At 39.1% G+C, this 144,179-nt stretch overlaps 4 protein-coding genes and 3 long non-coding RNA genes across 19 annotated transcripts in view; 5 read left to right on the top strand and 2 right to left on the bottom strand.

Annotated features, from left to right (window-relative positions):
* The window catches only part of heg1 (heart development protein with EGF-like domains 1), a 14,004-nt gene extending 9,553 nt beyond the window's left edge, over nucleotides 1-4,451 (top strand). Inside the window, exons 12-14 of the mRNA XM_077617913.1 lie at nucleotides 71-158; nucleotides 278-455; nucleotides 3,729-4,451. Coding sequence (XP_077474039.1) covers nucleotides 71-158; nucleotides 278-455; nucleotides 3,729-3,872 — 410 coding nt within the window. The 3' untranslated portion in view covers nucleotides 3,873-4,451. The remainder of the gene's footprint in view (nucleotides 1-70; nucleotides 159-277; nucleotides 456-3,728) is intronic.
* Nucleotides 4,452-5,850: 1,399 nt separating this feature from the next.
* On the top strand, nucleotides 5,851-57,850 carry map2 (microtubule-associated protein 2). Of its 12 annotated transcripts, XM_077617732.1 has the most exons (21): nucleotides 5,851-5,936; nucleotides 16,685-16,741; nucleotides 20,692-20,807; nucleotides 30,901-31,163; nucleotides 33,966-34,055; nucleotides 35,244-35,318; nucleotides 36,868-37,083; nucleotides 38,320-38,595; nucleotides 40,368-43,805; nucleotides 43,891-44,115; nucleotides 45,948-46,085; nucleotides 46,951-47,012; nucleotides 48,857-48,998; nucleotides 49,243-49,299; nucleotides 49,664-49,971; nucleotides 50,800-50,937; nucleotides 52,202-52,294; nucleotides 54,119-54,211; nucleotides 54,693-54,774; nucleotides 55,849-55,961; nucleotides 56,337-57,850. In XM_077617732.1, exons 4-21 carry the CDS (start codon nucleotides 30,953-30,955, stop codon nucleotides 56,556-56,558), a joined length of 5,979 nt encoding a protein of 1,992 aa, XP_077473858.1. In that variant the 5' UTR covers nucleotides 5,851-5,936; nucleotides 16,685-16,741; nucleotides 20,692-20,807; nucleotides 30,901-30,952; the 3' UTR covers nucleotides 56,559-57,850. The 12 variants fall into 12 exon arrangements, with proteins under 12 accessions (XP_077473858.1, XP_077473859.1, XP_077473857.1 ...); XM_077617733.1 differs by lacking the exon at nucleotides 16,685-16,741 and having other exon boundaries at nucleotides 5,868-5,936; XM_077617731.1 differs by lacking the exon at nucleotides 5,851-5,936 and having other exon boundaries at nucleotides 16,504-16,741.
* Nucleotides 57,851-58,674: 824 nt separating this feature from the next.
* Nucleotides 58,675-64,953, bottom strand: myl1 (myosin, light chain 1, alkali; skeletal, fast). The gene is made up of 6 exons (XM_077617743.1): nucleotides 64,756-64,953; nucleotides 63,294-63,321; nucleotides 61,868-62,011; nucleotides 60,343-60,516; nucleotides 60,183-60,260; nucleotides 58,675-59,160 (listed from the first exon to the last, which is right to left on the bottom strand). The coding sequence occupies exons 1-6, from the start codon at nucleotides 64,876-64,878 to the stop codon at nucleotides 59,132-59,134; spliced, it is 576 nt and encodes a 191-aa protein (XP_077473869.1). The 5' UTR covers nucleotides 64,879-64,953; the 3' UTR covers nucleotides 58,675-59,131.
* An 8,107-nt stretch (nucleotides 64,954-73,060) lies between these two features.
* On the top strand, nucleotides 73,061-100,192 carry cps1 (carbamoyl-phosphate synthase 1, mitochondrial). Its single transcript, XM_077617744.1, has 38 exons — nucleotides 73,061-73,268; nucleotides 74,722-74,831; nucleotides 74,911-75,055; nucleotides 75,256-75,345; nucleotides 76,014-76,070; nucleotides 76,241-76,333; nucleotides 76,416-76,505; nucleotides 76,914-77,042; nucleotides 77,568-77,674; nucleotides 77,894-78,035; nucleotides 78,224-78,301; nucleotides 78,413-78,511; nucleotides 78,907-79,002; nucleotides 79,791-79,980; nucleotides 80,072-80,229; nucleotides 80,334-80,462; nucleotides 80,605-80,749; nucleotides 80,931-81,141; nucleotides 81,576-81,774; nucleotides 81,888-82,064; nucleotides 82,482-82,600; nucleotides 83,753-83,894; nucleotides 84,066-84,131; nucleotides 84,275-84,344; nucleotides 84,700-84,881; nucleotides 86,190-86,384; nucleotides 88,764-88,831; nucleotides 89,544-89,619; nucleotides 90,295-90,372; nucleotides 91,165-91,272; nucleotides 91,798-91,887; nucleotides 91,998-92,168; nucleotides 93,837-93,911; nucleotides 94,152-94,250; nucleotides 95,902-95,961; nucleotides 97,371-97,477; nucleotides 98,876-99,005; nucleotides 99,344-100,192. Exons 1-38 carry the CDS (start codon nucleotides 73,155-73,157, stop codon nucleotides 99,449-99,451), a joined length of 4,503 nt encoding a protein of 1,500 aa, XP_077473870.1. The 5' UTR covers nucleotides 73,061-73,154; the 3' UTR covers nucleotides 99,452-100,192.
* Nucleotides 100,193-120,020: 19,828 nt separating this feature from the next.
* Nucleotides 120,021-137,940, top strand: LOC144087426 (uncharacterized). Its single transcript, XR_013304737.1, has 3 exons — nucleotides 120,021-120,188; nucleotides 137,496-137,651; nucleotides 137,836-137,940. It is a non-coding gene; the product is annotated as an uncharacterized LOC144087426 (long non-coding RNA).
* Nucleotides 137,941-138,915: 975 nt separating this feature from the next.
* On the top strand, nucleotides 138,916-139,376 carry LOC144087199 (uncharacterized). 2 transcript variants are annotated; one of them, XR_013304658.1, is made up of 3 exons: nucleotides 138,916-138,935; nucleotides 138,999-139,117; nucleotides 139,180-139,376. It is a non-coding gene; the product is annotated as an uncharacterized LOC144087199 (long non-coding RNA). The 2 variants fall into 2 exon arrangements; XR_013304657.1 differs by lacking the exon at nucleotides 138,916-138,935 and having other exon boundaries at nucleotides 138,942-139,117.
* Nucleotides 139,377-139,417: 41 nt separating this feature from the next.
* On the bottom strand, nucleotides 139,418-140,587 carry LOC144087384 (uncharacterized). Its single transcript, XR_013304718.1, has 3 exons — nucleotides 140,313-140,587; nucleotides 140,085-140,231; nucleotides 139,418-139,523 (listed from the first exon to the last, which is right to left on the bottom strand). It is a non-coding gene; the product is annotated as an uncharacterized LOC144087384 (long non-coding RNA).
* Nucleotides 140,588-144,179: the final 3,592 nt, after the last annotated feature.

The following is a 144,179-nucleotide window of genomic DNA, read 5'->3' on the forward strand; positions in this document are numbered from 1 at the left end:
AAGTGCACTGAGAAAGTTCTGTTTAAATCCAGGTACCAAAAGGTTAATGTGTTTTATTTTATCCTTGCAGTCTACAAGCTGATCGCTGTTGTTGTATCCCCTGCGGGGGGCGCTCTACTCCTCATACTCATCATAGCTCTCATTGTCACCTGCTGCAAGTAAGATTTTGTATTTATCTTTTTACACTGGAGCTTTGTTCAAACAGATCCTTTAGTGAACTCAAATTCCACTGTGAAACCAAATTGTTGACTTTGAACTCGTGTCTCCCCACCAACAGGAAAGATAAGAATGACCTCAACAAGATCATCTTCAAGAGCGGTGACCTGCAGATGTCTCCGTACACTGATTTCCCCAAAAGCAACCGCATCTCCATGGAGTGGGGGCGGGAAACCATCGAAATGCAAGAGAACGGCAGCACCAAGAACCTGCTGCAAATGACTGACATTTACTATTCGGTAGGAAAACTCATTTTGTTGCGGGTTGTCGCAGTTGCAGTTGTCGGGTACTCTGGTTTCCTCCCACATACCAAAAACATGCTTGGTAGGCTGGTTGAACACTCTAAATTGCCCCTAGGTATGAGAATTAGCGTGAATGGTTGTCGGTCCCCTTGTGCCTTGTGATTGGTTGGCCACCAATTTAGGGTGTCCCCTGCCTGGTGCCTACAGTCGGTCGGCCAGGATAGGCTCCAGCACACCACGCCACCCTTGTCAGGATTAGCTGTAAGGATAAATAAATGAAAGAAATCATTTGATAATCAATTAGTGAATTGTAGTAGCCCGAGTTGGCAAACGTAATGGCCCGCCAAAGTAAACTAGAGTGATACCTCGACATACGATCTTAATCCGTTCCGGGACTGAGTTCGTATGTTGAGCTTCTCGTAACTCGAGCGAACGTTTCCCATTGAAATGAACTACAAACAAATTACCGTAATTACTCGAATATAACACGCAGGTTTTTGCAAAATAATTAATTCCAATAGTTGGGGGTGCGTGTTATAATCAAAACCTTTTTTTTTTTTGTGTCTTGTTACATGGCCCTTAGCCTGGTGCTTTTTCTTGCCAAATAAATTGAATTGAAATTGAATTGAATAAAATAAATTACAAATTTTCGATCGAAAAAAGCATTGTCAAACTCACTTTGACGCACGGATTTTACGTCATCTCGTAAAGCCAATCGGATGATGTGTTGTGGGAGGAAGAGGAAGTGGATGAAGGAAGCGTGGACGTTGATAGGATTCTCAACGAAGAGATGTATGAGAGGACAGACAAAGAGAGAGAGGAACTTTTCATTTGAAGGATTCTAATGAATAAATTTGTTTGAACAAAACAATCGTGAAACGAAGAAAAAAAGGTAAGATTTCTGATTTTCGTCAGCGGGAAATTTTAGGTGCGCACTATATTCGAGTACTGCGTTTTTCCAGATTTTTTTGGCCCAAAGTTATACCTGCGTGTTATTTTCGAGTGCGCGTTATATTCGAGTAATTACGGTAATTCGTTCCAACCCTCTGAAAAAAACACCAAAAACAGGATGTTGGATTGGAAAAACATTTTTATTTGTTCTAATTCGCCATATATTGACAAAGTAATAAATAACGAGTGGTTTAATAGTACTAAAATGTGTTTAATATAACTAAAATTGGGCGGATTTCGCGGAGGTTACAGAGAGGGACAGAAAGAGAGGGGAGGGGGGATCTTTCCACGATAACGCACTTGTAACGGAACAAACAAATTTAAATTAACTTGGATTAATATATACAGACACACTCAAACATATGTTTAATGTAACTTTACACAAAACTGAATTCTATTTTTTTATTATTTTTTTTTACCTTTATTCTACGGGTTGACTCCTCCCGGACGTTCAGCCGGAGTCTTCAAAACGAACGCATCAAGAGTTGTTTGTTTTTGCCTTCCCTTCAAAATATTTCGAAAATGACGCGCACAAATGTCATCACAATATGATAACGCGCGACCACTTGCCAGCTTGTCAGGGTGTCTCTTTTCTACAAAATCCGAAAACTCTTGCCACTTCGTTGTAACTTTCCTAGGTGATAATCGAGGCAAATGTCTTGATAAATTCCACCGCGGCTTTCGAATTGGAACTATCTTTTATCCACAATAAAAGAAGGCTCTCCATCTCGTCATGAATGTCATGCGCCGGTGGGAAATTATAGTTAGTCCTTTGGAAGGCCTCTTCTCCTTAATTGCGTCCTTCTGCTTAAGGATGGTGGATATGGTTGACGTATTCCTCTCGTATTGCCGAGCAAGCTCGGTGACACGTACACCACTCTCATATTTTTCAATTATTTCGCGCTTAATGTTAATTGTCAACGGTCGCCTTTTCTTTGCAAAACTCTGCTGATCCATTGTTGTTTACTTTGTAAGTAAATGTAGTATGTGGGAAAAACAGGGGGGAAATGCAAAGCTCCGCCCCGTGCTCGTAGATATATTTTACACACGAAAGAGATGCGGCAAGACAGTGCCATGGCCACTTGGCTTGGTCGCATCTCGAAATTTTGATCGTATCTAGGGCGAATTATTCTATCTACATTTTTATCGTATCTCGAGCATCTCGTATGTAGAGCTGATCGTAAGTCGAGCTACCACTGTACATCTATCATTTGGCCTACAACAAAGATGACTCTGAAAATAAGGGAACATATCAGCAACCTTCCTACTGTTGAAACTAATTACCGTAATTACTCGAATATAACGCGCACTCGAAAATAACACGCAGGTAATTTTGGGCCAAAAAAATCTGGAAAAACGCAGTACTCGAATATAGTGCGCACCTAAAATTTCCCGCTGACGAAAATCAGAAATCTTACCTTTTTTTCTTTGTTTCACGATTGTTTTGTTCAAAACCGGATAGAGAAATCTTCAGGTACGAGCATGTCGAGTGTCGTGCAGTTGGTGGTGTTATGCGTTTGAATTTTAGGGCAATAGATGATACACAGAGTGGACAAACATATCATGTAGACATGTTATGTTGCAATACCTTTTAGACTTCCTTGAACATTGACTACATTTCAATTGACAATACCATGTTTTAATTCAAATATCTATTGTCATTCTCAAACAAGAAAAGGAACATACAAATTGAATAAATAAATGATTTGAAGATATACACAATGGAAAAGACTATCACATGTAACAAGGGAATGTACTGCCCCCCGCTGGACATATTTCTAAATACAAGTACGCACTACACTACAATGTAGTATTCTACTTTCCAGCTTATTAATGCAGGATTGTGATGTTTGTGAGGCTTGACGATCTTTAATATGCGTGTATTTTGAATTCAAAGTTGGAAATTGCACAATGTCCGTGCGTCAAAGTGAGTTTGACAATGCTTTTTTCGATCGAAAATTTGTAATTTATTTTAGTTATTGATTATAACACGCACCCCCAACTATTGGAATTAATTATATAGCAAAAATATGCGTGTTATATTCGAGTAATTACGGTAACTGTTATTTAATAAATCAGCTCATTGGCTGCCAATATCAGCAATACACATCTAACCGATTTTGATCGATCGATTGCAACCAGTTCCTCCCGGTCAAAATGGATTGGATGTCTATCACTGACAATGGCACTGAAAAATGCCCATTCAATGCCAGTTATCGCAGTACTAATGAATTTGATGATCACTGTCAATGTGTAATAAATAAAATAGACTTAATCTGAAAAGGCAAAACTAAACAGCATTTCTTTGCTTTCTCGCAGCCTGCATTGCGGAACTCGGACTTGGACAGAAATGGCTTGTACCCGTTCACGGGTCTACCCGGATCTCGCCACTCATGTATCTACCCCGCCCAATGGAACCCATCTTTCATAAGTGACGATTCACGTCGCAGAGATTACTTCTAACCTTCAGGGCAAAAACACATGCACCATCAGACACAATAGACGAGAATCATGTGACAATGTGTGACTTTATAATACTAGAGTGCACAAATTTACAAGTTAAATGTGCCCGGAACAATTTTCTGGACTCAATAAGTGCCTTTGAGTGGGTTATGGTCAATTGCTCATAAATGCAAAAAAATGTGCTTGGGGATGGATATAAACATGCACTGCTGCCATTTCATTCAACTCTGCTGATAAAGATGAGAAAAGCACTAAAGTTCAGTTCATGGAAGCTAAAAACGAACTGATATGATAACCATTTTTATTTATTCAGATCGTTCAGCTTGCAGGACATGTTGCATAAATGGAAATTTCATTTCAATACACTGAAAGACAAAACCTGTGGCTTTAAGTATGCATGCGTTTCTCTGTGTGAAAGGATCTAATATTTTTTATACTAGAAGTATTTTAAGTACCAAGGCAGTGTTGGAATGTAAAGATGTATTATAATTTGTTTAGAATATTTTTTATGGATTTGTATCCTGTATTCTGGCGTTTTAGCTGGATGTTTTGTATTTAAATAAAGGCATATTGCACAGATATCTGTCTGATTTCGGTAAATTGAATTAAAGTATTTAGTTATTTGATCAAATAGTGCTCCAAAAAGCAGAAAAAAGTCTTTTTTACATTATGTACATGACACTATATTTGTCCATTCATATTTTTTTAATGTGTATAAACTGAGATTAGGGCGGTCCAGCGGATGTGTGGTTAGTGCGTCTGCCTCACAGTCGCAGGGTTAGAACCCAGGTCGGTCCTCCTGTGTGGAGTTTGCATGTTCTCCCTGAGCTTACATGGGTTTTCTCCAGGTATCCTGGTTTCCTCCCACATTCCAAAAACATGCATGGTAGGCTGGTTGAACACTCTAAATATTTTTTTGTATTATATTTATTATATATATACTAGAGCCTAATGTACTAATTATAAATTCCCTCAGACTTTTCCTTGTGACAAACAACATGGGGCGACTACTCTCTCTAGTTGACATAACGTGCATTACAACGAAGAACATTTTATCAAGCAGTTTTAAGCATGGACTGGACATTTATAGCAGTTTGGCATCTGAGGTCCTGGGTTCAAATCCAGGCCACGTCCACCTGTGTGGAGTTTGCATGTTCTCCCTGGGCCTGCGTGGGTTTCCTCCGGGTACTCCAGTTTCCTCCCACATTCCAAAAACCTGCATGGTAGGCTGATTGGACACTGAATTGCCCCTAGGTATGGGTGTGAGTGTGTATGTATGTATATATGTATATATACACATAAATTCAGTCATTTTCCATGCTGCTTTTTCTCTGGAGGTTCCCGGGGGTGTTGGAGCATGTCCCAGCTAACTACGGAGAAAACACTCTAGGTCTGAGTGTCAGCAGAGTGGACGTCTAACATTTTGAATGGCAGTGAAACATTCCATTCTAACCACTTTAAATGAATTACAAACCTGTCATATCAATGTCAGTCAAATAGGTTATTTTTGGGTCACCTATAAAAAAAGAAAATATACAAACACACCATTCATAAATACAATATTCTGCTTTATAGTTCAATAATTTTGGATCACTTTTCCAATTTTAAGGTACATACAAGTACCATCCTGTTGCTTTTGGGTGACTTCTAGTACAATTAGGATCAAATTGTCAAAATGAATTGGACGTCTATTGCCGTCAATGGCAGTGCCACATGATCCCTCATTGCCAGCCATTCCAGTTCAAACGGAATTGATGTTTTATTATATAATAAATTGAGGCTGTGAAAAAAAATGACTTGGAATATTTAATTTTATACAATCACATTGTTTAACGTCAACTATGATGAATAATTGACGACGGCTAAATACATAATTCGCAAAAAATAAATAAATGGAAATTGTGTTTCTTCTCTCTCGCTTGGGTAGCGCAGTATTTGATACCGTAATGGGCCATAAAAATGCAGGGGCGTGACTATTGTCATTATTACGGTATTTGCAGCCTGCGGTGCCTTTGCTGTCTGACGGAGCCGGTGTTGCATATTGAAGGACGCTGCGCTGAACAGGTAAAAAAAATCAATTACGCTTTTGTTTAAATCATATTTGAAAATAAATATGCTAAAATAGACCATGTAAGAAAGTTACAGCATGTGTTACAGCGTTTGGGTGGACTAAACAGACATGGTCGTCTACAGCAAATCTGATTCTGATTTTTGCTAGTTCGGGCTGTCTCGTTTGTCTTTTTTTCCCATATTTTTCTCAGATTTCTTTTTTTGACACCTAAAGGAAACGTGAGCTCGACTCATTTTGGTTTAATCCGGCGTGTTAATTTCCTTTGAATGGCTCGGAGGGAGAGATATCTGCATTGGACCTCATTAAACCATCAACAGACACTGCGGGAAGTTATGATGCCTTGAATCTGTTTATCAATGAAATAAGCACCCTTGCATATTAATATTCTGTACACATTCTGATGGACGACATGAGCTGAGTCATTTTGCGGTTGACCACACAAAAGAAAAAAAATATATACAACAAATGTGGTTTTATGTCATTCTAAATCAAATGTTCCTGCTCAATTAAAGATTCCCCTAAATAGAGATTATTCCAATAGTAATGGAATGCATCTTTTTTACAATTGATGCATCTTGTAGACTCATCTCATTTGCATAAAGGGTCTGATTATTGATCCTTCTATCTGTGTCCACTAGCCTGCAGTGAATGAAGAGACTTTTAATGCCTGATGCATTCACAATGATCTTGCGATGTATTTAGTCGTTGGCAGACAAATGGGTGGGCTCCGCCTTGCCTGGAAAACAAGGCCGACTACCTCCATCCCTTTTGTTTTTTCTTCATGGAAATCTTAAAGGACAACAGGAGATTGGAGTGTTTGCAGATGTGACGAATGGCCATTAGGTGTGAAACCTCTAGCAGAGACTGAGCGACTGTGACGCAGAAGAAATTACATAAAATTGAGTCAGGCCTGTGTGGTCCCATTGTGATTTATATGTCCTATATTAGGGATGTCCCGGATCTAATCACGTGATCAGAAATTGAGCCCTTCCATGTCATTTTCAGAGGGTCGCAATCAGGTAAAAAGAGTTTTTAAAATGTTTTTTTGTGTTTATTTTGAAGTATTCACTCATTTGCTGCCTAGCTGCGATCAAATCATGGCTGCCAGCCTAAATGGATTGGCAATGAAATATTATCACTCAATGCAAACCTTCCTATTTTTGAAGATAATTTATCTTCTATGTGTCAATAGCTGTTAATAAGTTAACCGCTACATGCGACAAACTCAAAACCAGAGGTATAAGGATATTGTGAATATACATACATTATTAATGCATGCAACACTTTCCATGACCACCCCATGTGCTTGTGTTTTTTTTCCTTTGGTGGAAATAATACTGTATTAATAATCCTTCTACTTAGCTATAATATCACAATAGGTTTGTTGAAATTGGGGGAAGGGGGCATCCATTTGAATGTGTTTCTCCCCCTCTTTTATACATTTCAGAGGTATCGGAGTGGGATTCTAAATCAGGTGACTTTGACTCACTTGCAAAAACATGTGTTCGCGACATCCCTATTCTAAACCATTGTCTTCTGGCACCATCTGTGAATCGATTGCAGACTATTTCATCAGAAGTACGGTTTTGCCACTCCTGTGTTCACCAACAAGATTTCAGGCACATGTTGAAATGTCAAGGTAGTGCTGGGTGGCTACGACCTGTGCCAATGAATCAGTCAGTGCCTTTGTTGAAGGCGCACGCTGATGTAGGAGGTAAACTGTCAGTCAGCCAGCAGAGACGATGAGGCACAGGTTTACTTCATGTTTGAATGCAGCTTTGTATTCACCGAATTATGGCAATTCATCTGACTGTGGTGAATGAGGCAGATGACTAGTGAAGAACATAGGGGCAACAATGCATAATCATATGAATCAACGCATTTAAGAATCCTTTTATGGTTTTGAAAATTTAAAATTGAATTGTATATCATAGATTGTGTAGAGCACATGCATCGAAGTGGTGGCCCGGGGGCCAAATCTGGCCCGGCGCATCATTTTGTGTGGCCCGGGAAAGTAAATCATGAGTGCCAACTTTCTGTTTTAGGATCAAATTAGAATGAAGAGTATAGATGTATAATACATTTCCTGATTTCCCCCCTTTTAAATCAATAATTGTTATTTTTTAATCCATTTTTTCTGTGTTTTTAGTTCAAAAATCAATTTGTAAAATCTAAAAATATATAAAAAAAAGCTAAAATAAACATGGATTTAGATCTATAAAAACTGAATATTCAGGGCTTTTAATCCAGTTCTTTTAATCCATTTATAAAAAAATATATATATATAAATATTATATCTAAAATGGTCCGGCCCACGTGAAATCAAGTTGACGTTAAAGCGGCCCGCGAACCAACTCGAGTCTGACACCCCTGGTGTAGAGCCTTCAAATTTTGCCCTCATAACAGTCAATATTCTCTGATTTTTGTACTCCTCCATGCAAACAGATCGATCATATTTTGTTCAGTCACAATAAGATTTTTAACAAAATTGCTTTTAGTTTGGAAAAAAATCCGAACAAACTGCATAGTAGCATTCTTCCCATCATTTAATTTGTCAGTATGTAATAATATCTTCTTTAAAAAAAATCTCGTTAACATTAATAATCTGGAGATCAACATTAATAATCCGTAAATAGTTGACCACCCCCTGAACGTGGATAAACAATTTAACACTGTGATTGTGAAAATAGGTCAAATTAAGATTGATGGCTTAAGTGGATAAGGGAATGATTTGAAATTTAACAGGCAAGTGTTACTATACTTGTAAAGGCATTGTTACTATTTTACGGGTATTCCGAGACGGTTAAGAAGAGATCGGTTGAGAACATGTACTTCAGATGAAGATGCTCTCTTTCGTCGAGTTCTGACGGTCCAGCGCGAGTGAAAATATGCTTTGTCATGCCTCTGATGTAACAATTTTCTAGAGATGTAGCTGGATTTGCTATAGATATTCCAACATTGAGAGTATTATTACTTCCTCTATGTTATGATTTCGTGTACTCGTTCATATGTGCTTAGAGTGAGCAAAAATGTATGAGGCTTCGCTTGCATGCAGAATAAGAATACCTCTCAAAGTGGCCGAGTCGGAGGTAAGTCTCAATTCAAAAGCCCTCCTCAAACATGTGATGCTTTTAAAATAGACTGCTAAAACAAACGGGGACTGTGACATCGAGAACTAAGAGGGAACGGATGTTCGAGGTGGATTATTTCCTTTCTCTGCCTTCTAACTGGACTTGGAGATTTTTACATGTATACACGTTCATTGCTGCAATTCAATACACATTGTAAAATAGGAAGCAACAGTGGATACTCATACTAAATGGTTTGGGGAAAAAAAGCCTAACGCCCTAATTGGATAACTGTTGCATGTCCTAATTGACTTTGTTACACGTGTAACTACATTGCTGGGATTGTAAGTAGATTAGTGATAAACACGATTATTCTATTGGTGGAAAACCTATCAACTGTCTCTAGGAGTGAAAAATGTTGACTAGGTTGTAATATATATAATATGAATATACAGTGTAAGATAGTGAAATGGGATTTTTGGATGAACTTTGTAGCTTTGGTTGCAGCTAGATGTCAGTCTTTTTCCATCTAGCATATTATCTTTGATATTTTATTCTTACAGTTGGATGAAAAAATGAGCAGAGGAAACACAACAATATTCCCTAAGCATGCTGGCATTATGGTTCAGATAGTTGAGTTTTAGAAAATCTATTGAAGGCTTCCAGTGAATGTTCCTTTTGCTTTCATGGTTCATGCACCAATGTCATTGTGTGAATATGGCAACTATAAAAGGTCTCTGACTAGATTGATGGTAGAAAGGTACTTTTGATGCAGCCCATTTAGGTACAGGCTACATTGTATATACGGTGACGTCAATGATAGGAGAGCTCTTTAAAAAAATGTTATGTTCTCGCTTCACTCATTTTGGGTTTGGTAAATGAATGACAAAATAACAGTTTTATCGGTTTCTGTCGTCTTCTGCCTTTTTACATGTGACACACTAAATTACCATCTACTCAGAAAACTACAGACCCAAATCTTTGTTTTTGACTTCTCTAATCAGTTGCTCATTAATACAAGTTCAAACTTTCTTCATACAAAGTCACTTTTTGCAATTCTGGTCAACTTTTTTTTACCATTAACATGCAAACACAATTAGCAGTATTTAAAACAGTTTCATTTTTTAAAAATTATTTTGGAAGTAATCGAGAATGCATGTAAAAAGATATATGTGCAGGCTTTATTGTGTCATTCTGTGATTCTGATAGAAATTTGAACTAAGTTTCATTTGTCCAAATCCTCTAATGTTAAGTAAAACAAAATCGAACTTCACTATGTTGACTTACTATTAGTTTCCATTATGCTTAACCCATATGTATTTAAAGTATACATCCACACCAACCTTATCGCATCCAGCACTTGTATGACATATCTGTTGGCTAAAGGTTTTAGAACGAAACCCAATGGTAAAAGACTATGCCTCAATCCCATTTTGGCTGCTTTATTTCAAATTTGTTGTGGTGGTATATAAAGACAGCATTGCCTACTACCTTTGTTATTATATTCTGAATTCTTGGCACAAACTGAACCCCCCCCAAAAAGAAAACATTCAGAGTTTCAGCTAACACTAAACTTTGATTTTACATAAGGCATGGTACTGTGGAATGGATGATGGATTACTCTAAAAAGTTCAAGACACAGTCCCCAGATTGCTGACGGTGTCCCTAAATGCTTTGTAGACACTGCTGTGAACCTGTTGAGGTTCTGTTAAAACTCACAATGTTGCTCTTTTTTGAGCAGGAAGATGAATTATTTATGCATTGCATTGAAGTGTTTGAGGGCTTTAGCAAGCGGTGTGCTCTTCTTTTAGTTATGTAATCAGTTCTGACACCTACGTGTGCATAACAAACAGAAGAAAGTAGGCAGACAAAACAAAATAACCTGTCAGACACATAGCAAGTATTACTTTAATATGCTAGTGCAAGTTTTCTTTGAATACTGTTCAGAGTTTAGCTTTGTGTTTTTCAAAGTTGCTCCACAGATCAAACGCAGTTCACAGTAAATTCTTTTGGTAGTATTTTGAACTATTTGTGCTCCCTTTATTGATGGCAGATCCATTACAGCAGCATGTTATACTGTATTTGAGCTTCTTTCCTCAGCAGCTTTAATCTTGGATCATCTGCTCCTCTCAAACCCTAATTTGGTGACGCTTCGCTGCACGGAACAAATGACACCTCACTTTACTTTATGCCGATGTAATCCTAAACCTAACCCTAACCCTAAACGTCACTTAACCCCCTTAATTTAATCCAAAAGGTTTCAGGAGGTCAGAGGTTTCTATTAACAGCCGACCTTAGTTTTCGTGCCAAATTCATTAGAACTGGCTGGCTGGCCACTACGAGAGCTAAACACTATCTTATCCCTTGTGACGACTTGAACCAAACCTGTACCACCCTGTGTTGCTCCTGAGTTTGATTCTCTGCTATGGTACCTTAAATTCTGCATCAAGTCTACGAGTTATGACTTCCTTACTTAATCCCACTGGAAGGCATTTAACAATACCACCTACTGTTCAAGTATTCCTGTGAGCAAACATACAGCCTTCAATGCACGCAACTTTCAGCAGCCCTTCACTCAATGATTTGCTCATCGCAGTGGACGGCTGTGTTGTGCCACGTTGTTTTATGTCCCTTCATCTTGTTTTCAGATGCTTTGACTGAAAGGAATCCAGTGGGAGGAAATGTTTTCCGAGTAACGGTTCTGGTTTCCTTGGAGTCTTTAAAATAACAACATGAGTATTGTTTCGAGAGGTGTAAATATACATTGGTCTGTAATGTGTGAGATCCGAGGGGATCAGTCTGTGAACACCTTGATTGGTAAAAACCTTTATGAATTGTCAAATGACCCTGATTTTCAACTATGAATTAATTTCCTGACTTGGTGGTCTTACTTTTAAGAGTAGTGAAGTCAGATATATAACTAATCAGCGTCACAGTACAAATTGCACTTACATTTTGTAAGTTGAAGCATAAACTTACATCCATCTCATTACAGACGAAAAATTTGTACCTCAAATGTCTTTCATGGTTTAATACAGAAACTAAAATGATCACGAGGCTTTATGGTAGTTCATTTGCGCCATTAAATGGTCTTGAAGCCATAGAGATCAATAGTGTTGAGAATTTTATGGCAATTTGTTTAAGAAAATGATAAAAATGCATGTATTACCATATGAATTTCAATCCATCACATGCTTTAGCGGGGTGGCCTCATAGCTCTGGGGTCCTGGGTTCAAATCCAGGTCATGTCCACCCGTGTGGAGTTTGCAATTTCTCCCCGGGCCTGCGTGGGTTTCCTCCGGGTGCTCCGGTTTCCTCCCACATTCCAAAAACATGCATGGTAGGCTGATTGGCCACTCTAAATTGCCCCTAATTATGGGTGTGAGTGTGCATGGTTGTCCGTCTCCTTGTGCCCTGCGATTGGCTGACCACCGATACAGGGTGTCCCTACCTTTGGCCCGGAGTCAGCTGGGATAGGCTCCAGCACCCGCCACAACCCAAATGAGGATAAAGTGGTTCAGAAAATGAGAAGAGATGAGCCAGCTAACACGGTAGCCTCTGCCTGTGTTTGGGTTGTTGGAGAGTTTCGCAACCTGTCACCAGTGAGCTTCAAACAACTCTCAACTTTAGAGACAAATTTTAGAGGATAATTTTTTTGTGAATTTTTGAAAATTCAGGTCATTCCCCGATAGAAGTTAACTTCGTTTTTTTGTACGTGTACATTATATGATAAGATAGAATACTTCTGCAATGACCTTGGCCTGCTTCATTCTGTGTTAGGTACGTCAAAAAGGTGCGTTTTGTTCCATTCATTTGGGGGTTGTGAGTGTCTTTTTCCATTCTGCAATTGTTCCTGGTGAGTCAAGGCAGCCTTCCCATTTAGGTTTTGACTGTCTTGATATTGAGGTTCACATGTTTGATGATTGTACTTAGGGAATAGGAACAAAGGTTTATGAAGGTGATGCTGGAGTCCGATGTTATCACCTTTTAATGGAAATATTCATTTATCTTGGATTCATCATCCATGAATCCTATGAGCTCTTTTGATATGAACATTTTCTGAATCAGCTAATGCCGTTATTAGTTGCTATGGAGACTGACTGAGTTAGGATGTTGCTATGGAAACTGGGAGGCTGCTCATCACTACACACAGCAGGCTTCACCACTCCCTCGAGCAAACTGGTATTGCACAAAAGACAAGAATTCGTGCACAATAAACACCAATAAATGTGTTTGTTTGTTTTGAATAAGATATTTGTGGTGATTTTTTTATTTCGATTGAAAAAAAGCTGGAATTATCATTACTCTGATAGCTACATTGACTTTAAACTGGTGGGGAAGGAGGTGGAGCTCATTAGTTAACCTAACTGAATTAATGGTCCCTTAACCTCTGAGGAATAAATACCAATGCATAATTTTCCTCCTTTGTAATGAAATAAGATGTTAAACCATGGAGAAACAAACTGGGCTCTACTTTTCATCGTAATGGAGTGTAAAGGATAATCACTTAAAAATAAAAATTTGGAAAATTAAGTCAAATTTTAAAATTACATCAGCCAACCAAATACAGATTTCAAATGAAATACCAATTAACAAATAATAAATATTCTTTATATATATATCATGATTCAAACATTATTATACTGTTGTTACGATGCAAACATTTTCATCTCAATGTAGATACTAAAAAAACATATATAAATACCATTCGCGATAACCTACTACATAAGTCAAAATCACAAAGTGAGCCAATATCAACATAAGGTGATCACAACCAACAGGAAGTGACGCAAATTGCCCCAAACAATTAGGAAACGATTAAAATTGATTATATAGGAAATTACACCAAAATACACCAGAAGTGATTTAAAACCAGTATGTACTTTGAAGGTAACAAGCTAGTGGTGGACAAATTACCTTGGTGCATTTTATTATATTTTATTTAAATGTATTTACATTTTTTGTTGTTTTTAGCCCGTTGCCTTCCTTTGACATCAATAGGCATCTGATTCATGAAAATGCAATATTATCATCTGTTTGCCAATTTTACCAAAATGTATCTATCCCTTGACAACAAATGTCTGGTGACCTGCGGTAGTGAAACTCAAATTCCCAAGTATTAATACTTTTAGAATCAAATATCATATCCAGATACAGCAATTCGGTATCGTTACTTTAATAGGCTTGACAATCCTAGTCATAATTTTGTTTGACATTTATAATATAATTAACATACTATTTTTAAAAAGTGAGAAACCACAGTGAATCAGATTTCCCAGACAAAACATGATAAGAGTTCTTCCCAATTGAACTGAAAATGTAACACATCTGCTCAGGTGAAACATTCATTCTTGGAAAAGTATTGTTTCCAAACCGTCTTCCTTTGAACTACAATAGGTCTATCACTTAATTAATCGCGCTGACAGAATGATGGACAATTTTAATCAGCAAAACAAGATTAATCTTTCATGCAAATGACTTTTGGCTGAATCCCAATTCTCCAGAAGCCTTGTAATAGTAATTGGAGCAACAGGAGTGGTTTCAGTACCCCCTTAGGAAATACCTTATGTATTGTATTCCCATACTATGGGGTTAAAAAGTACACTCAAGAGGACAACGGTCTGCTGATGCATGATAATAAGCAAGGTTATAACTACTCCAGTTTTAATGAGACACTTTCGCATTTTACAATGGTTTACCTGTGACACTACTCAATATTTTTCTTCCATGTTTGCATGGGTCTTGCAAAGTAACAAAACACTGCACTACTGTAGCGAAACATTTTAACGGATATTACGTGTCTTGCTGATAAAGTACAATCAATACTTGGTTTTAATTTTCACACTTTATGCTCATGGATTAATGCCCTTGACGTGCTATATGTCCAATCTATTTTTACTGGGTGGGGCAAATGAACATTGTTTCTGTCGTCCCTTCGTCGTTCCCAGTCAAAATAGATTGAACAGCTAGCACCTCCAATGGCAATGAATGGATAAATAATGTAAACGATATTGGCCTCCCTCTTGGTTATCGCTAGTGTTCCAAAACACACACAAGCACTGAATATCATTTGCAGTGAGTCCCATATGGTACTATGTGTGCGACGCAAAATATACACTTTGGATTACATTCAAGTGTTTACCGATGAGCTGTTCCCCTGCTGCAATAGCGTGTATTCATAAAGCAGCGTAGAGTAATAACATAGCAAGGATGCTCTCAGACAGGACATGACAGGGACAACAACTATTCACTTTTCATTTCTGTTTATACAAGGTGACATTTCGATTACCACAGCTCGTAATACGATAGTACGTTGATGTGAGAATAAATGCATTTTACAGCATTTCTTGAATGTAGGATGGCATAGCACATATTACACCAAAAACTGATTTTGGTGTAAAATTTTAACTAAGGTCAGCAACTTTGTGATTGATAGTACTGATAACCATCATTAACAGCTATTTGACAGTTTCATATTGAATACCATGGAATCATTGTTATCTTGATAACAACAAATTTATTTGAAAGCAAATACCGTAGGTCCTTTAAGTTTAAAATTTGCTAACAACCCCCCGGTACTCGGACGTTTGGTCGAAAGACGTTTGGTCCCCAGACGTTTGGTCCCCGGACGTTTGGTCGACCGAATGTTTGGTCGACCGGATGTTTGGTCGACCGGACGTTTGGTAGAACGGATGTTTGGGCGCCGGGTTGTTACTGTTGAAACCAGCTCTCAAAATTATAATCATGAGAGAGTGAGAGCGTGAGTTTACTATCTAAATATCTAATATCAAAATATCAACAGTAAACTCTCTGTCATAATTTGACAGCGAGCGAATCCGGCGACCAAACGTCCGTTCTACCAAACGTCTGTTCTACCAAACGTCCGGTCGACCAAACGTCCGGGGACCAAACGTCCGGGGACCAAACGTCTTTCGACGAAACGTCCGGTCACACAACACCCCAATGACAACTGAGCCTCTCTTTCAGAAGATTAAAGTTCAGCGCATCAGCATTCACTTGCAATTCAATTGTAAACAAAGATATCGGATCGGAAGTAAAAACGTCTTTAATGGGACATTGCTAATGTTTAACAACAGTGATAAACATGTGTCCTCCAAAGTGACATTTCTCACTTAATCATTGGGAACACATCATTTGGGAAGCAAAACACAATTTACTCTATCGGCATACATAGAATTGTTACTGTTACTGTCTAGTCTTACACTAGTGGCAAAATCCTACCTCACCACAGGGTGAGACAGCACTTGTTCTGCCTTTAACGAGGCATTTCAAAGCTTGTGTGCGTGAAACAAGACAACAAGCAGCAGGACAGTGGATCTGTGTTTGAGCTGTCACACTTACAACCATGGGCAGCATGCAGTCAAACACAAACCCAGTATTTTCCTTTTCAACTTCCTCAACTAGCTTTCTTTAGAGGCAGCTATTGACTGATTACTTCTTTCTCCTCTCAGCCTCCACCTCACCCTCTCTCCATCTGTCCTGGAGATTTGCAGGTGCCAGGTTTATGTGTGCTTGTGCAAACGCGCGTGCGTGTTTGTGTATTAAGAGACACCACCTGCCATTGCAGTCCCAAAGGACTAAGAGGCAAATGTGTCTCTCTGCCTTTTTACCCGCACAACTGCTCTTACCCTTTCCCCACTGTCACTTTTCAGCACGTGGATGTAAAGCTTTGCCCTGCCTGAGTCACTGACCATAACACGGTCAGTCAGGTGAGTGTCTCACTTTTTTTCCGTCATTCAATGTTTATACTCATGGTTCTTTTCTGCATCGGTATGTGCTGCTGTAAAGTTGCTGCGTCACTCTGCCTCTAAAAAGCACTGTTTAGGGCTTTACTATACGAACAGCAGCAGTTACCTTCCTTTAATAGTGAACCACTGAGCTCTTGTAGATTTATTGGTATAATGTGTATATTCACAGTACTAAATACACCTTTTCTCTGTCCTTTAGTGTCACATTGCTCATAGTACATACACTGTGCCACATTCTCAAGTCCTATACTGTATACATAAACAAGATATAGGTGTAACAATTCTCAACACATATATTATTATGTTAGTCAATAATTACCAATCAATTCAGGTGTTCTCTGCAATCTGGAATTAAGGGTGTCCCCTGCTTCGTGCCCGTAGTTAGCTGGGATAGGCTCCAGTACTCTCTGTGATCCTCGTGAGGATAAACAGTTCAGAAAATGAATGAATGAATTATTTCACTCATCTTCCGCTTATCCTTACGGTGGGTGCAGGAGCATACCCTAGCCAAACACGGACTGCAAGCAGGAGAAACCCCAAATTGGTTGACAGCCAATTGCAGGGCACAATGAAACAGGCAACCAGTCATGCTCACAATTACACCACCACCGAGTGGGAATCGAACCCCTACTGCCTACACAGAAGTCAGACAGAAGAACCACTGCATCATTAGGTGGTCGAGTTCATATATGTTAATAGAAATTCATGTATTTTGGGTGATATGTTAAATAGTGCAGCACATTTAAATCACAGTCTTCTTTCTAGTTCCGAATTTTGTCTTCGGCCTTCCTCTGTGGTGTTTCTACAGATTTAAATGCTAATTATTTTTTTTTGAACATCTGCAAATGACTGGCGAGCAGTCCAGAGTTTCCTCAAACTCTTCTCTAGTCTAGTGGAGTAAGGACAGGGGTTGGCAATCCAAAATGTTGAAAGAGCCATATTGGACAAAAAAAAAAATGTCTGAAAAAAATGTTTGTCCTCCGACAGAAACCATATTAAAACAAATAATATACAGTGGTTCAAATTCATCCATTAATTCATCTTCCATACCGTGCATCCTTGTAAGGGTTGCTGGAGCCTATCCCAGCTGACTTCGTGCGAAAGGCAGACCACACCCTAGACTGGTCACATATACCAGTATACTTTGCCGATTTCATTAAAAATGACAGGTGGCTGCTGGATGGCAAGAGCCATGAGACAAACAAAGAGCTTTGATTGTGTCCGTAACAGTGTGACTTTTGTGTGTGTGTGTATGGGTTTGAAAGCTTTCAATTAGAAAAATGATGACAGCAAAGATGCCAGGCAATTAAAAAAAAACACCTACTCCGTTGCAATTTTATGACACTCTTGGAAGTAATGAAGTATATGGGTAATATTTTCAATGTGTATGTCTATATTAATGTGATTTTCAATATTAACGACTGCACATTCCAAATTGTAATTTGTTAGTCATAGCATCAATCTTGTAGAATCATTTACTTAGTATAACCAATTTATCTCCTTAGGTTTTAAATAACAAGAATATGCCAATGACGCAGTCCGAGATTAATCACATAATTACTTAAGATTTGTTGATTTGCACATTGTGTCATTATTTTGATTGTGTGTCTTGACTCTGTATATTTAATTTTATTTTGCTCCAGGGACGTATTGCTGGAAATAATGCAGAAAATACTGTGTATGGCATGTATTATACATTGTAAGCAGGCAACAGAAGTATCCCTCAGCGACCTTGAAAATGTCTGAATTGAAGTTAATTATTTTTTAAGGCACTTCAAATAGATTTCAAGATGAATGCAATGAAATTGCTTGGCAGTGTTTCTGTGAGATTACTGCTTCTCTTTAGCATGGTTGCTGCATATCTTGCCTCTCCTGTAGAACTTCTACCTCTTTTGTTGTGTGTGGTGGAATGAAATTCACATTCTTTAAACAAAACCAGTGGTGGTGCTGCTGAGTCACAGCTTAATCCTGTATAAACTGAATTGTTGTGTTATATGTACTGCTCATTTTCTTTTGGTTTCTAATAAACAGTACCACAGATAGATATAAAAGGTTGGTTATATATGTATAATACATATGATCAAAGGCAGTACCATCCCTTTTTGTTTTGTATAAAGTTTGAATGAAAAATTCAGCCGAAACCGGGGGCATGTCAAAATGTAGGTTCCAATGTTTTTACATGTTAAAAGTCAAGTGGTAGATGAGAAGACTCCCCACTGTTCCTCACTGCTTCTCACATTGTTTTTCCACCATCGAAATAGTTCATCATGTTCATCTTTGTTAGAGTCACTTCGAAAGACTTATTTGTTTATCCAACCATTTTTGTTGCAGCCAGCTCCCCTAGACACAGTGAAAAGAAATATCGAAAGTTTGTCAATCAAACCTAATGACATATACTAAATTTAGACTTTCATTGGCTTAAAAAAGATGCTTTTTTTCTCACTTACTACCATCATTCATCATTTTTGAAATTTTAGGCTATTCAGCTACTTTAAGGGTCTCTTTGGTTCCACTATTACAACGCACCCCAATGAGCGCCAACACTCTTCCAAAGAAATACCTTCTAAAAAAGCCCTTTTAGTTGTTGTTGCAAAACAGAGATAATAATTTTCCAATCAAACTGCTTTAATTTTATTTAAATGTGCCTCATGTGCCATAAGAAAATGCAGTGATTGGTAGTGGAGTGGGGACTAATAAAACCAAAAAACAAACTGAGAATTCTCTTCAAAAATAGCAGTTTGAAAATCTTAAAATTACTTTTACAGACAGACTGAAAGTAGATGTCGAAGAACCGTTGCCTCAGGCACTTCCCACCTTCACAGTGAGCCTCAGAGTTGCAGCTAAGGGGATTTTATATACCCGTGAAGCGACTAAAGTCTTAACGCTGAATTCACATAGTCGTTCCCTGACTTTTGGTGGGTATTTATGTTAGTTGCATGACAGGGGTTTCCATATAAGTTCCCTCATCACTGTCCAAACTGCGAAGGCTGCTTTCAATGTTACCACCCGCGTTACTAACACTGCACATATCATATCTGTTACGATTGCGGCGAGACGTCGTGGCGCGATCGGAGGGATTTGGACCCAGTAGCGGGGAAGCAGGAGGGGATGAGACGAACTGTGCTCATGATAATAACTTTAATGACTCAAAACGCCTTACAAAATAACAAGGACTTGTACATCCCAAAACGAAACAAAACCTGAGCATGGAGAACAGTTACCTTTGCAGCGATGTATGCTGTATCACGCAGAACGATCTGACAATGACTACCACTTCCGTGGTGTTTAAATACACACATCAGGAAGTAATCATGAATCACTCGCAGCTGATCGAACCCAACGGCAAGGCAGGAGGGACAAACGAGCTGCTCCTGATGATAGCAGATACAGTGTCAAAACGATTGTGTCAATATTTTCTGGGACACCAGGTTTCATCTCATTTTCTGAACCACTTTATCCTCATTGGGGTCACGGGTGGTGCTGGACCCTATCCCAGCTGATTTCGGGCCAAAGGCGAGGGACACCCTGAATTTTTGCCTCAATTGAAAACCTCAGCAAAATCGAAAGCAAGCTTGCTTTGTGGTCATTTTTAAAATGTTTTGAAGTTGGAGTTGTGAGCAAAGTGCATATGTTATATGGGGAGCTTTGCAGCTGTTTGTTTACCAGAGCACTAGCTTATCTGTAACATTGACCGTAAATGTTTGATTATAAATAATGAACCAAGTTGATTTAATCTAGTCCTTAAGTAAGCTTTAACACAAAATAGCCTTAATAGTTGTTGTACATGCTTTTGCTGGTTTTTTTTACTTGGATAGGTACACATCAGACATTAATCCGTTTTTGGAAATAAACTGCTGTAAGACGAAGAGAATATAAACAGATGAGCCTTTCTTTTCTTCTTTTTAAAACAGTGCCTAAGTTCATCCAAGAAACTGGTGTGACAGTCTTCAACTCAGTTTTCAAGAGGGAGGAAATCCTTTTTTAAACGTGGCTTTGATTCACTGGAAATCCCACACCTGAGAATCAGGTAAATACTCTTATTCTTATGATTTTTTGCTGTACTACTGCTCCCAATCTTTTTATGTTTCATGCTTGTACGATTATTGAGTAAGAACACACATAAATTCCATTGAGATGTTTTCATAATTTTCAAAGTAAATCTCATTAAAAGTAAAATTGGGAAGCATGTTGGTAAAGTGGTTAGCACCTGTGCTTCAAAGTTCCAGGAACGAGGGTTCAATGCCTGGTGGGTTCTCCCCATACCTGCATGGATTTTCTCCAGGTGCTCCAGCTTCCTCCCATATTTGAAAAACATGCGTCATCGGCTAATTGACCACTCCATAATGTCCATAGATATAAGTTTGTGCGTATATGGTTGTTCCTCTCCTTTTGCCCTACTTGTGGTTGGCAATCAATTCAAGGTGTACCCCGTCTATGACCAACTACTTTAGTTGGCTGGGATAGGCTTCAGCACCCCTCCATGACCTGTGTGAGGATAAGTGAATTGGAAAATGAATGAATGAAGTAAAATTGACAACCAACCCCATAGTGTGTGACAAAGTGCGAGATCTTTGATTAACAATTAATCACGCAAAAAAAATGATATCAAATCCAAGATGTGTGTAGAAAAACGTGACAAGCAATCCCACGCTCCTTCATCACTATCTAATTAGAAGAATGTCCATAATATGCTATGTACCTGTCACTTTGATGAATAGAAGTACTACTTTTTATGGAATAAAATAGCAATATAAAAAGGGTAAAAGAAAGAGCAGGCAAAAAAAGAGGATGTCTGTTAAAACCATAAAAGCAATGTTCATGTGGGTGGATGCACATGTGAGTGCAGGCTGCTAGGAGCTGAGTGGGTAGTGGGTATTGAGTGGGATGACAAGAGCGGCTTTAGTAAGACGATCAACACCAAGGTCCGCTGAAAGACAGTCACGCTTTTATGAGCGCTCATTGTTTCCTGCACAAATTTCATAATATATTAACATTGGTAATGGAGGTTGGGTAAGGTTTTTTTTTAATAAATGTTTTTTTAGTCTATTTAATATTTGGTGTTGTGATCAGGTGTTGTTTTCTGTTTGATTTAAGGCTTTGGGCCCTCATTGAACTCATTAGCTGCCCCCGATCCCACAAAAAATTTGACTAGGAGAGCCGATTAAAAGAATTCATATAAAGAATTCATATACTACTCATAATGTATAATTGTAACTGAAAGCTAGCATCTCCACATGTGAACGTCATATTTTGGGTTGTGTAGGTCAGATGTCATCTCCATGTCTGTGTGTACAAGTATTTATGGGGCTATGTTTTTTTTATGTTACCAAAAATAGTCACTAGACCTATACGTAAAAGTTTAAAAATCACATTTATGAATAGTTCTAAAAACATGTGTTTTGGGGGTGATTTCTGAAGTTTTTCCATATAGATTAATAGAAATGGTATATTTCAACATCTCATCATCATAAAACCATATGATAATGTGACGTTGAAATGATGTATTTCAACATCTCATCATCATAAAACCATATGATAATGTGAAGTGACATTTTATCAATAATAATTGCCACATATGAAAGAAATAACAAATTTGGAAGTATGTTTGGACCCCAAAGCAGACAACTCGGACTAAGGGGGCGTGTTCAAATATTCATTCAATATAAATCACGTAGATGCGAACACAAAAAGGAAGTAACAAAAAGGGTCAGAGGATCTAACAATAACCCAAAGGGAACTGCTATAAGAGAAGCTTACGGGTAAAAAAAAACAACCCAGTACACTAGATAGACACAAATAAACAGTATAGCAAATACTAAATCAAAAACAAGACAAATGCAAAACCAGCAAGGAACATCTGGAATAAACACCACACAATTACAAAATTGCACTAACGACTAGCATGTCAATATCTCACCATCCTTGTGTTTAAATGCTGTGCTCACGAGATAGAACACAGGTGTGTGACGCAGGGAGCTCCGCCCACCGCCACACACCTGCACTCTGTAATGGAAAAACCAAGCCAGCAGCAGAGCATGACATAATAATTAATTAAAAGGTTACTGTGAAAAAAGGAGTACTAGCATTTTTTAAATTAATCTCCTAAAATAACTACACTATAGTTCTCTAATTGAGCTCCTTAACTCACTTCCTCACATTTACTTGACAGCAAGATGCGACAAATGGCAGCTAAATAAGCCCAATGATTGTTGGACCAAAGGAATTAACAGTACTCATATCTTTTTATAGGGAAGTTTTTCTTTTAGTGTTCAAGTTTGTAAAATGTGCTGAAGTTCCCAGAGAAACATAATGCTGCAGAGTGCAAACCAAATCCTAATTGTATAATTCGGATAAAACAGCCCTCATAAAGTACAACTGTCTTGCAGTGATAAGATTGCATTCTCACTAATACACTCTGAATATAAAGCTGGAGCCAGCAGCTTTTTACTCAGAAACCATGGTGAAGTCATTTCTAAGACAAGACATTCGCTAGGCCTCTTAAGATCACTTTAGCTACCTTGACAGTGTTACCATTTCCCAGTCAACATTTATTATAGCAGGTCGGTTGGGCCTTTATGTAAATGGTCCATTTGTCATATTTGTGAGGATGAGACTAGCTACAGATATTATTATTAACATAAAAAGAGACTGTCTATCCCTAAGCTTCTTTGCAGCTCTATCTCCTGCAGTGAGGCGGCCCTGAGAGGAGAGCCCTGCAATGCAGCATCTGTGCGACACGCACGCGCACAAGCGCGTGCACACACACTGAGATGTTGGCATGTGAATGTGTTCAGAACGTAGGAGGCAGATAGAAAAAAAATGCAGTGAAAGCGAAGAGGAGGGGAACGATGAAGGCTGATGGAAGCTGGGGGAGGAGTGTGTAGGTGGAAGGACAATGCTAAGAGCCAGGTAAAGAGGTAGGAAGAAATATCAGGTGGGAGAAAATCTCATGGGTGGAAAAAAAAAGCTAAAGAATTAGACTAATGACATCTCGAAGCCACTAAGAAAAACAGCGCTTTGCTGGCCTTGTTATTTTTCCATGTTAACGAAATAGATTTTGCGCGTTTATACATTATTTGAGAATTGCAACTAAGACCTATTCATTAGTACGGTCATAAATTTATTGATCGGAATAGTCAGTCCTTATAGATTTTCTTGGAGTGTGATAGAATGACTCCTATCTAACCTGCGGCAATTATTGTGAAGGTGCCCTTCATTAAGGTGGTGAACCCTCTATGCTAATCTCTCCAGAAGGAGGCTGAACGTTTTGTAGCATCTGTTGGGCCAATCAGCAAATTTGCAGAATTGTATCTTAATGCTGCTTAGCTTCGAAAATGAACCTTATACGAGGAGGAGGAGAACATACATCAAGATTGCAAAATGTTTGTTATGAACGGGGGGTGAAGACCCCAAAGCAGGCGAGGGCTGCGAGTCTGGTTCCCGAATCTTTATTAGAATGATCCAAGTGAAAAGCCAGGCACCAGAGGGGACGGCGTCGGCGTGTCGTTAGGCGTATCCGTGGTCGTGGAGGCCGAGCGTAGTCGGAATCCTGGGAGCAAAACAAGCGATCGTATATCAATGAAGGCAGGTGAGAAAATACAAGCGGGTACCTCACTGTGAGCAGATCAGACGATCCCGCAGCGTGGTCCTGTTCAAGGTGGCCTTAAATACTCCTCACTGGCTAATGACTCACACCTGGCAGCCCTCGAGTCATTAGAGGCAGGGCCTGTGGTTGGGTGGCGGGCGCAACCAGCCACCAATCTCGTCTGGGGCCTGACAGTACCTCCCCCCCTACGCGGGCCACCTGGCCCGCGACGAAGGGCCCCCGGGTGTTCCCGGTGGAAGTCCCTGATGAGGTCCCTGTCGAGGATGTGGCGGGCAGGAACCCAGATGCGCTCCTCAGGACCGTATCCCTTCCAGTCCACCAGGTAGTGTAGGCCGCGACCCCGGCGGCGGACGTCCAAAAGCTGTTCTACCAGAAACGCCGGGCCCCCCTCAATCATCAGCGGAGGGGGTGGGGGAGGGTTAGGGGGGGACAGAGGACTTGTCTTGACCGGCTTGATCTGGGAAACGTGGAAGGTGGGGTGGATGCGAAGGGGGGGTGGGAGCTTGAGGCGCACGGCACATGGGTTTATTATCCGTTCGATCTTGTAGGGGCCGATGAAGCGGGGAGACAGCTTCCGGGATTTGGTCTTTAAGGGAAGATCACGGGTGGACAGCCAAACCTCTTGACCCACGACGTAGGCTGGTGCGGGGGCACGGTGGCGGTTGGCCTGCCCTTGGGCACGGTCGGAAGCAAGCTGAAGCGCGGCCCGGGCCCTCTCCCAGATACGGCCACATCTGGTTATGTGGGCCTGGACGGAGGGCACGGCAATCTCCGCCTCCAGGGAAGGGAATGCGGGGGGTTGGTAGCCTAGGGAGCATTCGAAAGGGGATAGGTTGGAGGAGGCGTTAGGGTGGGAATTGTGGGCATATTCTATCCAGGGCAGATGTTCACTCCAAGTGGTCGGGTCGGCATGGGTGGCGCAGCGAATTGCTGCCTCCAACTGCTGATTTGTGCGTTCACACTGACCGTTAGACTGTGGATGATATCCCGAGGAGAGGCTTGGGGTGATCTTCAGGGCTGAACAGAAGGCAGACCAGACATGTGAAGTGAACTGTGGACCCCGGTCGGAAACGATGTCGGCCGGAATTCCATGCAGGCGGAAAACATGCTGCGTGAGGAGGTCGGCTGTCTCCTGGGCTGAGGGTAGTTTTCGGAGGGCGATGAAGTGGGCGGCCTTGGAAAAACGGTCGACAATGGTGAGTATGGTGGTGTTACCCTGGGACTTGGGAAGGCCCGTAACGAAGTCGACCGCAATATGAGACCAGGGACGACTAGGAATCTGGAGTGGGAGGAGTAGACCGGAGCTTGGCTTGGTGGAGGACTTGTTGCGTGCACACACCTGGCAGGCGGATACGAAAGACTGCGTATCTGCCCTTAATGTCGGCCACCAAAAGCGTCGGCGCAATACCGCCTGTGTGCGGGCAACCCCTGGGTGGCAGGTCAGGCGGGAGGTGTGGGCCCATTCAAGTACCTTGGAACGCATTGAAGTCGGAACATACAGGTCCTTCTGTGTACCTCTTCTTGGGTCTGGCTCCAGTTCTTGGGTCCTCACCACCTCGGCTTCCAGCCCCGTCCTCATGCTAGCCACCCTGCAGGAGGGAGGTAGGATCGTTGGGGGCTCCTCCTCCGTGTCCGGGGACTGAAAAACACGGGATAGCGCATCCGACTTCCCATTCCTGGAACCCGGGATATAGGTAAGCGTGAAATTAAATCTACTGAAAAACATGGTCCACCGGGCCTGGCGAGGGTTTAGCCTCCGGGCCGACCAGAGATATTCCAGGTTCTTGTGGTCCGTCAGAACCGTGAACGGCTGGCTAGCCCCCTCGAGGTGGTGTCGCCATTCCTCCAGGGCCATCTTCACCGCGAGCAGTTCCCTGTCCCCAATGCCGTAGTTGCGTTCAGCTGGAGACAGCCTACGGGAAAAGAAGGCGCAGGGGTGCATCTTCCCATCCGCCTGTTTGCGCTGGGAGAGGACAGCGCCGACCCCCACCTCCGAGGCGTCGACCTCCACCTGGAACTGCAACTTAGGGTCGGGGTGGGAGAGGACAGGATCAACGGTGAAACGGGACTTCAGGTAACTGAACGCCGCCTCCGCTGCGTCAGACCAACAAAACGGGAGTTTCGTGGATGTAAGTGCTGTGAGGGGTGCGGCGATGCGGCTATAGTTCCTGATGAAACGTCTGTAGAAGTTAGCGAACCCCAAAAAACGTTGCAACTCCCTTCTCCCCGTGGGCCTGGGCCACTGAGTAACAGCCTCCACCTTCTTGGCATCCATCCGCATCTCCCCGGCGGCCACCACGTACCCCAGAAAGGTGGTCTCCGAGACGTGAAATTCGCACTTCTCAGCCTTGGCGAATAGGCGGTTCTCGAGGAGACGTTGCAACACCTGGCGCACATGCTGCACATGCTCCTCGAGGCTTCGTGAAAAAATCAAGATGTCATCCAGGTAAACAAATACAAATCGGTTTAGCATGTCCCGGAGGACATCATTGATCAAGGACTGGAACACTCCCGGGGCATTGCGGAGCCCAAAGGGCATTACCAGATATTCGAAATGTCCCTGGGGGGTGGAAAAGGCCGTCTTCCATTCGTCCCCCTCCCGAATTCGGACCAGATGGTACGCATTACGGAGGTCTAATTTCGTAAAAATGCAAGCACCATGTAGCGGGGTAAAAGCCGAGTCGATGAGTGGCAACGGGTACGCGTTCCTGACCGTGATCTCATTCAGGCCTCGGTAGTCGACACAGGGGCGCAGCGAGCCGTCCTTCTTGTCGACAAAAAAAAACCCCGCCCCGACGGGGGAGGAGGAAGGGCGAATCTGTCCAGATGCCAGCGCTTGGGAGATGTAGTTATCCAGTGCCTCCCGCTCCGGCCTGGAGATGTTATAGATCCGGCGCCTAGGAAGGGAAGCACCAGGCAATAAGTCAATGGCACAGTCGTAAGGGCGATGTGGGGGGAGTGCTGAGGCCTGGTCCTCGCTAAACACCCGTGAAAGGTCCCGATAGCACTCGGGCACTGTTGCTAGGTCAGGGGCATCCCTCCTCGGCGGTGACACTGGGGGTACGTGGGCTGCCTGGAGGCACTTGGTATGGCATGCCGGGCTCCAGGCTACCACGTTGGGTCCCCCCCAGTCGATCACCGGATTGTGCTCTCTTAACCATGGTAGGCCCAGAACAATAGACGCCTCCGGGCAGTCCAAGAGGTAGAAGCACGCCATCTCCTGGTGATTGCCGGATAGGCGGAGTAGAACAGGGTCCGTCCGTCGCTCCACTCTGCCTAGGGTACGCCCATCCAGTGCCGTAATACTTAGGGGTCTCTCTATAACCCGAGTCCCGATGCCCAGCTTAGCGGCCACGGAGCGGTCGATAAAACTCTCGTCCGCACCGCAGTCGATCAAGGCCGTGGTGTTGGTATCTCTTCCCCCCCAGGAAAGAGATGCTGGTAAAACAAATCGACGGGAGGCTTCCCCCACGGCCAGGCTCACCATGACCTCCCTTCCTACTGGTGAGCCCTTGCTTTTACCGGGCGGGCAGGGCATGATGGCGAGAGATGACCCCCCTTGCCGCAATAGAAGCATAGGACCTGCCGGCGGCCGCGCGAGCGTTCCTCCCCGGACGCTCCAGCGTGACCAATTTGCATGGGTTCCGACCTCGCCACAGGAGGAGGAGGCGCAGCCGCTGCGGGGGAACCAGGAAGCAGGCGCCGAAGTCCAACCATGGCGCCCACCTGCGAGTCACCTCGCCGCTGCCCTCGTCGTCTCTCTAGTTGGCTGTCGATCCGGATGGCCAATTCCACGAGCGCGTCGAGGGACCCTGGTTCCTCTCGGATCGCCAGCTCCTCCCGCATCTCCACATTCAGCCCCTCCAGAAATGCGTCCTGGAGGGCAGAGTCATTAAAGGCACTCTCGGCGGCTAAGATGCGGAATTCGACCGAGTATTTTGCGACGCTCCGGACGCCTTGTCTGAGGGCTCTTAAGCGCCCGGCTGCCTCCCGGCCGCCCACCGGGTGGTCGAAGATCTTTCGCATCTCTGCGGTAAATAAGTCGTAGGAGGTACAAATGTGGGAGCCCCGCTCCCATTCGGCGCTCGCCCAGGCTAGGGCCTCATCACAAAGGCAGCCGATCAGGAAAGCGATCTTGGCTCGGTCCGAGGTGTAGTTACGGCTTGGTTGTTCAAACACCAACTGGCATTGAACCAGGAAGCGCCGGCATGCGCCAAGATCTCCACCGTAGGGGGCGGGTGGGGGGGCCTTAAGTCCATCTGGCGGCGATATCGGTGTTACCAGGGGAGCGGCGGGGGTTAGCTGTGCACTTGGTGAGTGAGGCAAGGAAGTGAGTTGTGCTCGTATGTCATCAAGGGTATCAGCCATGCTCGATACCTTAGAATAGAGGTACGCAATAGCTTGGGTATGCTGTTCCACGACCTGCGAAACTTGGTCGGAGGGGGCCTGGCCTGCGCCCGCGGGGTCCATGTTGGCGGGATCGTGCTGTTATGAACGGGGGGTGAAGACCCCAAAGCAGGCGAGGGCTGCGAGTCTGGTTCCCGAATCTTTATTAGAATGATCCAAGTGAAAAGCCAGGCACCAGAGGGGACGGCGTCGGCGTGTCGTTAGGCGTATCCGTGGTCGTGGAGGCCGAGCGTAGTCGGAATCCTGGGAGCAAAACAAGCGATCGTATATCAATGAAGGCAGGTGAGAAAATACAAGCGGGTACCTCACTGTGAGCAGATCAGACGATCCCGCAGCGTGGTCCTGTTCAAGGTGGCCTTAAATACTCCTCACTGGCTAATGACTCACACCTGGCAGCCCTCGAGTCATTAGAGGCAGGGCCTGTGGTTGGGTGGCGGGCGCAACCAGCCACCAATCTCGTCTGGGGCCTGACAATGTTATTGAAAAATATTCACACATCTGAATACCAAAATCTCAATTTCTGACTTTGTGCATTATTTCGAAGAAAAAAAAATCCACAATTTATGTGTGATTTCTCTAAATAAAAACGCTAAGTTAACAAAGCTCAAATTGTAAATTGCAGAACCTTGTTAAATGCTGTGGAGAATACTGTAAAGCACACCTCCAAGATACCATTAGTATTTTATGACACAGTGGAGTTTGCATTCTCCCCTTCTCCCCGGGCTTGCGTGGATTTTCTCCGGTTTCCTCCCATATCCCATTAGGCAGGGAAGACTGGTTAGACCAGGGGTGTCAGACTTGGTTCACGGGGCGCTTTAATGTCAACTTGATTTCACGTGGGCCGGACCATTTTAGGTATAATATTTTGATTTTTTATATATAAATGGATTAAAAGAACTGGATTAAAAGCCCTGAATATTCAGTTTTTTTATAGATCTAAAACAATGTTTATTTTACTTTTTTTCAAGTCAAAAAGTTTGCCCACCCCTGCTCTAGGGTGTAGTCTGTCTGCCGGGATAGGCTCCAGCACCCCGAGACCCTGACAAGGATAAGCGGTGTTGAAAATGAATGAATATACCCTCAATAACGCCCTTTTTTTCCATTGCCTGCCATTGACAATGATAAACATTCAAATATTCATTCGCCCCTCTCAGTCAAAATGGATTGGACATCTACAGCCATTACGGGTTAAATTAATTGTTTAGAAAAGTCTACATATACCTCACAGCATTGTATTGTACAGAAAATCTGACATTTTGAGACTGCAGCAGAGTCAGTGTATAGTGACTGCTTTTTTCAGTCACAGAAAATGCATCGTCACTGTACCGCCATGCAGCAGGTGCAAAGAGCAGATCATTTAGCCTCTTGAGCATGTGTAACACTTCAGATGTGATTCACGCTGCAATATGTTATTTTGGGGGCAGGGGACGGTTTCATTCAATAACAGGTGGAAAAAAAAACATTTATAGCAGTGCAATTGCATCATTTCCATCAATGATAAATTTAACATGAAATTTTTTTGGGATTTGGATGACATTATTTTGCATAATGTGGATCAGGCGGTGTAATATTACCATCCATTTCTTGCCAAAAACGTACACACGTGGTTGTCTGACCCACCAGTCCACGACTTATGTTGATCAAGTTGGTTATGGAGGTCAGCAACCAAACACAAAATGACCTCCATCAACAGTCAACAACAAGACAGGATGACAAGCTCATTTTGATATTTTACGGCTTTTAATAAATCGGAGTGTTGTTCAGATGAGGTCCCGAGTAGGTCACAGTGATGCAGACAAGCTGTGACAGTGAAGGTGTTATCAAGTCAGATTTACTCTACCAGTATGGCGTTCTAAGAGAAGGAGCCAGTTTGGTGTGCTCAGTGCAGTCTAGATTGAGCTATCATTAACATATCCGTTCAAAAGCTTAAACATGCAAAAGCTGATCATTATTCATTAGCTAGAACAGCTTAAGCACTTCTCATTAAATATTAACACAACCATTCCCCAACAGGTGGACTGAAGTTTGCGGAAACAGGGTGTGTAAGACTGTTGCATGCATAACATACTGAGGAATTAATTCGTCTGCCTCTTATGTCGCCACACAGAACGAAAGACATCCCCCCAATCCCCCTTCCCCTGCCCCGAGCTTGTACCAGCATGGCAGATGACCGACAGCCAGAAGACGGTGTCGCTCAGTGGGATGCTTCGGGGGCACAGCCGCCCACTGGTTCCCACGGGGCCAATGGTTTCTCATCTTCTTCGTACAGGACATGCCAGACTGGTGCTACTCATGCAACCTCTCCGTCCTTCTCTGCAAGAGAAAATGGGTTCAATGGCGAGTTAACTGGTGCGCATGCTATAACTGCAGGTAGGCATGAACTATTATTCATTAATGTTTATTCTTTTTCTATATTTTCGGGGGTGATGTGCATGTGTGCATGAACCAGATGTTTGTGCATGTATGTTATTGGTTTGTGTGGGTTGGCAGTACAATGAGTCCCAACCCCATTCACATGCTGTCATTAAACCAGCCATAATTATAGTGTTAAAGGTTTCTCTACTCCTTAACTACCAGAGCTCACTCTGGTGAAAAAGTGATGAACCAATGGTGTTACCATGACAACGTGTTCCAGTCCAATTAGTTTTTTTTCTAGCTCTAAGCTTAAATTTGAGATGTTAAGCATTTGACTTCTATTTAATGTCTAAAAATCATTTAAAAAAACTTTTAATAAATGTTACTGTTAGCTAGCTACTGAAATTACTACTAACTAGTTCAGTTATTTTAATACAGAAATGATAGAACCAAAAAAAATGAAGTTTTTCTGATATCTTGTCTCTCACATTAGAGACTGCTCATCAGAGGGTCTTCTTCCGCTTCCTCTAAATTAGCCCAGGTGTCGGTTAAATTAAATCAATTTCCGCACTTTTGCAAACCACATTGGACTCAAACTACACCGCACTCTAGCAAAACCGTCCATCAATATACCAACCCTCTATGCATGTGACATAGGCTTCATAACATGTAAGTCTCAAAAAATAATCTATTTGGCATTCAATTTGGTGTCTGATGCTTCAAGACATAATTGACTCCCTAACAAAGTATTTTTTTCAGAAACGCTGGATTGAGAAAATTCCACACCATCAACAAGATTCTCGCGGCACAGTCAATTGACTAATCGATTTTTATTCCCATTCATAGTGCTGAGTTTGGGGTGATTTCAACATGTGCTGGCTGGATAAGTGCAGATAATTGCTGATACCCAATAATCCCACTGGGCTTCAGCCTTTTGAGAGTCAGCTCTTCAGATAGAACAAGAATCTATGAAGCACTAAATTGCCCCCTTGACATTATGTTAAGCCTGGAGCTCACCATGTTGCCTTTCCCTTTTTTTTGCATGTGTGTGCCTCAAAGAGGTCACGAGCGACATTTTAACAACCATACTTGAGTGCAAAATAAAACATATGCAGCTACACATATTGAAGCCTATATTTGAGACTCAATTGGAATTGGAAGATTGAAATCTTACATTTTATATCCAAATACAGATATACTGTTATCATGATTATTTCCAGCCGATGATCAAAAGAGCAAAAGATTGAGGTGTTGTAGTGATTCCAGAAAGCCGAGAGAGAGAGAATTTCAAAGGCAATTTAAATCCATGCCTCCGACCTATCCTATTTTTTTGCCTTTAAAATACTATACCATCAACATCATTTTCATCATCATAAACATGACTCGTCAGGATCAACACACACCAAAACACAGTGGCTCAGCAGTCTGTTGTCAAGGAAACAACTATCTTGACACTTTTTGGATGCTGACTGGTTTTAATCCAATTGCACTTGTGTTCCCATCTTGTGCCTATGCGAGAGTCTGTGTGCATATGTAGCACATCCTGTTTATTTTGACTCAACTTTTAGTCACACTCTTTGCTCTAAGTCAGGGGTGTCAGACTCGGGTTGGTTCGCGGGCCGCTTTAACGTCAACTTGATTTCACGTGGGCCGGACCATTTTAGATATAATATTTAGATTTTTTTAAAGTAATGGATTAAAAGAACTGGATTAAAATCCCTGAATATTCAGTTTTTTATAGATCTAAAACAATTTTTATTTTATCTTTTTTTAAAATATATTTTTAGATTTTAGAAAACGATTTTTGAACTAAAAACACAGGAAAAAAATGATAAAAAAATTACAATTATTGATTTAAAAGGGGGGAAATCAGGAAATTTAATATACATCTTTACTCTTCATTTTAATTTGATCCTAAAACAGAAAGTCGGCACTCATGATTTACTTTCCCGGGGCACACAAAATGATGCGGCGGGCCAGATTTGGCCCCCGGGCTGCCACTTTGACACAAGCGGTCTAAATAGAGCACATAAATATAGATCTTAAAATCTCTCTGATAAATGTAATTGTTCAAGCATTCGCTTTCCACTCACAAAAAAAATGTCACCTTTCCGTGTTTATGATTTCATTTGACATGTTTGTGTTTGATTCATGCTGACCAAGCATGTTTTCATCACGGCCATCATGCTTTGCAGAAGTGACAAGGTCATTTAAAAAAACCTGCCATCACTTTGTGAATGTGTGATCTTTCTGTCACACTGACATCTGAAAACTTTGAAGTGTCAGCCCAGATGCGAAAACATGATCACCTTTAAATGTTTTTTTAGACCTTTTAAAATGTGTAATTTAACATATTAATTATCATTTCTTATTGTACAAGATTGCATTTTCATTCATTGAAAAAAGAATCCATAATGACTTTTTACATTACAGCCTCAAACCTAGGATTCACCTTATGTTCTTCAATATTAATGTTTAAATTAAAGAATATTTCATTGATATACCTGTTAGAAAATTATATTCGATGGGCACTTATTACAAAATGCAAAACTAACATTTCCTTCTGTGTTTTTTTGTGTCTCCATAAATTACTAGCCAGTTTGTGTGCGTCTGTAAAAGTATGTGAAACATTATTAAAATGACCATCATAATTTTGTGTTTCCATGCAGAAGTCTATAATCAGACTGTTAATCCTTATTAGGCCAATTCTTATACTTTTGCATTAACACAACTATAAAAAAATCTCGATTTTTAACCTTTGGAGAGACTATTTTATTAAAATTTTTTTAAAGTAGTTGTTTTGTTTTCTTTGTTTAGAGCAAGTCTCTGCTAGAATCGTGCAGGAAGTGACTGCCGAGGCGGTGGCGGTACTGAAGGGGGAACAGGAGAGTCAAAGACTGCCATCAGGTTAGTCACATGCTTTCACTGAAACAACAACCTTTCCTTATATTTGGCAATATTATTAAGTCTGATTAAATTGAGTTAAATGGTCTTTGATCAATTTACCACAATGATATTTACCAGTGGCGGTCCGTGCATTTTCTCGTAGCGCCTTCAACAAATCAATCCAACCCTTAAAACTATTTTATGGCTATAAAACCTCTACAGCTGCAACACAAAAAAAATAATCAATAAATCAATGCACAAAAATGGGGTAAAATCCACTTCCTAGCAGCATTTAATGATTAAATACAAATACTGGAGCTTTTCAGACATTACAACCGGGCCAGGGGGGTGATTTTCCCGGGAAAAGACAGCGATGAACGTCAATGGCGAAACAGCAAAAATTGCACTAAAATGGGGTAAAATCCACTTCCTAGCAGCATTTAGTGATTAAATACAAATACAAACACTGGAGCTTTTCAGATATCAGAACCGGGCCCACAATTGAAATATTATTTAGGAATATAGCCATATTTTACTCACCAAAAATCCTTTTTAACTGTATACAATATCCATCCTCCTTTCTTTCTTCCTTCTTTTCTATTGACATTGAAGCTAATGATGGAAGTGGAGCCTGTCCTGTCGTATTTCTGGCATAGTCCGTCTTGGAAATGGCTTTAAATCAACACAACAATATATTTGCTTGTGCAGCTAGCTACAGATACACTTTGGTAGCTCTGGCTAATCATTAGCCAATTGGTGAAAGTGATGACGTATCCCTACGCCTGCGAGAAGGCAATGACGTATCCCTACTCCTGCGACAAGGCATTGTGCTGTTGCCAACTCGAAATCTGACTGGTTAAAGCAACAGTCTTATCGACGCTTGTTTAATGCAGCAGAGCCTGCAGAACTGATTGTGAAGGTTTTGAGGCAGATTTCTGACCCTGGCAACAAATAATGGCTGAAATGTGATTGGTTAAATGCTTCAATATGAAAACACACATCTGGAAGCAATGCAACCATGGGGAAAAGCAATGAAAGGAAGCTAACAGACAATTTGGAATTATTTAATAAGTATTGATGGACAAAATATAATATATGATTCAGATATTTCTTAGGCCAGCAGAGAAGGCCTTGAAGGCACTGACGGCCCGCCACTGATATTTACACATTTAACATAATTTCATCACCCGTCATTATTTTCTTTTGTAGTTGAAGACACCACTAATTTACCTCCATCGCCCCCTCCCTCACCTGCTGCAGAACAATTTGGTCCTCTTGAACAAGGTAGTATGCATTTATATAAAAGTATGTTTCGATTTTTTATTTCTCTTCTTCCATCTTCATCAAATTGGAATTACTAAAATATTGGGGATTTGCCTGATACAAACCATCTGAACTGTATAACAAGCTAATTTTAATGTATTTCACTCTTTATTTTGAAGAAATAAATAACATGTCTCCTGTATATTGCTTTATTTATCTCTAAAAGAAAAAATGGCAAAGAAAAACAACATTAGAATGAATTTTAATCATAGTTTTCTTCCATTTCCGCCTCTCTAACCTGCATACCTCATTGTTTCCCGAAATACTAAAATGACACCCTTGCAACTGTCCTTGTTACTTGTCTTTCTCTACATGGTGTTTTTTTGGCAGCTCTCAGTGTTTTCTGTGTGACACTGGGATTTATTTGCTTAGCAGTGAAGACTTATGTTAAAGAGGATCTGTGTATTAAATCGTGAGTTAAGATAGAGAATGGGATTAGGATACCAGATGGGTAATGAAGATAGTTAGCTTGGTTGAATGTGTTGACTCAACATCAAATCTATGATAGATAGCATTGTACTTTATGTAAGGAAATAGATTTGTTAATATAGATTTGTGTGATAGTGTCTTATCATGCTTGACCAGCTACCAAATGTGATTGTTAAAAATCATCAGAGAGGATTGTATTTAGTTTGTTTTAAAGGATTTAAAAAGAAAAAAAATGGGATAGGGTATGATTTGCTTGTGAGAGCAGCATTCAATTTGTTTAGGGAGATTGCACTGTTCTTAGATTGGTGTTTTTCATGTTTTAGTGTTGTTGGTGTTTAAGTATCAGTTATGTCATATCTCACCAGTTAAGCATAGATATTATTTAATATACAGGAAGAGACCTTTTCTTCTAAATTATACTTTATAGCTGGCCTGACAATCTTGGTCTATAATCAGTTGCTATTTAGTCACTTCATCAATGTCTTTGTGTGTCATGACTTTTTTTGTAACCCTTTTCTGATTTCCTTGAAGTTTATTTACCAATGTTCAATTTTTTTTTGCTAACGTTTCCCTCAACACTTTGACAGAAAATGTCCATTTTAAGCATTTAAGTATTAACTGGTACAGTTGATGTTTTTAGTATTTTCTTTAGCCCTGGTACACTAATAATGCCAGGTAAGCAAACAAGGTAATTACAAATTAAGATCTAATCTAGTAGATTTATTAATTGTACTCTTTAACCACATTTTACTCTTGAGGTTCACAGTAGTTCTACTGTCCTTTACTGGTACCACTCAAGATTCCATATGACTTTGAAATAATTTATAAACTGATCAATTATTAAATCTCCAGAAATCTCTTTAGAAAAAAAATAACATAAGGATAAAAATATAAGAAATGCATTTTCTCCGAAATGATACAGTCTTTCTGTGTCATTTTTGTGTTTGCTCAATTTGAAAATGGACATTTTTGTTTAAGATGTTCCATATTTTTCCTTCCTTTACGTCCTCTTTGATTTCTTCCTCATCGTGCGTGTCCAGATTTCCCTGCAGTTTTCTCCTTGTGTCTGTCTTGTTTGTAGATGTAGGGAATGAGGAGGAGGCAGGCCCTCTGCGCCGCTTCCAAAATTCTCGGGAGAGGTGCAAGTTCCTCGCCCCCTCCATCTCAGTTTCTGTGCCTGAGGACGACCCCTACCACTCCGACGAGGAGTACTATGAGCACCCCTTGTTCAGCCCAGAGTGGACGCACTCGGGTGCCCGCCCTACGGGGCAGGCTGTGGCCTTTAGACAAATTGAAGGTGAACCACACACGGTTCCTCTTTGCCGTCTCAACCCTTCCACCCCTTCTTTCCTTTTTCTCTTTTCAACATATCCCTCATCTGTGTTGTGCCTTCCTCCTAGCATCCCTCCAATTTGCATTGTATGTCATTTTTGTGTGTTTGGGTGTCTTATTGATTGTCCATTTTCTCTAAATCTGAGCTATTTCAGATTTGTAAAACGTCATAATTTTAATCATTTATTCCACCCAAAACCATTGCTACTTGTGTTTGCAATCATAATTTATTTCAGGGTCTTCCTGTAAAGGGCAGCAGTTTCGTGAGAGTGTCAAAAGAAACGAAATTTGCTGATTTAAAGTGGTTTCAGTGGTTATAACAGCAGGGTTATGTAACAGTTATTTAACAGCTGAGGAACTGTAGACCCCACTTTTGCCTTAACGCAAACACAGAAAAAATACATCAATATTTTGGTGAGGTCTGTCGTACATTATTTAGTATTGTCTTTGTCTTGGAGAAAGAGTTTTACCTTGACCTGATGTATAACTTCCTTATCTCTGACAAATATGTTCATAGTTGATGTAAAGTAAATAGGATAAGGCGTAGTTTGTGAGAAGGAAAAGCAACTATTTGCCCTTTTGAGATTGTTCTTTAAAAGCGTCATATTTGCTCAGATCTAACTTCAAAATACACAGTGTTTAAGTCAAGATGCAAACTGTGTAAGTGGCCATTTGTGATGTAGAGTTGTCAAAAGTAGTGAAGAGTATCAATTCTGAAATGTTGTATCCGGATACGTTGCGCGACCTCAGGTCACCAGAAATATGTTGTCAAGGTGTAAATTTGTTTTTGCGATAATCTTGATAGAACTGGATGATATTTTTGCGTTTTCCTTGTTAACTTATTGGCTGCCATTGATGGCGCTATAGACGTCTAATCCATTTGAAGTGGGCGAATGAATGTTCCACCCTCCAGGTTCAAATGGCTTGGGTGTTAACTTGTGATAGTCATTGCAAAAGTTTTAATATAGTTTGTGATTGAAAGACTTTCTTAAATTGTTTTTTTAATTTATGTAGTATTAGTTATTTTTTCGTGTGCCCATATCAAGATAAAACTTTAGTATCATAACAACAGTAGTGTGCTTTATGTGTGAACACTTTGGATTGTCTCAAAGTGTGCCATCATTGGTTATGTTTTCACACTGCCCAAGTCTGTGTTGCCTGTAGTCTTAATGTCTCCCCCTCTCACCCTGTTTTGGAGAAGAAGAGACCATGGAGGCTCTTACAGCTGAGTACGAGGAAGATGTTGAAGAGGATGATGATGATGATGTTGAGGAGGAGGAAGAGGAGGAAGAGAGTGCAGATGCAGCTCTAGATGAGCAACAATGGAGTGGGGAAGAGTCTGACGTGGACATACCCGAAGCTGAATTTTTAGGGAAGGGAGAGAACATAGATAAGACCCAGGCCGAGGCTAATATTCCGACTGCAGAAAACTCTATGGACAAAGAGGAAGTAGAGGGTGAGAAGAGCCCTGAGACAGGTGTGTCTTCCCCTCTGCAAACCTTTTCTGCATGTTACAGCTTGCCCACTGTATATGAATGTCCAATATGTCAAGAGGCAGGGAATTTTAGCATTTTTCAGGTGGAATGGCATATCATCGGCCCCATGCACTGCTGTGGCTGCAAGGCAACACAGGCTTGTTAGAGGGAAAAAAATCATTATTTTAACTTTAACCGGTTACTACATTATTATGGTTATGCCTGTGTTTTCCTATTGTTGCTCTTGTTTAGGGGCTGGCTCTTTTGTACTGGTATGAGTATGTGTTGCACCCGCAATCATGCTTTCGATCACCAGCTATAAGTCTCCGGAATTGTCATGTACACACCGATGGCTTGGTGCTGGTATGCCAGTGCATTGCATTAATGCAATCTTTAATCATTATTTCAGGGTTTATTCATTGGCATTGGTTGTATTGGTGGCCATCATTTTTCAGACATTGGCACCGTCTTGTTCAGATCATCTTTTATCAATATTTGTCATTCATCAAAATATCAAGTCCTCCAGTTATAGTTTTTTATGACTTAATTACATTTTTTATTTATTCATTTCTTTTTACTTCAGAACCATTCAGCAGTTTCTGTAAATAATATTCAAATTACCTAACTCATTCACTGCCGATGACAGCCCAAGGTGTCAAACTCAAGCTCTGGGGGCCAGATCCAACTCGCACATCATTTTGTGTAGGCTGCAAAAGAAAATGTTGTGCATTGAAATCAGACAATATATACCATTTTCCTTTCTTTGTTTTTAATGTTCTTAAAAAAAAAAAACCTAATATTTACCCTATGTTATTTTCAATACTCATTGGCTGCCATTGACCCGTGCCAGTTAATTTTTTAAACCAGGAGGACTGGCTGTGAATGCTTATTTATCAGTGCCATCAATGGAGTTGAGTGATTAGCGCATCGGCCTCACAGTTCTCTGAGTTTTCATGTTCTCCCCTGTGTGGGTTTTCTCTGGGTACTCTGGTTTCCTCCCACATTCTAAAAACATGGATGGTAGGCTGATTGGACACTTTAAATTGTTGCTAGGTATGAATGTGAGCGTGGATGGTTCTCCATCTCCTCGTGTACTGTGGTCGGCCCGATTTAGGGTGTCCCCCGCCTCTGGCCCAAAGTCAGCTGGGATAGGCTCCAGCACCCCCTGTGACCCTAGTGAGGATAAAGCGGTTCAGAGAATGAATGAATGAATGACTGCACTAGATGTCCAATGCATTGGAAGGCAATTGTCAATGGTGGCCATAGAGGTCATGGTAACAATTCTAAATTCACAGATTGCTGCAATCCCTCACAGTCAAAATTAATTGGACAGTCAACATAATCACTGGCAGCCAATGAGTTAATGATATATGGCAGTTATCATAGGTGTGATGTTCATTTGATCAAAACTACTTAAAAATTCCAAGGATCTCAGCTCTCATTATTGACAAATATTGTCTGAAATTAAGTGTTGTAATATACAATAATATATTGCATGGATATCCATTCCATGAATGATTGTTTGTTTTCCATCAGTCTACCTGACAGTTGCCCCATGCCGGTACTATTACATATCATGCCATATTTCCATCCATCTCTGACTTGGTGGACCTCATTCTTTGGCCATTGTTCTTCAGTGACGGCCGTATCATTGTGCTGTAAGTTTCTGAGGAGAGCTTTGCCTGCTTTACGCCTGGCTATATAAATATCGCCGCATGCCAAACAAAACCGTGCCAATTTGTTTACAACAACCAACTTACAGATCTCCTTTCAGCTGTGAAGATGGACTTGGAGAAACCTGGAAGTGAGAAAAGTGAGTCCATGAGTCCAGACAGCATCGGATCTGAGAAACGGCCAGAGGAGATTTCGGAGCCTCAGCCCCAGGGATTCTTTGCCGGAGAACGAATCGTACCAGAGAGTCCCACTGCGGATTTGCCCAGTTTTGTACCTTCCATTGTTCATGTTCAAGCCAAAGAATCTCCAAAGTCAATCACCCTTCAGCCCATTTATGGCGAACCCCTTACAGTGTCGGAGAAGCAGCCCTCTGTGGAAGTAGTAGAGTTTAGTGGCCTCAGCTCCCCCTCTGATTTCTCTTCAATGGGAGTCAGAGTAGACGGAGGAAACTTGACAGGTGATGCAATGTCAGCATATTTTGAAACAACAGCCACTGATCCGCATGTGTCCCCTCGGGGTAAAGGTGAGGGTTATTATGAACTAAGCAGAGTCAGTGAAGAAACGTTGATGGTTGATTCCAAGATTCAGGAACCTGGTGCGACATTACAAGGGTGTCTTGAAACGCAAAACGTCAACACTCCAAATTTTTCAGTTCCTGACAGGGGTAATGATTGCAAGTTATCTCCAGGTAAACTGGCCTTGGATCAAAGAAGTTATTCCCTAAATATTACCATTGGAGCAAAGGATCAAAGTGGCCAAGGGAAAATGACAAGCTTTTCTCCATTAGCCACTGACATCCTGACGTACACCAGTGGAAGTTTCGATGAGTCGGCAGATTACCTCCCAATCACAACCCCCTCTGGAGAAAAGCCACCTCCCTTGCCTCCACTAATCCTGGAGACTGCAGCTTCAATTGCTTCGGATTCGTCATCTCCACCAAGGATGGCTGAAGGCTTTTCGAACCCAAGCCTTGAACCAGAGTCTCCTGAGTCCCCCATGACAACCCTGCCATGCGACCACAGCCCTGAGAATGAGCCAGTAATGAGTCAGGACTTGCCTGAATTGCTAGATCTTGTTGAGTGCCGCTCTAGGCTGTCCTCTGAAAACACGGAACCAGAGATTGTGAGGAGAAAGTCATTCCAGGGTTTCCCTGATGACATGCTGTCTAACTTTGCATCAGGTGAACAAAGTCCTGGACTTAAAAAGAGTGACAGTCAGCTGGAAGAGATGGGCTATTGTGTGTTCAGCGAATATTCAGGCCCTATGCCATCCCCTGCCGACGTGATTAGCCCAGCAAACACTTCTACACACGTCTTTACTCCCGCTGTTCTTGAGGAGAAAGTTGCTGCGCAAGCCAGGAAATTGGCAGTTCGAGACACATCGTTGGAAGACAAGAACCAGACTCTAGACGTGGATATCAGTGAAGAAATGGAAAATAGTGAAAGAGAGAGAAAGGATTCATCCAAAGAAAGTCAAAAGAATATCAACGACCCTCTGATTACATCTATAAGTGAAAAGTTAAAATCACCTGGCAAGCAAGGGGAGCCATTTGTGACACCTACTGTCACTGTGACTTTAGAAGAAGGAGGGAGGTCAGGTAGCGAAACAGATCAACAAGCCAGTGGCGAAGGCTCTGCCTCTGAAAGTGAGATTGCTGATTATGAGAGGCAAATTCGTAAACTGGAGATGGAGGCCAGGCCTCTCAGCATGGAGGAAGAACGAGAGTTGCAGGAGCTTCGGGAGAAAGTGAAGCTAGTGCACCAGGAGGCATACGAAGAGGTGGATGCTGAAGATGTGTACCAATTAACCGGGGTGGCCAAGGATCGAATTGCCAGGCCTGTCAAAACGTCACCCACTTCTTCAGTGGAAAGCAATATTGATGATGATAAATTACTCTCTCCAGTGCTCTCACCATCCAAGCTTAAACAAAAAGAGCTTTATGGTTCCCCCAAAAGAGCCATATCGCCAGTCTTAGCGGTAAACAAAGAGGGCAAGGAAGAGTCAGATAAAAAATTGAAAGAACTGGATCAAATAGAAGCGGCGCAGAAAAAAGAGGTTGAGATAGAGGAGATTGAAGTTAAAGAGTCTGAAAAGAAACTGGATGAAAGGAAGGAACTGGAGGAGAAGGAAAAAAAGAAAAATGAAGAAGTGGATAAGATTCAAAAGGAAGAAAAAGAACAGGGAGCTAAAGAAAGGGAAGCGAAAGAGAGGATTGAGAGCGAAAGGAAAGAAAAAGAGAGGGAATTGAAAGAAAGAGAAGAAGTAGACCAAAAGGAGAAGGAAAAGAAAGAAAAAGAAGAGAAGGAAATGAGAGAAATGGAAGAGGTGGCTAAATTAGAGAAAGAAAGGAAAGAAAAGGAAGAGAAGGAAATTCGAGAAAGAGAAGAGAGGGAGAGAATTGAGAAAGAAAGAAAAGATAAAGAGAGGGAAATAAGAGAAAGGGAAGAGGCGGCAAAATTAGAGAAAGAAAGGAAAGAAAAAGAAGAGCAAGAAATGAGAGAAAGGGAAGAGGCGGCTAAATTAGAGAAAGAAAGAAAAGAAAAGGAAGAGAAGGAAATCAGAGAAAGAGAAGAGGTGACAAAATTAGAGAGAGAAAGGAAGGAAAAAGAGGAGAAAGAAACGAGAGAAAGGGAAGAGGCGGCTAAATTAGAAAAAGAAACAAGAGAAAGGGAAGAAGTGGCTAAATTAGAGAAAGAAAGGAAAGAAAAGGAGGAGAAGGAAATACGAGAAAGAGAAGAGGCAGAGAGAATGGAGAAAGATAGGAAGGAAAAGGAGGAGAGAGAAATGAGAGAGCGGGAAGAAGCAGAGAGAATGGAGAAAGATAGGAAAGAAAGAGAAGAGAGGGAAATGCTGGAAAAGGCAGAGAAAATAGAGAATGAACAGAAAGAAAAGGAGGAGAGAGAGATGAGAGAAAGGAAAGAAGCAGAGAGGATTGAAAATGAAAGGCAAGAAAAACTGAAAAGTGAAGCGCAAAAAGTCATAAAAGAGAAAGAGGCAGGGGAGATTGAAGAAAAGGAAGAGGAAGAAAAGGAAAAAGAGGAGAAAAAGTTAAAGGAGAAGCCAAATGTAGAAGAGACAGAGCTAAAACTGGAGGAGAATGAGATAAAGGATGAAGAGTTAGCCACTGGGGCAGTTGGGGTAAAGGACATCGTTGAGATTTGTGCTGCCATTGAATCCGTGGTTACGGTGGAAGATGATTTCATAACTGTGGTCCAGACCATCGATAAAGCGGATGAACCAGGACACAGTGTTCGTTTTTCCGCTCCACCCGAAGCCTTGTGCACACCTGGCGAGGAAGAGCTAGAAGAAGAGGAAGATGAGGAGGAAGAAGGTGATGAAGAGGAGTCTGTGGAGTTAGCCCAGGAGGCGGACATCGAGGCTGGGAGTTTTGAAGAGGTATGCCACATTCCCGAGGCTCCTGCATCCCCTCAGAGACAGGCTCAAACTGTCGAAACAGAAGAACCGACTGAGAGTTATGATCGAGATGAAACCACCATGGATGACTCTATCCTGGACAGCTCTTGGGTGGACACACATGGTGAGGCTTTCGGAAAGTTTCTTTAAATAGTAATGAATAACTAAGAAATAAGTGATCTTGATGTTTTTTGGGGGGTGAGTTGCAGATGATGATAAGAGCACGGCTACAGAGCAGATACAACTTTTGCCAACGGTGCCTAGCCCCGTCAATGAGTCCACAGCGCTCCCAAATAACCAAACACTGCAGAAGAGAACAGAGAAGCACGAAAAGCCAGCCAAGCCTAAAACGAAGGGCGGGCGGGCCAAAGGCCGACTCTCCACTCCTGAACGCAAACCACTACACGAAGAAATGTCTCGGGAGAAGAAAAAAGGTTATTTCCCTTTTCAGTTGTTTCACTCAATTAACACTTCTCAGCTGTTTTGTGTTGGGGATTATTTGGCGAAATTTCCGCTCTATAGAGCATATTGGATCAGATTTGTGTCAGGAAAGATTCAAATAAAACTTTAAGCAAAAATAATGACACTTTAACAAACAAAGTCTGAAAAGTAAAACGCAACACAAAGTTTGTTTGCTTAAGTTTACTTATTTTGCTTCAAATCTTATTTTTTCGTTGCAACTTGCAGTTATGTTTGATGCCATAAGTTTTGTTTGAATCTTTTTTTACACAAATCTTCTTCCATAAGCAGACCATATTAAAAGCCACCGCCCAACTTTCAAAAAATGTAGTGAAAAAATCCATACATACACTGCATCTGACTATACGATACATGTGTTTGATATGTGCTTGCATGTTATAATATTTAAATAGACAGGTTACATTGAAATATTTGCTCCAAAATAAGCGGTACGGAAAATTAACCGAATTAACACATACTTTTTGGAATGGATGTCCTGCATACAGGTGCCTTTTGTGGGAAACACACATGACAAGTACCATGTGTGTTCTCTAAAGCATTTAAAACCATGTTATTTGATGTACTATTTATCACGATAAGGGACGTATGGCTCATGGAGCCTATCCCAGCCAACTATGGGCAGTAGGCGGGTGATCATTTGAAACCATGTAACACATAACTGTAAAATAAGTCACTAGATTTTCCAAGTCAAAATAAAATTAACTCAGGGTTATAGGTTATTAGCACTGGCAAAGCATGGCAAAATACCTACAGCTCACCTTAACCTTTTCTGCAATATTTTCAAGTATCAGACGGAGCCTTTGTTGGCAATAAAATCTTTTGAGTGCTGACACCAGCATAGAATCCTTTCGTTTTAGCAAACAATGGCTATCCATCCTTTGTGTTCTTTTTCACTAGTACATAACGTTAGACAGAGACCTATTGGCCTCCAGTATAAAATGCCAAGTTTTTTATCATTTCTTCTGTGCCAGCTTGCAAGCTTTTTTATCGCTAGTACCAGCTAAGTTGTCTAACAATCCATGGTATGAATGCACTCCGAGTGGTAACGTCATCGCAACGGACCGGGCCGCGCAGCAAAATGAAATTAAAATAAATCGTTAACGACAAAACATGTCGCTTATTTGTCAAAAGAACAAAACAAACTGATAGGTTCACCCTTTAGACATTCCCAAATGAACGCCGTAATAAAACAGACATCTGACTCATAACCAGGTTCTTGCAAGAGAGAATCGATCCACACGCGTCCTCGGTCAAGATCATTTTCCCGAATCGAATCCTCTCTTTCACATTTATTACATATTACATAAGATTAACAACATGCATCTCATTTCTCAAAACAATTGAAGGTTTGTCGGTTCTTCCCGAATGTCAATAACTAAATAAAGCAAAGCGTTCTTCATTGCAAGCACATATATATATATATATATATATATATATATATATATATATATATATATATATATATATATATATATATAATGATTAATATTTCTAACATAAAGCAAAGTATTCTTCATTGCAAGCAAATTTATAATAATGATTAATATTTCTAACATAAAGCAAAGTATTCTTCATTGCAAGCAAATTTATAATAAAGATAACCCTAACACAAACAAACAAAAAAACATTTTAAAAAATCACCTTTGTTATAAAAACTGCACAGTTCAGAAGCAGCCACTTATAGTAGGATAAATGTGTTGATTGTTAAACCATGCAAATGCATTTGGCTTGGTCTTTTCTTATTGCTGTCTCCCTGTTAATGTCACCCTGGGACCAATTCACGTAGCTGTGATAAAGAAGAACGAGTTAGCCAAAAAAATGGAAACTCAGACTCTTTCCCCATCCAAGAGGATTGGACCGAAAAAAGCTGTCCGCCAAACCCGCTCCACCCAACATCATTCCTGTCCTAGAAGGAGACCCACAGGTGATTACTTCCACTGCCATGTATGCATGCATATACAGTCACTGCATATACAGTCCTACATCCACTTAGGAAATTAATTGGTTCCAGAACTGTTTTCGTAACTTGAAAATTTGTAGTTATGATTGTAGCTTCATACCTGTCAACCTCTGCCGATAACTGCCCTTATAAATGATTATGATTCCCCTTACAAACCCCCCAAAAAACTTACAAACACCGTACGAGTCGTACGGTGTTTGTAAGGTTTTTGGGGGGTTTGTAAGGGGAATCATAATCATTTATAAGGGCAGTTATCGGCAGAGGTTGACAGGTATGTAGCTTACATATTGCATCTGTATGCTTCTTTAATATGAACATTTGGTATAGTACACGCGTAACCTACAGGTCTCGAAATGTGAAGTCCTCAGATTTCGAAGCTGGGTCTCAATTGTAATTACCTAATTGTTTTTTTTCCTTTATTAAAAACAATATGAATTAATACAACGTTAACAAAAACAAAATTAAAATGAATATAACCTGTAATACACTCTAATTATGCCCCTCAATGACATTCTAAGATTCTGGAACCTACACAAGCTATTCAATAGTTTATTTAAAATAAATAAATAGGGCTACTCGGCGGGCAATAAAATAAATGAGAAAATCTTTAATTTCTTTTTCGACTGTTGTACTCCAACATGGATTGGATGTCTAGCGCCGCCAATGGCAGCCAGTGAGTTCAATGAGTGGCCAAAAAAGGGTGTGAACAATATAGTTCAGCATAACAAAATTGGAGCAACGTTGTAGTCCTTCAAAGGTTTTATCTCTTTTTGTTCAGATTGGCATCACATATATTAAAGTCTTATGAACATGAAGTCCTTTTTTTCAGAGGCAGCTTCTGACAATCGTCAGCCTTTCACAGTTACAAGACGGTCTTGTGATAGAGCATTGGTGAGTAAATACCGTTTCCCCTCACAATTTACTGTGATATTTGGCAGCTAACCAGTTTGAGGTGTAATTCAAAATGTATTTCAGGTGCATTTTTAATACGCAGTACTTTCAAATTTTGACTGCCCTCAATAAGCTTTGGCATTTCTGTTTATGTGCTTATTTGGGAATTCTCCGTCGTCAAACGTATTAAGTCTCCCAATTCAAAGCTGTGTTTTGCCAAGATGTTTAACAGATTATTCTGGTGGACAGCACAGTATTTTTACAAGAGTTTTGAAAAATCAATTTTGGTTGCCTAGTATTGTAGCCAGCATTGCAATCATAATGTTATATTACAATATTTCTAAATGACCATACAGGTGCCTAGTTGAGCTTGGTTTCTTTTGTCTTTTGTTATAAAACACTTCTATGGATTTTATTATTATCTTACCTCGCAGGTAGTAAGTATTTGCATTGCCTCCAATATTGATTATTGGATTTTCCATGGTATTATTTTTTTTCTACTAACTGTCATGCTGAGATTTTATGTTTTTAAAGGGAGTACTACCAATCGTAGTTCCTTTCAAAGGCCTGATCCACACATAAATATCACATCATACATACTAGTTCTGATGCCTTATCTTCATCAATCAGTTTTAGGTTTTTACTCATTATTTTATGAAATGGCTGTGTTGACTGCACAGTTAATGGGCTTGTTCACAAGAGTGATTCATTTAAAGTCACAGCGTAGGTGTTAAATCATCCTGTGACATTTTCCTGCGACTGTTTCACTCCTCCGACATCATTATGATAGTTATTGTGTCAAAAAGACGGAATTCATGCATCTTATAAATGTCACTGAAGAACAATAATTAGCTGTCAGTCTGAGCAACAATATTGTGTTCACTTTAGCTTGATGCGGTCATCTATCTGTCTTGAATCAATATCTGCTGTTGATCTCAAAGCAGCAGATTTCACATTGGAGTTTGTTCATATTTCTTGTTAGTCTTTTTTTACATATTCACTAAAAATAAAGCTCCATAGATCAATTCATTAAACACTTCGTCGCTTCTATCATGATGAAGCAGCATTATTGCACAGGTGTCAGGTGTCCAGTTTTTTGGTGGCGTTGCACTTTCCTCCTCCAGGGCCTCATTTGTGTACAATTTCACTACCATGCTCAGTATTTTGCCCAAACAAGGCCACACACCTTCATGTTCACAATGGTAATTTCATTAGATGGCCCTCGTCCACCCACAGCATCAGAATTTACAACCCTTACAGCTAAGGTAGGTGGAAGATGATGTGGCAGTTGACTGCAAGGATTGAATCAAGGATTTAAATGAGCCTACTGTGAACCAACTATCTAAAGTGCCCATCATAAAATGATGAGATATCCGATTTTCTGGACTATAAAGGATTATAAAGCACACCTTCACTGAATGGCCCATCTTAAAATGTGTTTCATACAATAATAATAATAATCGGACATATGCTTTGTCATCCTCATTGACTCGACAAAAGCCTAATTGTCATCATACATATCTCTGGGTATGACGAAATTGGTAAAATCATATATAAGGTGCACCAGATTATAAGGCAGAGTAGTAGTAGTAGTAAGGGTGATGGTAGTTGTAGTAGTAGGGGATTGTGTTATACATCCACTAGATGGAGCTGTAATAGTAGAAGTAGTGGTTGGGAGTTGTATTATACATCAACTAGATGGAGCTGCAGCAAAGGGAATTTTATTCAATGATTAATCAATATTGATCCATGCATAAGGCGCACTACCGGCTTTTGAAGAAACTGAAGTCTTTTACATGAGCCTTATAGTGCAGAAAATACCGTATTTTGTTTGTTTTCCACAGGATGGCCGATCACAAAGCCCTAATAAGAGATCTTCGATGCCACGGCAAGCTTCCGTTCTTACTCGCCGTGCATACCATGAACAAGAAGATAGTTCAACCTCCATTACCAGCTCTGGTTCTACAGCGCCACGCAGACCCACAGGTAGGTGGCTGTTCCCTTATTGTTCGGTTATAGTTACTCCCTCAAATTTGCATGAATGAATCAGTGCCGTTATTGTTATTGTATAGTTGTACAACAAAATTGGGGAGTTCTCTACAGTACAAATAGCTAGAGTGTAAAATAATCAAATTCAGAATTTTAAAAAGTTAATCCCAAAGATGGCACATTTGTATAAATAGTCAGGCTTGATATTAATAACAATTGTTTTGTTGTTGTCCTTTTTCAGCCTGCCATGCTGTTATGCGAGCAGAACACAGGACAGGTCGAGCTCCCAGTATGACAGGTAGAGAAACCTAAGTATTTTTGGTTGATAGAGCTTTTTGCTAGTAATGCGTCTAATAGTAATGTTGAAAAGCACTGTAGACTGTCATTAACCCTTTTTAGGAGAGTGACTAATGTTGGTATTGAAAAATAAAAATTTAACTCTGGCGTAGAGAATGGCAATATACTGAAAATGTCCTATTTTGGTGACTACATGTGTGGACACCACATTAGGGACATACCAGGACAGCGCTAGAAGAAAATCATCACATCCAGGCATGTCATTCAAAGTGGATTAGATGTCTAATGTTAGAAAATGACCTATCATGGCGAACCCCTAGCCCTAAAACATTTTAAGGTCCTAACTTCAGCATTTTTTTCAACAGTTTCAGAGCCACTGCGCTCCCGTTCAGCTCGCAGCGGTCACTCCACACCACGTACCCCCGGCTCTAGCGGCATGACCCCAGGGACCCCTCCTAGTTGCTCATCATCCTCACGAACCCCTGGGACTCCTCGCTCTCTCAGCTTGATGTCCCATGAGAGGAGGGTGGCTGTGACCCGCACTCCACCCAAATCCCCTGCCACTACTCCCAAGCAGCTCCGACTCCTTACCCAACCTCTACCTGACTTCAAGAAGATTCGATCCAAGGTTCGCTCCACAGACAATATCAAGTACCAGCCCAAAGGTGGACAGGTAATGCCCAAATTTGCATGTGTAGGCCACTCTCTTCTAATGTCTAAGTTGAGACTTTTTTTTGGTTAACTTTTCTCCAAAATCTTTGCCTTCCATCTCCCAATCCTTCACCTTTAAGTTTGGTCCTATGCTTAACGTCTACCATAAAAAGAAACTGGTAAAATATTGATGATGTGACATTTCACCTATCTTTAACCCTTTATAAGATAAGATACTCATTCAACTCATCGGCTGCCGTTGACGGCGCTACACTCATACTCATACATAGGGGCAATTTAGAGTATTCAACCAGCCAACCCTGCATGTTTTTGGGATGTGAGAGGAAACTGGAGTACCCAGAGAAAACCTACACACGCCCGGGAAGAATAGGCAAACTCCGCACAGTGAGGACCCACCTAGGTTTGCTCTGATAATGTTTAAACACAAAGAATTACACATCTTATAGGCACAGTCATTTTGAGAAATCATACACATAAATAGACTCAAGCAGAAGTGCATGTGATAATGGGTTTAAATGACCATAAGAAAGGGCAGGGAAATTGGGATTTGATTGTCTAAAATAGTACTCGCAATAACAACATAACAATATTTTGTATTTTCTCCACGATTACACATCAGAAAATTTAATTACTTTTTTTTTCAATTTATTAAAGATAACACTTTCCGTTTGAATGGACATGATAAAGGTGTCGTCCTTCCCTTTAAGAGTGTAGTCACCACCCCCCTTTGACCTTTAGTAACTCCTAGTTGGTCCTCAGAGAGCCAGCCCCACATCCCCCAGAAGCCCTCACCTCGCGACTGACCTGCCACCTGTCACTGTCACCATAGACACACAGGGAGCAAATAATGGCAGCTGAGGTCAATCACAAGGCCTCTTCCTGGATTTGGAACTCAGTGCTTCGAGTCATCTCCTTTACTTTGTGTCTGTCAGCGGCTCACAGTATGACCTGGACCCAAGGCCTGCTGGTACACTGCTACATCATTTATCATAATTTAATCTCATGCAAATGCTACTGAAATGATTCAGGTCAATGAATATGTAGATAACTTGACTAAAACCTGAGATTTTACACAAAATTAGCATTTTAATGAGGCTAAATGAAAGCAAAAACCAGTGCAGAATACAATGTTGGTTTTAATGTGTCATCTGCAACGGTGTAAAACTGGATCTCATATGCTGGATCTCACCAAACCTGATTCAATCCATAAATCAGGTCACTGCCTAAAGATAAAATGTGCAGTGATAGACCATAACAATTTAAGGCAGCTCATGGAGGCTTTTAATTAGCGGTTATATTTTCCTTGGCAGTCGCTAATGTTGAGTTAAAAATATGCACAACAATTCAAAAGGCTGTGATGTGTCCCAAGGTAGTATAAAGGAATAACAAGCCAATATGATGCAGATCTTATATAAGGAGAAAAAAAGCCATGGCAGGAAACCTATAAAAAGTAATTGGGTGTAGTAAATATTTATATTTCTAGTCTGGTCTAGTGAGATAAAAGTACACCATTTATAACACAGTAAATTAATACCTTTATTGCCTGCACAGATGGATTTTATTGGCCTTTCATATGCGAACCAGAAACAATTTTACTACTTTCTCGATAAAACTGCATATTTATTTTTAGACTTGGTCAATATCAAACTATTGCTAAATACAGAAACAATGTTTGACATATTCTTCGTTATTAAATAGGTTGTGATTGTTCACCAAAGTGGATCTGTTGAATGATTAAATAAGGCTGAACAACTATTTCAATGCAGAATTAATTTTAACGGCGATGCTTTAGGTGGGCTAGAAGGGGTTTGGGTCATTTCATCGGCCTCACCAAGGGAATATAGAAAACAAAATTTAAGCCACTGGAACTCAAAGCGGTTTCTCTGATACCGTTTAAGTGAGGCGTGCTCAACATTTTGCGAGGAGAGAAAAAAAAAGTACATAATCACGTGATCCATGTGTAAAAGAAGTGTTTTAATTTCTTGATTTACGCAAAACAATAAAAAAAATACAATGAGGAAAAAAACTAATGACAAATTGAAGCAATCATCATGTAGATGGATTTAGACAGAATACAATGTTGGTTATGTCACCTTAAGAAATTATTTTTTTCAAAATGTGCACTTTTCATGAACGTACTGTACAGAAATACTTTATCTTATCATCATCAATAGCCTCTTTTTAATAATGAACATTGTCATACCCCTGTCATCCTTTTTGTTTATTTGTAGAATCAAATTTTAAATCAACAGCTGGACTTCAGGTACATACAATCAATATTCTGCTCCAAGGATAATCTGAAGCAACCTCCAAGTGGAGGCAATGTATGTAGCCCTCAATGTTTAACTATTACCTGTGATCCTTTTTTTGAAGCCGATAAGTCTATGCCTACAGTCTAGACATAGATTTTCCACTGTGCAAAACTCCCGACTAGTTTGAATGTGGTGTGAACCCTAATTTTTTATCATCTTCCCCAATTGTGCCGTATTTTCACGACTACACAGTGCATCGTATTTCTAGCCACAGTGTCAGTAACGAGTGCTATTTCTGTATTTTACACACACAAAGGACGCACCGTTTTTATAGACGCAGCCAGGCATGGCAAAACATACACCAGCTTAAACATACACGCTACACCCACATGCTAAAAACACATTTTTAAAAAGGCAACGGAAGCAAAAGTTCGGTTGTACTTTATTTAGCCATTTTACAATGTACTCACATCATCATCACCCACAAATCCATCAAAGTCCTAATTTTCTGTGTCCGAATTGAACAATTGTCCAAATGACGCTGAGTTTTGTAAGTTCGTCCAGGCGGCCACAATCCATTCGCAAATAGTAGCTAGCGTAACTATTCCAACGCTGTCTTCCATGCTTCGTAAAGCCTTGTTGATGCCGATCGCCAGGCCACAATCCATTCGCAAATAATAGCTTGCTAGTATCTAGCGTAACTATTCCAACGCTGTCGTCCATGCTTCGTAAAGCTGTGTTGATGTCGATCGCCAGGCCAAAATCCATTGGGTGCATTGACAAAAGAACTACATATCCCAGCAGTCACTGCGCAGTACTTTATCTACGGGAAAATAGTAGAGTCGGGGGCTGCTTGACGTAGTTGTGAGAGCTGTAGAGGATGGTGTACCCTATCGACTGATTTATTTTATTTTATCGTGATAACAATTTTAGTATCGGTCCATATATAAAGCGCACTGGATTATAAGGCGCCTTGTCTATTTTGGAGAAAATGTAAGATTTTATGTGCGCTTTATAGTTGTGAAAATATGGTATTCATTTGTATGGTGTCCCTACTGTAACTCTCATGTTAGCATTTAGGATCTTCTGTTGTGAATTGTCCAATTCATTTAAATTGGGAGAGTGGCAGCGATTGAACGTTTGTTCATTCTTCTTCCACTTCAAATGATTTTTACATCGAAGTAATTGATGGTACATAACACACACAAAAATTGCAACAACTGGTCTCATCATTTCTGAATGTAGTCTTGTTATTTATTGCACATAGAGCACTGCCATACACATACAAATAAACGAGTGTCCAAGAGGTATCTATAATGAAAGAATGCACAAGCACATGGACCACTTGCAAGCGTTCATTGAGTCTGGGGGGATCTTCCATGTGTTAGATTTAGTTTTGTCGTTTTCTCATGATATATACGCCATTCTACTTCATTGTGACTACTCCCTAAATCGCATCAGAAATGACTATAATGAATATTCCCTTCTAGTTTTTGGTACCCTTGTTTTATCTGAATATACTGTATGCACTTTCTACCAGTATGGCTCCTTGCTTTTCCCGTGCTGGCTGAAATGTATTTGTTGTCACATGCTGCACCAGATTTCTGTGTCTGCATTTCACTCCTGCTTTTTCTCTTTTGCAGCTTCAAGAGCCATTAAGCAATGCTGCGTAATAACATTTTATCATCACTGCAAGTTAAATGAATAGTCTGGTTATGTACGGGTAGCACTTTAAAAAAGGCTCATCATATTTCAGGAGGTTTTTTTGAAATTTTTACAAATATGATTGACAGAGTCCAGGCAGATATATTTATGAGCCATTTTAAAGAATGTGTTTTCAATTTAAAACACCAAACAAAGCCCATTCCTAGCTCATTCCTCACCTCCAACCCGCAGGTTCTCATCCCCAGTGTTAAGATGAACTATAGCCATGTTCAGTCTAGGTGTGGGTCGTTGGACAGGAGGGGCTACTCAGCAGGAGGTGGCAATGTGAGTCTCGTGTAACAAAATGTCATCATTTTGGTCTTTGTTTTGTGCTTGTGCTGTGTATTGGCTGTCACTTCTCTGCTCATCAATGTCTCATAATATTCATTGCTGAATTCACATTAAACAGTCCTGTCATTTTGCTAAGCTTCCCCTCAGCTTCACAGCAGTAGGTTGCCATGGTAACAGCTGCTGCAGCTTTGGCCTTCTAAAATGTAGAGTGCTTCAAGCTAATTCAAGTACAGAGTGGGTTAAGAACACTTGTGACATGTGACACCTCTTTCCATCTTGAAGAGACCACTTTACACAAGACAAGAAATTTGTTTTTGTTTCCCCCTTTTCACATTCTGATGAATTATTAAAAATAAAATGGTAACCTGGAGAGCAACACATAGACCGTTCATCTTTATGTATTAACATTTTTATATGGTCACTTCAGTAAATACTCTGACTGGACTTCTCTGATTTCTCTCTCTTTTTTTTACAGGTACAGATACAAAACAAGAAAATTGATCTGAGTCATGTGACCTCAAAATGTGGCTCTTTAGACAACATTCATCATCGCCCTGGTAACACACCATCATCACACATAAAAAGCTCTGGTTTAGCTTTGTGTTGAGTCTGTAAATTAAAGATGATTATATTATATATATAGACCTGTTTTTGCATATATATATATATATATATATATATATATATATATATATATATATATATATATATATATATATATATATATATATATATATATATATATATATATATATATATATATATATACGTATATATATATATATAGACCTGTTTTTGCATATCTTTATCCACGGCAACTTGGATAAATATATACAGACACACTGACACAAAACTGAATTCTACTTTTGTTTTAATTTGTTTTACCTTTCTTCTCCTGGCCGGTTAGCTGTTTGCCACACCTCCCCCTCACGTTCGCTATCGATGGGCTGTTTGCTGTTGTATTCCCTTCAAAATATTCCGAAAATGATGCACACAAATGTCCTCCCAATAGGATAACGCACGACCACTTGCCAACGAGAAGTAGTCTTGAATGAGCGATCGCGGGAGCTAACAGGCTAAGGAAGAAAAAGCAGGAAATGCAACAGTTTAGCCTACACATATTGATTGTGTTTTATTCTGAGAAAGGGTGCCATTGGCTATCGGTGTTGTGTGCACGAGTATACTTCATTACCCAGAAAGCCCTCTTTTTGCCCGCGCATGCGCGTTGTGCGTTTTCTGGTCCATGTGTAGGAGAAACTCGTGTGAAGAAACCGTTCAGTGCTCGTAGATATCTGTTATACACGAAAGAGATGCGGCAAAAAAGACAGTGCGCTACAATGATAAACAGCCTCTCATGTCATGGCCGCCTGGCTTCCTCGCATCTCGAATTTTTTCTCGTATCTAGAGCGATTTATTTGCTCGAAATTTTCCTCGTATCTCAAGCATCTCGTAGGTAGAGCTGCTCGTATGTAGAGGTACCACTATATCATTTGGTCATTATTTCCTACTACGTCCTTGGGATTTGATGATATTTTACTATTGCAACGTTTCATATACATACATATGCATTTATTGTTTAGTTAAATAAACAAAACTGACCACATATAAAATATGTGTTTGTCTTTGTTCAGGGGGTGGTAATATTCGTATTGAGAGTGTGAAGTTAGACTTCAAAGACAAAGCCCAGGCCAAGATTGGATCCTTGGATAATGCTCACCACACTCCAGGAGGAGGTCGTATCACAGTAAGTAATTGTTCTTCTAATATTGTAGCCCTCTAATGCATTGTAAAAAAACAGCTGTAAAAGGAAAGGGCATGTTGTCTACTTCACAAATTATAATCCTAGTTGTATGACATTTTAGGGGCTCCATTCCTACTTAGGGCTCCTTTAACATCAAATCAAGTTTACTTAAAATGTTTAGTTTTGAGTGATAACTTGAATTTGTCAATTTTTCATCAAAAGTTCAATTCAAGTGAAATAGTTTAATGTAAAATAATAAGCTTAGCTTTTTTTGTTGCAGTGTGAAGTATTAAAACAGTTCTCAGTACTGTCAATGTTAAATTAGTACAAGTTTGCCACTGTCACTCAAATGTATTGTTTTCCTTTTACTATCTCTAGATTGAGACCCACAGACTGACGTTCCGTGACCACGCCAAGGCTCGAGTGGACCACGGAGCAGACATCATCGTCCGGTCACCAGGCCGTTCCCGTTCCCTGTCCCCGCACCGCCAGCGGGACAGCCATATTTCGTCCTCCGGCAGTCTCAACATGTTGGAGTCACCGCAGTTAGCCACCTTAGCTGAAGACGTCACTGCCGCTCTGGCCAAGCAGGGTTTGTGAACATGCATCCCTGATGCTCTTATTGCGAACCTATCAGTTGTTCACCGTCCACCCACTCACCGCCTTGAGGCACGCCCGGGGTGATCACGACTTTGCTTCAAATCTCTCAAAGACTCCTAAACCTTAACCTTCTTTATATCTGTCTGTTTTCATCCCTGACAAGCACTATTTACCCTAAGTAAAGCCTCTCCTTTTGAATGTTGCATAGAATAGTACACCTTTAGTGCTAAATGGGGTTACCTTCACATACAAATGGAGGGTGGGGGGAGCCGCGTAATAGCCTTACTGATCCTGGGTCTGCATTTTAACACTTACAGGTCCATTGGCCATGATAGAAACCTATTCGGGGGACTTGCAGGTTGTGGCGCCAGAGCATTATTTGGCTATTTTAGCCTTCTGCTTTGAATTTAGAATGGTTTAAAACGAATCGATAGACTGGGATCGCTCTCAGCCCTTCCCAGAAAATGGATCGGACGTCTACCACCATCAATGGCAGCCGGTGAGTTAAAGAACCTCTAGCTTTTATTTTCATATGGCCAGCATATCCTGCTGCACGTGTTATTATTGCTAACGTGCATGGACGACAAACCCCTGAACAAGCCGAGCATCCTTACTGCTAGTCATTCTTTTCCTCTTAATATATATATATAGTCAAACAACTATCACTATATAGAGAAATGAGTATAAGAATACAAGTTCTCAACCATTTACTGTACATGTAACATGACCATATTAAAAAAGAACAGTCATGTATGACAAGCATGTATCGATTCTCCAACTAAAAGAGGCTATTTTGTAATTTGAAAAGGGATTTTAGTAATTCGTTTCCTCATTCACCGACTAAGAAATTCATAAATTCATGTTTTGTAGTTCTTAGTTATTTACAGTGTTTAATTGGTGTCAGGCAACGCTGATATGTTGCTGAGCAACGCAAGGACTGACCTGAATGCAGATGTCGAACCGTCTTAAAGGGGTGCAGATAGTGCTCTGATGGTGACGTGAATTCTATGGATTTTGTTTGTGACTGTTTAGTTGCAGTATGTGCAAACATCTGGAGAAAAAAATAATCCATTGGAAAAAGATGATGTGATCTTGTTTGGTTTTTGGAGGACTATTTGTTTGTTTGCTTCTGTGGCATTGCCCATCTTTGTATGGCCCTTCTCACCCCACCCTGCAGCAACTGTAACTGTATTTAAACGGTCAAGTAGATGTATGCAGTTTATTTTTTTTCCTGCTGTCGCTGATATGACTCCAATTCCGGTAATTCATTAAATTAAACGAGACAAGAGAAAGTGTTGCTCTTTTCTTTGCGCCAACGTAGAGGATGTTCAAACTTTTTCTTTGAGAGCTACTTTGAGAAAAAATTCGATGCAAGAGCGGAACAACCTTTTGAAACTTAAGTTAAGACTAAGGAAGTTAGAATAGGTTGACATTCCATTTCAACAAAGAAGATCTCCTTAAATATCAAGCTTTGTATTAACTCTTTCCCTGCCATTGTCAATGATAGACATCCAATCAAGTGGCTTTTTTCATCCTTCTTTGAATTCAAAATGTGTTTGTCACATCTAATCCACATGTGTCAAAGTGGCGGGCTGGGGGCCAAATCTGGCCCGCCGCATCACTGATAAAATTATGTCGCTGTCATATATATATATATATATATATATATATATATATATATATATATATATATATATATATATATATATATATATGACACCAACATAATTTTATCAGTGGTCTGATATTCACCAACTGAAATCTAAACATTTTCCTTCCTTGATTTTAATCTGTTGATTTATCTACTTGCCCTTTGTAGCAGGTTCTTTTCCAGCTATTTGTCAATTGATTACCCAAAGAAAAGAGGCATGAGAAGAGACAAAAGGAATCATTCCGTCCTAGTAAGTAAATGGAGAGCCAGAGTTTAAGTGATTAGGCTTCATATAGTGTTGAAACCGTGGGGGGCAGATAAATGGAAGCTAAGTTCAAGCTTCTTGTGTGAGCCATATTCTACTATATTTTCAAAAAATTCTGGAGGTGAATAAAAACTGGGCCATTGGCTATTGCTTGAACACCGTTGAAATAAGCAGAAACTGTCAGAAATCTGGGAATAAAATGGTAACTTGTGAAAAGTTTATTGTGAAATGGCAGAGGAGAAGAGTACAATAACTTAAGACTCGGGATGGGTCAGATGATAAGGCAATCGGTGTCGGTGGCCAGTCCCATGCCGAAGCAGTCGCTCGGACTGATGGCCAACGAGTGACAGGAGGGGAGGGTCCTCATTCTCCCACCACCCTCCTTCACTGCAAAATCTAGCGACACGGCCAATTAGGCAGAGGGACTTTGGAAGATGGGAATTTAGGAACACGTCCGGAACCGAAGGAGGAGCACCAGTTGGAGACGAGGATAAAAACGTGTGGAACTAAACAATAAAAGGATTTAGAAATGGCCTCTCATAGTCCTTTGTTTGTTCTGCTTCCTCAGGTGGTCCAGGAAGCAGCGAGTGAATGTCACGACACCATGGGGTCTGCACATACTCGATGCTCACCACCACCAACACGGTGGGGGGGTCCTTACACTGACATGATGTGCTTGACAAAGGCTGCATGTTGAAGATCAGGTCAGGGCACAGGGAGGAGACAAAATAATTTAAATAGGTCAGTTCAATGGAATGCATTATTTGCAGAAACCTGAGCAGCATGCCGGAAAATTCTAGCTCTAAATGTAATGATCATAAAGGTTAAAAAATATATATATTTATCATTGTTCTAAACGTAAGCAAAGTACAAGGTAAAGTTGTAGTTCTTCTTTGTCCACATTTTGAAAGAAAAAAAAGTTTACCCCATCCTTCCATCCTTATATGCAGACATCCTATTTTGGCTATAATATATTAGGCCAGAATAATCATTTAAAATGTTAATATAATGAAATGAATAAAAAACCTAAAGCACATGTGTCAAAGTGGCGGCCCGGGGGCCAAATCTGGCCCGCCGCATCATTTTGTGTGGCCCGGGAAAGTAAATTACGAGTGCCGACTTTCTGTTTTTGGATCAAATTAAAATGAAGAATATAGATGTATATTAAATTTCCTGATTTTCCCCCTTTTAAATAAATAATTGTAATTTTTAATCATTTTTTTCTGTGTTTTTAGTTCAAAAATAATTTTGTAAAATCTAAAAATATATAAAAAAGCTAAAATAAACATTGTTTTAGATCTATAAAAAACTGAATATTCAGGGCTTTTAATCCAGTTCTTTTAATCCATTTATATAAAAAAATCTAAATATTATATCTAAATTGGTCCGGCCCACGTGAAATCAAATTGACATTAAAGCGGCCCGTGAACCAACCTTTGACACCCTTGACCTAAAGCGTACTCAAAACGATTATTAAATATTTTTAAGACAGATAAAAGATATAATCAAGTTATTCTTTGGTGTACCACTAGAAGAAGAAAATACTATGTGGCGTTGTCTGTCGTTTCTCCCAGATAGAATGTTTGGAACTGTACATTTTTTAAGAGCACACCGTAATATTACTTTTAAATTTGTTAGCAACCAGAAAACCTAGTTATGTATCAGCCGCATAGGAAATACTACACTACATGGCCATCATGTGTCTCACCCTCGTAATTGATGCAGCCGTTCTCATCCTCCTGACCAGCCATGAGAGCGTCAATCTCAGTCTCATTCATCTTCTCTCCTGCAAGGGGGAAAAACATCAATCAGTATCATAAAAACCTAGCAGCTACTACTCTTAAACCAACAGTGGGAGTATCACTTACCCAGTGTTGACAGAACAATACGCAGCTCAGCGCCCATCACTGTGCCGTTACCCTCCTTGTCGAACACACGCAGACCCTCAACGTAGTCTTCAAAGCCGGCCTTGTTTGGGCTGTTGATGATGGTCTGAAGCATGGGCAGGAAAGCCTCGAACTCAACTCTCTTGTTGGCCATATCTATTTGCAACAAGGCGATAACACTGATTCCACGAATTGAAATGCCAACTTTTGAATAATTGCCACTTGATCAGAAGTAAACCGAGAATTACCATTTTGATAAGCATGTTAATTCACTAAATCTATTCTCACTGGGATGACTGGCAATTGAATGATCACGTTTCAGTACCATTGACGCCCAATCAATTTTTATTGGGAGAGGCTGAAAGCGAATGATCAATCAAAAGTAATTGGATGTCCATCACCGCCAGGGTCAGCCATGAAGTAAATTCATGAAATAATATTAAAGCCATTTGAACAATAGTATGGTTGTTCATCTGTTTCCTTAGTTTAAGTATTATATGTATTAATATGACACATTTACCATGTGGAATAAGACTTGAGATTTATTGCACAGGCATTTTATTTTAGTAATCCAACTATAAGAAATTATCCAATATATCGTTTATCTACCGGTGTAATATAGTGTTTAACAGTGGTGGGCCGTCAGGGCCTTCAAGGCCTTCTCTGCTGGCCAAAGAAATATCTGAATCCTAAATTATATTTTGTCCATCAATACTTATTAAATAATTCCAAATTGTCTGTTAGCTTCCTTTCATTGCTTTTACCCCTGGTTGCACTGTTTCCAGATGTGTATTTTCATATTGAAGCATTTAACCAATCACATTTCAGCCATTATTTGTTGCCAGGGTCAGAAATCTGCCTCAAGGCCTTCACAATCAGTTCTGCAGGCTCTGCTGCATTAAACAAGCGTCGATAAGACTGTTGCTTTAACCAATCAGATTTCGAGTTGGCAACACAACAATGCCTTGTCGCAGGCATAGGAATACGGATACGTCATTGCTTTCACCAACTATGATTGGCTAGTGATTAGCCAGAACTACCAAACTGTATCTGGAGCTAGCTGCACAAGCAAATATATTGTTGTGTTGATTTAAAGCCATTTTTAAGACGGACTATGCCAGAAATACGACAGGACAGGCTCAATTTTCATCATTAGCTTCGATGGCGATAGAAAAGAAAGAAGAAAGAAAGGAGGATGGATATTGTGTACAGTTAAAAATGATTTTTGGTGAGTAAAATATGGCTATATTCCTAAATAATATTTCAATTGTGGGCCCGGTTCTGATATCTGAAAAGCTCCAGTGTTTGTATTCAATCACTAAATGCTGCTAGGAAGTGGATTTTACCCCATTTTTGTGCATTGATTTATTGATTATTTTTTATGTGTCACAGCTGTAGCTGCAGTCGAGGTTTTCTAGCCATAAAATAGTTTTTGAGGGTTGGATTGACTCTTTGAAGGCGCTATGAGAAAATGCACGGACCGCTACTGGTGTTTAATGAATCTTACCCTCAGCGGAGGGGGTTCCCAACATTTTGTTCACATCCTTGTTGGTGGGGTTCTGTCCCAGAGCGCGCATGATGTCGGCGAGCTGGTTGTAGGCCACCTTGTTGTCACCCACCCTGTCGAACAGACCGAAGGCCTCCTTGTAGTCTGTGAGATCACACCACATGAAAACATTATGTTAAAAGTGCAGATTCAAACTGGATAATGACCGATTGATTGTGTGTTTTTAAACAATATAGCTTTGATTCCATTAACTCAAGTGTTACATCAATTATTGGGATTTCCTCAAAATAGTGGATGTGATTGTGTAAAAACCAGCAATTGATGGAGTGTTTTTGCAGGGATTGCTGAACGTGGTGATTGATTATTTCGGAGGCCGATTCAAAAGGCAAGCAACTCTAATTTTGTGCACAATGTTGAGCAATGTTCTCGCTGTGGCCGCATGACAGCAGGTGGAGGCAGTTCCTCGAGGGAAATCTATAGGTTGCGATATTATTGGCTGAATGGATAGACTGCCGAACAACTCAGCCACTCTTCAGACTATTTCCATTTCAGCTGTCTCGCTCACTCTAAGCAAGGCTAGGGGCTCTTTTAAAAGACCACCTTGGAATTGATAGCTGAGAATATGAGCCCCCGTCCTTTTAAAGGCAAGTCGTGAGTGTGGATCTGATGAGAGCAACATGATGTGCTATCATTCAAACAGGTCAACTCGATTAGTGTTCCTCTAGAGCACGTGTCAAAGGGGCGGCCCGGGGGGCAAATCTGGCCCTCCGCATCATTTTGTGTGGCCCGGGAAAGTAAATCATGAGTGCTGACTTTCTGTTTTAGGATCAAATTAAAATGAAGAGCATAGATGTATATTAAATTTCCTGTTTTCCCCCCTTTTTAAATCAATAATTGTAATTTTTTAATCCATTTTTTCTGTGTTTTTAGTTCAAAAATCATTTTGTAAAATCTAAATATATATATATATATATATATATATATATATATATATATATATATATATATATAAAAGCTCAAATAAACATTGTTTTAGATCTATAAAAAAAACTGAATATTCAGGGATTTTAATCCAGTTCTTTTAATCCATTTATTTAAAAAAAATCTAAATATTATATCTAAAATGGTCCGGCCCACACGAAACCGAGTTGACGCTAATGTGGCCCTTCGAACCAAACCGAGTCTGACACCCTTGCTCTAGAGTTTTAATCAACTAGCAATACTTGGAATACATTTTTTCAAAAGCAGGAATGAACTGTTTTGTGATGTAAAAATGGTACATGTGACTATTAGCTTTGCACATTCCAGTCTCTTCACCATGGAAGGCAGTTCTTTGGATTGTGTAATTTACCACTGAGTTCTATTAATGCATGTGTTTATTATGTACAGTGATGAGGAAAATGCAAAGGTTTTGCAAGCTTCATACCTTCAATTTGGTCTGCGCTGAATTCAATCTGGAGGTGAGTAGAGAGCAACAATTTCAGTGAGCATTCAGAACCAAAATAGACATCTCAAGCAAAAGAACATCCTCACAAGGTATTTCTCCTAATGTGGACTAATAAATCAGGTCTAAATTGGAAATATATTTGCCTCTTGGACAGATTTAGCATCACATGGTGGCACCCGATATGCGTTGGTCCATCTTTAGCTACATTAAGATGCCCTCATTTGGTGGCCTCACACCACTTGAGTGACTGGGGGTGGGATCAAAGACGTCAGTAATGAGCTAGCCATGGGTCTAAGAATTCTAACGTGAGGTGCTCAAAGCACCTATTGCAATCCTGCATCATTTTACAGGAAACAGGATACACATTCTTTCATCCATTCATTTAATCGCAGGCCATATGGATACAGTCACTTTCACTCCTACACTCAAAAAGTTGGATTTGAGTGCACATTAACTATATAGCACCACACTACCTATATGCCTTTTGATCACTTTTTTCTCCCGTAAATATTAATTAGATTATCATCGATAACAACTATGAACTATAAAAGTTATCTTTGTTTCTAAATAATATAAGAACATATCTGACAGTTATGACCGTTGCCAAATATACAACTATAAGTTCATTTAATTTGATTTCATTTTGTTGAAACCCATTGTAGGGCAGATGGATATTTTTTTGTGATTTAAAAAAAAATCATTTAATTGAACACAATAAACCAATATACATGGACAGAACATTTTGGGTCATGATGGCTGTAATATTTGGTGATTAAATTTGTCCAAGTATCCCAAAAGGTAATGACCCTCTATGTGAAGGCCAGGTCTTAATTAAATTATTGTATGTTATCATCATAATTATTCATCAATATTTAAAAAAACATCTTTTTATGAATAAATAAAATTATAATAACAATAATAAAATGTTACTGAAAACTAATTGATAAATATAAAATAAATAAAAACACTATATTATAACAGTTTATTTAAAAAAAGTTTTTAATTCATTACCATCCTTGTACAATTAACATCCAGTTAATTTAAATTGTGGTGATTGGTTATGATTTTTTTTTCTTTGTTTATATTAAATAATTAGAAGTTAACATTTTCAAATTAATAAATAAAATTTAGATTTTTTTTTATTTAAATGACTTTTAAATTCCTAAAAAAATGACATTTACTTTTTTAATTCTTGTTCTTGTTTTATTTTAAAAAAATGTAAAAATAAATAAATAAAAATAAATAGAAAATATCTGCTGTTGACTCTTCAGATGCCATTGACAGTGCTCGTCGTCCAATCCATTTTGACTGTCTGGCAGGGCAGCGATCCAGCCAACTCCAGTCTAAATGGATTGGTCATCTAGTGCCCGCAATGGCAGCCAATTAGTTGCACTATGTCCTTTAATGGGTTTTCCCCCTTAGCAGACTTTTTTTTTTCTACCTTGACGCCGGACAGGTCCACAGCAGCGGCTTTGGGAGCAGGTGCGGGGGCCGGGGCAGGTGCAGGTGCTGCTGCCGGTTCGGCCTTCTTGACGGGAGCCTTAGGGTCCTTCTTAGGTGCCATTTTAGCTTCAAGTCAATCAACTCCCGGGAAGGGGTAACAACACAAGGAGTGCAAACAAAGTGGAGGAGACTCAGAGCACACAAGCAGCCCTTTGGGCGTATATATATGAGGCTATTTTTCTGCCTGGACCCCACAGGGCCGACCTTGTGTGGGGATTGGGTATTCCTTGGGAGGGGTGTGTTGCCCCACTCTAAACATGGCACATTGGTCCTACGTCACAAGATCTTGAAAAAAATGAAAAGCAATAAGTTACAATACAAACATTTGACCTGCAATTATTGAATATGCAGAGTAGAGTGGTCCTTTAGGTACTGAACCTTAATGTAAATTTACCCTGTTCAGCCACACATAGGGCACTCACTTAATTTATTGGTTGCCATTGGCAGCGCTAGATGTCCAATTCCAATTGTCATGTATTAATTCATTAAACCCCTCTCAGTCAATTGAAAAAATGGCACTGAAACAAGTGCATTATATATATATATATATATATATATATATATATATATATATATATATATATATATATAAATTTATTTTTTATTATTATTATTATTATTTTTTTTTTTAAATGAGTGGGGGAGTGGCGATAGTAGAAAAGTTGTTTATTGTATTTCATTACTACTACTAGTACTACTTCTATTACTACTACTACTATTACTATCACTACTACTAGTACTACTTCTATTATTACTACTACTATTACTATCACTACTACTATTACTACTACTATTACTATCACAACTACTAGCACTACTTCTATTACTGCTACTATCACTACTACTAGTACTACTTCTATTACTACTACTATTACTATCACTACTACTACTATTACTACTACTATCACTACTACTACTATTACTACTACTATTACTATCACTACTACTACTATTTCTACTACTACTATTACTATCACTACTACTATTACTACTACTACTATTCCTATCACTACTGCTACTATTACTACTACTACTATTCCTACTACTATATTCACCGTGGGCTTGCGTGGGTTTTCTCCGGCTACTCCGGTTTCCTCTCACATTCCAAAAACATGCATGGTAGGCTGGTTGAACACTCTAAATTGCCCCTAGATATGAATGTGACAGTGAATGGTTGTCCGTCTCCTCGTGCCCTGCGATTGACTGGCCGCCAATTCAGGGTGTCCCTAGCCTGGTGCCTGAAGTCAGCTGGTCTCCAGCACCCGACCCTTGTGAGGATAAGCGGTTCAGAAAATGAACGAATGTACATTATCGGGCAAAGTAGCGAATTCTAAATAAAATACTCATGCACATTGAACTTCACAAAATAACATACTGAATCATGTACATATATTAGGTAACTTAGGATGTGTGTGAAAGTACACCTGTGTTCAACAAATGGCCATCTTTTTGGAGGAGGATAGGACGTACACAAGACATTCAGCTGCCAATGTCAGTTATACAGACAAGGCTAAGTGAGCCAATTCTGCTCTCCTTGATTCTTGTCTATATTCGTCACAGTGCCAGCGGTGCAGACGAGCTCCCTCCCCTCAGAACACTTCCAAACACACTTGCTTTTTCTGACCCTATCTCCACTAGGGCAAGCCTCAGTCCTTCAGCTGTCACGGAGGCTCACCCGCCGGTACTGTACGGCACCTTCTCAGATTTAGCGTCTCTTCACATCTATAGGAACTGTGGCCTCCAGTTCTTGCACCTGTGCCCCATTCTATTTTGAGCTCCACTATGGATCACTCGAGCACTTAATTCAGGTTTAATAAAACAGGCACTTGTTTGTTTTCTTTTCATTTAAATGTGTATAGTATTCGTCGTGCATTCAAGGTATTTAGTAATGTGAAAAAAACATCATTGGTGACCATGGCAGTGGTTGCATTGTCAATGCTATTATTTATTGAGTGTTTGCATTGGTGTTTTAGTAATATAAATACAAATGCAAAAATTATACTAAAATCGCATTGGTTCTTTCTTACCTCAAGTTCCATACCTCTAATAGATGGCAATTTGTAGCATTTATTCTACTCTTTGTTAATGTAAAAAAAATGCTGAAAATTTAAACCCAGAGACTTAATTGTTTTTCTTCTTTTTTTTTTTTTCATAGTTTTAGAACCTCTGGATATTTCATGTTCAAGTCAGTTTCCAGGGTAGAATAATCTCATACTCTAACCACGTCAAACGGTCAAACGGTTTCTAAATTTGTTTTGGTTTAATGTTACCAAGTCCTTCTTAAGAGCCATTAGCAGAGGATGAATGATTTTCACCTGTGACTAAAAATGTAACACTTTACTTATTTGTAAACAGGCACAACTCCTTGGGGAATGTTCAGGGTGGGGTGTACATGATACTCCATCTTAATATCTGTTTTAATGCTTCAGGCACTATGACCTAGATATAGGCCACATCAGAACAGGAAAAAATATTTAACATTTTTTTAAAAGTCTGCTCTTGAATGATTATCAAATTCTTTTGGTTGTGAAAAAAAGAAATGATAACAACGCTGTCATAGTTGGGGCAAGACATGCAAGTCCAATGAGTCAGTTCTATAAATACCAAACACAAGCCTGAGTACACTAAATACACTAAAGTTGGTGTCTGTTAAGAGAAAGTACAAAAGTGGTAACCAAATAAAATTAGTATGATGATAACACACATTTACTCATGTAGTATATCCATTTCTCAGTTAAAAAACAATCGAAAAAGAGAATCGATAACACCAATATGAGGCTTATTAGATAGGGCTGTGTTTCTCACAAACATCACCCCAAAAAGTACTTAGCACATAAAGTACCACCATACTGAACATTTCCAATCTAATTTGACTGGGAGGGCCAAATGAACAGATGTTCAGTCAAATAGACTCGGCATTTAATGCTGTAAATGGCTGCCCAATGCGTGACTGGACTTTTTGTCGAAAGACGTTCGGTCCCCGGACGTTTGGTCGACCGGACGTTTGGTAGAACGGACGGGCCGTCGACCGGACGTTTGGTCGCAGGGTTCGCTCACTGTCAAATTATGAGAGAGAGAGAGACAGAGAGTTTACTGTTGAAAGCGAGAAACCAGGTAATCTCTCGCTCTCAAAATTACAATCATAAAAGAGAGAGAGAGAGAGTCAGTTCTACCAAACGTCCGGTCGACGCCCCGTCCGTTCTACCAAACGTCCGGTCGACCAAATGTCCGGGGACTAAACATCCGGGGACCAAACGTCTTTCGACGAAACGTCCGAGTGCCCAGTCAATGAGTTGAATGAATGCACTGTAAGGGATTCAAATTTAAATACAAAGGTAAAAGCAAAATTATTAAAACAAAAAAGTTGTATCGGAGTTTCTTATCCGTCTTAAATCTAATGAACTTTTATTAACAAACTTTCTAAAAGTCTCCTCTTAGAAATCCAGGGTACTCGGACGTTTGGTCGCCGGACGTTTGACAACATGACAGAGTTTACTGTTGAAACCAGCTCTCAAAATTATATTCATGCGAGAGAGAGTTTAATATCTAAACATCTACTGTTGAAACCAGCTCTCAAAATTATATTCACCCAGGCGACCAAACGTCCGGCGACCAAACGTCTGGGCGACCAAACGTCCGGGCGACCAAACATCCGGCGACCAAACGTCCGGCGACCAAACGTCCGGTGACCAAACGTCCGGTCACGGAAATCCAGTGATCAATCCTGTTTCCCCAATATCTTTCGGTGGCATCCTTATGTGAACTTTTGAGTTTACTGTTTCAGTGTTAGCATTTAAACACGGCAAGAATGAAATCTTGACTATACTGTGAAGGACAAAGTGGATAGGACACCGAATAGGGGACACGGTTGTTTGCCAACCGTGACGTCCTGGTGCTTAATGTAACGTGAAGAACTTAAGCCGGTGGAAAAAGCATGCATGAGTGGTGTAAGACTTCAAAGATGGCAGATGCTTCACCATCCAAAGGGAGGTGAGGTGTTGACGGAGTTGCCGTTCAAAATTTATATCGTTCAAAACGTAACATGCATCATACAATAAAACTAAAAAACAGGTGTCAAATCCAGCAGCCCTGGCCTGCCACATTATGTTTTTTGATTTCATTTATCTCAATAAAATAAAATATCTATAAAAGTTTGAGGACCCCAGAAATCAGAGAATATTGATTGGTCCCCCCCTGCTATGTATGTATTTATTCATTCATCCTCTATAGTGCGGGTAGCTGGAGCCTATCATGGCTGGCTTTGGACGAAAGGCAGAGTACACCCTAGACTGGTCGCCAGTTAGCCGTAGGGCACACGGAGAGACAAATGACCATTCACACTCGCAATCATATTGCCACCAGCGGGATTACAAAACAAAAATTGTTGCAACGTACACTGCACAACCTGAAATTGTTGAAAGTGAAGATAAAGAACAGCCCGAAGAATCCAATCCTGTGCCGATACCCAAGAATAATGAGAAAAATGCTCAATCAACTCCGCATAGGCTTGGAAAAAAAAGAGTTTTCCATCAATGGAAGAATTTAATACTTTCAGTGGAAAAATGTATGATGTTTTTCGAAAAGATGAACATTTCCGAATTTATTGATCCAAAAACTAACTAAGTTATGTGCATAAAATTTTGAATTTGCTTTGTTGTCCTTTCATATGTTGCTTTTATTAGATGTTACTTGAACAATTATTTATTTTGATTCAGGTGCGGTTATGGTGGTTAAAATATATATATTTTTAAATTAAAATAAGAGAATTTGTCCGAATTTCGCTCAATACTTCATCAGCTATCAAAACTCTCATTGATCCATTTGGACTGAGAGGACTAAGCTCCCAGTCAAAATGGACTGGACATCAGTTGCTGTCAATGGCAACCAGTAAGGTAAATATTTATCGGGTTGTCTTATACCTTTAACATTGCCCAGTGATGGCTATGTTACTTACTATGATGTGACCCGCGACAAGGTATCTAAATATACTTGTAATTTTCTTTTACCAATGAATATTGTTCTTATGTTGTATACAAAAAAGAGAGGGTGTTCACACTTAAGCAAACCATTCGAACAAGGGTGTGTCGACTTTGTATATCCACTGTTACTCATCCTGCTGGACGTGTGATGATTATAGAAAAAGACCATGGTTGTTGCACTGCTTCATCACTCATAGCTTGCTTTTCAAATACTGTTTGCTTCCTTTACTGGCGTCCAACCATTCCAGTCCGGAACGGGGCTGTAACTGAGCCTGGGGGACAGATGGGCCCTATTTATAGTCCCTAAAGAGAGGTGTGAAGTTTCTTGGGATTTCGAAGAGCGAGGGCCATGACTCCTTAAGGGGGGCCCATGCGTTCGCTGTTCACCACTTGCTCTCTTTAGCAACCTCGGTTTCGCAATATCCCTCTACAGGCCACACAGGAATTAGCCAGGGGTCATGGTAAACAAAGTTTCTCTCGAGACCACGTGTCAAAGTGGCGGCCCGGGGGCCAAATCTGGCCCGCCGCATCATTTTGTGTGGCCCACGAAAGTATATAATGAGTGCCGACTTTCTGTTTTAGGATCAAATTAAAATGAAGAGTATAGATGTATATTAAATTTCCTGATTTTCCCCGTTTTAAATCAATAATTGTAATTTTTTAATCATTTTTTCTGTGTTTTTAGTTCAGAAATCATTTTAAAATATAAAAATGTGTAAAAAAGCTAAAATAAACATTGTTTTTGATCTATAAAAAACTGAATATTCAGGGCTTTTAATCCAGTTCTTTTAATCCATTTATTTAAAAAAATATCTAAATATTATATCTAAAATGGTCTGACACCCTTGCTCTAGACTTTTTTAAATTTGTGATAGAGAGTGGGAATGAGATAGAAGCCAAAGGGATAAACCCTACAACTCCGCCTGTTAAGAGTGTCGTCTTCCTTTAACTCTAGATCTCATGACATGATATCATGGCTATAACTGGCATGATGATGTCTGGGGAGATGCTTTTACATAATCAAGCCTTAAAATACCACTATTTTAACTCGTTTTTTGCCAATGATGGCACTAGACGTCAATCCAGTTTGATTTTATGACACTGGCAACAAATGATTGCTGCCAACCCTCCTAATCCAAATGAATTGGATGCCTAGTGCCATCACTGGCATCAAAAGATGATCATTTTGCAGCCATGACTAACGCTTTAATGAATTAGACGTCCATCACATATGTATATGAAATGATGAAGAATACCATGTAATACTACATTAAAATTATAGATACTTTTTCCACGAACAGTATACTATTACAATATGAATACAGCAATTGTGAATGTACATAAACAAGAGGTCGTTATAGGACAGTGAGCTCTGAGGACCTATTCTAATCTTGGATGAAATGTCAATAATGTTGTTTGAATGGATAATTGAAAGAAAATGTTGTTTCTCTCATCTCTGGGCCAGGAATGGCCTTGTAAATCTGGCAAAGACAAGCGAGGGAGCCTGTTGATCTATTTTGGTCCTCTCTTAAGCTTGGTCTTCCATCTCAAAGCCCCTCTTGAAACAGAGGACAATGTGGGGTCCCTTCACTGAGGATAGACACATTAGGCCTCAAGCCAGCCAATCAGCGAAAGAATTCAGAACACATAATCAGAGTCTGAACAGTAATACAAGCCCGTACAGTATACATTCCGCTGGCTAATCGTATCACTTCCAATTACTGTATTGCCCAGAAATTTCTTGAGACATGATTATAATATTATATCTGGGAAGCTGCAGTGAAAAATATCTGCCTTTGAGGTGGCAATTTCAAATGTATTGTTATGATTAATCTTGGGATGAAAATTGTGCCACGTAAACTATTTTGTACTACTGGGAAATAGATTAAAAACATACAATGCAACATGGTGGTCTAAATTTAAGTTTTTAAAAACCTTAATGTCAGATTATACAAATTTGGCGTATGAAACAATTTTTACCACTGGATGTCAGTAGAGCACCGGTGTAAAAAACTCAACCTAAGGCTAAATTTACTTCATAGGTGAATAGTATACCTAATCTTTATTTCACCTGGAAATTTTGAGCTAATGCACACAAAATAATAGAGCATGGCTTATTCACAAATTTGTCTTGCATGTACAGTACCTCCAGTTTGTACAAGGTATGGCAGATCATGCTAATTAAAAAAAGTTGAAAATACAAAGCACTTTTCACTCAGATTCGGTGCTATTTCCTGAGTCCACGCAGCATTCATCCACATACACACGCACACACACTTTGTTCAGACTGCTGAACCCAGCAGAGTGGCAGTCAGGCAGCCTTCTCCGTTGAGGACCAGTCTTGCAGTGATCAGCAAATACACAGACCACTCTAATCCCCCCACCATGGACCGTCCACATGGTCCCTTTTTGGTCTTTTTTTCCCCTTTTAAATGAAGGAACTGCACCCAAACGAGTTATCTTTACTCATTATAGTTTATCTTTATCCTCATATTTTTTTGCTTAGTTATAAAACCTTCTGTAATAAAATATATTGTTATTATCATCATTTATGTGAACTTTTTCCACCCTACCCAATTTTCAACACTCGATATCTTCCATGAAAAAAAACAGGCTGTTATTTGGACACACCTGAGGTAAATACAAAAGTAGTAGTCACTTAAATTTGGTCACTGGATGGATTAACAATATCTTTAGCTTCACATGTTGTTTTTAAACACTTGGTAAGGTAAATCAGGCAAAAAAAGCAAAACAAAACAACAACAACAAACATCTTAAAAGACAATAGACCACCAATAAACTTAACCTGGGAAAGTTGGCCGTGAATACTCAATTTTCAAGCCATTGATGGTGCTAGACGGCCAAAGAAATTAGACTGGCAAAATGCAGCCAAATGAGTTAAAGTAGTGAATTAATCAGTTAAGAAATTGTTCAATAATTATAATCAATAATAACCATCCGTTTGAAAAGAAACCTGTCAAGAAAACAATGCTAAATAAAATTATGTATCCAAAAATAAAATTATTAACGTCTAAATGTGGCTTGTTTTGACATAACTGTGCAAAATGACCTGAACTGTAATTGGTTAAACGCATCTGGGCTAAACACAGAGCACCAATCAAATCTTTGTGCGTCCCATAGATGCGTAACGCAACTTGGCTGTCGTCCAATCAGCAGTCACCTTCCGTGACCCTAATGAACTCTCAGGGCAGCCGGTGTTGCTCCGCCTCAATTCATTCATTCACATCATCACTCGAACTTGTTTGCAGTCAACTTTTCAACAGATCACTTAATCATCGTTTAAACTCCTATCAGATTGTCGAAAACTGTCGTATAGCGAGTGACTTTGCCGGATAATATGAGCAAAATCCTGATCGCTCGCAGCGCTATCAAGTCATTGAGACACTGCCTCGTAGTTGGAAGAACTTCGGCATGCTTGAAACTTCAAACTGCAAAGCTTTTTAGTGTCAAGGTAAGGAATGATAAGCGTATTTTATAGGCATTCTAGTATTGATTTCATGCATAGACACGTCATCCGTAATAACTTTCTGTATTCTTTCAATGGCCTCGGTTAAGTTAAACACAAAATACATTAACCACAATGAATTAGGTTAACATGTCATGCCATGATTTATAGCAGAGGGGTTGGTGCTATTTCTATAACTCGACGTTCCTGTGCACTTACAATATTTTAGTCAGGATTCCATTCTTGTAAAAATAGCTCACGTTGCATTAAAGTGTATATTAAAACATTACTTGCGTAGGTTAGGGCAGGAAGGTGAACCAGTTGGTGTATTGCATCTTCTCTTTCATCAAAACTATTGCTGCAACTATTTTTTATTTTTTCCTCCTTCATGCACAAAATGTAGGTAATTGTGAATTGTCGATTGGTTTGACTGTGCCTTTGAATGGTTATTTCATTGTTCCTTTTGATTGATTGGCGACCAGTCTTGTGTGCTAATTATCATATTCTTGCATACTTTTGAAGCTTTGGAGTTTTGAAGAGAGAAGAATAAATATATGACTGGTTGGAGGTCGCAGTTAGCAACCTTCATGTCACAATACATGTCTTTGTTAGTAACACACTCAGTGAAGAATGAAAATATCTGCTTGAACATTTACAGTAAAATCACATTGTTCCACACCGTGTGCGGTCGATTGGTCGCCGGTCTTTTGGTCGCCGTCTTTTGGTCGCCGTCTTTTGGTCGCCCGGACCGCGACAACGGGCGACCAAAAGACCGGCAAAAGGTAAAACAACACGATCTATGCATCAATAAAAGCCAACAATGGCTATGAGCAGTTTCACTGAGCCGACGTGTGAGTGTTTAAGAGTTTGTATGTACATGAGTTGTCCCCTTAGGAAGGGACGTCAGTCAGGGTCTTAACAAGTTCTCCAACAAAAAACAATAAAAGTCCGGGAAATTTGGAGCTTTTCTTTAGCCTAATAATTAATAGGGCATTAAGTATGACTAAATAGTAATTCGCAGTTTGTATTTAGGGAATTTGAGCAACGATTTAAATGGTAATTATCAATAACCTTCCGGGCGACCAAAAGACCGGCGACCAATCGACCGTGTACCGTTCTACACTCTACAGCAGACCTGGGCCATGTAGTCCTCGAGGGCCGCTGTGGGTGCAGGTTTTTGTTCCAACCGATCCAGCACAGACAGTTTAACTAATTAGATTTCTGCTGAAACCAATAGCACCTACCTGACTGCAATCCACTGATTGTACTTCTAATATACCAGATTGGTGGAAAGGTTTCCTCTTATGGGTTGGAATGAAAACCTGCAACCACTGCGGCCCTTTTTGGAATTAATTGCCCCGGTGTGCTCTACAGGATCAAAGTTTTACTCCTAAACAATTTCTTTTAGAAGTCATGGAATCAGGTTAAACTTTTATTTTAATTTTTATTTAACCTATAGGCCCAGACAGCACATCTGGTTTTGGAAGATGGCACACAGATGAAAGGGGTCTCCTTTGGTTATGAAGCTTCTGTAGCTGGAGAACTCGTCTTCAATACAGGTCTTGTTGGGTAAGTGAAACCTTCAGTTGATGTCATAATGACAAAGTATTCCTGAAACTTAACAATACAATCCTCTCTATGTCTTCAGATATCCTGAAGCCTTGACAGACCCCAGTTACAGGGGTCAAATCCTGACTCTAACATACCCAATTGTGGGGAACTATGGTGTACCAAATACTCAAGAGCTGGATCAGCTTGGCCTGCGAAAACATGTGGAGTCTGAGGGCATTCAGGTATGGAGCTCTGATTTGAAACCCTCAACCTCTGAACAATGGAAGCAATACTATGTTCATTGCGCTGATGAGTGCAGTATAGGAAATTGAATTTGTAGACAATAATGCTTTTTTTTTTTCTACAGCTCAAAGTTAAACATTTGGCTGGGCTTTTAAATGACGAATTGTTTCTGAGGCTCAAATTGTTCTTTTGTCTCCAGGTTTCTGGTCTTCTTGTTCAAAACTACAGTCATGAGTACAGCCACTGGAACTCTGTTAAGTCTCTGGGTCAATGGCTACAAGAAGAGAAGGTAGGTACCCTGATGGCACTGCTTGTTTATTAAATACGGTATACTACATGAATTCATTCATTTTCCCTATAGTGAGTGATTAAATGGTAATTGTTCATTTATTATTATTATTATTGATGATATAGGCGGCCCGGCGGCTTGAGTGGTTAGCACGCTAGCCTCATAGCTCTGGGGTCCTGGGTTCAAATCCAGGTCGGTCCACCTGTGTGGAGTTTGCATGTTCTCCCCATGCATGGGTTTTTCCGGTTTCCTTCCACATTCCAAAAAACATGCATGCTATGCGGATTCGACACTTTAAATTGCCCCTAGGTATGAGTGTGAGTGTGAATGGTTGTCCGTCTCCTCGTGCCCTGCGACCGGCTGGCCATCAATTCAGGGTGTCCCCCGTCTCTGGACCGAATTCAGCTGGGATAGGCTCCAGCACCCCCTGCGACCCTAGTGAGGATAAAGCAGTTTAGAAAATGAATCATGATATAATCTATAGCACTGTATTTTCCACACTATTAGGGGCAGCTTCAATAGATGGCATATTTTAAAACAGTTTCCATATATATTTTTTGAGAAAATTAAGTCTTTATGGTGCCCCTTATAGTGCAGAAAATATGGTAGTTAGTAATGTGTATTAAATATTTTGGTTCTAATGTCAAATTATATTTCACTTTTTGAAGGTTCCTGCACTCTTTGGGATAGACACCAGAATGTTAACCAAGATCATCAGAGATAAGGTGCTGCTGGTAGTATCACCTGTTCTGTCACATAGTGTTATATACTGAAAAGAGAACTCTTAATGTTATTATAAAAATATTATTACATTTCGCTTTAGATGACAAAACTTCTTGCCTTACAGAATTTCAGTGATTGCATTACAATGTCCCCTTTTGTGCTTTTTCCTCAGGGAACTGTTCTTGGAAAGATTCAATTTGATGGGCAACATGTTGAAATTTCAGATCCCAACCAAAAAAATCTGATAGCCGAGGTCTCAACAAAAGTAAAGTCAGCTTTTACTAAGAGTGTTCATATAATTTCTGCCAGTGGATGGTAATTCTTCCTTATTTCTTTTTCCTCACCAGGAATCCAAAGTTTTTGGAAAGGGAAACCCTGTCAAAGTGGTGGCAGTTGATTGTGGTATTAAACATAACATAATTCGTCTGCTTGTTAAGGTAAGAAAGCACAAGGTCTTTTAACCTGTAGCGTTTAGAAAGATTTCACAAAGTGATTCAGGAAATTTGAAAGAATAATTACAGTCTGTAAAAGTCTATACTTATGGTTATCCAGAGTGAAAATTAGTTTCTCATTGGTGTCGTTCCATGAATTCATTGCTACTTGTAATCAAGGCAATCTTAAGTCACTGGAATGGTTTCATTGTCTATTTGTGTTCTTCATTAGTTTGTCCATGGAACATATTAATTATTTGTCACGAATCTTCTCAATGAACATGCACTCTTATCTGCAATTATATACTGTATTTTTTAAAGGTAAATTATTTTGATTATTTTCCTGGAAATAATAATACAATAGTTACTTACTTTGTAGCCCCTTGAGCAGAATTTGTCTTTTTTTACCCTTAGCGGGGTGCAGAAGTTCACTTAGTACCATGGGACCAGGACTTGCTGAGTCTCGACTATGATGGCCTGTTCATCTCCAATGGACCAGGAGATCCATCACTTGCTAAGGAGCTCATCCAGAATGTGCGCAAGGTATGACGATAGCTGTCTTCTTTTTATGTTCACTACAAATGGCTAAGACTTGAGCGAAAAAAACTCTTCAAAGAATTAATTAATTGAGTTTATTTTATTTTATTCCAAGTATCTAAAAAAATATCAATAAAAGTTACTTTGGACACCAAAAGTAAAAGACTATTTACGGTAGGGTGCTACTGTATTAAATATCGTAAAATACGTTCATCTGGTTATGCCATAACACTGCCAGATGCATATCAATACGGAATGTTCTCAGACTTTTACTTCATTCTTAAGACTGAAATGTTTTATCTTGCTCTTTGATACTTGCACTAAAACACCATAGTTACCTCTATCACATGCTGCTAACCACTTTAGTCATTTTGTTTTACCTCACTACATTTTTATTGGAAATATATATCTTTTTATGACTACTTATTTATGTTTGCACGTTCATAATGAAGCTTTAAATCTCATTGTACTTGTCTAATGACAATAAAAATGACAATAAAGGCATTCATTTCAATTCAATATTTTGTGTAGGTGTTGGAGAGTGATTGCCCACAGCCAATGTTTGGTATTTGCATGGGCAATCAGATCACTGCTCTCGCTGCTGGGGCAAAGTCCTATAAACTACCGATGGGCAACAGGTGAGCATAAAAAAAACAACTTAGCTACAGAATATTTTGGTTTTAGAGTGGATTTCCCCATTACACCAAGCTCAAAGTTTGTCAATACTAAACATGAAAGTGTGTTCGGGTTTTGAGTTACATTGATGGCTGTAACTGTAATTTCTCTAAACTGTAATTTCCGTCAGGGGGAAATAAAATATACATGCAAAGTGTATCATCTGTATGTATGTTCCCCAGAGGTCAGAACCAGCCAGTTCTGAATGTGATGACAGGACAGGCCTTCATTACTGCACAGAATCATGGCTACGGCATAGATAGCGAATCCCTGCCCCCAGGGTGGAGCCCGCTTTTCATCAATGCCAATGATGGCACAAATGAGGTTAGTTTTACTCATTGTAAATGACTTTCAGGAAAAAATGCCATATGAATTTTTCTATTCCATGAATAAACATTGCCGTAGTCTCGGCTCATGAAATATGTAGCGAAAGTGAAGAAATCTCCGTGGGGGAGAGTATAATACTGTTGACTTGATTTTGCACGCTCACATCACATTTGGATGTTTTTCAGGGCATCATGCACAACACTAAACCTGTTTTCACGGCTCAGTTCCACCCAGAGGCTAAAGGCGGCCCCACTGACACAGAGGTATTTAAAGAGTTACCATGCTGGGACACTTTCCTGAATAAAATGCAATCTGAACTATCATCACAGTATTAGGTTTTTTTTTGTATTATATTTGCGATTTTGTCTTAACAGTTCCTTTTTGATACATTCATGGCCCTGATCAAAAAGGGAAAAGATTCCAACATAGTTTCAGTCATGCCGAAGAAACCATGCATCCCTCCTAGAGTGAAGGTAGGATTTGTAATGTCATGTTAACTCCTTGTCTGCTTAGACGTCTATCACGGTCAATGGCACTCAACCATGATTATTCAATATTGGATTGGATTGGATAACTTTATTCATCCCGTATTCGGGAAATTTCATTGTGGCAGTAGCAAGAGGGTGATTAGACAGAACAACAAAGCAAAAGCACAAAGTACAAAGCAAATCAAAGTAAATGGGACCATTGAGAATCACCAAATCAAATCATTAAGACAGAAAAGCAGCAAAAACAAAATATATACCAGCTTTTGCTGTTAGTGGCAGTGAAGGAGTTAATATCTTAAGTGATAATTTTGTATAAATTGTGTAGAATGTAATAACTCCTTCATGTTTCCCTCTCAACTTTGTTGAACCTATGAGTGAAGGTTTCAAAGGTGCTGGTGCTGGGTTCTGGAGGCCTGTCAATTGGTCAGGCTGGAGAATTTGACTACTCTGGATCTCAGGCTGTCAAAGCAATGAAGGTGAGAAGAATAAAGTCACATTTGTGAAACATTGAGTACTTTGTAGATCTATATGAAAAAAAGTTAAATTTTTGAAAGCTTTCGTTTTTGGCTGGACATTTGAATTTACCGTGACGATTAATTTTGAAACGCAAAGTCATGTTCTGAATAGGTTTTGGATTTTGCACATTGTCAAAACTTTCAAATATTTTGAAAGTGAAGTAGCATGCTCCCTTCTTTTTCAATGACGTGTGCATTCTCATCAGTTGTTTCAAGCAGTGTAGACGTGTGTTAGCTATGTCCACTAAACGGAAATACAAGTAATAATTGATTTGCTCTTTGTGTTTTTTAAATTTCTTTGCAAGGATTAACTATTGAAAAAAGGAATCTATTTGAAAATAATTAGAAAATTAGATAACATTGAGATTTATTTTTCTACACGTTGCTGGTGAATGCCGCAAGGAAAAAGGTTCACAAAATCTGAAAATTCTCCTTACCAACTACGAAATATGATTTTTGACGTTTGGCAGCTCTTTTATTTAGAGACCTTCTACATATCCAGCTAATAAATCTTCTGCATTTAATCAAAGATTGCTTGGAATGCTAAAAGTGCATGCTGTTGTTTAAAAAATAAATAAAATAAAATAAAAATCGAGATAGGCAAAACATAAGAGCAGCAGGTCCGTCTTTTAAAAACAATGACGACCAGCCAGAAAATGATGATCGTGCATTCCTAATAACTATCGTTATCACACCTTCATGTCATGTGTATAATCACTCAATAACCTATAGTAAATTAATTGTTGCAGGAAGAACATGTGAAGACTGTGCTTATGAACCCCAACATAGCTTCAGTCCAGACTAACGAAGTCGGCACCAAGCAGGCGGATTCGGTCTACTTTCTTCCTGTCACACCGCAATTTGTTACTGATGTGATTAAGACTGAGCGTCCTGATGGCATCTTGCTTTCAATGGGTGGGCAAACCGCCCTCAACTGTGGTGAGACAGTATTTTTTTTTAAAATTCAACAGAAAAGCAAATTCACGTTCATTTAATATCACGTTCATATTTTGGTTTGGCTTGTTTTCAGGGGTTGAATTGTTTCAGCAGGGTGTTTTGAAACAGTATGGAGTAAAAGTTCTGGGAACACCCGTAGAGTCTATTATGGCCACAGAGGACAGGCAGATATTTGCTGAAAAACTCAAGGAAATCAATGAAAAGATAGCCCCCAGTATGGCTGTGGAGTCTGTAAGAATACGAGTGTGATAACAGGTTCTGCTGTAGATTTATAGCAACATAATTTTACACTAAGGAATATAACAGATAATACAATGAGCTTCCTCGACTTTCAGGTGTGTGATGCCTTGAAAGCTGCAGAACACATTGGCTATCCGGTAATGCTGCGATCAGCTTATGCCCTTGGAGGCCTGGGTTCAGGACTGTGTGCCGACAATGAAAGACTAGAGGAAACTGCAAACAAGGTCAGAATGGACAAGTAATAAATATCTCAAAATCTTTTATAGTGTCTTGAAGTGTGTTGTGCATTTTGATAAGGATAGAAAAGCCCATCCGATATACTCACCCATTATCTTCTACATTAGAATATTTTTCACTTTTTTCTAGGCTTTGGCCATGAGCAGTCAAATCTTGGTTGAGAAGTCTTTGCTTGGTTGGAAGGAAGTGGAATATGAGGTGGTGAGAGACGTTGCAGATAATTGCGTCACCGTTTGCAACATGGAAAACTTTGACCCACTGGGGATTCACACTGGTATTGAAACACCTTGGCATTATGTTAATGTGTTACCCTCTTCTTAAAAATGGAACTAGACAATACGATTGGGTGAACTTCTGCCTATGACAATCTTTAGTGTATCAAATACTAAGGAAGTCTAGGGAACTCTCAATCTTACTTGACGGCTTAACAAATCTTTAGTCCTCTTTGTCTTTAGGTGACTCCATTGTCGTGGCCCCAAGCCAGACGTTGTCCAATGAAGAGTATCACATGCTCCGTGAAACGGCCATCAAGGTGGTTCGCCATCTTGGTATTGTCGGCGAATGTAATATCCAGTATGCTCTCCACCCGACATCTCTTGAGTACTGCATCATTGAGGTTAATGCTCGGCTCTCAAGAAGCTCAGCTCTTGCATCCAAAGCCACTGGGTAAGATTCCAGGTTCATGTTCTTGTAGGACTGAAATGTGGTACTATCACTGGACAAACACTTCGGGTCGGGCCAAAATGGAACCTAGAGCATAGCATGCTGTACATTCCAATTATATTGAGTGCGTTCTCTTACCCAGTAAAAAGCATATACCGTATGTATAAAAAGAAAAAAACTGTATGAAAACCTATAACTGGGTCTAGTCCATTGATATTTTCTTTATATATTTTGGAAGGCTTTTCCTGAGTTTATTGTTGCTTCTTTTGGCTTTATTGTGGAAGCCTCATGTTTCACACCAAAGCAGCCAACAGCTGAAGAAAAACAGCCCCAAAGCATGAAACCACACTCCTTTAAAGCTCTTCCAGTCATAAACACAAATGTCTTGAAGTCATTGTATATTTTGGTCTCTCTGCATGATGTCCCATGTGTCACAGATACCCTTTGGCATTTGTGGCAGCTAAGTTGGCTCTTGGGATCCCCTTGCCCGAGATCAAGAATTCTGTATCTGAAAAAACCACAGCCTGCTTTGAGCCCAGTTTAGACTACATCGTGACCAAGATCCCCCGCTGGGACTTGGACCGCTTTCAGGGGATGTCAAGCGAAATAGGCAGTGCGATGAAGAGTGTTGGAGAGGTGATGGATATCAGTCACTTATTCATTTACTGTATTTGGTATTATGACACATAACAAACATTGGTGTGATGGATTTATATTTCACATACAATATATCAATTGAATGGATTTAGGTGATGGCAGTGGGACGTACATTTGAGGAGAGCATGCAGAAGGCCTTGAGGATGTGTCATCCATCAGTGGATGGCTTTGTGCCCCGATTGCCTCTCAAGAAGGCCTGGACCGACAACCACAACTTGCAACAGGAGCTTGCTGTGCCTTCCAGCACCAGAATTTTCTCCATTGCCAAGGTCCGCTTATCTTTCAAAATATTTTTTGATGGACCTCAGTCATGGATTTTGTAGAAATGCTTTTCCATTTACTTTTGCATTAATAGTTGGAAGATGACTTATTTTCTGAAATATTTGGAAAATAGAGAAAAGTACACTATAACAGCATCTATGTCATTCACTTGTCTTCATTCGATCCCATTGAGGCACTTTTGTCAAATGAGAGCAACAATAGGATTTTTTCTGAATACTATCTACAAGAATCCAAAGTCCTCCATGCATTATATGAAGCAGTGCATGACCAAACAAGAACTTTTTGGTACTATTGAAGGAATTGTGTTGGATGTCTGCCCTTGCAACAAGAAGAATGAATGATGAACATGATTATAATGAATTATGGATATACTTCTAAATCTGTTTCATGTTTCTCCCATTCAGGCTCTTCACAGTGGCATGAGTATAGATGAGATCCATCAGTTGACGTCCATTGATATGTGGTTCCTGCATAAACTCAAAAGGATAGCACAACTGGAGCAGCACCTTGCAAACTATACAAGGTATAAACGTGCACAACACAGTATAGTGGCCTGAGTTTTTTAATTTCATGGTCAAAAGACACTAATTCAGTATTTTTTTTATAGTTCAAAACCAGTTGGTGTTATATTTTCCACATGTATAGTATTTGTTACTGACAATGTGGACTGATACAATGTAGGTAAAACAACATTATGAATATGTATGACCTCCCCTTTATTTTTCAATGCATATTGTGTGAATTTTCCTATCACCACACTCTTAAAATAATTGCCCGTCATTTTTTCTGATTTGTCAGGAAACACAAAGAACTGAACTATTTGTTGAACAATATTAATCAAATATCAGTACTAATCAAAAGCATCACTGGTAGTGTAGGGGTTCACAGTTAGTGAGTTTCCTCTTTATTGTCATGTTGCTTTCAGGCTTTGACTTTTCTTATGAGAATCTTCTGCAAATTTGATTTTACACTGCCACAGTTTTCCTTCTAACTCTTACTGTTTAATAATACATGGCTGGTTGTCATGTGGGCAGGCTTCCATGTGTCAGCTTCTTGTAGTCTCCATCGCCTCTGGGGTAAAGACTATTAAGATGGACACATTATAGTGGGCTGCTGGAAGATGAATGCCAAGCAGAGTCAAATTTTGGTGGTCTCATGCCCCAGTGAGGTCCACAAAATCATTAAATATGTGCATCAATTATTTGGTTTTAAAATCAGAATTGATTGAACTTATGGAAAACTAATTGAATGTGTGAATTATTATTATTATTTGCCATTGCTCTAATAAAATGTTTTCGTTAAAATCTGATTAGGATTGTCGTATATATGATTAACTAATTCAATGCCATTGACGGTGATCGACATTCAATGCAATTTGACTAGCAGTTAATATTGCTTAATGTCTAGTGCCGTAAATGGCTCGAAAAGATGAGCAATCAGTCTATTATTGTAAATAGCATCCAATGAGTTAATCGTCAGGTCTTTACGATATTAGTTTTGAACATTCGTTCATTTACTACCACCGGCAACGACAGTCGGTGAGTTAGGAAAATGGAAAAATATCCACCATTTTAGTCAATTGTTTGACCACCAATTCAGGTTTTCCCCCTCCTGGTTCCCAGTTAGCTGGGATAGGCCCCTAATAAGGTACCTGTTTCCTTTTCATTTTTCGTAGTCTTTCACTGTCCAAGGACCTGCTCCTGAGGGCTAAACAAGATGGCTTCTCAGACCGACAAATTGGTCTAATTTTGGGCACCAATGAGCGTGCATTGAGACAGATGAGACTCAGTCATGGTCTTAAACCTTGGGTCAAACAGGTAAGGCATACATATATTTTTTAATTCTCCAGTTTGTCATATATTATCGATATATAGTTACATAGTTAATTACAAGCGTACTAAGAAATGTGGCCCATATCAACACATTGATTCAAACCATCATTTATTTAATTTAATCTTTTTTTATGTGATGTCTCAATTGATTTTCAGATTGATACACTGGCCGCAGAGTATCCTGCTAAAACTAATTACCTGTATTGTACCTATCATGGTCAGGTGAGAAATTAAGAAACACTTCTGAAATAAATATTTTGACTTTTCATATGGAACGTTAAAAAAACTGAAACATTTGTAAGTAATGATGTAAAAATACTGTTGATATTTATTCAGTGTCATTGATGATTGAGCTTATCCACCAGGAACATGATGTGGACTTTCAAGAGTCAACAGACTCAATTATGGTTCTGGGTTGTGGGCCTTATCATATTGGTGAGTTATGTTTTAACAGTATTGTCAATTTTATTTATGTGTTACTTTTATTTGTTATTGTGATTACCCTTTGTAAGAGTTTTATTGAAATAAATAAAGGTTCAATAATAAATCATATAACCAAGTTTGTCCCATTAAGGTAAACATATTCTTTTGTAATTATTTTGGTTAAAGACTGGCTCAAACAATACACAAGAGAATTTGTTAAATTTGGAATAATGTACGTATTGCTCTTAAATACAACACAGTAAAAACAAAAACAAAGGTCTGCAGTTTTCCTCTAAAATCATTAAAAAAACTTATACTAACTGATACTACTCACTGCAATACTTTTATTATCTGTTCTATCCACCAGGCAGTAGTGTTGAGTTCGACTGGTGCGCAGTGTCATGCATCAGAGCCTTGAGACAAATTGGCAGGAAGACAGTGGTGGTCAACCATAACCCTGAAACAGTGAGCACTGATTTCGATGAATGTGACCGCCTGTACTTTGAAGAACTGACCTTGGAGCGAATCTTGGACATCACCCAGCAAGAGGTCAGCACACATTCCTCATTTGTAGATGGTAAACACCAATTCGAGTAGTTGCAGGCTAGCCAGGTGGCCAAGAACCACAGATCTATCTATCTATTTTTTCATGATATACCAGCAGCTGTCACTGTTTATCTATGTCACGCAAGGCAGCCTTAAGAAGTTGTTGTCAGCACAGAGAGAAAAGGAGAGGGAGAACCTAAAGCGCTCATTAAAAGAGTAGCTACGTCTCGTGAACAATGACCTCTAATAATAAAAGTATCACACGTCTTGCCATGTGAGTATTGTGCATGTGCACATTGCGATGTCGAGATTCAAACGAGAGATCGTTGGGTTCTAATTTGATTCTTGATAAAAACAAACAGAGCTTACAGGGTCACATTTGTAGTCAGAAACCCAAACATTCATAAGAAAAATGTTTGCATCAAATGCAGCACTTTTTCGTTGTTGACCACAGTTATTTGTATATATTTTTTATGATTAAACAAAGTTCTAAAGTACTAAAATATCACTTTCTCTCATTCACCCATCTTCTTCTCCGCTTATCCTCACAAGGGTCGCAGGGGATCCTGGGGCAACCACTTTCCCCCCGAATAAATAAATTACATAAAAGGATTTTTAATTGTTTTTCATATAATAGTGATTCATTCATTGCCTGCCAATAACAAGGATAGATATCAATTTCTTTAACCTGGAAGGGATAGCTGTGAATGCTTACTTTATAGTACGATAGACAGAATTTCACTCGCAGCAAAAAATGAATTGCACGTCTAGCGCCGTCAATGGCAACTAATGAGTCAAGGGTTGTGTATCATCATAAACCTCATAGCGACACAAACCCAGTGGCTTTGTTTTAAAATATGTGCGTAAGGGGTGTTTGTTGGTTTATGGCATTAGAGTTTCAAGATAAACCTTGGACAGGGGAGCGAGCCCATGAATAATGAAGACAATTTACAGGATCTACCTGGTATTGCCATGGAAACAGCATCATAGTGGATACGCTAGACTGAAAAGGAGCCGCAAACTGTGAATAAGAGGAGCAAGAACACTTTTTCTTCTGACACACACATCCTCGGGTGATAAACTAAAACCATGGCACAGCAGAGATGAACTGTTTTTGAACGTCTCATCTTTTCTTTGTGTCGTCAGTCGCGCAAATCATTAACATTGGCCAGAGTCTATACATTTTGCTTGATAGGTTTTAACCTTGACAAAGTATATTCTTTAATCTTTTTTTCCTATTGTTTGCTTTCATCTTTTTTTGTCTTTCTCATTAATTATTTTTGTTGCATATCTTCTCCATCTGCCCTACAGGCTTGCAGTGGTACCATTGTGTCTGTGGGAGGTCAGATACCCAATAATCTTGCCGCTCCTTTACACTTGAATGGGGTGAATATTTTGGGCACAAGTCCCCTCCAGATTGATCGAGCTGAGGAGCGTTCTGTTTTCTCCAGAATCTTAGATGACCTTGGTGTAGCGCAAGCCCCGTGGAAGGCTCTCAATTCTCTGGTAATACAGAATGTTAATAATTAATACAATAAGCAACATCAACTGAAATATCTTTTTTTAAATTTTGAATATTAACATACGTAAATGTGAAAATGTTTTTATGACAGTGTCAGGAAAAATGAAAAGTTGCTGTCATCAAAAACCTTAATGGCTGCCAAATCCCCTAATAGTTTGCCACTTATTTTCCCTCATAAGAAATCATGGAAATAATGTATGACACTGGGAACACTATTTTTGGTGTTGTTTTAGTGCCGAATCCACAATGTACGAAATACAATTTGTAATTCGTTATGGTAATTTAAGATTTGAAGTAAGGCTTACTAAAATTTGATTTGAAGTATTCCTAATGCAACACATTAACAGGGTTAACAAATAAATTGTCTTTAGCCTGAATTATCAAGATCTGGGGACATTTAAAATACTAACTACCATGATCTTGAATGTGAATTTTTAATGTTAAGTAAATTGAAATGCTTAGTGTGCTAATTTAAATTGTTAAATTGCACTAACATGAAATGTTAGGTTCTGTGAACTTTATTTAAGATATTGAGCTCTCCTTACTTCACACAAATTCGGCTAACATAAAAATCTTGAGTTATCGGTCAAAACTTGACATTGGATCTTGTCCTCCAAAGCTTGCAAAGTCAAGTTAAATTGGTTGACCAGAAATTGCAGGCTTTTCTAACAGTGCAAAGCTTATCTCAGTTTTTCACTTTTACATCATGTTTTTGAACTATGAGTTCTCCAATTTCTTTAAATTTGTGGAAAATGATTTTCCCCCCAGAATTGCTTTCCAGAAGAATTAATATTATACTAATTAATATTATATTATAAAATTAATATTTAAACATAAACAAAAAACAACACAGTGCACAAATCCTGCATCTGTTCTGATTTGGACTATCAACAAAGCTTTTGTCATTTCTTGACTTATTCCCATTTGACTTGTTTCAACCACATTGCTGGGAGGAATAGAAAACCATTCACCGAAGCCTAAAGGACACTAAAAAGTAACCTAAAATAAGTCTCTTCCTTTACTTTTCTCTTTATGCTACTATACTAGTTTCCATAAACTATTAGATCATACAGAGATAATGTTCTCTCTTGCTGTTTTGCCGATTTCTAGAATAGATTATTTTAGTTTGACCAGAATAATGTCACTTGAGCTGTGGTTTGCTTGCATTTGTAAAGATTGTCTTGCTACAATCATGTTGAGAAATGGTAAATGTGCGAGCTGGCCAAGAGAAACGATTTGATGAATTGCCACTTGTGTGATGTTAATGTAGATGCCCCCTGGAAATTGCTTCTAATATCTTCTTAAACTGTAGACACAGACCATATTGTGCAATGCAAAAAAATGGCTAAACTACCATCTGATTTTTGAGACTTTAAAAACCAAGATTAATACACAGCTCAAGTGCTTAACATCAATCATGGAAATGAGATCTGCATGTCACACACTTGTGTGGCTCAGTTTTATGTAAGTGCATTTAGTAATGTACTGTAAATGTCTCATCCAAAATCTATGAATGCTATACTCGTCATTTCTCACCTCATGCAGCTTTTTTCCTACTATGCATTTGATGGATTCATGCATATGTTTATTCATCTCACAGTCCATCTGGTGCATCCTGTTACAAACAAACACACCGTTCCATGGAACACATTTCATGCTTTAACCATTTGGAGCTATGCATCACGTTTCATTTTTTTCCCTGACTCAATTCAGATGGCCATTAAAAACAGCTAAAGCTTTACTTAAATTGTCACAAACTACCACTAACTGTTGTTGGTGCTTATATGCTATAAAGAAACACACATTATAGATGACGATATGCATATTAGAGCATCTGACTATCATCCACTGCGAGATTGCTCCCACCCTCTGTTCCTCTTGTAAGGAATGTATGAAAGAGAAAAGAAATGCAGGAGTTTAAATGTTCTTTACCACTAGATGGCAAAAACGTGCTTTATTGTGGTAAGATTGGTTCATTCAACCACCAGGTCATGCTCAGTATAGACAAACTCGTTAATTCTGATTCTGAATATTATAAAACGATGGCAAACTAAAATTGGTTACCTTAGATTAAGTTTTAAAAGTGTTATATTATTGTTCCAGAAAGGAGTAGATGGTTGTGTCTTGTCATCTGGTAGAATAAATGTCTTATAATTTTCTCTGACCTTTCAATCATTTTGAAAATGCCCATACGCTGTTTGAAATCCAAGTATTTACAAATGGATTAAATGAAAGAAGATATTTTATACCTTTTCCACTAATATACATTTTTGATTGCTCTGTTGTTGATGTGCAATTTGCATTGAGGCCCTAAAATTTGTTTTTCAATTTTGTATTTTATTTATTTATTTTTGTATTTTTAGGAAGATGCCTTTGCCTTTGCTAACCAGGTTGGCTATCCGTGCCTACTGCGTCCATCCTATGTTCTCAGGTAAACTACAACACTCAGTTTACTACAATAAAAAATGTTCTTTTGAGCGTTCATCCAAGACATTGTTTGAGAGGGAAAAATTGTCTATCATTCGTAACTTGAATTACATGCCAGGTTGGCAAGACAACCCTACATATATGATGTAGCAGCAATATTATGCTGTAACCAAGTATTTAGAATATAAATATTTACTTAAAAAGACAGTTTGAGTTTTTGTTGGGGTTATTTTAAGTATTTTAAACAATTGACAGAATGAAAAATGTATTTTTTTTTACAGAAAATATCATTTACATTATGTGGATTATGTACTATACAAAATGTTATGATTTGAATACAAATAGTAAAATTCCTTAACTAATTAAGATGTGAAAAATTCAGGCTGTGCTCAACCAACGCAATGGCCTTTATTAGTCCCTGTCTCCTCTCCAGCCTATTCTTTCTATTCACAAGAAGCACCAAATGAGCCTTCTATCATAGCGAAAAAAAGAAGAAAAAAACTTAGCAACTTGAATTCAAGAGCCCGCAGTGCTTTTCATCTCAATTGCTACATTGCTTGTTCACCACTTTTGCCGTTTCCAGACCTTGTTCCCGATGGTGATGCAACAGAAAGATAATGAGTCTTTGAAGCTTTTATGCGCTTCTTTTTGCGTCTTCTCTTCTCATGTGGCCTTCTGCCTCAATCATTTTCTTTCCGCCTGTGTTGCTCCATCAGTGGCTCGGCAATGAACGTCGCCCATGGAGAGGAGGAGATGAAGCGCTTTTTGAAAGAGGCCACCCAGGTGTCCCAGGTGAGGGCTGTGTCCATTGACTGTGAGGGTGTATTTGTGACACAGGGCGAGAAAAACGCACACGGAGTGATAGTGTTATGTCCTTGGGTCTACTGTACATGGACGAATGGCAAAAAGCACGGCTCCTGCACACACATACAGTGCATGTACGCTTCACGCTGAGTTCTCCCTCTGCTTTCAATTATCTGCTGCTAGCAGCTGATGTAGCTGTTGGCTAGTCGAGTGTGCCCATTTTTTTTCCTTTACTGCACCCCCAAGTGGTTCAGGTGCAGCTGTCCTTTTCTAAAAACCAATACAAAACCTGGGGCTAGAAGAATACACACTTCATGTAGTTTATGCACACACATTTGTACCTGCAGTGCACCACTCTTTGTTTTGTTAGCTTTTCTTGAGCAATTGGATTTGATCAGGTAGCAAAAAAAATACATAGATAAATATATATACTACTTCTCCACACGATGTTTAGGTGTTACATGAATAGATTTATACTTTTGTTGTTGCTATCAAAAACTTGCTCAATATTAGTTTCTTAATTAATCAGGTTTTATGAGGCATGGAGTAAAATATATGACCTTTGGAATTCTAATATACTTAATCGAAATAAATGGCCTGGAATGAGTTCATTCGTTAATTTGTTTCTTTTTAAAGTAACATAATCTTTTTTCTTTTCTCTAGGAGCATCCTGTGGTTATAACCAAATTTATTTGTGGGGCTCGAGAAGTGGAAGTGGATGCTGTCGCTAGTAAAGGGAAGGTATAGTATTTCAATATTATTTACATGATAATTTCTTCACAGGACAAAGACTTTTTGCATCCATTCAGCATTATATAACCTGTTTATAAACTGTTCTTAAGCCAGGTTCCTTGATTTAACTCTTTATACTTAATGTCCTCCTTAAAATCAACAAAAAACAACAACCCCAATAAACACCTATTGTCCTTTGCATTTTGAGTCGTGTCTGCCATAATATTAAGCTAGGTTTACAGAAATATAGCCAAGTGTGATGTCTACATGTGTGGTCACGAGATATTATTTATATATATTTTTCTTATAATCATTATGACCACCCGATGGTGCAGTGGTTCTTTTGCCAGACATCCGTGTAGGCTGTGTGGGTTCAATTCCCACTTGGTGGCAGTGTGGTGGTGAGTGCAAAGGGCCTGTTTAGTGTGTAGTCCGCCGCTGGGATAAGCTCTAGCACCCTGCGACCCTGACAAGGATCACTGTAATTTTTTCCACTTTATTTCTATATATCTTTTTATAAATGACATTAATCAAATGTCAATAAAAATATTAATTATTCAAACTCACTCTAAAGTTAATGTCACTTTCTTTTTTTATTTTCATAGTATTTAACTCGTTGCCCGCCATTGACGACACTAGACATGCAATCTATTTTTGACTGGGGAAGACAAATGAACATTCAAACCCCTCCCAGTCAAAATGGATTGGACGTCTAGTGCCATCAATGGCAATCAATGACTTATAAGTGAGTGGCATATAAAGGGTTAGTCAAGATGTGATCAAATCTTTGTGTGTATCTAGGTACTGGTCCATGCGATAACAGAGCATGTGGAAGATGCCGGGGTACATTCAGGAGATGCCACTTTAATGCTGCCAACACAGACCATTAGCCAAGGTTCCTTAGAAAAGGTCAGTTAACCCACACACGAACACGCAGTAGCACATTTTTTGTCATGAACAACATAGAAGGTAAATACTGGCTAGATGCTAATGAGCAGTTATAATTACCCCAAATAATATATTTTTATAAAATTGACTTTATTTCGCAGACTGGATTAACATGGGGTGGATATCTGGGCAGAATGACTTCACTACCATTAAATCACTGAACTAATCTTGAAAATGACTGAAATCGTTTATTTTCAAATAAATCTAATTTAGAATTCAAATTTTCTTTAAATTATGTTAGAATTGGAATCAGACAAACCTTGATATTAGCCCTTGCCAATGCCAATGTGTTGGGTAGTGATTTTACTTATTCGCTGCCATCGAAAGTGACAGACGTCCAATCCATTTTGACAGAGAGAGAGAGAGACTGGCAGCGATCAGTCCAAATTGAATGCCATCATTTCCTAAAAAAATATTCACTTGGGGTACATACAAAATCAACATATGACATGTGTTTATATATTATTTTTCCCCCCAATCATTTAGGTGAAGATGGTGACCCGAAAGATAGCTGAAGCATTTGAAATATCAGGCCCATTTAACACTCAGTTTTTGGTAAAAAGAAACAATGTCATGGTAGGTAATCAATTCCATAGGTGTGTTTGTGTGAAGACTGAAGATTGACCTATTCTACTGTTCCTGATTAGTATTACAATTGTTTTTTGTACATTATATGTTGTTTTTAGGTGATCGAATGTAATTTGCGGGCATCACGTTCTTTCCCTTTTGTATCAAAAACAATTGGTGTGGATTTCATAAATGTAGCAACCAAAGTGATGGTTGGAGAGCCTGTGGATGAGGCCAGACTGCCTACGCTAGAACGACCCATCATCCCTGTGGACTACGTGGGAATTAAGGTGAGGCTTGATCACTTTTAGATATCTGATCAGCAGGCACTTAGATTATGGATACATTTTGTGCTACCAATCTCGTCCCAATACTTGATGGGGAGTAGTAGTAGCAGTAGTAGTAGTAGGTACTTCAGTCTACCAGCCTGGAGCCATGCTACTTTGATTGGATTAGAGAGCGTTTATGTGTCACCAGCTGTTCTAAAGCCATTTTTTCAAAGTAATTTCTCTTTCTAATTACGGCTGAGCTGCTGTAACAATGGTTTTCATTTGAAGCTAGTCAGGCAGGTATAATCCTTCTCTTTTCCATCTAGCCAACGTTTTCAATTTACAGTCTGCATGTTGGTGGGGAATATTAATCAAAGCTCTAAATACAGAATTCACCAGACTTTTAAGTAGTTTGAAGAGTTCACCGAATGTCCAAAGTGTGCAAACCATGACCGTTATTTATGCTGGCAAAAGTCATCATGTCTACCGTCATAATTTGAAGAGGAAGAATACAGTGATGTATTCATTTGTCAGCCATGAATTAAGGTTGTAATGCTTATTAGGCTGTAATGACTTAAAAACTGACAGAATTTGTTGTTAAATTTCACTCCAATGTCAGTTTTTTCTATGCTTTACCAGACAAAACATGGTCTGAGATGAGAAAAAATGTGAAGTTTGGTCAACAATCAAAGGATTGTTGTGTCAAAGCACCCTAAAATCCCTAAAACTATTCATATATTCATGTGAAGAATCCTTTCTCCGTTTCTTTTGAGTTTTACAGTGTTGAAAATATGAAATATTCATCTTGCCCATCTCCTGTTGTGTTTTTCAAAAGATGTTACTTACTTCCGCCTCTGACAAGGTTCACTGTCAGAAACAATATGAAGTGGAAATGTTTGACTTTATTATATTCCTCAGCCTGACTGGCGCCCTGAGATAAAATTGTCGAGGAGCTTTCACAATTTCTCACTCTCTGAGGCCTCAGTGGTTAGTGGGAATATGAACACAGACACACACACACACAAACAAAACACAAATAATATGGTGGCGTAATAAATTATAATTTTATAATAACAATGATGTCATATGTAACTCGTATAGATGACGTGCTGGTGAAAAAAAATACCATGCAATAACCTGACAGAATGTTGGAACATTTCTGCATTGGGTCAAACTAAAATTGTATTTTAAAAGAAAACACCCAAAAAAGCTTCAAAATGCTCGGGTTAGGGTGACTAGTGGTTCAAAACCAAATTTCATAAATTACAGGCACAGCATTGGCACGTTACGTCAATCGCTGTCAATAGGACCCAATGAATTGAAATTGAAATTATTTACATAACGTTCCTCTTAGCCTCTATAAAATGTCATTCTATTTGTTAAAAAAAAGGCATTTTATCTCACATTGTGTGAATAAGCAGATAGTCCATTTTGGCACTCTTTGAGCAGTGTAATGATAAGCTTTTATACATTCCTTTCACTTTGTTTTCTTGGATATTAGTATGCTCACATTCCATTCAGCAGATTATCTCACCATTCACTATATTAAGTATATCTCACTTCAAGGATGAATTTCTCTAGTGGCCCTGTCTATGTTCAAACACTGGAATTCTGATGCAGTGCCCTTCTACTTTTGTCTTATTTTTCAAAAAAAAAATCAACAATTTCCTTCTTTTTTCCTTTCACTAGGCGCCCATGTTTTCTTGGCCGCGCCTGAGGGAAGCGGATCCTGTACTTCGCTGTGAGATGGCTTCAACTGGAGAAGTGTGTTCATTTCACTATTTGCATCCATTTCTTAACCCTACGTGGCCAAATGTCTCATATTTGATGCCTCCTGATTTAAGTTTAAAATATTTTGTTATAATGTTAATTAGTGTAATGTTGTATTCCTCTTCATGTATTTGCAAGAGACGCTGACTTGACTTAAGTCATGCATGGCTAATGTACTTCGACTTGCACAGTAAAAAATTCAATGGAGTTATATTCTATTTTTCTTTATTTTAGGTTGCCTGTTTTGGACCAAATATTTATTCAGCTTTTTTGAAGGCTATGCTTTCCACAGGCTTTAAGCTGCCACAAAAAGGCATCTTGATCGGGATTCAGGTAAGGCTGTTTTAAGTAATCTTTCTCCTGGCCACGTGAGTTTGAGTTGCAGTAGAAATGCAAATGAATCCATTTTACCATTTGTACAATAATATTTTTCCTAAACCATTAATTCCAAAATACTGATCCTACAACTGCATAAAACAATTTTACCCTCCATTGGGAAAGTGATTTTTATTCACTAATTTTATATGTAAAAAAATATGAACACTAACCCTTTAAATATGGAGGACAAAATGGGAAAAAATGAAATATAAATATATCTTATATATATATATATATATATATATATATATATATATATATATATATATATATACATTGATCTTTAAATAATTACTTAAATGAGCCATTAATTAATAAATTGAAAATGAATCAATAAGTCATTTAGTGAGTCATTATTAATTTAAAATACCAGCTCATTTAATGTAAAAACATTATATATATATATATATATATATATATATATATATATATATATATATATATATATATATAACACAACATTATATATATATAACATATAAATAATTATTTCACCATTTAATTCATGGTCACATATTCCAGCATGTCATAATTTTTTTTTTTTGTCAAACACACATAAAATTCAGTGGGCAGGAATACCACCTAATTGGTTACACAGCACATCACAGCAGCGAACACTGTATTGAAATTTAGTATACTAAAGGGGCTTACCTGACTCAAAAAGCAATGTCCATACATGTGACCACCAGGTACATTCATTCATCTTTCACACTGCGCGTCCTTGTAAGGAACCAATGCCAGCCGACTTCGGGTCAATAACAAAACAAAAACGCAGATTGCAAATAAATAAATAAAAAAACAATTTATTTTCCCTCAATAATATGTTAATAAAGAGAAAATTAATACAATTAAAATGAGAAAAAGCAGGTACACACCTGTTATCGACCACATAACACTGTTATTTTTTAATTTTTCATATTTTGTTGTATTCCATATATATATAACTCATTGCCTGCTATTGGCAACAATTCATTGAAACTGGAAGTACTGGTTAGAAAATGTTCATCTTTCAGTGCCTTTGATGGATGTCTGAACCATTTTGACTGTGAGGGCTGCACTCATTCACTACCAACCCTTTAGTCTACATGACTTGGACATCTAGCACCATTAACGGAATTAAAATGAAGGGTTAAACATTTCCCAAAAAGGCCAGTCACCACAAGCTTGCCGCTCCACTGTTTCATGTCATCACATACATGAGTTTGGGTAATTATGTCCTGCTGTCACCATGAGCAGTCAAACTGAGTTTACTAATCCAACTTTAACAAAGCACTCATCACATAGGCGATGTAATTAGCACCCTTGGGGGAGTGGAACACTTCAAGGCAAATGCCTGGGGTCACTAAAACATCCCAACGTGGCTGACAGATCCAGAAGACAATTCTAGCACTCATATGAATTTTTCTAGAGGTTTTAGAAGGGATTGTAGTATGAGGGCTATTTGCTCTGAATGTACACATTTACAGTAGATAGAAAAAACTGCCATTGTGGTTTTACGTACACTATAGTATAACAACTCTATGAGATAAATATTTAAAATGTTGTAAGCTCTGTTATTGTTTCATTCTTTCTTTTTTATTTTTCTTCTTATTTTTTTTAATGCCAGCATTCTTTCCGACCCAATTTCCTGGCTACAGCCCATCAACTGAAAGAAGATGGTTTCAAGGTGGGTCCTAAAAGTATTTTGTATTTCGAACACTAACTTTACAACTTGAAATTCTAGAAGAGCCATTGTGACTCTTTCACAAAGAAGAAAATAAACATTTAGAGCCACCAATCTACATTTGGATTACAAATACATATATCATTTTTGTGACCTATGCTTTGTAGCAACAAAAAAGCCTTACAGAGTACTCATTTCATGTCTACATGAGATGAAAAGCTTTTCAACTCAAGACAGACATTTGGGTAAAGCTTACATTTGAATAGAAGATGTAATGTCTTCTTGAGTACTAGTCTATTCAATAAACTGCAGCCAGATTTAAATTACCCAACTTTAGAGCATGAACTTTGAAAGTCACTTCCATTAGGCAGGCAGCTTTTAACTATAATTTAGGAAGGACTATTTGACTTTACAATTTACTGCGCTGTGCAATATAAATTTGTCAAATGGGGTACCAGTTTGTTGTACCTGGTTGATTTGTTTTTGCTAGTAAGACCCTGCCCATCAGGATATTACAACATTGCCATCATGTCACACATTTCATAGCTGTCACCCGTCAGACGTGGGTGTCAAGTTTGCCATTAGACATCCACAAAAACATACATAGATAAATAGAAAAGACACCCTTCTGGGTTTTTCACTTGCAAGGAGGAAGGACGTTGAAGACCGCTCATGAAAGTAAAAACAAGTTCACAATATCAGATTCATAGTTACTATTAAAAGTCAAAAAGTTTCATAATCATTACTAAAAGTTAAAACAGATGAGGACCGAAGCATCAGGAAAATGTCAAAGGATGGAGTGCTCACTGCAGGTCCTTGAGTCAGCCTTGACTTAGGCGCGAGTACTCCAAGGCGCCTCGACACCTCTTTGTTTAGACCAGGGGTGTCAAACCGGTCCTCAAAGGGCCGCAGTGGGTATGCACCATCATTCCATCTCAACAAAAGGATACCTTTTTGCTGATTAATTAAAATGTCAGCACTGGATCGGTTGAAACAAAGACCAGGACCCACTGCGGCCCTCGGCGGATTCGGTTTGACACATGTGGTTTAGACTAAACAAGGCTTTCGGGAGCAAATAATGTGCCAAAGGCGAGCAAAGCATTCTTTAATAGCAAGGCCAAGCTTGTACTTAGGTTGCTGGCAAATGTATAATGTATAATAAGATGGTATACATGAGTGAAATAAGTCTCGCAAGACATCCAATTCATTTTGAATGGGAGGGGTGAATGAATTGACCCCTCCAAAAGTGCCCTGCGATTGGCTGGCAACCTGTTAGGTTTGTTCCGATCAAGCCACGATAAAATTTCACTGACATTTATCATTAGAACTTCCAATGTGTATTGAATCAGCATTCACATTTAATGTTGCCATTACTTAAGACTATTGTTATTTTCCCCTCTGCTGTCCTGCAGCTCTATGCTACTGAATCCACCTCAGCTTGGCTTTGTGCCAATGATGTGCCAGCAACTCCAGTAGCATGGCCGAGCAAAGGACAGACCAGTCTGCCCAGTATTAAGAGGTTCGAAATAATTCATTTTGACACTGATTTATTGTCTATGCCATTCGTAGCGTTACAAAGTCTTCCTTAAACAAGTAGAGCCAAACATCCCCGAAGGGCTGCCAAAGTTATAAGTAAACCTTTTTTAAATTCCAAATTAGGATATCTGATCAGCATATGATGCAGAGATCTGAGGGCAAACTCCTTCATTATCTCTGTTATATGCTGCCAAGATCAAAGACTGAGCAGAATACTCAGAAGTCCACTTCATTGCATTTGGGGAGGAATATGGAGAGCGAGGAAAGTCTTCTTTCTACTAAGCTAGCATGATAGGCATGTCAAACAAAATAGATGGGAAAGCAGCGTTGTTATTATTATGATTCTTTTTACTATGTAAAGGGGGCTATAATTGCTATAAGAAAGGCAAAAAGGTAAATATTTCATAGTTGTAATTTGGCTACAATTTTCTGTGGAAGTTTGCAAACTATGCAGAGAACCTTTGGTGCTACAAATCAGCGTTGATGTTTATTTCTGTGTACAATAATTGATGCACCTTGAAGGTTACTTTAGTTCTAGGGCAATGCCTCCACAAAGATATTATGTCGATGCAACAGTGATGCCATCTGTTTGAAATGTGTTGTTGAAGCGATTACATTGACACGCACTGAAACACACAAGTCTGGCGAGCATTAGCTGTGCAAGATGGCATATAGGCCAAGTTTTTATTGACGATCACGGCCTGTGTTCTCATTGTCATTCAGTTTTCACATCTTCGTTCAAAATCTAGTTGTGATTCTGTTAAATATGTAAAAGTCTGACGAAAATGCAGTTAAAGCTATTATTAGAGGGAAACGGGAAATGCACAAGTCATGCAGGTCTAAAAATGGTATACATTATGTAGATAGAAATGACATTTAACTCTTTCATGGCTGATGAATTTCAGTGCGTTTATCACAATTTGTTGTTAATCAGTTTCTTTGGGTGGGTGGGAGCGAATGAACAAACTTTTTTTTCGCTGCCAACCCTCCCAGTTCAAATGGATTAGACGTCTATCGCTGTGTGAAGGCCAGCCGATGAGTAACTATCAAAAAAACCAAACTGCGACACAGCTGCCACAGACAATATGACACAACTGAGTGCTTCTACTCTAATCAATGAAGTCACTTTCATCTCGATAATTTTGGCCATTTGTCTGCATCTATTTGTGATGCAACTCACAAAGCATAACAAAAACATAAAAATATCCAATATCACTATCATCCGTGAAGAAAATGAGCTCTTAATTATTTACCACAATACCATGTTATGTTCTTCCCCATCCTATTAGACATCATACTGTCTGCTAACTTGATGTGGTTGCAGGTCTATAATTCAAACCATCATTTATATCAATCTGTTTGTTTTTATGTGTATTTGTAGCTTGATCAGTGAGGGTCATATTGACCTGGTGGTGAACTTGCCTACTAACAACACACGCCACTTGAAGGATAATTTCCTCATTCGCAGAATGGCTGTTGATTATGGCGTGCCCCTGATCACAAATTATCAGGTCAGTTCAAGTTAGGTTTTCCCCTGTTTCAACTCATTCACTGCTTTTAACGATGATAAACGTAAAATCAATTTGGCCGTGAATTAACTTTTGTTCATCTGACAGCTCTCCTGCATGTTGACAAGTGACCAATTAATTTAAATACACAGCAAATGAAAAGAGGCACATATAGATCTCGAGTCAGAGCTCGTAGCAGTCTATCATTCTTAATAGCACTGAAAGTTTTAAATATACAATTATGGGGAATGCAAGTTTTTTTTTCTAAATTCAGGAGTAGAGCCTACTGTCTGAGTTTTTTCTACAAATGAAAATAAGGCTTTTCCCTTTTTATGTCTAAGGTTGCAAAATTATTTGCCGAGGCAATTGGCTATGCAAGTGAGCTTGACTCCAGCAGCCTTTTCCACTACCGGCAGAGAGAAGACCAACACATGAACTGTGGACATTAAGGCTAGTGGTTACTTTTCTGACATCGAGTACATTTTCTCTTAATCTGAGCAAATTTATGTCTTTGTGAAGGTAAAAAGGCAGCAGCATGCAGCCTGTCAATATCTTTTGTATTCACCCCCTTCCAAAGAAAGCCAGTTCTAATATGTGGTGATGAATGCAGTTTTAGCTCTACTTGCAAGGTCAATTTACTCTGTCTGCACTTATAACTCAATTTACTCCTATTTTTAATGAGAGTAGCATACTGAGAGAACAGACTTATGTCTAAGCAGCCAAATTCAAAGCTTTTTTTTTCATCATATCTTCTCAAAAATCAAGGTACCATTACCAATCTCAACATTTCAATACTGACATTGTAAATTTATTTTATGGTAAATAAGCCTTGAAATCTTTCTTCACATAATGGGCTTAAAAAGCCTCTCTGAAAATATATGCTAATAAGCGGAGCACTCTATTTTATACCATCCATCCTGTGTCAGACGATAGTCTTTATGAATTCCATAAGCACATTAAGAATTTAATGGAGACAGAGGGCTCCATTCTTTCGACTGGTGTAAATCTTTGGCTACGCGCGTATCTCTGCGCGCAGTTGGCTAATTTTCAGAGAAGTGCAGGTTCGGCGGAGCTGTGAGAGGAAAGGCTGTGCCTTCGTGGTAGTGGTCACTTTAATTCTGGCCAATCAAAGCTGCATCTCTCATTCCCTTTTAATGTCACACTCGTCACAGCAACATACTAGCCTTCACATGTCAAACACACATCTGCCCCTTGAAGTGAGAACTTTGAGACTGTACCCAACTTGCATTTTTATTCTTTTTAAATTATTTTTAAACACAATCCTAATTTACATTATTTAGGAAATTGGGAGTAATGTTCTCCCAAAAAAACAGAAAACAAATCCGAAACAAAACCCTTTTACATGTCCACGTCATTTGGGGGTTGCTAAATAATCTTAAATAAAACCACATAAAGCTCTGAAAGGTTGATATTTGCAAAGAGCCACCCATCTCCCCTCCAAATTCATTTAGTAAAAAACGAACACAGTAGATAGTTCCATTCACATTGACACTCTAGTCCAGGTCGGGTCTCACCATGTAGAGTTTGTATGTTCTCCTCACTTGTATGGGTCTTTTCCGGGTACTCCGCTTTCCTCCCACATCCCAAAAACATTCAGTGTAGGCTGGTTGAACACTCTAAATTGCCCCTAGGTATGAGTGTGAGCATGAATGGTTGTCGGTTTTCTAGTGCCCTGTGATTGGCTGGCCACCGATTCAGGGTGTCCCTCGCCTGATGCCTAAAATCAGATGCGATGGGCTCCAGCACCCTCTGTGACCCTTGTGAGGATAAACGGTACAGAAAATGAATGAATGAATGTTTGCTGTCCACCTGATGTTTGGCTTATATACTCGATCAATTAATTTAGTCATACTTCAATTATGTAGAATATAGACCAAAGGTTGTGTCAGCATTAGGAGACCATCAAATGGACTCATAACAAATCATCATTTACAATATCTTAATAAGTTCCCAAATGACCAAAACAGGTCAGGTTGTAAGCTGTGTGCTGATCTAAAGTGGAACTAATAATACTACCAGTATTAATATACAGCACAAGCTTGTTTTGCCTTGAGGTGGAATTGATTTATTTTCTACTTCTGCATTTAGAGTGTGCCTCATTTAGCACATTTAATTCAATTGACAGTTAAGATGACTGCGCATGTAATTACTTGTGTGACTTGGGACAGATTTAAGTTGAGCTTGAAGGTCAGATTGGACAAGACCACATTTGATCGATGAAAAGCGCACAGTCATGTGGCGTGTGGGTGATCTGAAATTAGGAGAGCCCCAAATCGATGCCTGTTTTCTGTGCTCGAGTCCAGTAGCTCGAGGCCACAGTAGTGGAGGCTGAAAAAAATGGCCAGAACACTAAAAGATCATTTTATATATTGATCTTTTTCTATGATCACAGGCCTTAGTTGCCACATACAAACCTGTTCCCTTTTAAAATATAAAGTATAAAGTTTTGATGACGCTAGGGAAATTGACCTTTCAGAAATGACAAAAAATATTTAACATGAAGCGTGTCCCTAACAAAATTTACATTAGTGACACATTAACAAATGAAACTTAATTGTCAACCTTGATTATTATTTTTTCTTTCTCCGGAAAGGGTAATAAAATGCCCCTGTTCTATTCATTGCGTGGGATGTTGTGCTGGAAGGCTTGCTGCTCATTGTTTGAATAAAATGACACAATATAATTGCCATGCACTTTTTATGCAGTGGCAAATTAATGACATTTAAATTTATGGTTTTCTGTACCGTGGGGCTGAGAAGGATCCCGGTGAAATGTGTCACTTACGTATAAGGCCAATCCTTGCAGTTCTTCCCTAACATTCATTTTACCAAGGAACACATATTACTTAAAAAAAAGTATAAGTACCAAAAATATTAGTACGGTATTTTTGGAAACAAAAGGTAGGATATTTTTTCAGGGAATGCTATTGTTGTACAGAAGCATGCATACTTAAACCATGTATTCAGTACCAGCATGTAGGTCCTGCAGAACCAAAACAAAAATGGTGGACCACAGATCTGTGAATATTGCATTTTTTTATGTGAGCGATGACGTTGATATTTCTGCCTCTTCATTCCAACCTTACTTTTATGAAATATGAGCAAAGGTATTAAATAACCTTTGGGTCAGTTAGGTAAACTTCGGGTTGAGTACGAGATTTTCAATGTCAGAGAATGTGTTACATTTTCCCCATCATATCACCATGATTTGATGCTAGAGCTCTTGATCACTTTTTGCCTGCGATGGAGATCAAAACTTCATTGCTTCATAATGGAGTCACCATCCTTAAAGATTCAGGGCATTTGAAAGACTTAGTTTATTGACTTATTTAACTCTTTGCCTGCCACTGAGAATGATATGGGAGCATACTATACTTGCATGTGGCACATGAAAACTGTTCAGCCTGTAAAGAAACTCAAATCCCATTCATCACATTAAAAAATGCTGGGCGATGACTGGCTTTCAGTGCTCATGATTCGGTGTCAAACTATTTTGACTGGCTCTATGTGGGGGAGAATGAATATCCGTTCATTCGCATACCACATTAAAATATATTAAATATCTAACACTGTCACTGGCAGCCAATGAGTTAAAATAGGGGGAGGTATGGTTGGATGATGTCAGTTTGAAATTGTTTAAATTGCTTATCTAGTTGCATGTAATTTGTTTTTTTGTGTGATATTGGTTTTATTATATATTAAACTTAAATGATCTGAAGAGTGGATTGTTTTTACATGTACAATACAATTTTTTTACAGTAAAATATGTTTCCGTTCATTTTTTAAATGTTTTGATTTTATGTCAAGATTCAGTTGAGATATTTTGTGAGAATGTTTTTTAATGTTGTTCTAAGACAGAAAAACATCATTTTCAAATGGTTGATTCTTACGAAAACAAACACATTTGCTCTCATTGACGGTGATAGACGTTCAGTCTAAGTGGTCAAGGAAATTTAATGAAATACTACTTACAGCAGCACATTACTATATGTAGTGTAATCATACACCCATTATTTTTTTGCATACATTTGGCTTCTCTTTAAAACAAGGGTGTCCAAACTACGGGCCACAGGCCAGGTCTGGCCTGCCGTCCAGTTTTTATTTGTCCACACAAGAAGCTTAAATTCAGCCTACCATGCAATACTCAATTTAGATGGAGCTAGTTACTTGGACAGCACCTGTCGAATGATCGCTGGACATCTCTCGCTGCAAATGGCAGCCAGTGAGTTAATACTTAACAAAGCTCAAGTTTTTAAATGTATTTATTTGTTTCTGGTCGTCTGTTTAACACGGAGGTCTCCAAACCGGTCCTCGGGGGCTGCTGTGGGTGCAGGTTTTTGTTCCAACCCATCCAACACATACAGTTTAACCAATGAGGTTTCTGCTGAAAAAAGAAGCACCTGACTGCAATCTACTGATTGCACTTCTACGATACCAGATTGGTGGAAAGGTTTCCTCTTACAGGTTGGAATGAAAACCCGCACCCACTGTGGCCCTTTGTGGAATAGTTTGGGGACCATTGGTTTAACAGATAAAAGTGGAATGATTCCAAGTTAGCCTTTGTATACTTTGATTTTTTTTAAACTGCTCTAAGAGAAAAAGGTTTTGACACCCCTGCTTTAGAACATTGTTTTTCGGTAAGCTCGGTGGTTAAAGGACTTCACAGAGTGGGAGCACTTTGCCCGCCCCGTTGTGGTGCATGTTAAATACCATTGTGACAGCAAGACATCATCCCATTAGCAGTGATGGCTTCTCATTCCAGTTGTCATTTTGCAACCTAATTGTTTCTCACGTCATCAAACAGTTTGATTCGCCATCTGTGGAAAGAAATTGTGGCAATAATGTGTTAGGATGCTGTTCAAATCGAGTCAACTGTTGTTTGACAGGTTCTGTTCACCACATGGCTTTCAAGACAGTTTTAGGTGTAATTTTAGGTCGTTTATTGTGAAAGTAGGTATTTCTTTTTCTTGTCTGACCAAAACTTTCTAGCATTACAGCCATCGTCCAAACAAATTGTGTAATATGGTCAAATGTCCCCTGCTAAAAAATGACTTTGACTCCGATTGCAATTTCTAGCCTTAGATTTCATCTTAGTTAGCTGCTTTTAAATTAGTTGTTATTTTTAAAATATTTTTAAACATGCGACTTAAAAGGAAAGCTTTGTTAAAAGACCAGCCAAATAGAGATATACATAGGGACAATAGCCAACTGTTGGTTGTCACCGAACGGCTTTCTGCATTGTTTTATCAGCAAGTTATCAAAACTACATAAAATTGAAATGCAAATTGAAAGACCCCTTCAGTGTATATTCACAGAGAAAGCATTATGCTGTAGTTTGGTTGTATAACCTTATCTTTAAGGCCATTTGATGTGAATCTAGGCCAAGTAAATATTTCACCGTCGGCCACTACGTTGTCTCATCCCAATCCTCCTCACTGTCTTTGAACCACACTGAAAATATCCCGCCGACCTCTGTTGTTGTCTCCCCCGGAAATAATCCTCAACCCCTTTATCACAACGTGCATCTTTGTTCAAATGACTGCTAAAAATAGTTCGTCCACAGCAGTTTCTTGCAGCTACAGCTCCAAATAACAGCCTCAATGCTGTCCTCTGCTATTTACTGTGTCTTCTGTACATATACAAGCTTAATAATCATGGAAAGAGGTATTTTTAAATAAGCACTCCCGGGCAAAAGGGAACAATAACGTTTTTAACGTGCGCCATTGGTCTATGCGTGCGTGGGTGGGTTGGGGATTGGAGCACACCAGGTATGACATGAGCACAGTTGGCTACAAGGCTAATGGCTGCTTGAGTAAGGAGACAAAGACCATAATGAGATAAGAGTTTTCACTGAGTAGGTCATATTACAACACAGTTAATCTTCACTTTTAATATTCATTGGAGGTGACATGCCTCGCCGAAATCTAGTTTTTTTTTCTCTAGACGACAGACGGTCCAGTTGTGTGTATGCATCGGTTTACCCAATGTAGCAGATTAAGGATGACAAAAAATGGAAACCAGAGCCAAATTAGAATCTTTTTTTTTTCCCAGTGGAAAGGACCCAAGTTGATATGCACACCCCTGTCAGTCGCAGGTTATATAAACCGCCATATACTTATACTCACACCTTTGGGCTATTTGGAATCTTTATTTAACCTCACGTGCATGTTCTTGGAATGTGAATGAATTCAGAATACCAGGAGAATTCCCACTCAAGCACGGGAAGACATACACTACAAATGCTATAAGGCTCCTGAGAAAGGTTAACTTTTTCACTTTTATTATTATCCTATACTAAACCTGATTTTATCACTTCATAGTGTTAGAGAATGGTTATGGATTTCATTTTCATTTCATTTCATAGCAAGTGAAATAGAAAATCTGTAGATACATTTATCAGAAGAATGTTGAAGTCCTGCACAGTGAGGCAACAGCAGAAAAATATTATAATGTATTCAGCTCTAAAGGAAAATCACCAGCTATGTAAAGCGGGAAGACTTTACCTGAAGCAACATCGCATCCCAATTTGGGGGGAAAATAAGTCTGATAGTGTTATAACAACTGTATCGATTACATGCCCTATGGACAATTAGCCAACAGCATCTTATTGACCGACCCCACTTGCAGTGCCTTGTAAAAGCCCTGCCCTTACCTCAATTCCAAACTAATGTGTTCATGTCTCTGATCTGTAAACCCAAAGAATTCTCATAATGTTCAATTACGGAATGGTTTGCTATGCCCTTTATTTTCCTTTCTTTGTCATTTCAATGTCTTTGTCCGTAACCCTTGAAATATTAGTTTGTTTTAGAAAAGACTGAATGATAAAAATGAAGCCAAAAGAGAACCTTGAGGAGGAAAGTAGCCACTTTCAGGCCTCACAACTAATCATGTCTCAAGGCTCACATGAAGACTAGGTGCAGCATTTCTCAACCAAAGAGGTGGGCAATGAGTAATGATTACATTTGAGTCTTAACCCATTCATGTCCAAATTCTTTTTCAGGTTGTATCGCATATAATTTTATCAGTTAAAAAGGAAATACTAATTGGAAAAGATTTAGAGATAAAAATCTATAAACTTGTATCTAAATCTTCTAACATATTATGAAAAAGTTGCTTTTGTGTATTGTATGATTTTTATTGTGAGCTACTTAATATTTTGGATAGACTTGTTGCCAGGGTTGGGGGGAGTGGGGTGGCACAAAATGGGTTAAGAATTAAACTAAAACCATGATAAAACACTTAATTTTTCTAAGTATAATGGCTTTTATCCCTATATAAAACGTGGCTATTTTTACTAGTAAAAAGATAAAATAGATGTATTTGCATGTCTCAATGGAGTGAAATAATTTGATGAATGATTTAGAACATTTTTTGCTGCAGAGTTGTGTAAATATTTTGCAAATAAAGTTAACTTGACGACTGTTTGATACAGACTTGAGATTTTGAGTTTGGATTTTTATTTCGTGTGCAATATTTTGCAATAATATGTACCAAACAGAAGTATGTACTAATAGGAAGAAATAACTTGCATCAGATTGTTGATTGATGTGTGTAATTACAAGGCCGAGACAGGAAGGCTATTCGAGACATGAGGAGAATTTAATGTGACTCTCCACATCGACTTAGCCGTATAGTGAATCTTTTAAACTAAAGCACATCAACATTTTTTTCTCTCCACCAGCTGCTGTGTTGAAGGCAAAAGCACAAATATAGCATTTTACCCGCTTTGTTAGAAAAAAAATCTCATGTTGCAATTTAGTGGTTAAATGTTGCCTATAATTTGAACAATTTAAATCTTTAACTATTCAACCTCTATGGCCGTTCACTTTGAAAAGTAATGGAATTTAGTTGAAAAGGAATCACAAGACTTCAGATGGAACGCAGGTGAGGGTCAGCTACAAAATGAATTTGACCATTTTCATATCAATGCCCACAAGTGTGATTGAAGCTTAACCCCGGATTGGCCATTTGCTTTGTATAATCTCTAACCTTCACTCTTGTGGCCCCTCTTTGAATGAGGTCCTCACTTCAATCAAGGTCTTTTTTTCCCTCAAAAAACCTTCATTGACAACATGTGCTGAATATCTTAAATTTCTTCAGCTAATTACTACTCCTTAGATACCATTTTTATTGTGTCACAGTGACAAATCAAATGTGATTCTGTAACATTTGAAGGACTAAAAAAATGCAATTTCTGCAGACACTGAGTTGATTTTGGGACATTTATGAGTCACTTTCTGTTGATTTTAGGGCATTTGAGAGTCGCTTTCCATTTAATATCTCCCTTTTTTTGCTCATTCTCTTGCATGCCCTTTTATTGTGTCACAGTGACAAATCAAGAGTTATTTTGAAACATTCAGTGAACACCCTGTATAATGCCCAAGCATTTAGAAGTCACATCCTGTTGATATCAGGTCACTTCCTTATGATTTTGTCCTATTTTGGAGTCGAGTCCAGTTGTTATTGGTTCACTGTGTTTATTGTGTGACAGTTTGAAATAACTTCCTATTTATACCGGTCGGTCACTTCCGATTGATTTGTGGTCATTTTTTAATCATGTTCTGTCGATTTCGGGTCATTTTTTTTACCTCAGCAGAGCCAGGAACATTGTCGGGGACCCATACCACCCTGGTCACAACCTGTTCCAGCTGCTGCCCTCTGGCAGACGCGATAGGTCTCACAGAGTACGGACAAATAGGCTCAAGGACAGTTTTTTCCCACATCCATCAGGACTCTAAACTTGCGGTAACACAACACACCATCCCTTTTGTGTAATAACTTCGGGGTGAGGTAACATGAAAAGACGTTGGGCGGTGATCTGCCTCCTACTGGCTGACTGAAGGTAAGTGAGAGACAGTGAGAGGTAAGTGATCCGCTCGGGGGGTGATGCGATGTACCCATCACGGCAGAATGCCAAATTACGAGTCCGAAATTATCACTTATTTGGGTCTTTTGCCGGGAAAACACACCTTATGGAGAAGCACTACTAATTTCGTATGATGACAATTAGGCTTTTGTCGAGTCAATGATGATGACAAAGCCTATGTCTGATTATTATTATTATTATTTTAGAGTTGTTTTTGGACAATTTTGCAATCACATCTTGTTGAATTTAGTCAATTCCTGTTGGATATCTTCAATTCCTCAGCTAATTTGACCTTCTCAGACATATTTTTATTGTATAGTAAGACAAGCCTAGTGTGATTTCCCTCACTTTGAACAACAGTCTTGTGTATACCTATTTCTTTATTGTATCTCAATGACAAGTCAAGTGTGATTCCCCTCACTTTAAACAACAGTTGTGTGGACCTTGTGTGGCAGGAACTATATCATTGCGTTCGTCCATCAGTGCCCAATACGGATCAGGTCTGTACCACACACACACACGAACACTATCATTGAAAAGGCTCAGTGCGCTCAGGCACAAGCTTGTTGTCTATGGTTTTGTATATCCCTCTAAAAGCTAGTCAGGCATATCTTAAAGGTGGGACCATGCTCCATATTTATGAAATTGGCTCTGTGTGAAATTGATTTTTGCCTAATGGATGCTTGCATGGGTGCTCCTCCTGATACCGCTGCCTCAGCTTATTGGCATGGGAATCACACATAGGAAGGAACTGGGAGAGATAAAAAAATAGGAAAAAAATAACTAAAACTAAAATAATGGCTTAAAAATTCAAGGGAAATAGGACTTTAATCACGACAAATCACACTGTAAAAAAATCCACTCAGTACTAAACTACTTCTAGGAAAAATAAATTTTGTAAGTAGGGGCACCATGGTACAGATGTTTCATATTCATTCAATGTGAAAAGTCACATGTGCAACAATTTAAAAAGAAATGCAATTGTGCATGGGACCCGTTTCTTTTGCCATCATGTTGCATTCTCCAGCTGTCTTTAGCCGTCATCGTGACCGCCGATTTTGTCTTTAGTCGCCCATGCATGAAAATGAATGAATGTGTGATGTAAACATTTATTGACAAATGAATGTAGGCAAAAAGTGAATAAGAAAATTAGGAGGAATAAGCAAAACGTTGGATGGATATATACTATAAGTTGCATCGCTCAGATCCAGTCTTTCCTCATCCATCCTCAGTGTGTTGACAGCAGTCTGCCAAGCGGAGCAGTGTCTGCCTAGCAGGTAATTCATATTCTCTTCCTCCACAGCTAGCCCCCCTACCACCAGCACAAGGGGACGCGCAAGCAGTAAGGGACTAAAGCATATTTCAATAGAAGCAAAACAGAGACTTGAAAGATGATTAATATTCTTCTCATGTAAAGTACAAATTTAATCGCCAGGCTAAGCCATACATTTTCAGTCCCTGTAAGTGAAATGTCATTTGTATCAGCACATATTCGATTTCTAGTGCTGGCTGATCTCTAATGTGTTTGTTTTTAGTAATAAGATAGTCATCAAAATGTTGTTTTTTAGAGATGTGGGCAACACCGAAGAAGCATTGAATGTATGGTTGAAAAAGAGATTTAGAAACCAGCTAATTCCAAGAAATCAAAGTTTCCTTGCAACATTTTAATTAGCCTTTGTATGCGAACCTCTATCTAATCATTCTCTCTTCGCTTTTCTGTCTCACAATTTGTTCTTTGCGATGCAACAGACATCGCAAGCAATATTAGCCACTGGATGAGGACAGATTGCGGGCCTCAGCAGCATAGCGTAACCAATGGGTGATTGGATTGAGAATAATTCCCTCTAATGACGGGGCCAGCTCAAGGCTGTTAGTGGTAATTAGAACACCGTACGTGCAAGGGACCAAACACTGCCTTACCTCCCAATGCACCACTAAGGGGCGAGGAAGCGGTGCATAAACGTGCATGTTCTCAGTCATTTTGACAAGCTTAGCTAAAAACATGCTCTACACTATTTTTAAAGTTGCAAAAAACACATCGATTGAGAAAAAAATACCAATCAGAAACATTACAGATATTACTGGAAAACAAATGGGATCTGCTTTTTTGCAGATTTAAAAAAAACAACAACAACCCAAAAGAAGCCAAAATGTATCTTTTTGGTCAAATTTAGAAAATTGTGTACATCTGGTAACCGTATTTTTATGATTTGTCTTCAAAAGTATTATTAAAATTAATCACTGCCTTTGAGAGCGATCGAAATTTGAACAAAAATGTTAGGCAATGAGTGAGGGCAACCTTTGATGGCAACAGACGTGGAAACCATTTTGATTGGGAGGGGCTGCCAATAATTGTTCGATCACTGGACGTTTGTCGCCATCAAAGGCAGTCAATGAGTTAATGTACGAAAAATGTTAAAGCCGTTAGAACGGAAAGAACATTGTTGACCTGTTTCCTTAGTTTCAGTATTGCAATTGGAAAAAAGTTATTGGGTGGTCAATGTAAAAACAGCTCATTTTTAAGCCAACTCTGTTTCATTAGTAAACTCTCAATGGACAATCATTTCACACATGCTTTGAGCCTTTTCTAACCTTAGGCAAACCATACATTTCAAAAAATGCTCATTGACATCATATTGATTTGTCAGATGCCAAACATTTACACTTGCATTAAAATACACTATTTTTTGCACCATCTTGGAAAGTACAGCCCAATATAATTATGTTTACCTTCTTTTGGCAAACCTTTACTTTCTTCTTTTAACTAATGGCTAATCCCGTCTCGTGGATATATTTTTCCTTCAGAGACCTGAGGGGTTGGCACAAGATGATATGGCTCGGCGCCGCCCTTGTCTGGTGCTACTAACTGGCACGTGGGCCCACCATTGGTGTGTCACAAACTCCTGAGCCGGCACACATGTTACATATATGTTGCCAAAAAAGACATTTCCGCACCCCCGTCATGTGAACGCAACAGAGCGTCCCTCTGTCATCTCTTATCTCCAGTCTTCTCTCACCCTTGCCACTGTATGTGCAATTTGCTCAAATTCAAGGCAGGTGACTTATTTCAACATAAGCACAAACACATGCTGTTCTACAAGGCCACTGAGTAAGAAAAAAATAGCAGATGCTGGTACACGCATAAATACACACACTCAAGGTGGCATGAAAAATGCAAATAAACACAAATAAACACCCAATCGCCCCCACACAGAGACGCATTACAATCGTACTCATAATAGCAGGCAGATTGTGTTTCAGAGTGTTGGGAGCGTAACCAAATGATGCGTGGCTGTGGTTGTATAATCATAAAGATCAACCGCGGTCCCGTGTGTGGGAGTCAAAGCAGACTATGTGAAATAGTAGCACTTCAGATGCATTTTTAATGACAGATCGCCAGATGCTCAATGGAATGTTCAATGGAGCCCATCACTGTGGGGCTTGATAGCGAATGTCCTTGTGTACCCACAATTTACATGCTGGCTGGTGAGAAGATGACCACTCGCAGCAGTCAAGCAGGGCATTCCAGTCTCTCGACAGGTTTGCCAAAATGTTAGCGACTCCACACAGGAAGGTTGGAACCCAAAGGAGATTAAACCCTCTATTACAGAACTGTGACGCTGATGTGCTAACCCAAGGGTGGGCAAACCAGTCCTCGAGGGCCACTGCGGGTTCAGGTTTTTGTTCCAACCGATCCAGCAAAGACACTTTGACCAATGAGATTTCCGTAGAAAATAAGAAGCACCTGACTGCAATCCACTTGTAGGACACCAGATTGGTGGAAAGGTGTGTAAGATAAGACAAAGTCTCTTTGCAATTGCTTGTTCATATTGTATCAGTTTTTGTAAGTATAACAGCATCGTAGTCATCCTTGTTGATAGCTGACATGTCATCATAAACACTCAACTGTCTGACTGAATAATCAATCTTAGTCTTGTGAATGGGTTGACATGTCAGCACAAATACTCAACTGTCCGACACTGATCAATTACTTTTTGCCCTGCAAATGACTGAAATGTATCCGTCCAAAGTCCTAGTGACAACTGTCAGTTTTGCCTGTATTTAAGACTCACTCACTGGTCATTCGAGAAGAGTTGCAGGACAACAGACCGTGAGCGGTTCGTGCTGTTTTGACCTCTTCCCATGCTGCAGTTTGGTAATAAACTAAATCTCCTTTAAATTTGTCTCCCTCCTTCTTAACCTGCCTCCTGAAGTTGTTTTTCAGATCTATCAAGGCGTCCTCTTTATGGGAGTCGGATTGGACGTTGAGTGCCGTCAATAGAAGCCAATGAGCTGAATGAGTGGCATATAAAGGTTCCACACAAACCCACTTGCACACACATGTCAAGCATCTAAAAGTAAGTGACTATAAAAAGAAAAGTGATTTTCTGTTCTGCTCCATTCCTTGAATCCTCTACGGGTGTTCACCGTAGATGATTAAATTAATTCATAGTAATGAATAATTCTTGTGATGTGTCAACCTGCTGTGAAAGTGATGAGCAGGGAATGAAGCTACTACCTGCAGTCATATTTAGTAAACACATTGAAAGCTTAATGGGGGTGCTCACTGCTGCAAGCAATCACCATTCTTGTTTCTTGCAATCAAATCTATACTACCGTATCACATCTTTATAAACTGTTTTCAGGGATAGGCACTCCAACAATTCTCTTTTAATAAATCAATAGTCCAATTAGTGATTATGATGATGCTGTAAATTATTTGTGTCACCGGGAGACATAGGCCTGTTTGATGAAGCTGAGAACAGTAGGGAATTAATTGTTTGAGTCATGAGTATTCGGTCCCAATTTATCACAACACCTGGCCAGATGGTAGGGTTTGGAACAGGTGGCAACCAAATCTGAAAGATTCATTCATTAATTTTCAACATTGCTCATTCTTGTCAAGGGTGCTGAAGTTTATCCTAGCTGACTTCGGGCAAAGGGCAGACTACACTCAAGACAGGTCGCCAGTCAGCCATAGGGCACAAAGAGAGACAAACAACCATTCACACCCACAATCATGTTCAGTACGACCGTATTTCTTTCAAATCCGATACTGAGATGCTGAACCCATACCGGAACTTCCCTCTGCAAGATATGATACTATTTCTGACTTTTTAGAGCCGGTCAAGTCCCTCTTCTGACCCTTTTTGCCAAAGGAAAAGAAATTGCCTAATAATTATGCACACCTGATATAGGGTGTTGATGTCATTAGACCACACCCCTTCTCAATTCAGAGATACACATCTGCTATGCTTAACTGGAAGTGGGCTTTCAAGCCAAAACGGCTTGGAATAAGATGTCATCTCATTTTCTGAACCGCGCTATCTTCACTAGGGTCGCGGGGAGTGCTGGAGACCAGCTGACTCTGGGCCAGAGGCGGGGGACACCCTGAATCAGTGGCCAGCCGATCGCAGGGCACAAGGAGACAAAGGACAACCATGCACACTAACACCCATACCTAGGGGCAATTTAGAGTGTCCAATCGGCCTACCATGCATGTTTTTGGAATGTGGGAGGAAACCGGAGTACCCGGAGGAAACCCACGCAGGCGGAGAACATGCAAACTTTCCACACAGTTGGGCCGACCTGGATTTTAACCCAGGCCCCCAGAGCTGTGAGGGCGACGCACTAATCACTCGCATCACCTTGAAATAAGATAACATGCATAAAGAGGATGGTGTGGTCAAAATACTAATTTCCCTCATAAATCTGCACTCCCTGTAGAGTCCTACTTATAATGTTTACAGTGTATATTTTGGAAGCAGCTATAGTTATTTTAAATAGTTTGGATCTTACATACAGACTGAAATTTTCACTCAATACAATGCAAGTGTTAGTTACTCTTGCCAACTAAAGAATAGTAATACTCTCATCCTCTGTACTTTAAACCAATGTATTGGTCTTGAACTGGTTGCATTGTGTAACTGGAATATAAACTTGACCATTTCTTTCACCCCAAGTCACTTTTAACTAAGACTGTTATTAATTTAGCCATTGAAGTTTTTTTTTGAACTTTTACATTTCAATGGCTCTACAAAGGAAGAGAAAAGAACCGAAATTATTCACTTGGTGTACGTCAAAACAATACAATAAGCAGTGAAAATCATTTGACGTCTTCACTCAATAGCTTGCGCTGAAAGCAAACAAAGGAGGTAGGAGGCATTTCAGAGGAAACAATTAATCAGAAAACACCCAATTTTACAAGATAACAAGAGCCAGAGTGAAAAATGTCAATCAACTTCCTTTCTCTGCCAGTTATACAGTGCTCTGTGGAACTGTCAACAATTACAACTGACAGCCGCCAAACGCGAGACAATCCACTCTTCAAACTGGATTGGTCGTTAAAAAAAGACCTGAGTGACACTAGATACAGGATCAAAAGTAGAATTTAACTCTTTTAGTGCCATTGATGATAAACGTCCAATCATGTGGTTCTTTTCATTGCTCTGCTGTGAACTTACAACTAGTTTCTCACTAGTAGACCTACAATCCGTTTGAAAAGTGAGACCAGCAGTATTTTGAAAATAATAATAGTAATTTTAAGAAAATACACCTGAACGGCCAGGTGGATTAGTGGTTAGCCTCACAGTTCTGAAATCATGGGATCAATCTCTAGCTTTAATGCTGTCAGTGGATTTCAAAGAGATATATATTTAGATGTGTTGGATGATGTGGCCCTCCAAAAGAGACGATCAGACCGGTGACAAAATTATTATATATATTTTTTCTATTTATTTCTGGCCAATTTCAGTGCACTGGTACTTCCATGAGAAGAAAGATCCCCAAGGTAGATAGTAATAATATTAACTGCTGTTTTAATAAAGGCACCAAGCACCACGCTGGGAGAAATCTTGATCGCATTTCATGACACATTCAATGCGGGTCGATGAGTCAGCAGGGGGGCGTTAGAGAGTATTTATCCTGGTTCCCATTTTGAAATTTAACCTGCAGCCTATCCTCAAACTGCCCATCAGGGCATCCCCTTCTTACATACTTATTCTTTTTAAAGTGACATAATATGAGGAGGCACATGACATGACTACTTTTTCGTTCTCTTGACACATTTGTTAAGGAGGTTAACGGATTGATAATTGAAATGCCTGGAAAAAAATCGTATAATTTGAATTCGCCCCTGCAGACACTGTCGCTGTCAGACGTCCTATGTCAATGGGATTGGCCATCCACTACCGTCATTGGCAGCCAATGAGTTAACTGACTACTGATACTTTTGCAATCATGATCCTTGTGAGGATAAGTGGAACGGAAAATGATACTTTTCCAATCAAATATCTTATCGGGATACAACATTACACTATCGATACTTGAATACTTTTCAGTACTTTTAAGTAAACGACTAACCAATTACTTCAATGACAACAACAATAATTCAAAACCTTCCAGCCTGGCCATTTAGAGCTATAATGTTTTAAATTTAGTGTTTTTCAAGGCTTACATAACCGAAATTAAATATGACTACTAAAGTAAATCATAGAATAATTTTTCCTGAATGGATTGCCTCTGGTACCTTTAATCCGAAATTCATTTACTGTCTGGTATCCTGTGCACAATTAAACAATAAATAAATAAATAAATAAGCTACTTTTGCTTATCTTCAGATTGTTTTGTTTAGGTTGCTTGCCCCTACCTCACCACTGTGAAATAAGGGCAATAAGAATGTGTGAGAAAAGGGCTGCTCATCTGTCTGTATTGTCTTATTAGAATACTCACAAAAGCATCCAAGCAGTCCCCTTTTGCACATCTCGGCACAGGCTAGAGGCCTGTCTTTACACGGTCGGACATTAACCAGGCAGAAAAGATGAGCTAAACCTACAATTGTTCCTGCTCCACTCCCTGCAGAATTCCAATTTTGGCTTCCACACTAGCATGAATAAGAAGGGGCATAAGAGGACGAAATACAAATGACCTCATCCTCTCTGTGAAATGAGCCCTCATTAAAATTTCAAGATGTTGAATATGTGTGGGGCTTTAGCGAGGTAAAAACTTTCTTTTCTGACCATTTTAACTATGAATGTGGCCACAATGAAGAAAAATAAGAGAATTAAAGTAGATTGTGACAAAGTATGCAGAATGGGGTCTTTCATTCAGACTTAATATGAAAAAGTGAACATTCTGCGACTACCTTCTCCGTGCTTCCTTGTTCGTGTGTAGTTCCACTCATTCAAGGATAAGCGATGTTGAAAATGAATGAATGAATTCTTGTAATCATACATTATGAAGATAGTCACATTTCACATTTCCTCTCCCCTGAAAACCATAAAGTGCGCCTGTAACACAATTTGACAAACAGACGCATTAGTGGATGTAAAGCACTTGTCTGGTATCTCACTGCTGCAGATTTTGGAGCTCATTTGTAGGAACATTAAAGCTCAACATTCTCAAACTGAAAAGAATGACTCAGCCATGTGACAGTTTTTTTTTTATTGCAGAAGAGCAAAACTCACTAGAGTTGTAGACACTAAGGTATAGATTTTAGATAAATTATTTTTTGGGGCGACTTTAAGAAATGTGAGTGAATTTAATATGGAGGAAATGGAAATTTAACAGGGTGTCACGCAAAAATGAGAACCTTCATATCAATCCAATTAAACCAAGTTTCTACATAGCGGTTGTTCCATCTTAACAATCATATAATTGTGAAAAGTGCACCGTTGCAATGCAGCCAAGAAATGATTAGCAGGGACAATTACCCAGGCAAGTCCTGGCAGCCAAATTGCGTAAACAGAAAAGGATCCATTAGCTAGTGGAGTACACACCTTTTCCAGTGTGATTATTGTACTGCGTTGCTGGCAGATGTAAACAGACCTAATGGAATCATTTCATGAAGAAGCTTAAACACGTTAACAGCCAAGTAAGTACACATAATTTATAATTAGTTGAACTCAATGAATAGCTGGACTTTGTGACCTCTGAGAGAAAACTACCTACACTATAAAGTTGAATAAATGAGAAAAAGATGAACAGGGGCACCCAGTGGTGTGCCGTCAGGGCCTTCAAGGCCTTCTCTGCTGGCCTAAGAAATATCTGAATCATATTATATTTTGTCCATAAATACTTATTAAATAATTCCAAATTGTCTGTTAGCTTCCTTTCATTGCTTTCCCCCCTGGTTGCACTGCTTTCAGATGTGTGTTTTCATATTGAAGCATTTAACCAATGACATTTCAGCTATTATTTGTTGCCAGGGTCAGAAATCTGCCTCAAGGCCTTCACAATCAGTTCTGCAGGCTTTGCTGCATTAAACAAGCGTTGATAAGACTGTTGCTTTCACCAATCAGAATTCGATTTGGTGACACCAAGGCCTTCTCGCAGGCATAGGGATACGTCATTGCCTTCTCGCAGGCGTAGGAATACGTCATCGCTTTCACCAACTGATTGGCTAGTGATAGAGTGGACTAGCCAGAGCTACCAAACTGTATCTGGACCGAGCTGCATAAGCAAATATATTGTTGTGTTGATTTAATAGCGGTTTTGTCAACCTGCAATGGCTGAAGGAGGAGAAGAAATTGATTTTTTTGCACATTTACTGTCAAGGCCATTTTCAAGACGGACTTTTCAAGAAAAAAAGCTGGACATCATTAAGAAAGGTCGGACAACTCCAAAGCAAGCAAGCCTGTCACAATCAGGAACAAACATTTTCAGCACTAAATCGAATAAAAAACAGAAATACGACAGGATAGGCTCGACTTTCAGCATTAGCTTCGATGGCGATAGAAAAGAAGGAGGAAAGAAAGGATGGATATTGTGTGCAGGTAAAAAGGATTTTTGGTGAGTAAAATTTGGCTATATTCCTAAATAATATTTCAATTGTATGAGGTTATTATTGATGATTTTTTATGTGTCGCAGCTGTAGTTGCGATAGAGGTTTTATAGCCATAAAATAGTTTTTGAGGGTTGGATTGATTCAGACATGGCTGAAGGCGTCGCTAGGTAATTCACGGACCGCCGCTGGGGGCACCTTACTTCAAACTGTCAGGTTTCACATCAACAGTTTGTTGTCATGTTGAACGCTGTCAGCTTCGGCGAAGTTGAACCCAGGATGCAGGAAAAAGGCGGCGAAAATTGATGTTGCAAAAACTTTGGTTTTTAATAACAAACGTTCAATATCAAAGTGACAAAATAAACGGGAAGGACGCACACCGACAAAAAAGCAAAAACATGACTTAGTGGCACGAGACACACGCATTTGTACTGTATTTTTGTATATTGTGTTTTGAAAAGTGACAGTGTTTCTTAGTTATATTTTACAACAGTAGACAGATTTCCACTCCAGTGTTAACATTCATAAACCACACGTACGGACACCCCTGATTAGATTCACTTCTTTACAAGCTCGACTCCTACTTGAAGCACGGTTGACATCAATGGCCGAGAAACGCTGTGTGCACATGTCACGGTCATATCTTATTCATGTCAATTGAGTGGTTGGGTGGCTCTTCTTGAGAGTAGGACAGAATCACTTCTGCTAGTAAACACAGACTTAATGGGTCCGTCTGGCAAAGAAGAGATGCCGCTGGAGAGGTGGCCATGTATAAGAAATGAACATCAAGAACGGGTGAGACACTGGCAGAAAGCAGTCAAGCGTACAATGTGGCCATGTAGCAAATGTTCACACTAAAAAAAAAAGGAAAACATAAGACCATATGATGGGTTGAGTTGTCCCAATGGAAAATCAGGCTCTCAAGTGTTAGCTAGCACTCACTATAGTCGACTTTGTGAGTCCAACAACTTCTAGAGAGATGAATGTGAAAATACGACGGAGCATTAAAATACTGAACATTGACTTCAAACGTCAAAGGACACAATTCCAATGTTGAGATTTAATGGGAGGAAATTTGAGATCTTGTGAAGCTGGACCATGATGAAGTGGGTAGAAATGAACATCAAGTGTATTTATTTTCAAAGATTTTATGATGACAAATGTCAAAGATCAAATTTGTATGGTGTATTTAGTTTGTTTTAGCATTCTTAACCCTTTATACAAAGTGACAATAAAGAAAAACAGACAAACAAACAAACAAAATGTTGTTTTGGGTAATGTTTGCTGTAAGACATGACATTTTCTACATATATGACCCAAAATGGGTTGTCCTCATATGCAGAAAGCAGGTCTTAATATATATCCTTTTTCAATTTGTGTTTATTATTTATTGTTATTGTGGTGCTTAGATGATTTGACATTATGTTTAATGAGCACTTCCATTCATAAACTTCATAATGGTCTCCAATAAAACTGAGTTTTTATTATTTCATTGCATCTATCTCAATTCTAAATTGTCATTTTAATTAATAATATATATTTTTTATATTACTACTTTAATGTTTTTTTTTTCTAAGGAATAAATACAATTAAAAATTAACAAAATGTGGATCAAAGCAAAATTATAATGAATAAAAATCAAATACCTTCATTGAGGTCATTCGTTCATTCACCCATTCCAGTCAAAATGGATTTGATTTTTCTTCAAATGCTTCTGCCTAGCATACAGAAGGCATTGGTCCGATTCCCAAGCCATGAAATATAAATGTTGGGATGCATTAAAGACAACTTCTTAAGGCACCAGAGTCAAAAGAAGACTTTTTTTACTCACTTAGTATTTGTTTCATTATTGATTTTGATTATTCACAACTGTCAAAATGCTAGGTTTTATATCAGTTTCGCATTATCAAAGCTGCATGAGTGTCTTTCTATCAGTTTTATTCAAGAAATTGCTGGTGGAATTTTCAGACTACACTTTCTCCCATATCCCACCCACAAGATTATAGAATATGCATGAAGCTCATTTGGATGCAAGCTTGTGTTGAAGATGGAAGTACTAAAACCAAAAAGCAGACAGAAGAAATGTCAAAATCCTCTCTGGTAGTTTTATTCAATTTTCATTCTAACCCAGGGGTGGGCAAACCGGTCCTCGAGGGCCGCTCTGGGTGCGGGTTTTTGTTCCAACCGATATAGCACAGACAGTTTAACCAATGAGATTTCTGCAGAAAACAAGAAGCACCTGACTGCAATCCACTGATTGCACTTGTAGGACACCAGATTGGTGAAAAGATGTTCTCTTTATGGGTTGGAAGTTAAACCTGCACCCACTGCGGCCCTTTGTGGAATAGTTTGCCCATTACTGGTACCATGTGTAAATTCAAAATTTGCTATTTGCTTATGGCTTGGCACCGATTGTTTTTGTGTCCAGAAGTAGCTTGAGACAGTTCCAGTTGACTGAGGGGGGAATGGCGTATTACACCCGTGACCACCGTAAATTGACAAGACGATCTGCCACAGCTGTAAGTAATTTTTCTCATTAAAAACAGATACATTTCCAATTCAATGCAACTGAGAAGGCTGACATTGAGTGATCATATTTCTTTGCTATTTATGGCAATAGACGTCCAATTCAATTTGATTGGGGGGCTAAAAGCCATCTTTTCCCTGATCACCCTCCCAGTCATCATGGATTGGACGTCTATCACAGTCAATGATAGCCAATGAGATCATTGAAAGCCCACATGTTTTTTTTAACTCAAGTGAAAATGTTTTTCTTAATGGCGCAGGCTGTGAGGGTTTGATTTCCACTCCATGGTGGTGTGATTGGATGTGTGAACAGTTGTCTGTCTATATGTAACATTGTGTTAACATGTATCAAAGAAAGTAAACATTTTAATCATGTTTTAAGTTTTATCAAATGATAGGCACAAAAAGGCCCACAACTCTTTGCAAGACATTTGGAGGCATTTGTTCAACACTTAAATTAGATGAATAAAATAAATTGATGTATAAATAACATATTTTTTTGTATTAAATAGCCAAAATAATATATTAATAATAAATATATTATTTATGTTCTATTTTTTTAAATCAAATTTTATTGAAAAAATATAAATTAAAAAAGCAAATTAATAAGTGTTTACTATTTCTATGCTTTTAGTTTTTCACAAAAATGTATACGAGAGAAAAAAAAAAGAAAGATACATTAAAAAAGAGAGGATTTTGGACAACTTAGAGGTCAAATGTCTCAAATAAAAATTGATCGCCACCAAAGTAGTTGGCCAATTATTGAATTATTGTCAATTAGCTCTAGTCCCTCCCAGCCTAAATGGATTGGACGTATTGCTCCGTCAGTGGCAGCCAAAGAATTAAACACTTAAAGGGCTTGGCTGCTATTATGGCCCTCTGGGGGAACCCGTAGCAATGTGTCCTGCCATAAATATAAGTTTTACACTACAGTTTTAGAGATAATACATATTAGAGCAGTTTTTTTCATCTGTAACAATCGTCCATCAGTTTAATACACTATTTTAAAATGTTTATTTTGCCTCTTGGGGTGTCTGTATTTCACAGTGTGGGATATATAAAAAGTGCCATACTGTGCTTGTAGATACAGTATAGATAATATTTCGACTTACACTTCTTTTCTCAGTGCTGATTGTGCTTTTAGGCTTGTGAGCCCACAAAATGGAATGTATTTTTACCAGATTTGAAGCAAAAGTGTTGGTGGGTGTGCGAATAAGTGAAGAAACTCAACTCTTTCTGTAAGATGTGCAATGGACTTCTAAACGTTGGCTTTCAGATGTTTTGTAAAGTCAGGATTTTGTGGACAAACCATATGGTGGCAACTGGTTTTTTTTTTCCAACTCGTATGTATTCCGCCTTGGGATTATCAAGTTTTTAAAACACACACACACACACTTTCCCCCCATCCATACATTTATATGCACATTTATTCAGACATAAAACAGAGTAATACTTATCATTGAAGTTTTTGGAGGGCAAATGTAATGTGACCGTGGCAGTAGAGTAATACTGTCGTTCTACTGAAGTTTATTACAAAGTTTATGGAATAATCCATCTAGGATGGGTTTTATTGTACAAGTAGTCAAAACTGGCTGTAATGAAACCGGTGCATGCAGGTTTATCTCCTCTGCACTGAATTCAACAAGTACAAACAAACATCCGTGTGTATCAAATAGTAAATATTCTATTCACATCTATTGTATAGCAGGAAGGGTAAGATTGAGACGGATGCTTGAGAAATACAAAGCACCGTGACCTCATGCTTTAACATTGAAGAATGCCTGAAGTATGTTTTGTAGTTATTCCTTTTTTTCACATTTCCGGGATCCTAGTTTCGATTCCAGGTCGGTCCTCACTTTGTGGACCCTAGTAAGGAAAAGTGGTCCATAAAATGAAGAAAGAAAAAAAGAATGTATCTTTCAATTTCAAAATGTAATTAACCTAATCTTTAAGGATTTCTCCTTTCTATAAAATTCTCATCTATCATCAACAAGCAGCCAATGAGCTAAAATGACCTTCAGAGAGCAGAAAGTTAAACAAAAGATCGTAATTTATTAAGCTTCTATGTATTCACATAGTTTATGATGTGTATTAATCCTCAAACTTGACAAAGAGAACACCAATGAAGTAACTTTTTTACAGGTGGAAACCCTGTTTAGTCATCACCGTAGTAGTAGTTGTTTATGTAATTCTTGTGATCACCATCTTTAAAGTCCTAATCCATCATTTGTTCAAAGCACATTCAATTCTACGACCAAGCTCATAACGTGAATGTGTTCATATTATAAATATATTTCTCTGTAAGAAATAATTGAACTCCAGTTAATGCATGCAACTCTTCCTATAATCCCTGCTCCATGTCATCGCTGAAAAAATTTAAGGTACATAGGACGTTATTGAGAATTCAAAATTTCTACTCTAGAAAACACTAACTCACCCTTTGTCAGCATATTGCAAGTAATCTGTCAAATGTTACATTTCCTAGTTCATTCCTTGAATGTTTCATATTGAAGAGCATTTGCACGCTGATAATGTCACCAGTAGATTTATACACTATTATCTGAATACCGGATGCAGTTTATTCTCTAAATGGAACTGACACAACTTGTCTGCATTATATGGTGATGAATTCAAAGAAGGAAAACGTCAGGTTTACAGTTTGATGTTTACCATTTCAGACAATTGTAAAATATACCTGGGAAGACATGGAGGGCAATTGTATTCAATTGCAGATGCCCTCCCTCTGACTTTAACAGGGCTGACAGACAAAGTGCTCAGATTGTTGTGCCTGCTGAAGAACATGTATATTGAGTATAAGAGCCAGAGATGAAGGAGGAGGGGAAATCAATGACATTAATTTCTCTACTTCATTCACATTCATGCAGTGGGGCCATCGCTCTCAGGCGGGTGATCTTAAACTGATTTCTCAGCGCTCATACCCATCAGCGTATTTTCCCCGTCATGTATCAAAGCTGTCTTGTGTATGAATAAACCCCCCAAACCAAGACGTCACAACCTGGCAGAGCCCCAACAATATTGAAGAGAGCATCAGTGGTAAGCGGGGCCGCTGTGCTGCCTGAAATCATTGCGGGACACGACACCATACATCAGCGGGGACATTGGCTGTCAAAGCGTGAATAGGTTTTGTCATGAATGAATAACTACCAGAAATGTGCAACGGGGGGAAGGAGAGAGCTTTACTTGCCTAAGCCTTTTCATCTTCTGTGATCCATACTTGGCATGTCAGGGGGTGGAAGTGTTGGAATAACTGATTCTTCAGTAGGAGTAAATGAGAAAGGACTCCTGACACACCTTTACAGAAATGAGACAATAATTGGAAATGTGGGTACTGGGTAACTCTTGTAGTTTTGGTATAAAGACCAAATTATCTGGAAAAAATATTGCGAGATGCATTGGTAGCTAGTGAGTGATACAGTAAAAAGTTCTCAGGATGAAAGTGTCTCATCAACATTTAGTCCTTCATCCCATAAGAGCAAACAGTCCATACTGTGAAGAGGTGGGTGAGAATGAGAAGGTGAGGAAGCTGGGCTGAAGTGGGAGGGGGCATCAAATCTTGCTTGCATGCTCACGCCACACTCCAAGCATGCCACCTGCTGATTTCCCGTCTGCCTTGGCACTGCCTCTACTGTCAGTTGGCATCCCTTCCGGGGAATGAACGCAACAATAGTTTGGAAGGATGAGCCACCGGCAGTGTCAAAGATGAGCTCCACCTCTCACTCTTGAGCTTCTGCTCTCCTGCGACCTTGTGACCTTTGAGTCTGATTCACATTTTCACAGTAGACACAAACACTGTTTAAATAGACTCTAATGGTCATGGGGCCACAACCAAGATTGTTTAAAAACAACTTATTGCACCGGGAGCATCCTGCTAGCCTCTATGCGATATGCAGAAGGATAGTTTTAAAAGGCTGCAAGACATTTGCTTCACTTGGGTCATGTGTGCATTAGTGCATTTGTGTGTGTCGTCCCCAAAGGGCATGCTAGTTCCCCCTGACTAGCTGCGTAATCGATGATTAAAGAGGGGAAAAGTGCTGAGATACTCAGTCTGGACTCGACGCAGGCAGACAGCGCTGCAGCAGGGACATTGACTGAGTTCATGTCTTTATGTTCACTATGATGAACACAACTGTACTGTACTCATAAGAACATTTATTCTTGTCTTCCTTTTTTAAATAGGTTTTCCATAGCGTACTCAAAGGAACTATGTGCCTTGAATGTGGATAAGCACTATACAAGTCTATTTACCCTTTACATAATACCTACAAAGTCGCCTGGTGGTGTAGAAGATCACTCCCCTGACTTTGGTGTGGGCAGGCAGGGGATCAGTGCTCGCTTGTGGCGGTATGATTGTCAGTACGGATGATTGTTTGTCTTTCTGTGTGCAATACGACTAACTGGCAACCAGTCTAGGTTGTAGTCTGCCTTTCTTGAATATGCTGCAGGGTACGGAAAATGAATGAATAATACCTACCTATCTTGGATTGGATAACTTTATTCATCCCGTATTTGGGAAATGTCATTGTGACCGTAGCAAGAGGGTGATTAGACAGAACAACAAAGCAAAAGCACAAAGTACAAAGCAAATCAAAGTAAATGGGATCATTAAGAATCACCAAATAAAATCATTAAGACAGAAAAGGAGCAAAAACACAAAACAAGCAAGAGTGGATGGAGCTACCGCCGCCGGCCGCCACTTGAACGGCGCCATCTTGGTTGCGGTAGCTAAAACGGATACAGACTCAAAAAGACGTTGTAAAGTTGGACAAAAACTGGAACCACACACATATTTTGTCACTTGTTGCATTCCAAGTTTACCTGTCATTGACGGCACTCCTAATCTAAAGGCTGCCAAATGAGTTACAAATTTATGTTTGCCAACATAATTGCCTTATGAAAAAAACCCTAACTACAATTTGGCCCATGACAAAGAAATGTTTGATTGCCCTACTCTAAAACTTATCAAAGAAATGCTAAGTCAATTTCAGGAATTGTTAGGTATTGCATGTGATTGATCAATTCAGGGTGTCACCCACCTGCTGCCCATAGTTGGCTAGGACAGGCTTTGGCACTCCCCGCAACCTTTGTGAGGATACAATGAATGAATATTTATTGTATTTTCATTTGCACCACCTCCAAGTGTAATCGGCCATGCACTTTTGTCTGTTTTTTTACTGATGAGTTAACTATCAGCAATTAAGACAATTGTGGCCCTCTCAGTACCTGACCAATGTCGTACAAGTCAGCAGTCTGCACGATGTTAGTGTCCCTAGCAGAGGCCAAAGAAGACTAAAGGCATTTTAAAGCCTTATGCACGTTTTCACAAATGGCTGTGTTAGCACTCTGACACGCACGAACACTCTTGAAGTCATTGATCTTTAACTTTATGGTAATTGAGCGGTTCATATTCAGTCACGCTGACTTGAACAATGTCCCTCAGTATGAATTCCTATCTTGAACAAAAATTGAAAATGGCTTATGACAAAAAAAATAAAAAGCATATCAAACCACACATACTATACCGAAAGAAATCAAATGTTGAAAAGACCTGATGCGAACATTGATCTCACTAAGTAGTTACTCAAGTTCATTCCTTATTTGGTCAATGTTATACATAAGGGGATTCAGGGATGATTCACAATATAAAGGTTCACACAAATGTTGAGCATGCGTCAGGTGCACCTTTAAAATGCAGGACCGCAATTTAGCAAATTGATCCAAGAGCTTGATGCTAAGGATCCAAAATTGGTTAATTATCAGTCTCCATCATGGGCCAAATATCTCTGAACACTCACACGCCCTCAATTTTTGCAACACTGAGCACCCTGCAGTCCCAGGGTTTTATATATTATATATTTTATATAATACTACGCTCAAATCTTAATGCAGTATCAATAATGTTTAAATGAAAATCAGCATGATTAATTAAATGAATTCTTCTTGATCGCTCAGTCAATCAATCGATGAAATCACTTATTTCAAGTAAAATTCATGGGGAATAGCACCATTAAACCATCAATTGCCATTGGCAATGACAGACATCCAACCCATTTGGGCTGGGATGGCTGGCATTTTATCATGTTTCACTGGCATTAACGCCAATAGACGTCCAATCCAATTTTATGGGGGATTGACAACGGTTGAGTGATCACTGCCAGCCCCTACCAATAAAAATAAAATGGCCATCAATTGCTGTCACTGGCAGTGAATTAGTTTGAAAACAAGGGAAAAACAAAAATTAAAATACCTAAAGATGTTACATAAAAAAATGTTTTTGCAGTGAGAAAAAAAAAATGACCTCAACCCAACAACTTTCTAAACTAAGGTGAACCATCCCAAAAGATGTAAAAGCCTTCAGCAACCATTTCAATGTCGGACACACAAAATTGTCTGCCAGTAGTATGGCAAAACATGAAAAAGATAAACTAACAAAAACAAAACATGTGGTGTCTTTTCTAATCTGTACAGCATGGGGTTGAATAGAGCACATTTCTCCTGCTAGCACATCCTGGTTGGTCTTTTATCTCCAAGGAACTATTTGGCTCTGGTAATTTGGCCATTCATCACCTGAATAGTAAAAATAACCTATCTATTCTCATTGCCTTCTTGTTGTTTTCCAGACAGAATGGGGCATTTCTATTCGGTGCAGAGTTATAGTTGCACAGGGTGCTGATGTCTCAGCTTTACCTAGTGGCTGTCTATGCTACTGCAGTACTGACAGCCAGTTTTGGTATTTAAGCCTTATCAATCTGCTCTTTAACTCTTTAAAGCACATGTATCAAAGTGGTGGCCCGGGGGCCAAATTTGGCCCGCCGCATCATTTTGTGTGGCCCGGGAAAGTAAATCATGAGTGCCGACTTTCTGTTTTAGGATCAAATTAAAATGAAGAGTATAGATGTATATTAAATTTCCAGATTTTCCCCCTTTTTTAAATCAATAATTGTATTTTTTTTAATCAATTTTCTCTGTGTTTTTATTTCAAAAATCATTTTGTTTTAGGTAAATTGGAGCTGATTGTGTTAAATGTTTTCATAATTTAGTTTTCAATTGGCCCTTGAAACGAATCGCCGCAAAATATCAGTTCATTTAATACTTCCCTTGTGAATTAAAATTAATTTGTTACTATTAGATGTCTGATACATTTGAACTAGGACCGCGCTGGGAGGAAATGAACATTAATTATTTCGCATCCAGCCGTCCCAGTTCAAATGAATTGAATGTGCATCGCCATCAATGATAGCCAATGAATGAATTTGCTTTTTTTTACTCATTCTCACTTTTCTGTAATGCCATACATACAGTAGTAACAGTATATATAGATCACACTGGATTTAAAGATGTATACACAGGTAATGCATTTCATTCCACACAAACATTAGAAATAAAAATGAGTACGAAGAAATACAAACAATTCAGTCAATTCATTCCAAATTATAGCCTAAGCAACAAGACAACAATAAAACTAAACAAAGCTAAGATAAACTAAACTAAACTAAACATACATAAGTATAAGTCCCAAGTTCAGCCAGGCGAGTGAACCACTACACCATCAGGTGGCTCAATAGACCATATTATCCATATGAAATATTGTCTCATGTTGGAATGAAGTGCAATGAAAAAAATGAATGCTAATGATATCAGTCGGTCTAAAACAAAATCAATGAAAAGTCCAACACATGCATGGGCTGTAACAACCATGTTCTTCTCTTCTTCTTCGCCACACTTCAAAGAACCCTTGAAGTTTGTGCATTTCCCTGCATCAAAACTAATTGTCAAACACAAGTTGGACGGACATGATTTTACGACAAAGCTCAGTATGCTTGATGGAGGTGTTCATTCATCTCACTGACAGGCTCGTCATCAATGAAAACAACCTCTATCTTGAATAGAGGTCGGTAAAACCATATGATTACTTGTGAGGCTCTTCTTCAAGGAGATTTGACTTTCTTTCTTATGCCGTATTTGAAGATGAACAATAGCTTTTATAGTCAATGGATGACATGTTGAAGACAAGTGCTAGAAGTACGGAAGCGGATATGTGTTAATGAAATACCAGTGGGAACTGAGTTAATAGAAGATTGTGGACTTGATAGTTCCGACAATTTTGCCTTGCCATTCATTACCGCGTCCTCTGCCAAGTCCAAGGCTATGTCTTGTCCACTGGGGAATGCGTGGTTGAGACGAACTCTTCATCTACCTCTCTCATCATCATTCACCTCTCTTGGGGTGCCATTGTGTTACATAGCTCTTTTATTAAGATGAGCCGTAATGGACTTTTTACAGTCCTCTGAGTGACTGGATGGAGCGATAGAAACAGAAAGACGTGAAAGGGCACAGTGGCTATTGCATAAATGGCATTTGCTCTTCTCTTATTTGTACAACAATTACAAAAAAGTTCAAAAGAGAATTGAAAAAATGGCTCTCATTGAACTCATACCATCAAGGATGGAGTAAATAAAGCGTTGTGTATGCGTGTGTAGTAGATAGATACATCATTCGTTAATTTTCTGGACCGCTTTTTGCGGTATGCACGTCGGACTCACGGCTCTGGGGTCCTGGGTTCGAATCCAGGTCATGTACATCTGTGGGGAGTTTGCATGTGCCTGTGTGGGTTTCCTCTGGGTACTCTGGTTTCCTCCCACATTCCAAAAACGTGCATTGTAGGCTGATTGGACACTCTAAATTGCCCTTAGGTATGGGTGTGAAAGTGCATAGTTGTCCGTCTCCTTGTGCCCTGCGATCGGCTGGCCAGGAACAGCTGAGATAGGCTCCAGCACCCCCATGAGCCTAATGAGGATAAAGCGGTTCAGAAAATGAGATGAGATGTATATAAGCAAGTACATATATCAGAGCTATAAGTCCATTGATTGAAGTGACTGACCTAAAAAAAGATTCTCAACAAAACAATGATTTTCAAATAGTGAGTTGCTATCATACTGCATTGCTTTTATCAGACGGCCTTTACATTAAACATAAAGTCACTCTCGTTAACCATCCTCTAGTAGTATGACAGATAATGAATTAAATTAGGTTGCTCATAAGTCAGCAATGAGACAGTCATTTGAAGTGAATGTGTTGTTTCTGGCTTTAACACTGATGATCTTGAGTTGCTTTCTGCTCACCATGAAAAATTAGCTGGAAAATGAAAATAATGATAAAGGGTTGAAGTCTTCCATTGACGATGATAGTCATCCAACCATGTGTTGTTTTTTTATATCCTTCTGCTGTAAATTGCAATGAGTTTATCACTAGTAGACAGCCAATTCATTTGAACTGGGTTAGGGTGCCAGCCCACCCTCGCAGTCCAAATGGATTGGACATCTATCGCTTTAAAAGGCAGCCCATCAATTAAATGTTGGACGTTCTTAAAACGGCTGGGATAGGCTCCAGCACCCCTGCAACCCTTGTGAGCATTGGTGGTATTGAAAATGAATGAATGAGTTACTGCCTCCACTCAAGTATACACAATCCTATCACAAGGACGATCACATTGTAATCAGAAGAGGAGCCAGAATATTTTTTTAAAAAGTAAATAAAATTGAGGGAGAAGATAGATGCACATCTGCATTAAAGTGTAATTAAAGGACAGCGCTCCTGATTATCACTGCTATTCATCAATTAGGTCAGAAAAAGCTTCTTTAACGAGAGACAAAACGGTCACGTCCATTTAATTGGAGTCCTTCTGAGTCTGTCTGTACAAATTTATTAGTGAAAGTGTTGACTGAAAATCATAACGCTGGTTTTGTCCGGATACATCCTGTTTCATGTTTTTGTTTTATGCTTATGTTCATGTTTTAAATTGAGGACCACATGAGCAATCACGCAACTTGAACTTTAGCAAAAAGAAGCAGTCTCTGTTATATATCGAGGTGCACAATGGCATCAAAAAAGTGGCAAACGAGAAGGACACTTTTCATTTTAATGATGACCTGCATTGAATTCTGGGAACATGTCCAAAAGATTAGCCATGTTGCTTGGCAACAAAACTGCATGGGTGCTCTGCACTCCTCCTGTTATGAGTCAACCCTTGGAAGAAAGTGGCCTTGTGATTTTGTTGTGAGTGAGTGTAGGGTGTTATAATGAATTTTGTCGCATAATTTTCAAAGGCTTCAACTTCTACAACTGTAAGAAAGAGAATTTGAGTTGTTTCCCAAGCAAAATAAAAGTCTGTTGAAGGAGACATTGCTTCCCTTGATAACTGTGAATAGGGTGTTTTTTTTGTTTTGTTTGTTTTGTTTGTTTTTTACGAGACGAGGCTGAGTGAGTGCCATCAATCTCTGCTTGTGGCTGACTCCAGTTTCCCTCCTTGAAATCTTTGCTTCAGGGGTTTGAGTGTATTGAGTCTTGGCTTGCGTAAATGGAGGTTATCTTTGCGATTATTACTGGCACTTTTCACTTTAACTCATTCAGTTCCAAACACACCCATTCTTTTTTAGATTGCATATCCTTAAATTGCAAAATGTTGACATTTCTTAGTTTTTCTTTCCTTTTTTTTTTTTTTAGCTTATGAGTAATTATATTTCAGTGGCATATTTGGCCCATCCTTTTAAACACCCAGGTGTATCATCGTCAAGGGCACTAAATGAGTTAACAAGAGACATACAAAGGGTAAGTTTACAGAAAGAACATATTTATCACTTTGTAGGGCAATTGACATTTTTGGTCACCAAAAAACAAAAAGATGAAAAAAATAAAACACAAAGACCTGGCTGCTATTGATAATGTCACATTGTGGGTCATATAGGCTACAACACTTACAAATATTATTCAACTTATTACTTATCATTTTTTAAATGATTTAAAAACATGTATAAATATAATTCACAAGAATTGCAGGGGGTGCTGGAGCCTATCCCAGGTGCCAGGCAGGGGGCACCCTGAATTGGTGGCCAGCCAGTCACAGGGCACAAGGAGATTGACAACTATTCACGCTCACACTCATACCTAGGGGCAATTTATAGTGTTCAACCAGCCTAACAAGCATGTTTTTTGGCGATGTGGGAGGAACCCGGAGTTGCAAACTCCACACAGTGAGGGCCCGCTTGGGATCGAACACTCAACCCCATGACTTTAAGGCCGACGTACTAACGACCGGGACTCCTAAATAAAATTTAAAATAAATAATACCAAAAATTATAAAATAAAAGGGTTTTGTCTACTGAACACACGATTTTGTTTCCTTAAATTACAGTATACACCTCATTGCCTGCCACTAATACCCATAGATGTCCAATACATTTTAACTGGAAGGAGCGGTTGTCTCTGCCAATGATGGTGTTGGATTTCCAATCTTTTTTCACTGGGCGCTGTGAAGGAAAATATGTAGCACCACCATGGTTAGCCAACAAGTTAAACCAGTGCTCTACAAAGGGATGAAAAGATTGAATCACCAGAAATGTACAATGTACAATAAATGACACTTTTCACAACTAAACGTCAGAAAAAATACTGAGAAAGTAAGCAATGGTGCGAGATTTCTCAGTAAACGTATTTATTTGTGAAACACTAAGAGGTTCCATCTTAAATAGATTCATTTATTGTATCGGTACTGGAGTATTTCTCCAAAGTGTATATAGAATAAAAAACTCATAAATTTGGACAGTCATGAATTGAAGTAGCTCTGTTTCGTTCTCTTTCCACATGATTCAATCCACTGAGACAAAGCTTCACACAAAGTTAGGTCACAGTTGATCTGAAAACCGATAAAAAAGCAAGCTTACTTGACATTTTGGAGCTTTACCTGTGTCAATTCTAGCGTACATCATTTCTGAAGTAGGTAATCCATGACATAGAGTTTTGATCAGGCACTTGTTTATGGTGCTGAATTCCAAGTGTAATCTGCGAGGGGGAAATCAGCTAGCATCGTCTTTGGGTGATGTTGAGTGGCTTGCTGAGTGTCTGGTCGTGACTTTGTGTGACTAGGAAGGGATTAGCCAAGAGCAATTCAATGTGGAGCAAAAGAAAGAGAGAAAGGAGAAAGCTATGAATGATGAAAATTTAATGGATGACTAGTGCGCAAACACATTTTGTGAGTGATCATAATGACCACAATATTTACCAATACATGATGCATCTTAACTTCAAAACTCTTAATGTAATGCTTTCATAAATGGAATTGTAAATAGATGTGATGAATATGGAGGAAAAATAAAGACTTGTAGTCATGTAAAAGTGAGTAGATATACCAAATATACAGTCTGACGGGAATGTTTCATTGGTCATAGAAACCTGCCATAAGACTGGGATGGTACAGAAGATGAATGAATGAATAATGGTGACATTATTAAAATGGGATAAACGGTGGATGAGTGGTTAGGATGTTGCTTAACAGTTTTGAGAAAGTGTTCTTTCCTGTGTGGTGTTTGCATTTTCTCCCCAGAAACTAACACAAGGTGGCATAATGAGCGAGTGCTTAGCTAGTCCACCTCACGGTTCTTAAATCGAGGGTTAAATCCCTGGTGGGTTCTCAAGCTCCCTGTGTGGAGTTTGCATGTGTTGCCTGTGCCTGTGTTTCTCTGGGTACTCCGGTTACCTCCCATATCCCATAAATGTCCATGGTAGGCTGCTTGAACACCATAAATTGACCTTAGGTATGAGTGGGAACGTCACCTTCTGCCCTACGACTGGCTGGCAATCAATTTTACAAATGCTCAGAAGCTGGAAAGGATAGGCCTCAACACCACCATGGTCCTTGTGAGGATAAGCGAAACGGAAAATGAAACAATCTGGTTACGTCTCCCGATGAAATTCTAAATAAGGTTCTCGCTTACTTTAAAAAAATAAAAATTGAATAGCGTTTAACTCGTTGCCTTCCATTGACATCAATGAATAGCTGTGAATTCTCATCTTACACTTCCATTGACGGCGCTAGATGTCAATTGGATATTAACATTGGATATTTGGATATTGACAGGGAGGGACATTTGTCTGCTGTTGTCAAGGGCAGCCAAAGAGTCTCCTTAAAGAATTAGACATGCAACTTTGAGCAAGTCACAATGTTTTCCCGAAAAAAGAATGAGTTATGAACAACAAATGCCATGAAGAAAAGGTGGAAACAATGACTGCAAAATTATACAAAATGATGTTTTTCTTATGACCAGACTGGTAAAGAGCGCTTAGACTCACACAATGAGGCGAAAGACAAAAGAAAAAAATGCTAATATACACTGAAATTAATTAAAGGATGTCAAGTCTGTTTTAATCTGACAGGGAGGTAATTTGACTGCCTCTGTATGCCTGAGGATGGTGTTTGGATGTGTGCATTGCTTTTGTAATTGCTTTGCGCCAAAGGTGCCGCTATCCTGAGTTGAATGTGACTACAATGTTAGCATTTTTAGATTATGAATGCTTTTACTTGTTTCAAAGACAATGTATCAGCTGAAACAGACAACAAAATGACATATGAGGGAATCACTGCAGATGAGTGAATTCTCATCTCATCTCATTTTCTGAACCGCTTTATCCTCATTAGGCTTGTGGGGGGTGCTGGAGCCTATCCTAGCTGACTCCGGGCCAGAGGTGGGGGACACCCTGGATCGGTAGCCAGCCAATCGCAGGGCAGTAGTAGACAGACAACCATTCACGCTTATACTCATACCCAGGGCCAAACATGTATGTGTTCATTAATATGTTTTCCCCTTTGTTACATAAATCAAACTCATTTAGAGTGTTCAATCCACCTACTCTGCAATTTTTTGGACTGTGGGAGTAAATCAGAGCACCCAGAGAAGACCGGAGAACATGCAAATGCCACAATGTGAGGACCGACCTGGGATCGAACCCCCGACCCCAGAACTGTGAGATTGTCGCGCTAACCACTCGTTCACCGGGCCGCCCGAGAGGGAATTGTAACAAAATTAAATCCATAAAATGTACAACCCTATAACCACGTAATGCTAAAAAGTCCCTGTTAAGTCAAGGGTCTTTTACACTTTTGGTAGTAAAGTTGACAGTCGTAATTCTAATGTGTATAAACTGTGTGCTTTGTGTGACAGTAAGGCGTACAATACCCAATTCAAAGTCAAACGCCTTTGAAGACATTTTAATGTTTTTATTAGCACTTTTCATATTACAGCGTGTCATAATGTCGTCTCTGAAAAGGCCTGCATGTTTAAGCAGGATAAAAATGGAACTTCTAACTTATTACAAGCTGAGTCCAAATAGAACATTATGATGTGCCTTTTTTTCACTGGGTGAAAGGACACAATTATGCTTCTGCTGTAAACCAACAAAGAAGTGTCTTCAAGTCATTATGTTTCACATGAATAGAGCTGCATAATTGCAATGGAGAGTTTATGTGAACAATGACGCCTCCTCACTTAAGACTGCTACTTAATTAAAATTCAACATTGCCCACAATTGGTATCATTTATCACTCTGCTCACAGTGGTATATTCTACGAGAGGAAGTCACTTCATTGTTTGCCATTAACTTCATAGACATGAGGAAATTAAATATTTAATGTTCTATCTTTGACTAATTAAAATGACAGGACTCAAGCTGCCCCTAATTGGAAATTATTCAACTTATGATATGTTCACTGGATGTGTTTTACACATTTGAAAGCATTCAATGCACGACTGCGTGCCGCATTAATCTAATTGAGCAAATCGTTGCATATTTCCGGAAGTAAAAGGTTTATCTACAAACAGCAATTTGACCTTTTCCTTTTGTGACCGTTCATTTTAAATGTTTAAGCCAACTACTATAAAACTTCTAAACATGATGATCCTGAAATTAAACAATTCTTAAATCAACCGAAGTATTCATGAAAAATGCTCCAATAGGCATAAAGTAAAAGTTTTTAAAAAGTTTATATCACCATCTGCAATGTCATATGTAAGCTTTGCTTGCCTCATAAGGTTCCATTTACAAACTGAATATTTATCACAGTTAATGAAAATTAAAATTTGTAAATACAGCTACCACAATATTTCTCTAAAATGTAGGCAAACAGTTTGTGGCCAAACAATCGCAGGGCAAAAGACGACGAACAACTATTCACGCTTAGACTCATAACTAGTGTTCAACCAGCCTATTCTGCATGTTTTTGGGGCATGGGAGGAAACCGGAGCACCCGGAGAAAACCCACGAATGCCTAGGTAGAACATGCATACTACTCCAGAACAAATGTTCATTTGAAATAAGACGTTCATTCATTTTCTGAACTGCTTATCCTAACAAGAATCGCAGAACTGTTGAAACCTATCCCAGCCATCTATATGTAAGTTGGTGGACAGGGATTGGCAGTGCTGCAGTAAAACAGTAACATTTTAAATATAACTGATTTTGATTCACTCTTTAAGAGCATAGGCATGGTTTTGTGCATTCTTGGAGTGACTGCAGACTCAAAAGACAGACAGCCATGGAAAAGAATCCAATATAGTGTTTCATAAAAAAAAGTCTCAAGGGGGATAGCAGTACTGCTTAGTGGGCTTTGTACCATCCGTTCAATCACATGCTGGGATTTTGAGGCAGCCTGCACCCGAACAACAAGCAGGCTGACAAAAAGTGATAAAGACAAGAGTGGCAACCAGAAAAAAAAGGCAGCCTTTCTTTTTAACACTACTATTGCAAAATTACAAGGCTCCTTTCGTATTACTCCAAATTATTGCCCTTAGGTATGAGTGTGAGAGTGATTGGTTGTTTGTCTCCTTGTGCCCTGCGATTGGCTGGCCACCGATTCAGGGTGTCCCCCGCCTCTGGCCCGGAGTCAGCTGGGATAGGCTCCAGCACCACCCTCCAATAATGTCAAGGTAAAGTCTGGCCACTTCATGGTGTAGTGGTTTAGTTACCTGCCTGCCATTTGGGCAGACAGGGTTCAAATCCCAGTTGGTAATCATTTTTCCCTTAAACAAAAACAACCATGTGTAGGCAAGACTTTCCAAAAATGACAAAGTTAAGTGTGGCCACTTCATGGTGCAGAGGTTTGTTCACCTAACTGCCATGCAGGCAGTTGTGGTTCAAATCCCAGTTGATAATCATTTTTCCCTTAAATAAAAACAACCGTGTATTCAAGACTTTCCAAAAATGACAAAGTTAAGTGTGGTCACTTCATGGTGCAGAGGTTTGTTCACCTAACTGCCATGCGGGCAGTTGTGGTTCGAATCCCAGTTGGGAGTTATTTTTCCCTTAAATAGAAACAACCTTGTGTAGTCAAGACTTTCCAATAATGACAAAGTAAAGTGTTGCCACTTCATGGTGTAGAGGTTCGTTCACCTGACTGCCATGTGAACAGGCAGGGTTCGGATCTTGGTGGACGATGAACCATTTTGCCATTAAAAAAAGACTAAGTCATTCAGTCTTTCCTTAAATAATAGCACCAAATGACCATGTATAGGCCGGCCACCTGCCTCGTGGTGTAGTGGGTTAGTCACCTGCCTGCAATGTGGGAGGTGAGGGTTCATGTCCCGGTGTCATGGGACAGCGGGCAACCACCCCCCTTCCCCCAACTGTCCTCCGGTCAGCCTTTGGCTGACCGGAACAAAATTGTTTTGCTGAAAAAAATGACTAAGTCTTTAGTATAATGAAAAAAGGATCATCCATTTACTGAACTACATAGTGTAGTGATCAGTCAAACAACAGCGGGATTCAAACCCCAGCCTCCGACATGGGAGTCAGTGAACGAACCTCTAGGCCACGGATTGGTCACACTTCAGTTTCTCATTATTGGAACGTCTTGACTATAAATATATAGAAACAACTAAGGAAAAATGTTTCCTGACTGGGATTCGAACCCCAGCTGCCCACATGGGAGACAAGTGAGTTAAGCTCTACGCCACAAATTGGCCACACTTCAATTTGTCATTATTGGAAGGTCTTGACTACAAATATATAGAAACAATATATTCTATATATTTGTAGTCAAGACCTTCCAATAATGACAAGGTAAAATCTGGTCAATTCATGGTGTAGTGGTTCACTCACCTGAAGTAAAAAACAAACACTAAAGTGCATGTCATCATTTGTTTAATGTGCAATACTGTATTTTAAAGGATTAAAGCCCAACCAAAAATATTTACAGCTCCCCCCACTAACTAATGCACGTTATGATGAAAACAATGTGTTTTTTAAGTATGAATGCCCAATCAACACGTATTTACAGCCCCGCCCCCGCCCCACCCACTGACTCATGCATGTTATTATGAAAACAATGTATTTTTTTTAAGTATTAAAGTCCAACCAACCAAAAAGCATTTACAGCCCCCAGCCACACACACACACTGACTAACGCACGTTATTATGAAAACAATTTATATTTTTTGTGTGTCTATTTTTAATAGGCGTGGCCGCGGTCAGAGTTCAAATTGCCGACGTCAAACCCCAAAATGGCTGATGAGCCAGGAGGCAACACGGGCGTGTACTGCAGAGCAGCTCAAAAGTGACGATTTGCCGAAGAAAGCTCGACAAACTTCTCACAGGACGATGCAGCACATTCGGTACGTTGTCATTTGGGGATTTCGAAGCCCCAGTTCTCGTCTTAAGAGTGATAAGAGCATGATTCGTTGACGTGATGTAGCCCCCATGTGTGTGCAGACGGCAAAATGTTTGCAAACAAATTGGCTACATTGCGTTACCGATCGCTCTTTGTTTAAAAAGAAATCATTCCATTGTGTGTTTCAGTCCCTCAACGAGCACATACTGCCGGGAAACATCCAGAATGTGGCCAAAACGACCAGAAAGGGGCATCTTGTCGACGCCATAACAAAGTGAGTCATTTTTAAATAGTTCCGATTTTCTCTATGCGTCTAATATTTAAACGTCAGCGTTCAGTATTCAAGGCTTTGCGCAATTGGCTCGTTTTTCATCATTATACATTCAACTTTTGAATGAAAACACTAACTAGCTTGGTGTTTTTTTTTAATAGCAAAAACCTGTGGATAAGTCACCCACACAAATGCCATTAGTGGACGCGTAAGGAATAAACAGTAATCCCTCGATTATCGCGGTTAATGTAGAACAGACATGGCTGTAATAAATGAAAAACCGTAAAGTAGGGTCATCCCTATTGAATTTAATTTAAAAAAATACTATAGTGGCAAGTGTAGGAGTAGCTTCCGCTTGTGAGTTTCACATCTTTCTGAACTTACAAATAATAATCGAACATAGGCTTTGTCATCATACCCAGATAACTGCGTATGACGAAATTGGTACAAAAAATTCTGCCATGTAGTGGAACTGTGCACTCAAATAGATTATAAACTTTTACCCCGTTAACTTTCTTAAAGACCTCAGGGCTTGGACTGTTTCATTTATAGTTTTAAATGTGGTTTTGACAAAACCTAAGTGAGACATTTATTCAACAATAGTGCAGGTGTCATTTTTGACTCATAAAAAAAATCCTTGGCATAAGAAGAGGAAAAACCAAGCTTTTTGGATATTTATTTTTTATGAATGGATTTGAAATAATTGACTGAAAAACTCAAGGCAGAAGTAGGATTTATTATTTTCATGTAATTTGTACCTTGTGGGCCCCTGTCCAGTGTGTTTTCTATATTTCCCACCACATCAAGATCCTGATTAATTGTTTGTGGAGGAAAACATGAAAAATAGACTGGATAGGGGCCTTTAAAGACTTTTTTTTAGTCTCTCTGCAGCAGACAAAATGAAAACTAGACCATCAGGAGTATGTTTAATATTGCCTTTTGCAATGTCTGAATAATGGGTACCCTTTTGATGTTTTATAGAAAAAAAGCTAAATGTAGTTTTTTTCAAAATAAAAGGTAAGACCTTGCGAATGGTTTTTTACTTAACTTTATGTATTGACCCCTTTTTTTGTTTTCCAGAATTCCACCCATGGGGGACAAGGTTTCCTGCCTATGTACAGATAGGCTGACGCACCCCCTCATTTCTCGGTGCTGGGGGTTACGCGAGAACCTATCTCCAAAGTTTTTCAAAATAAAAGGTAAGACCTTGCGAATGTTTTTTTACTTAACTTTGTGTATTGACCCTTTTTTTTTCCTCCAGAATTCCACCTGGTGCCAAGGGGAGTGTCTTTGTCCATTTGAAAATGGATGAAGGCAACCCTGATTTTTCAAAATGCTGGAGGGCCTGGGCGAACCTATCAGTGAAGTTTTTCAAAATAAAAGCTCTTGTAAAGTATATATGGGTGTTATGCTAGAACCTATCTCCAAACTCTTTCAAAATAAAAGTTTTTCAATGTATACATGTGTTTGTCTTTATCTAACAAAAATGCAAGTAACAATGCAAGTTAAAAAAATTTATTTACAGGTAAACATTTCAACTTTAAAATACTTAGTTGGCATTACATTGAAGTGTTGATTGGAGTAGTCAGTCTTTGGTTTGTCCACCTGTAGACATAAGACAAGACTTTAGTTAAAGGTTCACAAAATAATTTTACACTTACAATAAATTTTTGTAAAATACACTTAGAAAATAAAATTAGGAAGAAAACTGGGTGTATATACACTTTGACAATAACATTAGAAGAAAGAAAATTTAAAACATGGGAAAACACTTAAAAAATAAATAAAGCTGGGGGAATAAACTTGGAAAATAAAATTAGAACAAACAGCTGGGGGAATAAACACTTAGAAAAGAAAATAAAGCTGGGGGAATGAACACAGAAAATAAAATTAGGAAAAAAAGCTGGGGGAATAAACAGACAATAAAATTAGAAAAAAAATAAAGCTGGGAGAATAAACTTTAAAAATAAAATTGGAATAAACACTTAGAAAAAATGGAACACAGAAAATAAAATTAGGAAAAAACTGGGGGTATATACACTTAGAATTCTTTTTTTTAAAAGCTGGGGGAATAAACAGACAATAAAATTAGGAAAAATAAACACTTAGAATTTTTTTTGGGGAATAAATACTTCGAATTCCTGCTCTAACTGAGATCCTTCTTACCTTAAAGATTTAGTCAAAGGGCTGTGGAAATGAATGGCCAGTGAAACATCACCATGATGATTTAGGCTTTTATTTAAGTTGGATTTTCAGAAGTACAGAGACACCATATGATTCAAGTGGGCAACTTGCAAGGAAGATCTCTCAGGCCTGTTGCATGCAAAAAAATAGCAAAAGTTAGAATATATAGAATGGAGATTCAACTTTTTTTGGGGGGGATTGTAGTTTTACCTTCATATGGCCCAGTCTCCTCTTCTCTAACCTCAATAGTGCTCTAGGCATGCTAGAAGAGCTGCATCTTGGTACTAAACAGGGAAAATTTGCACACACAAAAAAGCATAAGTTAGCATATATAGAGCCTGGAGATTCAATCGATAGGCTTAGTTGTTTTGTGGGGAAGTAGTTTTATCTTGATGCTAAACAGGGAAAACTTGATTTAACCAAGGTATTTGGGGGTTGCCAAACAATTACGGGATAGAGAAATCTTACAAGAAATTTAATAAACGATCAAGATAAAGAATGATAATTATGTCGCGAGTGCCAAGTGCTATTTTTCCTTTTCCAGACGAGGGGATTAAATATACAGCTGACGTTAACAGCTAGGACAAGGGTGTCACACTCGGGTTGGTTCGCGGGTCGCAATAACGTCAACTCGATTTCACGTGGGTCGGACCATTTTTCAAATAATATTTTGATATTTTTTTTCTATTTAAATTGGATTAAAACAAACTATCAAAAGCCCTAAATATTCAGTTTTAATAGATCTAAAAAAATGTTTGTTTGAGCTTTTTTTTCTTCATGAGGGAAAATATCATAATAATTTGTTTTTCATTTTAAAAAGAAACAAAATATTTTAGGGAATATGTTCAATATCAGAGTGGAAAACTGAATTTTTTTAAATATATATATTTTTAGATTTTACTAAATGCTTTTAGAACTAAAAACACAAAGGAAAAAAAATGGATTAAAAAATTACAATTATTGATTTATAAAGCGGGAAATGAGGAATTATAATACACATGTATAATCTTCATTTGAATTTGATCCTAACAGAAAGTCGGCACTCATGATTTACTTTCTCGGGCCGCACAAAATGACGCGGCGGGCCACATTTGGCCCCCGGGCCGCCGCTTTGACACCAGTGAGCTAGGAGAAAGTTGGCTTAATAGTTTTGTATACGGCGATTAAATATACAGACTGACGCTAACAGCTAGGAGAAAGTTGGCTTAACAGTTTTGTACAAGTGTTTTTTTTTTGTAAAAACAGAACAATTACAAATCGGCAACGGGTGTTTAGCAATGAAAACTATCATTACATACAACGCTGAGCATTTACCCAGCAAACTGTCGGTTGATGACTCGGCCTTGTTTGATTACATTTAAAGTCTTGCCACACGACTCAATAATGGAGAGAAAACGGACAACACACTTTTTAAGTCAAATAGTGTGACACTAATGTTAACTAGTACCATACAGCACAGAGCCGGTGGGGAAATGAAGCCCAAACTTTTCCAAACTGTCGACGGTGTTAAACTTGACATTAAACTAAGAGATTTGTTGGCGTTTTGGGCTCAATTGATTGCTGAAAAATTTCCCGATAGCGTGATAAAAACGCATTTAAGCTAGTTAATTGCTCTACTCCTTACCTCGTTGGTGTGCTGGTCGACCGTCAGCGTGTGACTGGCGTTCCAAAGGGAACGGTCGCTGCGCATGCGCTTAATAAACTCAGCCACGTCGACAATAGGCGTAACCACGCCCATATTGTCCCGCCACATTGAAAGTGGAAAAAATGGTGGCTTGATTACCGCGCTCCAAGAGGTGGTTTGTCCTCCCAACTCACTCATTGTCTATGTTTTGAAGATGACGTAGAATAGTCGTGAGTTTTGTGGTCTTGATGCCATGAAACAGTACGTATTAGTAAACCAATTTCACCAAATATTGAGTAACATTTGACTTAGTATTTTACATCAACTCACCATTATTCCAAGCCATCTGACTCCATTAAAAGTTTAAAATTTGACACGCAAAGAATGCTTCATTGTATTGTATACAATAACTCAGTGGTGGACCATCAGGGCCTGCAAGGCCTTCTCTGTTGGTCTAAAATAGTATCTGAAACACAAATTGATGTTTATTATATTTTGTCCATGAATATTTATGATGACCATGTATAGTGAGGCTTTTTTCTTGCAAAAATGACCACGTATAGTAAGGCTTTTTTTTCTTGCAAAAATGACCATGTATAGTAAGGCCTTTTTCTTGCAAAAATGACCATGTAGAGTAAGACTTTTTTGTTTCAGAAATGACCATGTATAGTAAGGCTTTTTTGTTTCAAAAATGACCATGTATAGTAAGGCTTTTTTCCTTCAAAAATGACCACGTATAGTAAGGCTTTTTTTTGAAAAAATGACCATGTATAGTAAGGCTTTTTTCTTGCAAAAATGACCAAGTATAGTAAGGCTTTTTTCTTGCAAAAATGACCATGTATAGTAAGTTTTTTTTGCAAAAATGACTATGTATAGTAAGGCTTTTTTCTTGCAAAAATGACCATGTATAGCAAGGCTTTTTTGGAAAAAATGACAATGTATAGTAAGGCTTTTTTTCTTGCAAAAATGACCATGTATAGTAAGGCTTTTTTCTTGAAAATATGACCATGTATAGTAAAGCTTTTTTTGAAAAAAATGACCATGCACAGTAAGGCTTTTTTCTTGCAAAAATGACCACGTATAGTAAGGCTTTTTTCTTGCAAAAATGACCATGTATAGTAAGGCTTTTTTTGCAAAAATGACCATGTATAGTAAGGCTTTTTTCTTGCAAAAATGACCACGGCTTTTTTCTAACTCAATGTGATTCCTGATCTGATTTATGAATTATATCACCATGCCTGCACCCGAACAACAAGCAGGCTGACAAAAAGTGATAAAGACAAGACTGGCAACCAGAAAAAAAGGCAGCCTTTCTTTTCAACACTACTATTGCAAAATTACAAGGCTCCTTTGGTATTACTCCAAATTATTGCCCCTAGGTATGAGTGTGAGAGTGAATGGTTGTTTGTCTTCTTGTGCCCTGCGATTGGCTAGCCACCGATTCAGGGTGTCCCCCGCCTCTGGCCTGGAGTCAGCTGGGATAGGCTCCAGCACCCCCTGCTACCCTAATGAGGATAAAACGGTTCAAAAAATGAGATGAGATCAGGACTTCTAAGGATGGTTGTCTATGGATATATGTTGAAAATTAAATAAAAATCCTGCACTATTTCTGTGTTGCAAAAAAGCTCCATGCACTGTGAAAATGAGCTTTGTCTCTTTCAGAGAAGCATCATTCAATCGATTTGCTCAAAGATAATTTGCATTCAACAATTCCGATCATTCATCACATCCGATAAAAATCCAGCCGCTTTGTCAAGGGTGGTTGATGTGTATAAGTTTATGATTGTTTTGATCAAACCCTTTCAACTTTTGCTGAAAGCCAAAGAATATTATTGTTGGATTGATTGTAACAGCCGTCTGATGGTGTAGTGGTTCACTCGCCTGACTTAGATGTGGGCAGGCCTGGGTTCGATTCCCGAAGTCAGCTGTGATTGGCTCTGGTAACCCCCACAACCCTTAGGAGGATGCGTGGTATGGAAGATGAATAATTTAGTATGAGAATTCAGTTGCTGCCTGCCATGTGTTTGACAAGGTAACCAAATTAATTGTTGCAGTGCAGTATCATACTAATAGACTGTAACGTGCAACCAATGACCAATAAATGGCACAAGCACGGCCTATCTTTAAATATTGACTGATCTTTATTTATATTGAATTAAAAATATAGGTCTGACAGATTCATGTAACAACAGAGGGAAACATCTGTAAGCGTCATTTTTGGGTGGGAGATATTTACCAATGAAACAGTGAAAAGAAGCAGTTTTGTGGTTACAATGTAGTTTCCAGTCAATGTCGAATTTTTTTTAGTTCTTTAAAAATTATGTATCTGGAAATCCTGCCGAAGAGTAATGTGCTGTAAATGAGCATATTAGACTTTACATCCAAAATGATATGTGCAAATATTTGTACATTTTAAAATCAAAGTAGAAGAAACAATAATAAACCTGTTATAT

This window comes from Stigmatopora argus, chromosome 13 (assembly GCF_051989625.1).
Source record: "Stigmatopora argus isolate UIUO_Sarg chromosome 13, RoL_Sarg_1.0, whole genome shotgun sequence".
Taxonomy (NCBI): domain Eukaryota; kingdom Metazoa; phylum Chordata; class Actinopteri; order Syngnathiformes; family Syngnathidae; genus Stigmatopora; species Stigmatopora argus.

Bases quoted from the DNA above. Each gene is read 5' to 3' on its own strand.
- myl1 (XM_077617743.1), bottom strand. From the start codon at position 64,878: ATGGCACCTAAGAAGGACCCTAAGGCTCCCGTCAAGAAGGCCGAACCG. The intron at 62,012-63,293 runs GTATGAAGCTTG...GTGATCTCACAG, and splicing joins CAGCGCAGACCAAATTGAAG to ACTACAAGGAGGCCTTCGGT. The intron at 59,161-60,182 runs GTGAGACACATG...TTCAACATGCAG, and splicing joins CGGCTGCATCAATTACGAGG to CCTTTGTCAAGCACATCATG.
- map2 (XM_077617732.1), top strand. From the start codon at position 30,953: ATGGCAGATGACCGACAGCCAGAAGACGGTGTCGCTCAGTGGGATGCT. The intron at 44,116-45,947 runs GTTATTTCCCTT...CAATTCACGTAG, and splicing joins GTCTCGGGAGAAGAAAAAAG to CTGTGATAAAGAAGAACGAG. The intron at 54,212-54,692 runs GTGAGTCTCGTG...TTTTTTTTACAG, and splicing joins ACTCAGCAGGAGGTGGCAAT to GTACAGATACAAAACAAGAA.
- cps1 (XM_077617744.1), top strand. From the start codon at position 73,155: ATGAGCAAAATCCTGATCGCTCGCAGCGCTATCAAGTCATTGAGACAC. The intron at 74,832-74,910 runs GTAAGTGAAACC...CTATGTCTTCAG, and splicing joins TTCAATACAGGTCTTGTTGG to ATATCCTGAAGCCTTGACAG. The intron at 77,043-77,567 runs GTATGACGATAG...TATTTTGTGTAG, and splicing joins TCATCCAGAATGTGCGCAAG to GTGTTGGAGAGTGATTGCCC.